The sequence below is a fragment of the Morchella importuna genome, assembly GCF_003444635.1.
Source record: "Morchella importuna strain M04M26 chromosome Unknown Morimp01GS031, whole genome shotgun sequence".
In the NCBI taxonomy this organism is placed as follows: domain Eukaryota; kingdom Fungi; phylum Ascomycota; class Pezizomycetes; order Pezizales; family Morchellaceae; genus Morchella; species Morchella importuna.
Window position 1 is genome coordinate 506,595 of NW_025763428.1, and position 127,360 is coordinate 633,954.

Consider the following 127,360-nt stretch of genomic DNA (forward strand, 5'->3'; position numbering starts at 1 on the left):
TTATATTCGGGCTCCGCAAGGAAAAACATGATCCAACCCCCATTGGCAGAAAAAACGGTAAGCCTACTCCTCGATATACAGATAACATTATTCTTAATCCTCGGCCTTTACCCTGAGCTGGAGGGGGGGGGGGGGGCTTACTGAGTCACAGTTTCACCAAGCTGTATGGTTATCGTTCGATGATCATGAGCACGAGTACGTACTAACCGCGAATCCAGCTTTATTATCTAAAGTAAACTATTCTCATGAAAGTTAATATGACTACTCTTATTTATAGAAAACATAGTGGGGAGTGACGAAGAATGTCGTAGTAAATCTGTAGATTGTAAAATGATAGTAGAAGAGCTTGAGCCTAGTGCAGGTTAGCCAATGACCCGCATAAGATTCGCGAGAAGGGCTGGTCAGGGTAACTTTTCGCTAATCTATGCCAAGACTGTGGGGAGCCAACCAGGGCCTGCCTGTTACCACACCAAACTTGACTCCCCCAACCAAAGCGTTGTAACCAAATGATCGACCTGTGTCCCCCACGAAGCAACCTCGGAACCATTCCCCAAGATTCGAGATACCGAATAACCACCACGCCACAAGACGCATCTCTACCGGATGGATATCAACAATCCCCAAAATTACGAGGCTGAACACGTGCATCGTGTCTATGAACTCATCGCCTCCCATTTCTCTGCAACACGTTTTAAGGTACATATTCTTTACTATCAATTACGTATTCTCGACCAATACGGACTCTTAATGAGGCTTTACTGACCGAATACACTTTAGCCATGGCCAATAGTTGAAGGTTTTCTAAAGGGCCTTCCCATTGGCTCGATAGGATTAGATTTAGGGTGCGGCAACGGAAAGTATCTAACAGTTAATGAGAATGTATTCATGATCGGGTCAGACAGGTCAGTCGCGGGTTCAATTCCTTTGGGGGTTCACTTTTTTTTTTTTTTTTTTTTTTTCAATTGTACAAATTTGCATAAATTGATTGTTACGTGTAGGTCAACTGCCCTTGTACAAATAGCCCACGACCTAAAAACCCAGGATTCCCTTATAGCAGATACTTTAGAGCTGCCCCACCCAGACTCCCGATTTGACTTTGCAATTAGCATCGCTGTTATTCACCATTTTTCGACCACAGCACGAAGAATCGCTTCAATACGAAGCATCCTTGCTACGCTAAAACCGTCCTCCAATAGCGAGACTAATGGCGGGAAAGCGCTTATCTATGTCTGGGCCTTGGAGCAGCCGAATTCAAAGAGAGGCTGGAAAGAAGGTGATCCACAGGATGTCATGGTCCCATGGCAAACGTCCGAGGGTTATTCGGGCGTGAAAGGTGGGAGCGGTAAGCTGAGCAAGGGTGACAAAGTAGTCACGTACCAAAGATATTACCACCTCTACAGGGAAGGGGAGTTGGTTCAAGATATAGTGGCTGCTGGAGGCATAGTACTGGAATCTGGTTATGAGAGAGATAATTGGTGGGCTATCTGTGCCCCTCCGCACAGGTAAACGGGATGTATATGTGTGTGTGTGGATGAGAATCAAAGATATTGCTCACCTTTGCACTTTGGCTGAACGGGGTTTGGAAAGACATTGTCTTGAACCAGTCATCACAGAATGGGGGTGTTCGCAGAGCAACGGCCTGCAGCATACATCCAGTGAGTGATAAGCAAGTGGGATGCTTGCGTATCAGGCATCTAGTTTGGAATCACAACAGAACGGCCCGTCTCACTCGCCGTCAATGCGTTCTACAGATCATGTTTGAAACTTGTTTATTGCTGTAGCCCTATCAACCATGTCTAAAATTTGGGCCGGAATTACTCCCGATCACCACAGCCGAACTTGACGTCCCGGGATATTGTTATTGTAGGTGTATAATCCTTGTTCCATTATTCTAATGATATAATATATCCGTTTACTATATGCAATGCAAACTCGAGACCTAGCAAACGAAGCTAAAGTAGTCACAAACATCTAAACTTAACAGGCATTCAGGAAAACACCAAAGTACAGGAGAAAAAATACAATCAAATACAAACAGAACCGAACACATTTCGCCCTTACAATCCGTTGCCGCCATTTCCCTAGTTGGGCAAAGCCCGTATATAAATGATATAAAGAAAAAAGGAAAAGAAAAAGAGAAAGAAAATCATAGAGTACAAACGATCTATCATACCACACAAATTTGTCTATAGAAAAAACTTACCGATACTCATGGACTAGTATCTAGTCCGGAGAGTTTGGTTATCGATCTACTTGGTAGTATCTTCTTTTCCTAAAATGGGACCGGCTTCCACTGGAGGCGCAGAAGGTCCCGAAGATGGTCTTTCATCCGGCCCCTCGGGGGTTGGGCTTCGGCGCGGACTCGTTTTTTTCGGAGGGACATCGAGTGCAACTGAGCTTTGGGAGAATGGTACAACACCAGCACGCCTGGCCATTTCCTTTTCACCTAACTGCCAGTGCATATTTTCAGCTGCTCGCCAGGGGATATTCATTTCCTTCGCAACCTGGCTCCACATCTCTTGTTTAAATCTGTTTCCCACGAAACACATTGTCAGCGGGTTGTTTTAAAGTCGCTCACGTTGCACCACGGAAAGGCATTCCGAGATTAAATCCCCGATGAACCTTGGCCGATCCCTGGGTTTGAAATGGGTGAAATTTACCTTTCATACAGACGAGCCAGCCGGTCTTTTCTCTCCTCGTCCCACTCAGATCGGCGTTCCAAGTAGTTTTGATAATGAAGACGACACGAAATTGCAGACCTTCCAGGCAAATTTTTTGAAATGTCTTCCCACTTCAGGCCACGCCCTCGAAGATTGATGATAATTGCATCTTCATCGGGACTCCACTTGCTTTGGCGTTTGGCAGGCGAGGCTGTTGAATTTTCGGGTAAAGGTCGCTTTGCTGAGGGAGATGGAGGTGGTTGCGATAAAGTTGGAGGAAGGTGAATAGGCTCCTTTTGTTTTGGAGGCTCTTTCTGCTTGGGCGGCATTGGAGCGAGGAGGTATGAGATGGAAGCCAGCGGGACGGTGTTACCCGGGTTGAATGGGAAATGTTTGTCGGTTTATGACGTCGAGAAAATAGGTGTGGGGATTAGGGTGTTATTCTCACTCAGATGAGCACAAATGAAGGAGGTGTAGGAAGATGGAGGTGATGAGAGCAGATGCGCTTCCTGCACGGTGACTTATGAAGGAATGGATGTGGGCGAGATAAGTCTAGCTAAGCTGAGGGTGGCGTGGGACATTTTAAACCCTTTCCCTCTATTCTATTGGTGTCAGGAATCAATTCAAGTCCGTGACAGGGTTGGATATAGATACGGGAACAAGGTATTCATTTCTACGATACCTTGGAACGCTCGATATACGTGCGGGAGATCAATGAATCACATCCTTTTGGCAGATAATGTCTCCTCTACTCTTCAATATGAGCCCTTTTGTCAGGACTAATTATCGTGTGTTGACGAGTTAAGGCCAGGGGGGGCGTTGTCGCGTTAATTCTCTTTAGGGAGCTTTTGGCCATGGCCACTTAAAATTTATTAAACTGCACTCAGGTTAGAAATTTGTCTAGCACCAATACATGTACATGATAGACGAATTGCGTATAGGTCTCAGGGGCGTTGATTGAGAGCTTGACTGACGTATATTACAAGGGGTTTCCCATGAGTAGGTATAAAAATCGCTACTGTAGGGACCTGTATACATGGATGCTGTATTGTTGCAAATCAAGCCCAGAAGAGCTTCCCTTAAACTTCTAGTGTGTCTTGAAGATCAGACTAATTACTATCACTGTACTGTACATAGTAAAATCATACAGCCTATACTTCTGATCCTGGGAAAAGGCTAGTGGGGGCGCCGGGGGGGGGGGGGGGGGGGGGGCGTTTCATTTCTACATAAGTGAACCATTGAGGTGTAACTCTAGAAAGACTGTAGGGCTTTCCAAAAAGATGCGATGAACCGAAGGACAATGCGTACGCTTGAAGTGGCTAGACTCGTACGCAATTGTGCTTCCCTCTAGGGGGCTCGTTTGGCCCGTGCACGTACTTGCTAATGGCCAAACTGGTGCTACATACGCAGGTAAGGTGTGACAGTCACCAGAGAATACCCATTAGTAAATGGCACAGCACAGCTGTGATCAATCGAACACATCCTTGATCTGGTACGTTCTGAACTGTTAGAACTACATACACGGCTGTATTTAGACCAATACTTCGTACCTGGTATTTTACTTTTTTTCATGTTCTGTTTGATGAGAAAAGCTGATCAATGAGTTGTGGTTCTTACCAAGTACCTACATGCCTACATGTACATGTATTCATGTATTAACATGCGTGATGTGTTTAATTTCTCAGCCTAGGCCCTGCAGGGAAGAACCAGGTAAAGGGATTCTGGACTCCTTAACTGGAGGCTTCTGGAAGCTTTTCAGATATATATGGGATCCAAAATGGTGGGAGACCACCCAGCATATCGGGCCGTTACCTTGGAGAAGTAGCACCATATATATTTACCAAGGGTTTACTCTATTTCCTTGTCATATTGCTGCAAACGAAAAAGGCTTCTTGGGCACATGTGACGTCGGGTTATGTTTGTGCTCATTATCGGACGAAAGCATTCCTTTTTTCTTTTCCTAGGTGTGGTATACATTGTCGTAGGGGTGTATACTACATATTAATCTAATTGGTACTGTACTGGAGTGCATACATGCAGCACGTTTCGATGTTTCCCGGCCGTCCCATGTGCATTCACTGATGATTTGAGTACTCGCCTTCTTCTTCTTCTTTTTCTCATTATTATACTTACGTTTATTTCTCTCTTTTTTTTGCTGCTCTTCTGTGATTTCATCTGAGATCATACTCCTGCAAGAAGAGTATGCTCCGCGGCTCGAAACCTACCATTCGGTAGGCTTGAACCGGGGTATACAGATGTCCCACCGATACACCAGGATCTGATACATACAAGCGAAACAGCAGGTACATATAGTGTCACAGCAGCCATATATCGGAATCTGTCAATAGATATCCGACTTGGCTCCCCGTCGTAGTTACTCTACTAGTATAGCATCCTCCACCTCCTCAGCGAAGGGGCTTCTTGCATGAATATGAGTTGTGTCACTTAATGAATTTGTGCGTGGGAAAATAACTAAATGTGTAGGTAGTATAGTAGGTGGAATCAAACTAGTGCTTAATCTCATTCACGTTGAAAGTTTCTGGTAAATTATTGTGTGACTCTCCATAAAGAATACATGTAGGATACACATTACACTATGCAGAAACACGTTTAGAGATACATTAGATGTATACATTATTTATATTATTGAAATACATAAATGTTTAATTGTAGTAAGGGGCAAAGAAAAGGCTTGGAGTCTATCAATCAACGTGAGGATGCATCATTAGTAACGTTGTCCTCAAGTATCCATCCAGTAACAGATCGTTTTACCCCACTCAAGCAAAGCACTCCTCTGTGCCTGTTATATTGCGGTTCAACACCACGAACTATAGCGGAGGACATACTCACGAATAACCACAACGCATAAACAGCAACCGGACTAGCGAGCAAAGCAAACGGGGTTCATCAACACTGGCATCGGCAACGCATCAGGACCACCAGCCAGAATACAGTTCAGTACACACCCACAAAACCTAAGGACAGCAGACATCAGCTTTGCCATCATCGAAACAGCAGCAATGAGCTTTGTAACAGCCGCAGATGTTCCAGTGAGAGTCGTATCTGATAATGCTGCTGCTGAACGCCGTATCACACCTTCATGGACCATCGCAATCCTGAAAGCAAAGCTGGAGACAGTTACGGGAATCCCACCATCTTCGCAGCAACTCACACTGCGTCTACCGCATGCACCTCAGCCTATTCCCATCTCGAGCCACGATGAGGAGACTACGCAAATTGCCAGCTTTCCTCTTCAGCCTTACGTTGAATTACACGTATGACATCCCCCCCCCCCCCCTCCTCTCGACAGCTGTCGACCTCTATTTTTGATATCTATTTTTCTATGCCTGGGTCCTTCTGCTTGCTTCCGTCAATTCTTTCCCATTATCGGCGTTTTTCTTTTCTTTTTTCTTTTCCCTCCAATAGTACACAATCTTCTACTCGATATACTGCTTTACTCTTAAAAAAAACATTTTATGCTTGTACTTTTTTATTTACCCCATTTTCTCTTTATTTTTTTGATACGCCCTCCCGCGGCAGTCTTACGTAGTTTGCCCAGCCTTTCGCCTGTCATCCTGAGTTTTGTGTCGCCTGGCGGAAAAAGAAAATATTCTACATCCCCCCCCTCCCAATCTGAATTCTGACAGTGTCTCTGATTAATCATGCCCATGTTTGAATAGGTTGCCGATACACGCCCGCTATCTGCTCGTCCCAACTTCCAGGACCTTTCCGCAGTCGAGAAATACGTAATGCCGGTGGACGAGTACGACAAACTCCAGGATTCCGTTCTGGCATGGAAGCGAAGAAATAAGCTTGGTCGATTCGACCCCAACAAGGATGAGAAGGAACAGCAGGAGCTGAATCGTCAGTACGAAGAAGTTGAGGCAAAAAAGATCGTCGTCGGTGCGCGATGCCGGGTGGGTGGCGCGGATTTGGACCGCCGGGGTACCGTTAGGTATGTCGGAGAGGTTAAGGAGATCCCTAATGGCGGAGTTTGGGTGGGTGTGGAGGCCGATGAACCAACGGGTATTTAGCCCCCGAATCAATCCCCCGTGTGGTCGTGTTTCTCCTGCATATGAGGCCGGCACTTGTAGCCACCTAATCTTGGCTAACTGGTAATCCACACTTTTGTTGGGTTTTGCTTCTTGAACAGGTAAAAACGATGGCTCTGTCAATGGAGAGTACTACTTCAAGTGCCCACCAAAACACGGCTCTTTCGTGAGACCAGACCGTGTTGAAATTGGTGATTTCCCGGCTGTTGATGACCTTGGTGATCTGGAGGAGATCTGAGGAGGGCATGTCGTGGAATCAAGGAAGATACCATTTAGCTATTTAGCGCCGCTTGCGTGACGATCCATGGAAAAATAGTAGAGTAGCTTCTTTTTCTACAAGTAGAAGCAACAACTGCTTGCGATTTCCTGACTTTCACTGGTATCGCTTGAAATTATGCAGGACTAGTCTTTCTTTTACCCGTCGATGTGTTAAACCTTGGGGAATCAGACCGGATTTAGGTGTTACAAGCGTTCCAAAAGACATGAAGTGAGTCCCTGCCATCTAACGTTTTTTTCCCTCTCCTCAAAAGCTGGTACATACAGTCGATACAGTACCGCAGTATTAGTTAGTTCTACTATTTTACCGTTTGCTATCATTTCACTACTTTTGTACCACATTTCATCATTTGCAGGGGCAGATCCCTTCCCCCTCGAGCCCAGCCGTGTATGCAATAATAATAGGAATATTGCATGAAAAGGCTGCTTGCTGCTCACATATGCTCAGCCCTCAAAGACCCGCCTGCATTCAACACAGTGGAGAATCAGGGCAGCATACCTAGAGTAAGTATTACAATCCCAAATAGGGCTCCTAGTAAATAAACTAGCACTCGAGCTAGCTCTCCCGGGAGGGAGAGTAGAGTAACGTGAGACTGAGACTAAGGGGGTGGTGCAAGAGATGGGGCGCAATTATTTACAAGAACTATTACTAGCCTGGGATCGATGAGGAATAGGGATCACAGTATTTACCATGGGGCCCAGTAGAGTACTTGCGTTCTGAACACTCCTCAGGCTTGGATAGGTTATTGCAAGCGTTTCGATAGATAATCATTTTCTGAAAAGATTTATTTTGTTCTTTTTTTTTTTTTCTTCTTCCCTGCGCACGCAGTACTACGATAACTAGCAGCAGCTGCTGCTAGTTGTCGATCAAATCAATCAATTGCTTGGTAGTTGAAAAAGATATGTAAAGCGGGGCCACGAAAAGGAAAAGGAAAGGCAAAAAAATTCTGTTTGTGCTACTACATCTACATGTACATATTATGTTTGTCCCTCTATGGTACATTACATGTGGAGGATGATTTTCACTGACACGACGGGTGAGAACGGGTCAATGAGTGTATTTCTTGCTGCATCCTTTTTTCCCGAGCAGAATTCAAGGAGGACAGCTATTCGATCACACGACGCCGCCGGAGAGAGAGAAAGAGGGCATTAGAAACAAAACAGTCTCAGACTGCCAATTGAAGAGAGATCTTGGAAATCCCAGTCTAGGAAAAAATAAAGAGAAAAAGGAAAAAAAGGACGTGAAAGGAGAAAAAGTAAATAAGGGAGCTGCACGGAAGGTACTATGGACGGGATAGAAGGTCGTCTAGATTCGTGGGAATTGACAGGGAACCCATAACCCTTACCTGTCAATCAAAATAAATAAATAAAAATAAAAAAAAATCACGCCTCTATATTCGATCGATCTTAGACTGCATTTACCTATGATTTCTCCCAGGTCCCTGGCCCATTATTATTTTAGGGCCGGGGTAGGGGGTGGGGGGGGGGGGTCAATGACGCGATAATCCACCTTTCAGTGGTACAGGTACAATTATAGATGATATAACGAATCAACCCCCCGCAAGCTCAATGCCGTCATCTATCCCCAGCCCGGCCCTGCCCAGGGGGAAGCGTGCGCCTCTCCCGTTCCCGAAGAAGGTCAAGGAAGAAAAAAAAAGGAAAAAAGACACTAAAAGAGAAATGAAGAGCATCGAAGCCCAGGCCACTCGAAGCGTGATGTGATGGCCCACTCGGTAAGTGCTCACTGAGTTAAAGTAGCGGTTGGTAGCGAGCGGTTGGGACATCGCTAGCCTGTCGCAACTGCGCAGCTAGAGGTCATCTGGCACCGGGAGCAATGATTGCTACTTAGTGGCAGGTAATGGGGTGTTCTAGAGCCGCCGTGTGGCGCCCTGTGTTTAGTCCCGGGAGGGGTTTATTTTCCCCTAAAGGACGACGAGTGATTGAACGATATGCTTGTTCTTTTAGGGCAGGGCAGGGCACATGCCAGAGACGTATGGAGAAATTAGGAGGCGAGGGTGATCCAGAAGAGCCCCTGGGATGGATGGGGACTGGGGAACACATATTGGCGGAGATGCTGGGGAAGGCGTCAAGCAAGGCCTGCCTGCCTGCTGCACAGATGCGCTGAACTGTAAGCAGTCGATCAAGGGGGATGAGAGGATGGGATTCGCAAGCCCTGTCTGACGGTTTGCTGACCCTGGCAGGGCCCCTAATGTGCCTGGCCTTCTTGCTTGAGAGCTTCAACCAGGATTTATGACTTTCGGCAGGAGCTGAAGCTGAGCCAGCGGGAAGCTTATTCCCAGGTTTAGTGGTTTACCGAGGCCTGAATAACCCAATGATAAGGTCTTTACTGGTGGCGGCAATCCAGACCTCGGCCCTCCTTCCAAAGACATGGTGTTTGCAGGGGCAGTGGCCCATATATCAGACTGGTCGAATTGAACGGGGCGATAAGTGTTGGTGGAAATGACTCGAATGCTAGATACGAAGGAGAGAGACGGGAGCGGGAGGGATGAATGTGAGTAGTTAGAAGGGATTAAGGAGCATATGTATGTGGACATTGTAGAAGATCTGATAATAGTGGTGGGAATAAGGGCTCAAAGGACCGATTCCTAATTATTCGACTCGAAAAGTGACAGGATCGTAGGGCAGCGGTCGATCTCGGGATGCAATCTTGGGCTGATGCCTTCGAGCCACGGATAGATAGATATTACCCTTCGGATAGATATCCGACCCTGCAGTGACCCACTTGAAGAAAGCAAACATTCGGACGAGTCGTTATTGGGCGGCGCCCCATAAGGGAAACGTATCTATAAGTACCGACTTGTATTATTATTATATTATTTATACTGATCACACTCATAATTATTCGATCGTGCTGTATTTAGTGGCTGGAAAAAGAACAATTGAGGCCCTGTAGAACGGGAAATTTTGCCCTTTTTTTTCCTTTTTTAATTTGCAGTAGTATCCCGGAGGGCTCTCTCTTCTCAAATACGAGAAATATTCCCAATCAGCCTTTGCAAATGAATTAAAGTCTTTTCGTGATGGTTGGATCGAAGGGACATGTTTGATATTCCTAAACAGTCTGTTTGTAGAGTAATATGTTCACTGCTGCATGCACTCCACTGATTGACTGACCGAGGCGCCCTATATGCACAGAGTGCCTAGAACTGGTTGATTGGAATTCGGTGTATATTCCTCAAAATGGTGAGGCGATTATAAGGGTCATAGTGAGAGAGCAGATCATCTGTATAGAAGGATCATCGAGTGATACCCAGAGAGCCATTGACCAACTGGAGGCCCGAGAACGAGCAGATCTCGGTGCGTCTTGCATATCAACGTGGTTCTGTATGGGCCCGCGGACAATCGAATTGAAACAGAGCCATGTGATGAGGGGGGGGGGGGGGTTCAATGGCACATGAATGTCATTGATTTGACTAAAATCCCTCTTGATTGATTGACTGAGAGGACGACGATAGACACGGAGGTTTGATTAAAAAGACGATCAGGATCAGGAGACAGCTGGCTGGAAAGAGGAATAAAAACTGCACGTGGTCTGATTCCTATAAACACCGCCTAATAGCTGATCTAATGTAAACTCAATTAACTTGCTCTTGAACCTTTCAGAATGAGATGAGAGGACGAGGTTCAAGAGACGTTACGTTATACTTTCATTAATTCTCTTCGAATTCCTCTTCTTCTCTCCCCTTTTTTTTTTCTTTCCAAGCCGAACTCCAAGGATATGATACAGATAGCCCTAATTTTTTTTCCCCCTCACTTCCAATCATTTCCGCTGCACGCCCTAACTTAAAAAAATAATTGCCGCAAAAATTACAAATAAAAAAAGAAACAAATGTAGCCGCTCATAGGAGGTCGAAATCGTCGACCTCGTCGCGGTATTTCATGATGTTTCGCTTAATCTTGGACGAGTCGACCCACGTGATGAAGTCTTCCATGTTTCTATCATGATTGGAGGGCGGTTAATAAGCTGAACTTGCGCGGCCCCTCCAACAACAACATCCCTGGAGTGAATTCCTCTCTCTTACCTTGTGACGAGGTACGCGGGATCCGTAACGACCTCTGGCCCGACTCGGACATGGCCCTGTTCAATGAACTTGACAGCCTACATTATCCACCTGGCGTTAGTTAACGGGCCTCACAACGTCTCTCCACCGGTGACGGGCCACAACGCCACACTGCAGCTAAGCCAGCTAAGCCAAGCTAAGCCTGAGTGTTTCGGTTTCAAGCTACCGCAGTGTAGTAGTGATCAAGCCACGGCAGACATGGGTCATCTAGAATAACGGGGGGGAAGGAATGAAAAAAATGAAAAATGAAAAAAAAAATAAAAAAAATAAAAAAACCACATACCGCCGATATAGTCTCACACATCTTCAGCCTCGTCAAGACGACCGGCAGCCTCCTCCGGCAGAATGCCGACACAGTGACCTTGTTTTCCACATCGGACATCTTTGTCTTTTGCGCGAGGATGCCCATGGAATGGAGCTTGGCCAGGAGCAAGTCCTCGTGCTTGCGGCGCACCGGGTCGGAGGGCTCCAGCAGCGCAAGCCGGTGCGCGAGATGGCGGATGGACCCACAGATCTTGTTGTACTTCGCGTAGGTGGCAGGATCCTGTATGTGGTAGCGACGCATAACATCATGGTCGCGGTGGCCCTTGTCTGATTGCCATTCGAGGAAATCTACCTTTCGGAGGAGCCTTGGAGTGAGGAGAGCTTATTGTTAGCGATAATGATAATGATGATGTATAGCGAAGGCAAGGGGTGGAGCGGAAGGGGGGGGGACTGGGGGGGGGGGGGGGCAACAGCAGCGAGGTGAGGTGGTGAAATACTTTTGTTCGTGGTGCTTGAGTTTGCGGACCATTGCTGTTTGTGCTGTGGGGTTGAGATTTCTAGGGGTGAGGTGTGTTGTTCGTTTGAGGATTTAATTGTGGGAAGCAGCGCCAATGGTTGGATGAAGTGCGGTCGTTGGTGGTTGTTGAAACAGTAGGAGGCTCAAAAGTAAAGCAGGGCTGCGACATAAGAGATTTTCTTAGTGCTGGTCCGTGCTTTGCTACTAGCACGGCGATTGGACCAATCAATCGAGAAAGTGCTTTAGTAGTTGATCGATAGTGATATTCACCACATCGACAGGATATCATCATCTGTGGATTCAAAGACGACCACGCGAGGAGATCTGTTTCGTGACGAATAAATAACTATAATATATACTTTATATTAATTATATTATGGAACTTGAGGGTACTGGTGGGTTGGCCGCCAATTGCCCAGTCACGTGCCCAACAGTATCACATTATTAATTAGGGCGCGCAATTGCATATATGCTGTGATGTCAAGGCCGCACATCATATTGCAACGAATATCTTTTAATTAACGAGAATATCCATAATACGTACTTCAAGAATAGACTCGAGTCTAGAATTAATAACTCATCACACTCAGGCGAATTACTATGCAGTTGGAAAACACTGTTGTTTGCATTAATTTCTGCGGCTGTATGTAGTATCAAGAAGAATGAAGAGCTACATGTTTCTAGGTATGTATAACAAAACAACTGTAAACCAAACATTCAGGTGAGTCAAGGCTGGACGCTGTAATTTATGTATGTATGTAGGTAGGAGATCATCGATTGTGATCCAGACTGGGACTGGGGGAAAACACGTACAATGCATCGTCTTTAACACTACATACATTAATCAGACCTCACCACGATGAAGTATGCACGTCTTAAGCGCTCTTAGCTATATATTGTTTATATTCAGGTAACTGATGCAACGTGAATAAGAATAACTGGGACTAGCGATGAACCGATGGAATTCTGATGATAACGATCGTGATGTAACTACATATACATAATATGCCATGCTACAAGTTGTCTCATTAATTCTTTTTTTTAAACACGATTTGTCATCTACGTAAGCGGTATGCGCCACAGCGTTGAGCGAGTAGAGTAGAGAGGTAAACTGAGCAAGCACAGTAATCATGTAGGCATTTTCTACTTCGGCATGCCTGGCGAACCAAGGAATCAAACTGATGGATCGCAATTGATGCGATGCAAATCTACATTCCTCACATCGCATTCCCAGCACTCTCTGAGTACTCTAGAATACATGTACCTATGTACTCAGTACTCTAGTGGCGTATTTTGTACATGTCGGCACAGCTGCATCTTCGGCTCTCACTCGGCTAGCAAGGCCGTGGTTGGCCTGGTTGTTGTTACGCAGTACTCAGTCAACCAAGCCAGACTCTCTAGTTGCTCTTCTCACCTCACCTAGAAGTAGCTAAACACATGCAACTACAACAATTCATGGCGCAAACAATGAAACACCACAAAGACGCCCACTGATTCATAAGTAATCTGAAAAGCACATAAAGTATATACTTGGTTATGCATATCCGGCCCGATGCCCGACCTCCGCAATCACGGAATCTGATAACAAAGCTGTTGCTAAGCAACTCCCAGAGCCGTGAGTAGCCGGTTGTCTAGTTAGATCGGATGATAGCTCATGAAGAAGATCAAATAAGCTTCACAAAGCAATTAAGCACGCGAGAACCGGACACCCCGCTTGCTAGCTTCTCGGCCCGTAGTTAGGACTTAGTTAACCCACTCCTTACATCATGGCCAATTTGTAATTACATGCAATTGAAGATCGCTCCATCTACCCCGGATCCTTTATCAACCCCACATCACCACCCTCCCCTTCACGCTATATCACTCACCTCTTAATACTCTCACCCACCACCACTACCACAACCACAACCACAACCACAACCCCATAGCAATAACCACAATGGCCACCCAAATCCCCACCTTTCACCTCCCCACCGGCGCGCCCATCCCCGCCATCGGCTTCGGCACCGGCACTGCCTGGTACAAGTCCGAGTCCGAGCCGCTCAACCGCGTGCTGATCGACTCCATCAAGTCCGCGCTCGCACTCGGGTACCGCCATCTCGACTGCGCGGAGATATATGGCACCGAGCCCGAGGTGGGCGTTGCGATCAAGGAGAGCGGGGTCCCGAGGGAGGAGCTGTTTATTGTTGCGAAGGTATAGTAGATATAGCTTATTAATTGGAATTGGAATTGGGAGATAACTATGGATATAGAGAGAGTAGAAAAGCTAACCATGTGCGCCGGGACCAGTCTTTCAAAACCCTCGACGACCCCGAAAAGGGCCTCAACGAGACCCTCCGCAAGCTCCAGACCGACTACGTCGACCTGTAAGTCATACATACCCACCTACTCACTCACTCCCGCCCTCACCCACTCCCGCACTCCCGAACTCCCCGCCCCCACTCTTTCACCCCACAATTCACTCCCGCCCCCCCCGCCCCCCCAACTCCCCTCCCCCTTCCCCGACACCTCCACACACACCCACTAACCCACCCACCCTCCAGGTACCTCATCCACGCGCCCTTCCTCCCCCCCACCCACCCGCTCACCATCCCACAAATCTGGTCCCGCTTCGAGTCCCTCCAAAAATCCGGCAAGACCCCGCTCCATCGGCGTCTCCAACTTCACCGTCCCGCAGCTCACGTCCCTCCTCACGCACGCCACCATCCACCCACCTACAACCAAGTCGAGTTCAACCCCTACTGCCTCGACCTCCCCCTCCTGCGCTTCTGCCAATCGCACAACATCCAGCTCGCCGCCTACTCACCCCTTGGCCCACTTACCAAGTTCCCCGGTGGCCCCTTGGATGCGGTGCTGAAGCGCATCGCGGGGAGAAGGGCCGCACGGAGTCGCAGGTGCTGATTAGGTGGGGCGTGGAGATGGGCGTGGTCATCGTCACGACGAGTAGTAAGAAGGAGCGGCAGGAGGAGTTTGCCGGCGTGGGGTTTGAGTTGGGGAGGGAGTGTACATTAATTGCGTGAGATTTTACTGTGTGGAGGGGGATTGACTCTTTAGTTTGGGCCTAAACTTTGGGGAGTTCTGGGCCTAGACTAGAGAGTCCTTTTGGCTCAAATACAATACCGTGGGCAGTTCGTTCTCTATGGCTTACGAGTTCTGGACTGTCCCGGTATGCACGCTATCACTTGCCTTTTATGGGTATGACGATTCTGTGCTGTGGGATTGTTGGGCAAGCTATCACTCTGCGATTGCGGCATGACGATTCTGTGCTGACTGGTTGGTTGGTTGGTTGGCTTCTTGGTTGACATAGTGGGTGTCTGGTCTCTGTCTTCGTCGGAACCGTTGGTGGGATTGGTATTTGTTTTGTCACTCCAATAGAGTTGACTGTTTTTCGGGGAGTTTGGGTTGCAGCATCTGGGGGAGTTGTAATTTGGCTTTTGGGAAATAGTTAGCTCGGTGGGATTTTGCATTGGGGTTTGGCTCGTTGGGATTTGGCTTGTGGGGTTTGGTTTGCGGGGTTTGGCTTATGTGGGGTTTGGTTTATGTGGGGTTTGGTTTATGTGGGGTTTGGCTCGTGGGGTTTGGCTCGTGGGGTTTGGCTCGTGGGGTTTGGTTTATAGTGGTTGTTATCACTGTGCATGGTGATGATAACCACTTTGTGGGATCTGGGGGCTCAACTGTCTTACCTGGTCGCAGTACGAGGTGATGGATGAGCTGCTTGACTATTTTTATATGTCGAGTATTCAGATATGGTGAAGGTATTGTGTCCCGGTACACTTAGGCTGCTGTACGTTCCTGTCCTTTATGTTTTTCGGTGGTTGGCAGTTAAACTGACGTGTAAGGTGGTAGGAGTGAGCAAGGGCTTCGTCAAGTGTCTGATGCATATGGGTTATTCCCTATGGAGATGACACATACCGCCACTTACTGGTAGATGTTGGGTGGCAATACGGGAGTTGTACGAGTAGTGAAGAGTTAGTTTTGAGCCATTGAAGGGTTATATCTGCGTGTCGGAGACTTCATAATTTTAAAAGCTACGAAAAACGCCCAAGCCAGAGCATGATACGCAGTTTGTCCAGAATCTTTTGTACGTATCTCCTTTCACTCTATGACATTTTTGTAGAGAGAAATGTTTCGTTTGTATCTAACATCGCTGCATAGGATGAAGAGACTTCCGAAAGCCATGGGGAAAATATGGAGGTAGTTGTAGAAGTCATCTATCCTTACTACAAAACAGATGACGGCTGGCTAGGCCGCGTCGGAGAGTTACCGAGGAGTGGTTACCGGTGCCTAGTGGCTACGTTGGAAGGACTTCTTAGAAGCCCTTGCAAAAAAAAGGGGGGGAGGGGGGGGCTAAGATGGGATTAATCTGCAACTTGTGGCTTTGTAAGTACCCCCCTCTGATAGTACTTGCAGGCGGTAGGGAGAGCTAGAGATGAGATTTAAACTAACATTCCTGTACGTAGAAACGGAAACGACTTGAAAAGAGCCTGAAGAAGTTTTTTTTTTTTTGGGGGGGGGGGGGTAATAAGATCATACTTCTATAAACCGGATACATCCCGTTGTCATAGAGCTTCAGGACGGCCATCCCTTATCGCCCACGAAAACCACAGACGTAAGAGCAGGCAGATAGAGGGTACTCGAGAGAGAAGATACAGATGGCCTAGAGGAGGTTGCAAGCTTGGCCATGTCATGATGCGGGATAGACTTGTAGTCGTTGCGGAGGAAAACGATGCTCGTTGATCATGCAGCACCTAGGCCTCGGTCTTCGAAGACTAAGATGTATGTCTTACGGAACTTCAAAAGGTGTATAGAAGAGGCGAGGCAATGTCCAAAGGTTGGAGAGGGCCTGGTCGACGTTGGGCTGCTTGTCGGTGGAGCGGGGACTCCTAGCATCTGAGTTGGTCTTTGAGTTAGTACGCGGTATGGATCATCCCCCCAAAGTTATACCATGCGCCAGCTCTAACTGCTTCTAAACGTAGGTTCCGTACGTAGTTATAAAGTCCGTAGCCCGGTGGGCTGGTCTGATTGCATAGTCGATGTTGATGTTGCCTACTTGACCACTCGCGATCAAAAACAGGAGGACAGTTCAGAAAAGAAAGGAAACAGAGCTCCATGACGATAGCTGGTAGTGCTGGGAAGTCGGATGTGGCTTATATACGATACTCGGAATTTAGTCTGTCGTGTGGCTACATGCGGAACGACCGAGCACGGGGATCTCCGAGATAGGCTTAGAAGGGCGAGTGATACCCTATGCGCCAAGTAATTACCAACTGGGGGGTCTTTGTGTGACGACGGCGAGTCATGTAGCTTTACGAGTCGCTGGTGAATCAAAATACAGGATGTGAGTTTTTCCAAGATACAAGTTCGATTATGGGATCGCAAATATACTGGAGTGAAATCATAGAAATCGAGATATTTAATTTCCATTTATCAGGAATGAAAACTAACTACATGTAAAGAAAAATATAGTTAAACATATACACGCAATATGCCATCTAAACCCGTTCGTAATTGAAGTCATCTGGGACCGTATCAATCGCATCTATCAATCGTCACAGACACATCATGCGGATCTACATCAAGATAGCTAAACCTACCATCTACATGAGGAAGACGCAACTGGTGACCCCAAACTCTCACTAGCTGGTCAATCACTTCACGCGCTTCACTCTCCGGCTACGATGAACCTTCTCGACCAATCTGAATCCACATTGAAGTCCAGTTTTCAAGCCGCTCAGTACATGCCAGTGGATAAGGAAACAGGGCGCTTACCCCCCCCCCCCCCCCCGGGATTCCGGACCATGGTGTAAATCTGGCACAGCCGTTCATCGAAGGAGTCGCCATGGTAGTCACGGCCGAAATAGTCTTCGGCGTCTTCTAAAAGTATAACTGGCTCTAGATTCAGGATAGCATCGCGATCAGGCACCGGCCCCCAGAAAGTCTTCGGATCAGACGCCTTTTTTCTCATGATGCGTGATTCGGTTCGCGGCGGTAACTTTGGGTTTACTCTGAGTGCTTCGATCGACCGGGCATGTACGTAGTTCGGTGGTCAGGTCGCGATAGAAGTCCTTTTCCGAATCCGTCACTGCCCGGAGCAATTTTAGGGAACTTGGCGACACCAGTTTCAGAGACGCCAATTGCGTTTGAGAACCCTCCCGAGCCAAACATCTTCGTACCTATGTGGACATAGTGGTCGATGTCGTCCTTAATCTTTGAGCCCAGCTTTTTGCAGTATAAAGCTGCCACGGAGAAGGAAGTTGTTGGTATCTTGTTGGCGGACAGAATCCCGAGTGGAGGTATATCTAGACGAGCACCCATAGGTGGTAGAGGGATGTAACTTGATGTAAGTTGTTCCATCTTGTTGAGTATCCATATTGGTTGTAGGGCTTGAAGGAAAGAGCAATAATGCTGTTGAGAGAATAAACTAGAGAAGATTGAGTAGGTGCCAGGTTGGGATTTATATATATAGAATATCAGCTATCTCAATTCCTTGCCGGTCCCGGGGATGTGGAGGTGATGTACATCGAATATTATCGTTTCAAGGCGCAGCTTCACGGGATAAATTTCTCCACTATCCCCTAAGTCTGCATGTCAATATATACAATTAACAAAGCTCCGAGGTTTTTATCAATACCAGCATTGATCTAGAGGGACTTTGAAGTCTGAAATTGGGTAAATTCGGTCCTAATTGGATAGGGGATGAGCATTTTGATAGAGCGTACAGTGGCACCAGGGTAGATATATTGATAGCAGGGGATCGGCCGGATTGAAACGGATTCTGGTGGCTTAGAGATACCTGTATGTATGTCAGTTCGTGTTCCCCCCCGGATTTACAGCCACTTTGTAGGTACTTTACACTCAATGGTCAACCAATGACAACCCATGAGCTCGTTAAATTTTAATTACATACATATGCGCATGCGGGTAAACTGTGACTCACGTCAGATCGCGTCACTTGGGCTCGGCTCGGAGCTTGTCAGGGGTAAACGATGGGCTCTAGGCTACAGCCACGTGAAGATGCGGCGCAGTTGGAGATATACATGTATGTATGTAGTACAGAGAAAGGTTTCTAACGACATCAACACTACATGTATATAGTCAAACACATGCCTGACCTTCTTCCCCAGCCTGAGGTATCTACACAAACGTGCAAGGAATCCCCAGAGCGCCTTTCTCGCAAAATTCGAAAGCTACCTCCTCCTGCGGGCATTTAAGACCATAAAAATATGGCAGAGATTGTGGGCCTAGCTTTAGCTATCCCAGGATTAGTCCAACCAATATTAAGCCTCATCGGCGAGATATCGGCTCTGGTGGGCAATAGCAAACGCTTTGCGTCTGATGCGGGAGTCTTGCGAATTCGGCTGAAGGATGAGGAGCAAAGAATGAAAGCATGTATTTCGTTCCTTTTTGGGCAAACGCCGGCCATCGATGGGGGCATCTTTAAAACTCTTCCACCTACAACCCAGAGCCATACACTTTCCATGATCATACAGCTTTTTACCAGGCTGAAAGAGTATACCAGTCTTGAAGCGAAGTACAACTTGACTACACTCGACTCTGCTACCGGTTTTGACTTGGATACCTTCTTGCGAGGCACTTCTCTCGTCCCGGAAGACCCACAGGTGCAGGGTTTGCAGTCGAACAGCGGTTGGTTAAGAAAGCTCCAGTGGTCAACATCCGGAAAGAGGCGTCTGGAAGGGCTGATTGAGGACCTTGGGGGCTGGAACGATAGAATTAGGCGCGTTATCGAAGATGTCATATGGATGAGTCTTTTGACGGCCTCCCAAGTACACAGTGTTGCCGAAAACCCTGATACAAAGACACTCGGCTTGGGACCAAGTGCAAAGATGAGGAAGTTGATACTGAGTGGTGACGCTGCAACGGACTTATTTATTCCCTATCACAAAGTCAAAAACCAAGTCACAGGGCCTGGAGGAGGCTCTGGAAGCCAGCGGATGGCCGAGATAGATAACAGTCCAGTTCTTTTGGAGTACAAAGACTACGAGCCAGACAACAATGGCAACATTCCCGATATTACCATTAGACAAGTTCGCCAATTGACCACCCTTCTTTACAGCCAGGAGGATGCAGGCTTCAGAGTCCTCCCGTGCAGAGGATACATCAATGATCGTGCAGGGTCAAGATTGGGATTTGTTTATGATGTACCATCTGGAGCACTACCGAAACCATTGACACTTGAGTCAGCACTCAACTTGAGCACTTCTAGATCAAAGAAACCATCAGTAACTACTCGTCTAAAGCTAGCATACAACCTTGCAGAGTCTCTTTACCTGTTACATACAGTTGGATGGGTGCACAAAAACCTGAACAGTGAGAATATTGTCTTTTTTACGCCAGAAAACAGTTCTGCCGGTTCTTCCGGGAGCATTTACGAAGCACCATGGATTGTAGGCTTCGAATATAGTCGTCAGGAGTCAGACTTTTCTAGTAACCGGATGGAAGATCGTATAGAGAAAAATATGTAAGCTTAGCTCACCTATCCGTCGAAATGGGCTTTTAGGCTGACCATAATCTGGAGATATCGCCACTGGGAACGCTGGGGAAAACCAACTGCTCGCTCTGCAAAGATACACGACATATATGGTGAGCCTCCAGATGACAGGATGTAGCCCATTAATCTGAGATCCAAAAGCTCTAGGTGTGATTTTTCTCGAGATCGGACTCTGGGCAAGCGCAAAAACACTATCGAGAGATGGCTTCCAATCCCACAGTTCTGATCGTGAATACGTCAGAGATGCACTACGGAAGTCGGCCCAAGGTAAGTTAGGATTCGCAATGGGCGAAAGATATGAGAATTTGGTTTTGTTGTGCTTGGAAGGCAGAGAAGAAAGGTTTGGGGTGCAGAACGACGACAAGTTGGATACTCAGTTGCAGAAAGAGTTTCGAGAGAGGATTATCGAAGTATTAAAGCTTGCAAGTGAATGCGTCTAGATGGGTAGATTCATAAAACGGTTAGCTTGAGACGGTGGCTTAGGCAACCAGCTCTTCAGACTTTCGGGAGTCTTTTATATCATAGGAATTTTCTTTTTCAGAATTATTTATTCTTCTGTATTAGTACGTTGGTAGATTAGCCACCGTTACACTAAATCACCCCAGCTCCAAAACGAACACGGAATGTCAAGAGAAAACAGGCACCATCAAGATCCCAAGCGAAGCTTTCTGATACTTTGACGAGCACTCAGGGTACAAAAAGCCCCCCTATACGGTCAGGGAAGGGGAGACGGGAGGAGAGACGGGAGGAGAGACATCGCCAAAATTGATTTCTTTCCCTTGGTTGAGATGGCAGTAGATTCTGAGGGGCAAACATGTATTGATCTATATTATCATAACGTTCGGGTTGCATGTGATTGATGGTAAAACGAACACGAAGTGCTAGAAAAATAATAAATGCGGAAGCATGTGACTTTCTTAATTGACTTGCTTGACTATAATACAGGGGGCATATAAAGGCCTTATTTATACAAGAATATTGTGCCTAGAACAGTCTATATATGACTACATAAGTACAGTCTTTTACCGTCTCTTGACGAATACTGCCACTTGACGAACAGGGGACTTTGGGCCAATAGAAATTAAAAGGACCGGGGGTCTCGTAGCTTGGCTGTTGCTTCCATACTTGGAATCCCTGTTCGTCAAGCGGCAGTATTCATCAAGAGACGGTAAAAGACTGTACATATTGACATACTAGTATTTCGCTGACGTTTTTGAACTGGGCCATTATTGCATACACCCAAAATCATGAGCTTGGCATATTTTTGTATGGCATGCAATATCAGTCGCGTCCACAAACGTCAGAGAAATACGAGTATATGCTGATACTCATATGCGTATGTATTAGGAGGCTCTGACACAATTCCAACACGAAGACTGCCAAGAATACCGAGTGATATCTTATGACCCTAATATGAGTGCTTTGACCGCGCTCACTGCCCCTCTTCCGTTACGGATCTGTCCTGATATCAGGAAGGCCAAGAGCTAGGCGACAAGTCAGAGACACATCGCTACCCCTCGGCCGAGACCACCGGCTGCAGCGCTGGGACAGCTGAGCGATGATATTCTGAAACCTGGTCATCACCCTTCTTCGTATCCCGGCCAAGCTTACCCCGCCATCTATGCTCGGGCTGCATTTCTACCCCCATGCAGATGTATACTCGTATTTCTCTGACGTTTGTGGGCGCGACAGATATTGCATGCCATACAAAAATACGCCAAGCTCATGATTTTGGGTGTATGCAATAATGGCCCAGTTCAAAAACGTCAGAGAAATACTAGTACTGCTCTATTCATAGCGTTTCCGAACACGACCAATATTGCATCACATACAAAAAGGTGGATTTGGCCTTTTTTTGTATGGCATGTAATAGGAGTCGTGTTCGGAAACGTCATGAAATTAGTAGTAGTATCGTTGATTGGTGCTACAGGCTAAAATAAAGTAAACCTGAAGCCTCTGATTTCGATATCATGTAAGCACCAGATTATCATGCCAAGCCAGTTTCTCATCACTCGAATCAAGAGATTAGCGAGCCAGATTCCTTACTTTACAAGAACAACCTTTTCTCAGCTACATACATTGCGTCGATTTGAGCATCACCTCCCAGGCCCCTATCTTACACTGTACGCGCCAAGGGTTTCCTCACGCAACATGCAGGATATTTGAGGCGTGTATTTTTCATTTTTTTTTCATTTGCATCAAGACACAACTCGAAGTACGCTGACTTAATTGAAAGCCTTACTAGATATTTATCCACCAATAAAGAATCTTCTCCTACTCATCCAACGGTTTCTGCCCATAGTAAAGATGGCTACCCCGGGGTGTCAGTACTGCTTATCTGCCGTCGTATCATAAGCAAACAAGGTGGAATGAACTCACTGCTGGCCATAGCCATGGATATGTCTATTTCGTGCCTGCTTCAGCGACATCTGTATTACATGCCTCGCCTCCTCCAAACCCATTCCCAGCACAGTCGTGAATAACTGGATGCCAAACGCTTCAAAGCCTGTCTCGGCCGACATCATGACATACGCGCCCATAGTCTTTTGCTTGCGATTCGCCGCCCAAGGGCCGACAGGGATCTTAGCTAATTCGTGGTGGACATTCGTAAAGCCGGCCTTCTCAATGAGGGGCTTTAGCTTGTCCGCCATGGTAAAACCGGCACCTGCGGATACGGTGGTTAGTGTTGCGAGAATGGAGAAGTGTAAGGTAGCGGAGAGGAGAACCAGTGGTTTCGACGGCTTTGTTGACGAGAACATAGAATTTCTTGATCTCGAGGGTATCTGGAAGGGTATCGTCATCGCAGAAGATATCCATCTCGTACTCGGAACAGTCTATCCATCCTCCAGGCTTACAGACCCTGAAGACGAGGTCAGTGATACAGTTCTTGGTTCTTAGAGGTAAACAGCATATGCAGACTACCTGTAAGCCTGCTTTATCAGCTCATCCCAGTCCTTGACGGCCCCGCACATGTGTCGGATATGCACCAAATCGAAAGAATCATTCTTGAATGTCCAGGGAAGCTCCGCGTCGTCAATCTGGAACTCTACATTTGGTGGAACCCTATAAATCGCCCGCGGGGTCAATATTCGTAGTGACTCTTGAGACTATGGAAAGCAAGAAGCGCCTTACCATGACGGTTGGATGGGTGAGATATCTGTACCGATTACCTGTGCAGAAGGATACCGTCTATTGGGGACTTAGTAGACGTTTTTCCGAACCTGGAGAAGAGGCAGGTGGGAACCTACTCGCCAATATCGATGGCCCAAATACCGGTCCCGGTGCCAATATCAAGAATTTTTTGTGGGTTTAGGTCAATAGGCGCGAGGTGGAGCTTGTCATCTAGTAGGAGGAGGTAGATGTGGTGGATTATGTCGAGTCTGAGGAGTTGTTAATATGGAGAAACCAGGCAAGTATGAAGGGGAGTATGTGCTTGCCTTTCTTGTTCGGCCTACATGAACTACAGTTAGTGACCTTTGAATTCACAGCACGAGGGGTTTAGAGACATACTTCGTCATTTGGAAGGGTATATTCTCTGGATGGGAATGCATCAGCCTTTATCTTCTAACTAAGGATGGAGATGTTTACCCCTGTTTCATCGCAGCATATCTTCTGCCATTCTCGTAACGGTACCTGTATCCATAGTCAGCACCTCGTGTTGCGCCATACCGGCAATCCATCAAAACATACTCATAGATACTCGAAGTCAACGACTGAGTCGAGTATTTCGATCTCTTACTCCTGAAGGACAACCGTTAGCTATCCCCCCGAGAGGCGTCGCGTTTAGGGGTTTGCTGTGGCGTACGAGGCACCATCATCTGTCGACGAGGAATCATCCTAGCCATTCACGTTATTAGGAGGCCAGAATCACAGTCGGGAAGCTTGGTACAAACATAATCGGAGTCAACTGGGATATGGTTAGAAAATTCCATTTGTTATATATTCTTTTTTTGTTATGCAGTGCTTGAGGTATGGTGCGAGGAGGTGGTTGGGAGCTGGTTATAAAGGAATTCTAGGGTGGCCAGTCGCTCTGCCGTGGCGGCCCAGGAGTGTACTATAGAGATGCTATTGCATGTCCACTTGGGATCGTGCGGATATACCTAGACAACACCCCGATATCGAAGCTTTCAAACCGACCCAAGCCAGACAACAAAGCGGAAGTGCAACATCGATGAGTCCCTAATAAACTAGGTTTAATGCACATGGTATCCGTGCTTGGTATAGCGCATGCACAAATTGTAGATCTTACTTCTGGTATTCTTGCTCTTGTAGGGTGCGGTATTTTTTAGGGACTTTCGGCCTAGGATTAGGATTGGCTGTCGTATAGCGAAGCTGGCACAGCGGCTCGGACCGAGTAGGGTATAAACGCCATGGAAGTGTCAAACAATGCACCGAGACACGTGCAGGTTGAATGTGGGAAAGTTGCCGCAGGTTCGGTATGTAACCGTAGGATTGGTCGAATACATTCACTGTCTAAGTACTCTACAGCGATTTACAGTCATTTGGCGAATACTCGTTTGGCGAACAGGGATTAAGGCCAATAAGAATCAAGATATCTTAGTCAAACTCGAGGGTTTACTGGTTGCTGGCTGGTTGCTACATACAAATTCGCCAAATGGGGGTATTCGCCAAATGCCTGTGAATCGCTGTACTTACAGAATGGAGTGAGTACTTGACACAATTATCATGGAAACTTTGTCCTCAGCAGGGACGCTCGCAATCAACCCCGCTCTAGGTATGCCCAAAATTCTAGGGTCTAGCTCCTTAGAATTCGCAAGCAGAAATTTCCCGGGCCCCTGGAAAAATATCCGTCTGCACTGGTTATTGGTCCTAGCTGCTGCTACTCGACTCGCAACGATTTCCGTACCGCAGGCGAGAGCAGCAAGTACCATACTCGGGTGTAGCAATAAGAACCAGAACATGCAAGTGAAGAGACTTGGATTATTTGTATGGAGTGGCGCCGCTCTGCCATACAAATAACCTCATGGCATGTTCTGGTTCTAACCCTTGTACCCGAGTACATACATAGCTGTCACGTGTGACCGGGGTTCCGGTATACCGGTAAACATTATTATTGATATTATTGCAGATGGCTACATGCATACCTGATTTCTTCATATCTGCCAAGTGGCACAGACAAAGAGATCTTGATTCTCACAGGGCAAAAGTTGACCATGGTACCGTAAAATCTGAGAAATTTCGTTGCGCTGTAGCAGGGATAAATGCGCATATAGAGCTATCAGAGGCAGTCTTTTAACGTCAATCTGCAACAGATTTTACGGTACTCCGGTTCGAGACCATGGTCATATGTATGCATGGAGAATCACCAGCAGCGCTAGCAGAGGGAGGGCTCCAGATCAGAAGCTCTTTTGTTTTCGCAGAGTATCCGTGGAGAATATAAATATATTTAGAGATGTATATTCTCCCGGGAGCTGGGGCGAGCCTAGTTGTGTTCCCTCCCTTCGAGCTCCTTCCCCCTGAATCACCACAGAGCACTCGCCGAGTAGCTAGGTATGGGGTAAGCCCGGTGAGTTTCGTGGGCTTGCCAAGACCCAGGGCCCTTATTATCAGGAATATTGGTGCCGGCGAAGTGATATAGGTACATTTCCACGCAAGTATGTCTCCAGTACTACGCAACTAGAGTAAGCAAGAGTGGGGGTATGGTCTGTTCATGGGCGAATAGTAATAATTCGCATGAATAGTAATTACAGCTTGCAGTAAGATTATTGTAGAAATATGGGAGGAGTCCTATTAGCTTGCCCAGCCAGAGAAACCCTGTTTTTAGACCCCTGTTTCTACAATAATTCTACCTCTCGCTGTATAACACTTCTTGGCTTCCCACATGTGGGCATGCTGCTGGACCCTTGTTGATTCGCCACAAATATACTCGGAAAAGCTAGTCGATATTTTTTTTCAATAACGGTTTCCGGATCGATTGGACAATTAGTAAATCGTGCATAACACCCCATGTTGCAGACTTACCCAAGAGTACAGTTCTCCGCAGACTTAGAGAGTAGCAGGGAAATAGACGGGACAGTACAGGTGGGAGTTCGGCCCATTGACTTCCGGCTATCATTGACATTTGACATGTCACGCACACATGCACACATAGAGTACACACCCACACGCGCGCGATAGTGTCAATTCTTCCTCACGTTTGCAAAAGAACCGCCATTGCATACCATACTACAGTCGCAACTCGATATGCCGGATTGCCAAGATTCGAAGGATTTCATACGGGATCTTGCAGTAAAAAAAAAACCAAAACCCCAGAGGATTTCGTACGGGATAGCAAGGGATCCGGCGTATTGAGATCCGGCATATCGAGGTGCGACTGTAAGTTGTGGACTTGGTGCGTATTTGAATGGTATGCAATAGTGGTTCCTTTTACAAACATCAGGAAAATACGAGTACTCGTACATATATAGGAGGAGGGAGGAGTGTATATCATGCAGGATGGGTACTAGCAGTGGAGCGACGCCCCGTACCCACATCCGGTGGCGTCTGACTCGCCAAACCGCTGCGATAGACGCGAATAATGCTTGTTTTGTGCTAGCCGTGGGCGGCGGGATGTGCCGGTCGGTGTGTGTTAGTTCTCCAGACCTGTATAGTATTATACCTACTCAACCTGCTCGCCGGTGCCGTGAAACCAGAAGAAACGAAAACAAAGTACTGATGATAAGCGCGGTCGGCACTAGCGCATCGCTCGCTCTTGGAGTCGGAGTTGTTATCTCCACGCTTACATACGTCCATTCTAGTGACCGGACATGCAATACTAGATTACTACGCAGAGTACTTACTTGTGATATATCTCCCTTCCCCCCCCAGACAGACCCGTTCAAACAACATGGGCAGTTTTCTTTGCCTTGCAGATGAGACATCGCATCCCCACAGTGCTCATGATCAGGGTGGGACAAAGAGTGTTCCATATCGCACAGATCGGGGATCCCGTTTGGTACCAAAACGAGCGAATAGGGACCTGCACAATTCATAGGCTCCTGAGAGGACAGGCAGCGCTGAAGATACTACTTGACAGCTGAGATATCTTCACAGGTACATGTAGGTGCTCTACAAGTTTGAGGGGGGGGGGGGGGGGGCTACATGTCAAGTTGTCTTCACTACATGATCAGCTCTTAACACATGATTACCTTTTTTATCCAATTTTATTTTATTTGCCTTTTAATATAATTACTTTTATTATGATTACTTTTATTATTTTCTTCTTTTATCTTTTATTTTCTATTATTTTCTTTCCAGACCGACCAATGCGATTGGTCGACAGAAGGGGAGGGGGGCACTTTGACGCCGGCGGTGTCGCACAAACAGATACACAGAGTACCTACTCACTCACTCCACCGATCGGGCACTACGGTGACCAGTCGGTCTAGTTAGATCGCAAGAGGGTCAATGATAGTTGAGCGGGCAGTTGACTGCCCTAGGTAACACTAAAGTACACACATGTATGTATGGGTTAGTCTTGTCTCGGTGCCGCGGCGACCTAACCCGCTTGACCACACTCCCCCAACGTCGCAGGTCTCTAGCTAGCTATAGCTTCAACATTGCAACATTAGGGAAACGTTTCCTCGAGGTAAGTATAGTTAGAAATGAACCTGCTGATGCTTTCAAAAGTGTTTCCTAACAATCAAACGACAAGTAGGTACTCTGTGGCTGGCTGAAGGGAGCGCCAGATGCCCGGGGTTGTGCACAGCCTAATCCTATTGTGGGCACGTGGGTGAGTACATTTGTCCAGTATCTTGAATTCAGCTTGTTCGTCGGTTTTGCATCTCGGTGGTAAACGAGCGGAATGGCGGTCGAGGTTTGTTTGGCAGAGGTTCGTTCGTCTAAGGATGAAGTGGTTTAGCCCTCGCGAGAGAGAGGAGGGGAATATAAATATTGGCCTCCTGCTCTGGTGGTGGTGGAAGAGTATCACTGCGGACTTTGGTATCAGACGTACTTCCTTCAAGATCAGGGCTTCTACGACTCGAAACTTTTACCTACGACAGCTTTTGTTTTAAATATCCTCATAATATATCCAGCGCAGAAAGTAAGTAATTCCCAATATATCCACCAAACAATTCCACTGGATCTCAATTCCCTAACCACCCCCCAGAGTTCGAAATGGGTCAAGGCGGCGGCATAACCCTCATCAATGGCACCCCGCACGACTGGAAACGTGCCGCACCCCCGCACCACCGCATGGAAAACTGGAACATCCCCGACATCTTCCCCGCCGGCCAGTCCACAACCCTCTACATCGAATGTCCATCCGATGTCCTCACCGCCCACATCCCCGAATTCGCCCACGAGACCTTCACCCTCTCCGACACACCCTTCCACTTTGCCCTCGGCGCCCTCACTTTCTAAATCATCCTCACCAACCTGACCACCGAGGGCAACCCCGCAGGCTCCGCCATCGACCTCGGCTTCGCCCACGACGGCGACGTCTGCTTCACTCTCTCCGGCGCCACGGGGAGCTTCACCTCCACGTACCCCTCTACCGACTGGATGCAGCGCAACCTGGCCACGCTGGGCCCCCGGCCGCTGCGCGACATCTGCATGCCCGGCATGTACAACAGCGGCATGAGCGTCTCGCGCTACTTGCGGCAGCGCGGTATTTGGACATAAGGCCGACGATTACGGAGGACGACTGGTTTTCGGGCCGTTATTCGCTAGCTTGGAGTCCGGTTTTTTTTTGGGGGGGGGATGTGCTGAAGACGTGGCAGGGAATGCGTGGGCAGGGGATTGAGGAGATTGTGGCGGAGGTGAGTAGGTTTACGGAGGAGTTTAAGGAGTTGGATGGGTTGGGGGATTATAAGTACGACCCCCCCCCCCCCCACTTCGTTGTGCGGTTGATGCGGTGGAAGTGAGTGTGCTAACAAGATATCTCTGGTCCAGGCCGTTCACCGACTCCGAGTGGGCCGAGTGCTACAAGCACCTCTCAAAGCTCACTCACCCCCACGGCCTCCCCAACTCCATCGCATCACTCGCCGACCTCCCCCTCTCCACCTTCATCGGCGGCGCCACCCCCCAAAGCCGCCGTCCTAGTGCTCACCGATGCACCCGCACGCACGCTCTCCATATTCCCGGACGCCGGCTTCTACACCGCCGCGCAGCTGGACATGCACGACCGCTACACCAACACCATGAGCGCCGACTGGATGGTGACGGACCAGCTAGACAAGCTTTCCAAGCACGCCAAGGACAAGTTCTTCATCCTGCCGTGGATATTGACGCAGGAGGGGGCAAAGGACCTGGTGATGAGTAGCTTGGAGGTGATGGCGGGGGAGGCGGCGGAGAGGGCGCTGTGGAAGAGGTTGTGGGCGGGGTGTGGGAAGGGAAGGGGGTGCCGAATGTGGTGTTGGTGGATTATTTGAGGGGTGGGGGGAGGAGGGATGTTGGATGCTGGGTGACGGGACGGGGTTAGGTTTTTTATTCGAGAATTTTTCTCTCTTTTTTTCTTTTTTTTGTTTATATGATTACAGTCTAATCTCGCTATAAGGGTAACATCTATAAGGGTAAATGACCAAATACTTACTATAAGAATATTCTTAGACAATTGGGGTTTTTTTTGGTGCGTACCCTTATAGAAAAGGTAAGGTTAGGGTGTTTGTGAAGAAGTTTTGCAACAAACCACCTAAAACACAGTGATGTCTTCTCTCTTTACCCCCATTTCCGACACACGCCAGCCAAATAACCCTAACCCTAATTTTCTATAAGGGTATGCTCTCTGTAAGGGTAAGCTGCAGCCTGATTTTCCGAAATTTCCATACCCTTATAGCGAGATTCGACTGTGTGTGCAGTTGCTCCTGTGGAAATGAACAATTTATATATGGGTTTCGATACATATATAGATCTGGTAAAACCGTCCGTGCGGACAAAATTTCATTCCACAACCAAAAGCCCAGAGAATCCAATTGGGGAAGGCGTAGAATCAATTGTTCGGCCATGTGTCCCAATAACTAATTGGATATAGATACAAGTCCATAGCTCTTTTGAAGCTAGACCACTAGCATTGGCAAAACATTTCAGACTCAAATCACCACTGGAAACCGCTAGCCCATGCCAACTATGTACTTAATGTACGTATAGAACAAGTACTTCATAAATGTGTGCATGCATGTATCTACCCTAGGTCCACTATATTATAACGTGTATACAAGCCTGACATAATAAATCTACATGATGGTATTCAATTGACCGGACCCGAAGTTATAAATCCATCCCCCCCCCCCCCCACTTCTCCTCTACACCAACACCGGAGTCTTAGCTACATGCCCCCCCTTCTTCCGGAAGCTAATCACTGGTCCCAGAATACACACTAGCTTCTACCACTCCCTCCCGCCCCTTCCCTCCCTCCCTCCACTGACAATAGATATATAGATACCGTTGATCGTTGGCATCCCAATCGCGTCACCGTTCCTTTTCAGCATCGCTGCCAACCTCCAAAAGCCTGTTGAAAACAGCCAGATATCCGGAGGATGCGGCCATGAAAAGCGCCACAACATAAGCTGTCCTATATTGAGCAGCACCTGCCTCCAGAAGTCTGTTCACAATAGAGAGATTGCCATTTCCTGCGGCCTTTGAAAGCGAGCTAAGTCCGTAACGATTCTTTACGTTTACATTGGCGCCAGCGTCCAGAAGTCTATCGATGATGTTTAGGTGGCCCTTCTCTATGGCCAGCAAAAGTGGGGTGTCTCCATCGCAGTTCCTCACCTCCAAGTCTGCGCCCACCTCCAGGAGCTTGTTGACAATACATAGATGGCCTTCCTCTACGGCAACCGAAAGCGGTGAGTGTCCATCGCGTGAACTCTTTGGATTAACAGAAGCGCCCGCCTCTAAAAGCATGTTAAGAAGAGGTAGACGGCCTTTGTATGCGGCCAGCACAAGTGAGGTGTCTCCATTTATCTTTGACTCGACATCGGCGCCTGCCTCCAGGGACCAGTTAACCATGTGAAGGTTACCTCTAGCAACGGCTCTCAAAAGCGCAGTATACCCATTAGGGCCCTCTGCACTGATATCAGCACCGAACTCCAGAAATTTGCTTAAATACCAATGTGTTTTAAATCCAGGGCTAAAACAAAGAGGTCACTCCAATCTTTCTTGTGCCAGATGTGGTGCATTTTGCGCGGGTGACCACCTCAAGAAGTATTTCCACAGCCGGTACCTGGCATCTCTTTATAGCCCTCTCTAGACTATACACAAGGGAGTGCAATTCTTTGTCTAGCTCAAGAAGTCGGTCTAATATATGTAGATGTCCTTGCTCGGCGGCATGCGATAGTGGACTACACCTCTTCTAGTAGCTTCCAGTTTCCTTACTAACACAAGCACCCATCTCGAGAAGCCTATTGAGGATAGGTAAGTTCCCGAAATGTGCAGCAAACTCAAGTGGGGTGCAAGAGTTCGTATTAGTTTTCGATGATCGATGCCCACCCATTTCCTCAACACATTGAGGGCAGCTCGTGTCTATATGCTGAGGGTCGGCGTCGGCGCCTGCTTCAAGGAGTCTATTAACAATGTTGAGATGTCCCTCCGCGGTGGTGTAAATGAGGGGGTTATGACACCAGCAAGAGCATACTTCCTTCTGGCTTATTATATTCCGAAGGGAGTCCTCCTCCAAAAATAGATTGACAATTTCTAGATGTCCCTCATATATCGCCATTAGAAATACCGGTCCGTGGTTGGATGGGTCCTCTGATAACCAGAGGGCCACAAGAGGCGTGTGGCCTTCGCGGGCCGCGCCAGATATAGACCCCCATGTGCTCTTCTCTTCTAGGCTTGTTGAGATGCCTTTGAGCTCTAAAATTAGAAGCGCAATGCCATTTATATTGTTTGTCACTGCCAAAGTAAAAAGCGTGAAATGTAGGAGAATAAGTGGAGGAGTGAACAGATTGTTCTCGGCCAATTCTGGAAGCCTGCCTTGAGCTACTTGACGTGCTCTGAACAGGTAGCTTTCCTCAGGGGAGCCTTTCTGGGGTTCATTCTCTCCACCCATCCTCGCGCCAAGCATGCTTTCAATGACAGATCGGTACCCAAACATTACAGCAAAGAGTATAGATAAAGCTATCACCACACTTGGATTATTGCCATATAGTTGACACCGCCAAATATATTCGCTAAACACTTTCATGATCACATAAAGTCTTTGCATCTAGCATTAACGTTAGCGGCCCGTAGAACCTTCGTGAATCAACGCTAGCTCACACGAGGCATGAGGGGAGATGAATTAGATGCATATGTAAGGAAGTCTGGGCACATATCATATTTCTTACCAAGTGGAGTTGAGAGATGGATCATTTGACCCCCCAGGAGGAGGACGTTATCTTCAGTGATCATACCCATATCATCAACTACTACAACCACGGCGAATTAGCAATTATCTTGGTATTGAGTGGTTTTGGTCTGATCAATATCAGGAAGTGAGGACCGAGCAACCCAGTTCTGATCCGCCAACAGGAATCTTCCGCGCCTTTCTTTCTTATGCATTAACACCAGGACAACACAGGAAATAAGTGTTCCGTGCTCATTCGGCCGATATAACGCGAACCTAACACGAGAGATACGGCCTGTTATTTACTGGTCAATCAAACTTATTACTCCTCCTCTAGGGGGCCTAGGTAGAGGGGAAGAATCGTCGGGTAAAATAGCACTCGTGATACAGAATAAAGAAGCTCTCCCTATAGGTGGTGTTTCTCCGAAACAAACAGTATATTGTGGCCTTCTTATGATAAACCAGCCATACAGAGGAAGAAATGTCCAAATATTGCTCACATACTGTTGGAATAAGATATACTCATCCTCAACCATCCATCCAGAGTTTGATCCCACAAAACCGCCTTTAGGTTGTAAATCAGGGCATTTGCCCTCCTTTTCCCAGATCGTCAAATCACAATTCTCGATTTGCTCGAATTTCGGCTTCTCAAGTCCTAAGGTATCGACTTTCCGGAGCTCCCTTTTGATCGTCTTTCAACCGTCAGAATGGTCGTCTACCCAAATCGAATCTAATTCAAACCCCGGAATTCTCGGCATTTTCGATATATATTTCTATCAGGAAGAACGGTAAAGACTAACCTCTACAAGGATTTCTATGCGAATGGCGGTATTTGAATCGAGAAAGTCCAGCTGTGGGTGCCGTGCAATTATGTCGATTAAAATCTATGCTGCTTTGATCAAGTCCGCATACCATTGGAATGAATTACTATCGCTGGGAGCTGACGAAGATGGGCGTTTCTGAATGCTTGCCTGTGACTGCAAAAATTAGCCTAGAACTGAAGCATATGGGTATTGAGAGTGAGAGTTGAATAGTAGCTAATCGGCGATTTAGGTATGCAAAAATACTAGCACTCGCATCATTTTCTTTAGGGCGATTTGCGGGTTGCAGACCTTCAGAAGCCACCATGTCCCTGCAGAGATCCATTGGTCAACTCCGATGGCGACCACTTTCGTTGAGATTCAGCATGCTCTATGAATTTCTCACTGAGGGAAAGAGCAAAGATTCGGCCGTCCTCGATCGCGGAGATCAACGGTACTTGAGCTGGGAGTTTTTGATTATCCCTTTGATATCACTGATGCCCTGCTCTACTTTTAGAGAGATGGATTGTATACATTGTAAGGATGAACTAAGTAATGGGTTAGTTTATTATGCCCTTGTAGTAAGTCTTCGGGATTCTTACTTTCCGGTTGAAATGAGGACAAGACCAAGAATGCCGTTGAGATAAACCAACTAAAAAAGTGCCAGCGTTAGCCAGTTATGTAGCTTATGGGAACAGAAGCCCTGAGTAGATCAGGGGCACAAGTGGCATCTTAGGTTGCTCACGCTCGAAAAACCTTATTTCTCAAGACATCTACATAGATCAGATGCTTTAGCCGACCATTTTACCCCATCCAGGATTTCTTCAGTGACGATCGGTTTTGATCACCGAGCTTCTCATACTTCTTTGCATGTTTACTCAATGCATTCAGTGCATCCCAGTATTGATCCACTAGGCTTTTAAGCGTGTCTATCCTATCTTTTCCTGCGGATAGTAAGATGGACTTGGAATCGGTACATTCTTCCTGCAAAATCCTCAGTGAGTTATGTGTATTGCCGAGTTCTTGTTTCAGCGATCTAAATCCGACTTGGAGGCAGTTCTTATAGATGCCAAGCCAGTTGCATTGAGCCCGCAATATCACCTATGCCGAAACCGAATGACATCTAGCTTTATCGATGCAGGGGCGCTTTGGTATACGGTAAAGAGGCCGGTATGGTAGATGGGTAGCAGAATGTAGGGAGTTTAGTTTCGAGGCCAAGTACTCACTAGATATACATATATGGGAGTGAGAGGGCTGTGCTAATTTATCCACAGGGACCCGTGAGTGCAGTTGCATAGCAATCTACACTGTCAATGCATGATCTCATGCCAATCTACATGTAGGTACTTAATCCATGAATTGAGTAAAATCGAGTCGATATCAGAGAAACAGAGCCTCAGAAGATGCGCGTTACCGAGGGTTGGGATATTATACTTGATATTGGAAGTACTCTAGAGTATGTATGTGCTTGTCTCTTATAACCAGACGTACTTACATGATTACGTGTAGGTATATAACTACATACTTGTATTTTCTCACTTCGGTAGGAAATTTACCCCGTTTTCCGGTACTGTAGATGTATGTACCTACATGTAGTGCCGATGTTAACGTGGGATGCGCCATGGCCAGGTTTATGTATGTACCCGGGGGTACCGGAAAGTGATGCAACGGTCAAATAGCCCATACTTCTCAACAACCAAACTAGCTAACAGAATGTGGAGCAAATATATTGTAATTTAGAAGCTGGAGACCATACATGTAGTTATGGCGAGAGTTGATGTGGTTGACTGTTGCTTCTCCTTTTATTACTGTCTCTTGTCACAAGTTGTCCTTCCCCAGGCTAAAAACCCCAAACCAATGACCTGAAAAATTGCAGACTCTGTTCTAGAGACTCATTTATCATGGGTATGACTAGAATATCTATCCTGCCCAAGCATTGTGTTGTGTTAAAAGTTGAAGTTCTGAGTACATTTCGGCGTTGCTAGGTCAAGCGTTGCATCACTTGCCGGCACCCCAGGTACATGTATTTATATTAACGCCAAGTATGTCTGTGTTATGTGGCACTCTAGCACTGCTATTAGAGGCTTAGAGCCCATCATCTGAGCCTCTTTCTCTTATCTTCAGACTTCAGCCTCCTCTGAGAAACGTGTGAAGTCATTTGAATTGTGGTCCGCCACCAACCGCACATCCCCTTACTCTACATTAAGGCAGACGACTTGAGAACCCCCCGCCAAAGAAATAAAGAAAAAAGTTCCTGTTGCGACGCCTATGAAGTCAATAATTTTAGTTTAGTTCGTTAGGTCTCATGTTCAATCGAATTAGGGGTTATACTGTACTCAAACTCCATAGGAAAGTCGTGACAAGGACTGCTTGTTCCGCATCCGGTTGAGTTACCCGATTGAGAACGCCTAAAGGATTCCCTACACGAGCAGTTGGACGCCTGACTATGGATCCGGTAGTGGCTATTTATTGAAGATCGTTTTCCCACATCCTGAGTACTATCGAATTTAGGTGCTACATGGGATTGTTTCTATCACCTTGAATATTTACAAGATATCCATCAAACAGTTTCGATTCCTCCCCGCCCTCTCCGCGCAACATGGCTCTACAGTCAAATGTGATTCCATCTAGCCCAGAAAGAATCCGCTCACGAGGGTACCAAATGGAAATGCTGGATGAGAGCTTGAAGAGGAATATCATCGTTGCGGTGCGACAAATTCAAATCACTTTATCATGACTGACGCTGAGCGGTGGCTAATCCGACTTGCGGGGTGAACAGATGGACACAGGCTCAGGAAAGACTCACATGTACGTAAGCGACACAGATTCCTCCTCACTTCCCATGCGACACACCTATAGACCTTTCTAAGAACTACATGTATTTTCGGGCGATTCCTAATACTCAATATTCAATAATAGTGCTATACTGAGAATTCGATCCTACCTTGAATCCGGTGGAGGTAAAGTATGGATAGCGCGCTCTACCGGCACCATCTCAATGAAATTGCTTACATCAAGACAATATGTAGTTATGTTGGCTTCTGGTCCCAAGCGTACCATTGGGAAATCAGCAATTCGATGTTATTAGGTCATCTTTACCGCCTATGAACATCCAGTTCCTGAGCGGGAGCGATAATGTTGATAAATGGAAGACTCAAGACATATGGGATCGGATTTTGAAACTCCAAGAGAGCGCATCAACGGTCGTTGTTAGTACGCATCAGGTTTGTACTCAATGGTCGAAAGGTAAGAAGCGGGGATGAACGGGCGAAGTTGACGCGGGTGGGAAACTAGATATTACTAGATGCGTTAACCCACGGGTTTGTGGGTATCGATAGGATAGGATTATTGATATTTGATGAAGGTCCGTCCGTCGTTGTTTGGGCGATCGCAGGATGAAGGTGCATCCAGCTGATATTCTATGCTCTAGCCCACCACTGTGCCGGCAACCACCCGGCAAACCGCATCATGCAAGACTTCTACCATCCAAACCTCCATCGTCAGGTCCCCTCGATCCTTGGGCTTACGGCTAGCCCAATTGTCAAGTCTAAGCCAAGACAACTGCAGTGGGTCGTTCTACTGTCGCGATCCGTTCCCTTTCGCTAAGTCATGTGCCGTTTTACTGCAGGGTGATAGAGTCGAATTTGAATGCTATATCCAGAACACCGATCTTGAACCGGGAGGAGCTAATGGAGCATGTCCATACACCACTATTGAAGAAGGTTACCCATGAAGCATCGCCCTCGATTGATCAGGTGGCGAACTCAAAACTTCAGGATTATATAAAGTCTCCAGGTCTGGGCGGGAAGAGAGGGGGTAGTCCGGAGTATATCAGTCTTGAAGAACCCCCTGCTATGAGGTTAAAGATAACAGAGAATGATTATATCTCGAGGTAAGATAAGGGGATCTAAATATCATATATACTACGCTACCTTTGATGTTTCAACCTGAGTGTTATTTCTTCCACCCCTAGGGTTGCCGCCTGAACTTTGTATCCTCTATTTTCTCTTTTTGTATTCCTTATTTCATCTGCCCTTCAATCCATCAGTGGAGCCATGCATATTAGGAGGGGGGCCGAGGGGTAACATGGGCGTCTTGCAATGCTGGATCTTTGGAAAACATGAATAGACCCTATGTCTCTCATCATGTTTCTGATAAAGCCTTGAGACTATGCTAACCAAGATCCGGGCGATAGGACAAGTTTATCAAAAACCTCTGAATGGTCTACACCAGCATTTCGAACCTTATTACAAGCTTATACTTCCATGAATATCATGGAAGACCCGCGTGTTATCACTCTCCTTGCTACACAGCCTCCTGATCTAGAAAAAATCAGGGAGACAATCGAACACAAGAAAACTCGCTCATTCCACCAAATGCATGGGATTGTTAAGAAGGCCGAACACATTATCACAGAGTATGGAATTTGGGGGGCGGAGTGGTACGTTACTATGATTGTAAACAGGGCACTTGCATCTATAGAGGACGAATCTGAGTCCTCCGTGCTGGCGGGGTGGGACGAGGAGGAGAAGATCTATTTTTGTAATGTGCTGAGGAAGGTGACAGTGACGACAGAGCTCAGAGATATAAGATGGGGGATTACGGACAAAGTAGCACGACTTATCGCGTTGCTAGTCGCAGAGTTTAACGGAAAGAGTGGAGGAAACCAATTTTCGGGCTTGGTATTCGTGGAGCAGAGGGTGGGGGTGTCGGTATTGGCGGAGATTCTGAGGGAGCATCCAGATACACGAGAGATCTTTGATGTTGGGACATTGGTTGGAACATCTGATAATTCTGCGAAAACCGGAAGGCTTGTATATGAGCCCACCACATTACAGGAGCAGAAAGGGACAATTGAAGGGTTTAGGCGAAAAACAAAGAATATCGTCATCTCGACCAGCGTTGTAGAGGAAGGCTTGGATATCCCGGCTTGCCACTTGGTGGTTTGCTTCTCGCTGCCCAAAAATGTCAAGAGTTTTATTCAAAGGCGAGGAAGAGCGCGGCAGGAGAAGAGCACATACTATCTTATGTTTGAGGAGGGATCAGATACAAGAGAGAAGATTGCAAAGTTGGAACAATTGGAGCGAGAAATGATCCAGGAGTACATGGATGAAACCAGGGAGCTTGAAAAGAGGCTAAACAGGGAAGAAGGCGAGCCTGATGAAGATGGTGTAATAAGTGAGGCGGAAAATAGAAAGTTTCTAGTGAAAAGCACTAAGTTTGACTTCCAACCTACATCAGTTCAACCTGATACTAATGATTATATAGTGCGCTCTTGACTCTGGGTTCAGCGCTGACGCACCTGCATCATTTTTGCAATACATTACCATACACTGAGTTCACCGATCTCCGTCCGATCTTTAAAACGGAAGCTGTTTACCCCTCTGGGGGATTTTTTGACGCGGACAAAGTTCACTATCGAGCTGAAGTAATGCTGCCAAACTCTGTCCCTCAAAATGTCCGGTGTGTTGTAAGCAAAGAAACATGGGCAAAAAAAGGCTTGGCTAGGCGGGATGCAGCTTTTGAAGCATATCTTGCTTTATATAAGTTGGAAGACCCACTTATTAATGATAATCTGCTGCCTCTTGTTGCGGTTAGCGAAGACACGAAGAGTATGCCAGATACCGAGCTTCCTCCGGCCTTGGATCCAATCCGGAGAATTATTGATCCATGGGCAGACACGAACTGGGCAGAGGCTTCAATGATATATGCTACTCCAATCATACTTACTATGCCGAGCAAGGAGCTGGTTAAGATCAATATATTTACGACCATGGAATGCCCTAATATAGAAACAATCCCGATCTTTTGGACAAAGGTCGAGAAAGGAGAGATTAGCTTGGGTCAATCATACCCTCTTTCCGTCGACCAGAGTTTTGTGGAAAAAGCAAAAAAAAGGACATATGATCTCCTATACACGGTACACGCAGCCAAAATGGAGACCAATGTGATGGAATTTCCATATCTGTTTTCTTGGGGTGATGGGGCTCAATTATGGGGAGAGGAAGGCGGCATCAATATCAGTGCATACGATGCGTACAAAAACTGTGTCCCACCGGGGGACATGGGAATCATCCGAGAAGCTGGCCAGGAACATTCAAGATATGTATTCATTCAATGGAGGACTGATATATCCCCATTAGAGGATATGCAAATACTCGAGAAGTACAAAGGCAGGCCAATCGATCCAGACCAGCCAGTTATGGAAGTTCATAGGCTATCCCATCGACGCGACTTCCTTCATCAAACACTCTATGAGTTGAACACAGCGCCAACCTTTCTACTTCCCCAGTACTGCACTGCCGATAAAATCCCGTGGCGATACTCTCAATTTGCGCTTTTTGCACCTGGTATAATTCACCGAATTGGCTTAACTTTGATGGCTTCAGATATCCAGAACTCTCTACTTTCAAGCGTAGGTTTCAAGTCAGTCAATAACGTTCTTACCGCTCTATGCACCTCTTCCGCGAGGGAGCTACATGACTACCAACGACTAGAGTTTCTTGGCGACTCGGTATTGAAATTTCTGGTTTCCATCAATTTACTCGACGAGCATCCATCATGGCATGAAGGCGTCCTTTCTATGAAGAAGGCAAAAATAATATCCAATTCCACGCTGGCTAAGGCAGCACAGGGAAAGGGCTTGGCTCAATGGATCATCTCCGAAGAATTTACCGGGGCTAAATGGAGTCCCAAATACATCCATTCAGCGAATGAAGAATGTGCCAAGAGGATGCCGAACGATTGCCCCCCTTCTGTTAAGACCCTATCAAGAAAGGTATTGGCGGATGTCGTTGAGGCACTCATTGGAGCAGCGTATGTTGAAGGGGGCTATGACCAGGCACTGAGATGCATCGATGTCTTTGGTTTAGATTTGGCCCTGAAACCGCTCCAAAGCAGAGCGAGCTCCTTGTTTCACAAAGCGGGAAAAGCTCCACCCGTCAAACTCACATACTTAAAAGGCCTACAAGACCTTCTCGGCTACCAGTTTAAACACCAATCGCTCCTTCTCGAAGCGGTCACTCACCCTTCCTCGGAGTTACCCTCGCCGTCCTATCAACGTCTCGAGTTCCTCGGAGATGCGATACTGGACATGTTAGTAGTTGATGAGCTCTACCAGAGTCCGAAAAATCTCCCGCCAGTTTCCATGCACCTCTACAAGAGCTCAGTCGTCAACGGCGGTCTTTTAGCATTCCTGTCCATGAGCCGCTCCACCAGCGAGAAAATACCCACAGTAGAAGAGTCTCGTGGTGTCTTTAATGTCATAGATGTAGAACAAGAGGCCAACATCTGGGACTACGTCCAGCTCTCCCACCCAGAGATGATCAAAGCAAGAAAACGATTTTTCCACCAATACGACCGCTCGCGGCTCCAGATCCTCACAATCCTAGCGGAGGGTGACCGCTACCCATGGGCCGAGATCGCACTTCTCGAAGCAGACATTAACGGTAAGTGTAAGCTATTTGCGGACATGTTTGAGGCCATCGTCGGGGCCATGTTTGTCGATTCCGGAGGGGACTTTGAGGTTGCCAAGGCACTGGCAGAACGATTTGATATCTTCCGCGTGCTGAGGATATTCTTGGAGGATGAAACGAATGTCATGCATCCGTTCACCCGGCTGAATGAGGCTGCGGCACGATTAGGGAAGGGCGCTGTCGAGTACGAGTGTGTGGAGGTGGACGGGGTGTACGCGTATACGACGTCGATAAGGGGCATAAAGGTGGCAGTGGCCGAGTCGACGAATGAATTACATGCGAAGGTGTTGGCCGCCGAGAAGTCGCTGGAGACGCTGGAGCGGGCAGAAAGATGTGCGAAGGAAGGAGCGCAGGAGGAACGGCCGGAACCGGAGGTGGAGAGTCCGAGGGAGGATGTGATGGAGATTGATGACGAGCCGCAAATCATACTTCGGACGGATCTTTTCGATTAGACGGCTAGAGTAAGTATTTCGATTATTTAGTGTTTAGTTTGGGTGTTGTTTGTGGAGAGTATACAGCAATGAGAAGGGAATATATAGCCGGGGTTTTTGGTCCTTCGCTCCTAGATATAAGACTGTATTTCAAGAATCCCCATGCATCGATCGTTAGTATCGCGGGAGCCGGAACATAGTTGAGTGCTGTCCTGGTATGCGAGTGCCTATCTGTGACCGAGTGATCAATTATGACCAAGCTATGAGGGCTTATTCAAGCCCCTATGCAATCCTGTGGAAATGGAAGAATTGGGATTATCTATAGTTGATCGCAAAGCGCACTTCCTCGGCGGTTATAGCAATACATGGCCTGTGCCGGGACATCTCAGGGCTAGCCTATATATCCGGTCCAACGCAAATATCCCCCACCGCAGCCCGGTGAGTGCCAACGCCAGTATTGGAAACAGCAAGGCGCATCGGTTATCATCTGTTTGATTGTTCTGCGGTCCCGGTCTTTGCTCGCGGAACAGCCTTCGGACAGGACCTGTCGGCTCTGTAGCTAGCTATTATATTGAAGATGTTGTTTCTTATATAACCCTTGGAGACTGCGCGGACGTGTACGGGGGGTAGAAATGATCATGGTGTCGGCCCTGGGGTTATTACTTGATCTATGATGTCTTCAGAGGGTGCTGTGGAGGTAGAGATGTGAGTATAATTACCTCCGCGCTCTCGCAGCTGTTGTACATGTGGCGTAAAATGATATTAATTGCCAGGATAATAATATCTGGTAATAAAGAATGAATGGCACTGAATCTGGCGGTACACCGAGGTACAAAAAAATTGTGTAAAATTACACAATTTCTTACACGATTCTGTGTTGTGAGTTACACAATTTTATCTCCTAGAGTTATGTGTTTACACAACCGTATAATAGTCTTGATTGTATATATAATGTAGGAGAGGAAAATTGTCAGATATTGACATAGCCTACGGGCTGCACACAATTAATGAATTAATAACAACAATCTCGTATCATCATATATGTGGGATCCGGGAGAGCTCGAGGACGTTTGCCAGTTGCATTTGACTTGGGATAATGAGGTTGGCATATCGTCTTCGAAGTGGTTTCTTGTGCAATAAACTTGAACGAGCGGGTATATTGGACGTACTCAAAAATCTCACTTTAGGGTCGAGATCCCTTCCTCTATTTTCAATGTTTTCCAAAGCCACAGCGGCCCGGAAAAAGCTTTCTCGTGGTGGTAAAGCCTTTCGGCGAGTGGCACATGCACACCGAGTGTCTTTGTAGGAGGTCCTCTGAGGAACGTGGCATAGTACAGAAACTCATAAAACCACACCACGAGGAAATGCCCGGGATCAAAAAAAATAAGATAACTCCGATTTGTTCCGGGCGACTCGCAAATACCCTGGATTCGCCGATGGGCTGCTTGCTCCATACATCGGGGGCGGGACTGATCTATTGGCGAATGGACTGGATAAAGGGTGATGAAATTGAGTCTTTAAATTAACTCGAGAATGATCTGGGCTCTACTAGAGCTCATAGGGCCCCAATAAGTGGCTGTAGGGGTCGCTGAAGCTCATAGGGACCACAGGATATCACATATCAGGCGTCAATTATTAATACCGAGCTCTTAAGCTCGCTAAAGATCTTGAAGATGCTAATTCTTTTTGTAAGTTTGGTCTTTAGGGTCGAGAGGTTTCTAATAATTGTAGAGACCGTTCGGGATTGATATAAATCATTATTAGTTGTGAGTGATGAACTGTGTCCTACTAAAACCACAGTCTTCCCAGGCCATTCGCGAATAGACTGGTCCAGCCACAGATGTATGAGCCTAGAAGTCCATTTGCGAATACCTCAAGTCCATTCGCGAATCCGTCATATCCGCCAACGGCCCGGAACAGATTGCCCGATTTGGGGCAGGAAAACCTACAATTGTGCCAGAACCGAATTCCCATTGTGGTCGTTGGGTACTTCCCTAATAATAATTCAACGAAGGTGCTGGTGGCCACTGTACCATGGATTATCTCCGCACCATAGTAGCTTGGCACTAGGCTTGAGTTAAAATCATGCCAAACGATCATTTCCGAACATGCTGTCGCCGTATTAAACGCCCTTTGACGTAAGCTACCTATTCCTGATGAAATTGTATTGGGTTCGCCTATAAATAGATTTGCCAGGGCGATTTACTCGCGGCGGGTAATTGTTATTGGATTAAAAGAAACAAAAACTGATGCATTTTAGGGTACTTCTTGCCTGGCACGAGTAAGATTGGGGGGCAAGATTCGCCTAAGCTGAACCGAAGCCGTGGCTCGAAATGATTGGACTGCTTCCTATGCATTGTGGATCGACATGTTATCTACAAGGCATGCGAGAATCACTGCTCCCCCTCTCCCTAGATCTTCAAACAGAAAGGATATCATCAAAACCTCTTTTAGCCCCCCTTGATACCTCCATCTCCAAGAAACACTTCTACGCTCCAACAAGAGTTTTAAACTCTCATCTTTCCCTCCGGCGGCCGCAGTTATCAACCAAAATCCCTCTTATCTTGCATTCAAATCTCCAGCTGACAATAATCTCTGTGAAAGATAGACTAGTACAGAAACCAGCACGCGCAGATAGCGAAAGATAAAGGGACCGGAAACCTGAAGGGTAGTAAAAGCATACCGTACTCGATGCCCGAGAGCGCCTCACAGTGGTGGTTTCGGCGCCTCTTTAACCCTCGCCCACAAGCAAAAAAAAATGAACTCGGGGATCCAAGCAGAGGGCTTCTCCCGGCGTCATCAACCCCCCCACAAGAGAGTGGATCGAGCCTTCCCGAGCATTCAGACGTCGAGGCGACAATTGAACCGACTAGAGCATGTAGTCAAGAACGAGAGCGCGCGACCTCCACCGATGAAACAACGCTGGTTTCTCTGAGCGAGTCAACAACTCATCACACCTCACAAGTTGCCAGTCCCGAAGCAGCTCATCAAGCAGAAGATCACGATATAGCGACCCGCGACTTTGCAGAGGAGTCACCGTCCTCTTCAGGCCAGCAGAACATTGATGGTATTAAAGGAATCGAAAGCGAAGGAGGAAGCGAGGGAAGCAAGCATACACCAACCAAGGTGGACCTTGGAGAAGTGAGAACCCAACCACCGCACGCCGTGGATGTTAACGACGCACTACAACCACCTCTACAAATTGTGACAGAGTCATTGCCGGAAGACAACAAGTCCCCCTCACTAGAGGAACAAACCTTCGACGCCTCCACAATAGGGCATCAGGACCACAATGTAGACCCACTCTCACCGCATAATCCCATCAAAAATGGCCTCATTATAATGGATCCAAATCAACTAGATCCCGAACCTTTATCGATCATTAGTAGCCCTCAGGGCCCGAGCAAGGATATTCAACTCAGGCCTGCACCACACCCAAGCAAAGAAGTTAAAAACCTGGCCTTAAACCAACGGTTGGACGAACTGAAGATAGAAACCGAGTTTCAGAGTGACTGTGTAATACAGCGGGTGGGCACATGGGACAAGGGAAGTTCCACAAAGTCGTGGAAAACGTCAAAATGGGAGAAAAAGAAAGTTATTGGGCGCGGAAGCTTTGGAATCGTCTGGTTACAGGAAAAGGTGGACTATCTTCAAGAAGGGGTAAGAAGGGGGTAGCACAATTGAGAGCTGTGAAAAGTGTGCCGCGAAACCTCTCGCAAGAGGCGACTCTATCGCAGGAGTTGCTTGCATTTCTTAAACTTAAGCAGGTAGGTTTCTCCATACTCCAAGCGTGGCTCGTTGAGGTACTGAGGTATCAGTTTGACCACCTTTTTGTAAAATTCCACGGTTGGTACGAAGATGTGGATAACACGTTCATTGTGATGGAATACGTTGAACATGGTGATTTGAGCCAATACGTTCAGAGATCTAGGCAAGGTGCAAGTGCCCTGAGGTCACTGATGGAAGTGAAAGAGATCACTAGGCAGATTTTGGAGGGCCTTGAGGTGCTCCACAGTAAGAGGATATACCACCGTGATCTAAAGCCCCAGGTTTGCTCCATGACCCCTCTCTACTTAAATCCACTAACAGAAAGCTTTACTACCTCAGAATATCCTAATAGCCTCTTTCGATCCGGTCTGGGTCAAGATAGCCGATTTTGGTGTATCGAAACAGGCAAAAAATACCTCTATACGAACAGAAGCCGGTACTCATGGTTATCTTGCTCCCGAGATTCTTGGATTTAACCAGCGAGAGTTTAAAGCTCAAGGCTTGATTCCGCATGCTCTAGATATCTGGTCGTTAGGCTGTTTGGTTTATGAGCTCTTCACCTTCGAACTCGGCCGACAGCCGCCGATGCTTTACAAAGCTCATGGCTTGCAGGGCTTCAGTACACAAGCGACCAAGTTGAGACATGCAAGAAGGAATTTTTGCAACTCGGGGTAGAGCTGGACTTTGGTGAGGAGAATATTCTCATGAGACAATGTGGTAAAGAAAACATCAGTCGCTTCTTGCCTAAGTCGGGAGAACAAAAGATTCTGGATCTAGTTATGCTGGCTGTGACGGGGCGGACTAACAAGGCTCTTTCTAGACTTCTGGAGTCTCCGGATTGCCCTGAATTAGTGGATAGCGAATTCAAGAAAACATTACTTCAGCAAGCAGTGGAATCCGAGATCCTCGATACTGTCGAGCTACTTTTGAAAAGTACGCTATACTTGGGAGCTTGTGCCGGAAAAAGCTCCTTGCTATATTGGGCGCTCAATTTAGCCACAGATAATGATGATATGGTTGAGCTAATCCTGAATCATGTGAGTGACACCCAAAGCGCACTCCTGTTGGCCGTGAGGTCAGGAAAAGCGAACATGGTGCGAAGTATCTTAGCGATGAACTTTAAGAACGGCAACTTTTCGAAGAATGGTAGAAAACACCGTGCTGCGTTACAGGAGGCAATCAGCGCAGGAAACCTTGGTATTATCACGTTGCTTTTGGATGACGAAACCAACGTCAACACCACCGCAGAATATTATGTCGGAGGTAGGACCCTATTGCAATTGGCAGCGGAAGGTGGAGACATCGAGATTGTCAAGTATTTATTGGGAAGAAACGCCAATGTCAACGCAAAAGCGGGAGACAAGAATGGACGAACAGCGCTACAAGCAGCTGCCGAATGTGGTCATATGGAAATTGTCAAGCTTCTTCTGGAGAAGAAAGCGAACGTTAATGCCGGAGCATCAAAGGACAGGGGGCGAAGAGCCCTTCAAGGAGCCGCTGGAGGCGGACATATCGACGTTGTGAAGCTCTTATTGGACCATGGCGCCGATGTCAACACAAAGGCGGCACCCATCCATGGTCGGACAGCCTTACAAGCGGCGGCTTGTGGGGGACACATGGAAATCGTCAAGCTCCTCTTGAGTCATAATGCCGATGTGAATGCTTTAGGAGCAGAAAACAAGGGCGGACGGACAGCTTTGCAACTGGCTGCTGAGAATGGACATGTCGAGATTGTCGAACTTTTATTGGAGAAAAGCGCCTCCGTGAACGCGCCAGCAAGGGGAGGGGGTGGGTGTACAGCCTTGGAAGCGGCTGCCGGGGGTGGACATCTCGAAGCTGTCAAAATCCTACTGGAAAATGGAGCACTGGTTAGCGTACCGGAATTGTCCACGTATCCGGATTCTTCTCGAAGTGCATTGAAAGCAGCGGTTCAAGGGGGAAATTTTGATATTGTTAAGTTGTTGTTTAGAAATGGAGACGAAGATTCTTTGGAACCTGCAGCTGGCATCGGACATATCAACATTATAAAGTTTTTATTAGACAAGGTCAAGCTCGCCTACGTCAATGACAAGATCATAATACAGAACCGAATCCAACAAGCGGCCGGTGCGGCAGAGCGCGGTGGACATCTTGAGGTTTTGAAGCTTTTGGTGGGTGACGAGGACTTTGGTGGAACCCCCAACGATATACGCCGTTTTTTCTCCGGGTTACTTGAGCCATCTGCTTCTGCTGGACGTGCCGACATGATTAGAACTATATTACAGATGAGCCCTGGGCCTGATTTCGAATATAGGCTTAACGCAGCCTGCCGAGCAAATAAAAAGAAAAACCTCGAGATCCTTCAGCTCTTGGTACCGCCAGCAACTACAAAATTAACCAGAGCGAGCCATTTTATGCTTGTGCGGGCGGCCAGGGAAGGGCTCATCGATTATGTGAGACTTCTCTTGACTAATGGGGCAGAAGTTGGCCTTGATGGCAGCGATATCAGATATTATGGAAGTGATTATACTTCAACGCCCCTACAAGCGGCGGCAGGAGCTGGGCACCTCGATATTTGCATTCTACTCTTGGATAATAAGGCACATGTGGAATCGAGGGCCAACAACTACCAGAGTGGAACTGCTCTACAAGCTGCAGCCGAGGGTGGACACGTCAAGGTTGTTAGGCTTCTCCTAAATCACCAGGCTGACGTGGGCGCACGAGGGGCGGATAAGGACGGTATGACTGCCTTGGAAGCAGCTGTCAAGATTGGGAGTACTACAATTGCAAAGATGTTATTGGAGAGGCGTGCAGATGCCGACATATTTCATCAAGGAAATCCCCTTGCAGATGCGGCGAAAGCTGGCCACCTTGATCTTGTCAAGCTTCTCTTGGACTACGGTGCCAACGTCAATGGAAATTATCCAGGACAGTCACCCTTATACTCTGCTGCCGGTGGCGGTCACATTGATGTTGTAAGGTTCTTGCTGGGTTATGGTGCGGATTGCCCCCCGCCCAACAACGAGTGGATAGATGCCTTGAGTTTGGCAGCTTCGAGCGGACGTATCGAGCTTGTTAAGCTCCTGTGTGAAACAAAATGCGATTACAGTTTGTTGACCGTACAATATATGATGGAAGCGGCGGCCAAAGAAGGCCATTTTGATACTGTCAGGTTCATCTTGCAGAACGCCCCTGACTCCGCATTCGAGGCCGATGGGTATAATTGGAGGTTGAGAAGGATCCTGGAGACTGCCTGCTGGACTGGCCAAGCAGATCTAGTTCAGCTTGTATGGGAAATTGTGAAACGCAATAATACTATTCGCGTGGAAGATCTACTCGAATCATCAATTTTGACACAGGCTGTGGAGAGGGGTCATATCCATATTTTCAAGCTATTGTTAAGCTACGGGGCTGATCCAACCTTGGGGAAGGAGCATGGTGAAGTAGCACTACAAGCGGCTGCGGGGGATGGAGATCTGGAGATGATCGAGACGTTACTGCTCCCGAATCACCGATATTCCATACACAATGCGCTGCATGCGGCTGTGCAGAACGGAAATATCGATATCGTCCGCCGACTACTGAATTGGGACAGGGGCGTCAACGTCAATACGCCGGTAAATGGAGCAACCCTTTTGCATCTGGCTGTTAGGTCCGGCGAGATGGACATTGTTAAGCTTCTGCTAGACCGCGGGGCCGACGTGAACGCAGTATCAGGCGATGAAAAACCATATAGAAAACGTTTAACTATTTTAGGGGGGGCGCTATTCTCTGGACATGTTGGCATTATCAAGCTGATTGTATGCCAAAAGTCTCTTATCAACTTTATAGTGGAGTAATGGTTCAATATTCTTATCTCTTTCCATACCTTCGACTGAGTTACAAGATTTACTTTCTACTATATCTATACACTCTGTCCTCTTCTGACTACTCAACATGATATCACTCATACTAAAACCGTCACACACTGCTTATAGTTTGATTTCAAATGGTATCTTCTTCTTTCATCATCCATACCATCCTTGTTTTCCTTCACCGCAAATGCATTTATCTCCGAACGCACTCAGAGGGATTGGGGGGGGGGGGGGGGCTTAGGATGGATTTGGATTGGACATAGTATATATCTACTGTTTCCTTGCCTTGCTTGATGTTATTCCCTCTATTTCCGCATTTCCTTTTTTTGTGTTGGTAAAAGACTGTAAGCCAGAGTACTCTTCTTATTAAACTTTTTATCTATACCATATGACATGCCAGCGATCATACCAAACAAGTCAGTACAAGCCCATACATAACTGGGTCTATCTTGACAATACCAATAATAGTTCCAAACCTCCCACCACAACACCACCAACTATTACAGCAAGAAGTAGTCTAAAGACCTATTCCCAATACACGACCGGATACGAGCGGATCCTGTAGTAAGACTACCCCCAATTTCCTGCCTAGTGACCGATTGGAGATACATGTAAATGTGAGAGCACAGATTCGGCCCTTACTCGTTCGTACAAATCTCGATTACCGCAAGAGCGATCATTGTGACTTCCCGTTCCATCATGGTCACACGCGGACATCACCATAAATCCAACCACAGGGCCACCTACCGCACCACTCAGCCTTCACTCAGCCTCGAATCAGCATCCATGCCCGCCCCATAGCCAAACCTAGAGCAACCCAGAAATCACATTCGCACACCTCACACCCGACCGGAACGCCCTGCCCTCTCTACAGCTTCACATTTCCATCCACGAAGCCAACCTAACCCTCGACTTTGAGTTGCTTCAATCCTTGCATTCATGGGGGCGGAGGGTAGAGCGATGGGTTGCGTAGAGCCGTTAGGGGCGTGGGAATAGCCCGGGTGGGGGGGTGTTAGGAGTCAGGGTTGTGGGTGAAGGTGAGGCCGGGGCGGGGCGGGGGCGGAGGTGGAAGCTGGAGTGAGTAGATGACTAATTGTATGCGGAATCCGTCTAGGTAAACTTGCTTATTCTTCTAAATACAAAAACAGACCCCCCTTTTTATAGGCGGGCACCACCACAGGCTGGCAGGGCAGCAATAGGGATTGTGGGTGTGTGCGGGTGACGGTTTGTTACCGCACCCTAAGCCCTGCCACATGTGTTTCGCTTTTCTCAGTTGTTCCCGTTAAATCGGTTTTCCAATCAGAATAGAGTTTTTGGTGATTTCTAATCGAATGAATTATTTAGGTGGGGGAGCCTGTCTTTCTTCTCCGCTCTCTTCTCGCCTTTGACCTGGCTAATGATACACCCGTTATATATATGAAATCAGGCTCTGCTGATATGCTGTCCTACATATACCTTGCGTTATGGCATTTTTTTATTTTACCTTGTCTTTTTTTTCTTCTTCATCGCTCATCATTTTCTCAATACATGAAGGCAGTTGGTTCTAGTATTCCTATGTTTTTCTAAGCATGGCGGTGACCATCCTCCGTAGGACAGTGCTCTTTATGGACACTTACTACACCACAACACTGCCCGAAACGTGGAGCTCCAGATATAAACACCGAGTAAAAAGATCTATTGACCGATTCGATTACCACACCAAAAAAATCCAATACCCCATGATCCACGCCCCGCCGTGCGTCCCCTCACATCACCAAAGACGCATCTTAGCACAAAGCCCCCACTATACACCCCAGCTCCCGCCCGGAACGCCGTTTCTCTTTGCTGCGACATGATATGCAGTGTCTGTCGTCCACGGAGTCAACCCTAACCCTGTGTTTTTGGATTTCGTGGGTATTGGAGGGTTCTGTCGCAGGAGTAGTGCAGATAGGCGTAGTAGATACATAGAGAGTGTATTCTGGGCAGGAGAGGTATTCGGAGGGCCAATATGTAGATGTTGGATGTATGTGCATGTGGATGTGGTTGGATAGGAGTCACGTGATGACTGGTCCCTGCGGCGTGGCGTGGCCGTGTGGCGCGAGGCTTGGTGGCTGGTGTGGCTGGTTGCGACTGTGCAGGCATACTACATGAAACTACTTAAACCGTATCGATAGGGTAGTGTCACGGCGTTGTTATTGGCTGGCTTGGGGTGGAGGATTATTGGTGTCAGGTGGGTGGGGTGTGCTTTCAGCTCAGGAGGGTAGAGTGTAGTACTTGTCGGCGCCCGCTGTAGTGGTCGTCCGCGACTCGGAGCATAAGGGGCCAGTGCCTGCTCGGTGCTGAATCATCTCGAGGATAGGTGCGCCGAGTGATGAAGGTGTTGCTGTGTAGGCGTACATAGAGGTACATGTAAGGAGAGGCCAGATCAGTCTAGTAGCAGAAACCAGCCTGACTATCGCGGTGTTGGATGCCATTGTGTCCGGTGCTGGTACTCACACCCGGGGCCTGACGGCTTCTATCATTTTCGAAAATGACCAGAGGCACACGCCAATACTCGTTAGGCGTTGAATTCATCTGTATGCTCTTGAATCCTGTCCCTTCACCCCGAATCATTGAATAAATCGTCAGGGGTTGTGGTCACAGAATGTCACTCGGCCATTTTGCGAGTGATGAGATATGAGTCGGAAATATAGCGAGTGATATTTTATGATGAGAATTTTACTTCCTATGGTGAGGTGGAGAGCAAGGAGTCGGGGTGTTTGTGTGTGTGTGTGTGTGGGGGGGGGGGGGGGGGGAGGTATTCAACAGCCAGTCTGCAAGTTCCAAGACCGTATTGAAAAAATGTTGTACCTAGTCTTGGAGCCTAAGAGAATTGTAATTTTCAGTTGCGAGGATCGCAACAACTTCAGTTCACCAAAGTGCTGGGAATTATAACCCCACTTGTCTGATTCTCAGAGCTGTACGCGTCTATTTGTTTGTTTGTTGACCGCTTTTCACCATCTTTGCTCCCCGGCTATCTAGCTTTGTAGATAAATCTCTGGATCGACATGTATAAAATATTGCATTCGGCAGCTACTTGTATGTATACCCTCTATAGATGTATATGAAACTCCGATAAGAAAAAAAACAGGCGAGCACAGATCGGGCTGGGTTTCCTACTTATCATGGGCAAATATTTGTAATGTCAAGAAGATATCGGGGGTCTACATATAATACAGATATCGTAGGCTCATCTATGCAGGCTTTAGTCTAGGGGCTATTCAGCTCTGCATGTATATCCTCGGAATGTCACTACGAGTATTACTAAATTTTGTGTTCTTCTCGATGGGCTAGAAGGTTCATCATAACACGATTCATGATGACGGCTAAGTGAGTTACATTTGGCTGGAGGATATGTTTGGGAAGGTCCAACTACTTCATGAATTCAGCCATGTCGGGGTAGGGCGGTTTTAGTATGGGAGTAATCTTACATCCACTTTAGATCGCCGAATCTAATAGAAAGAAGGATCACCCATATTGGATGCAAATATCCCTCGGTGAAAGCAAAGAAAATAACGAGACGAGACAATTTCTTCAATCTAAGTTAAGTATTTACATAGGTAAGAACGTTCCGCTAAATACACCACTCTAGATACAAATATAAAAACATAGATGGAATTGCCAAGTCCGGCACTAGTTATTGCCAGAGTTATACATCATCGATATCTTCCTCATTCCTATATTCACGTATATGAGCAAGGATCCCATTCGCGGCTTCTAGAAGCTTCTTCTTATCTTCCACAGCTATGGCGAACTTTTTATCGGCGCTGTCACTCACAACCTCATCTCTTTCCAAAGTATTATTTTCCCCAATAATCATCTTATGTTCATCTCTACTCTCACTAACACTTTCATCACCCCGCCTATCAACGACGACGACGAGCTGTTCATCGGTGCTCTCACGGACATCTTGATCGGCGCTGTCATCGGCGATTTCATCGCCGTCTTCATCCGCGTCTTCATCTGCGTCTTCATCGGCGTCTTCATCGGCGTCTTCATCAGAGAGAGCACCGTCATCTGCATGGGCGGGAGCACCGATATTCTGGTTGATGTTCTCACCAGAATCTTCATCGCTGCTCTCATGGGAAGTACCCGCATTACTGTTCTCATAGACATCTTCTGTTACAGGAACTACGGAACACCGTTCTAAATACTTAAGACAGTGAGGAATACGAGTGACGGATTGTGATGCGAGGACGGTCGGGTAACGGAAGGACAAGCATAGAAAGGTATCGGGTAATGTGGGGGCATGCGGTGTTACCACACTAGTACTATACTGTTATGACGGCACGCTTACTATTGGGTGTCTCACCCGGAATAGAATAGGAAGCGGGGCTTACGGCTGTAGGCTGTTCTACTTAGAGAAGTAGGTCTAGGATAATAGTATAGTACAGCCCGATGACTGGCAATTGCAAGGTTCATGGTTGCGTGTCGGAATTAGAATGGAGAACGGAACTATGCGGGGGCGCTTTTCTATCTGGGTTATCTTCGGGAGTATTATCTTATTCTATTATCGTTGTGTCAGTTAGTATTAGAAAGCGGGCCTTGGCATAGGTTCCAACGTGTATAAATAGGGCTTGATTCTGCGAAGACTTGAGGGTATCATCAACCATCAAAGTCAAGGGAATCCGGTTTACAATATCATCAGTTTAAACGCTACAGAATTATTGCTTAGCACTGGCTATTTCCCCAAACACTATATTGTACCTTATCCCTAACTTTTACTCTTACCTATCGCATACACTACCAAAGTCTCGATAAGACAACTACTCGCTTAAACCAATACTCTGAGTATTTTGCTTAGTGGCGGATAGTCACCGTGCTCTCAGTAGAAGAATAAGCGCTTAGTCTATTAGAAAAGACCAAGGTACTATATGCACCCCGAGTGGCAACAGCAGCCATCAACAACTACCTTTGCGCTACATCCTTTATCGTTCGAAGAGGAAGCGCCGAACATCTATACTGCGGATACCTCCACTACACAGGTTTCTTCGCAGAAGCAGGAACTACCGCTACTTTCGAGGAACACGACCCCGAAATCCTCAACTACCCAGAACTCTTCCCGATCAAGATCACTCTCTCCCAACGATCTTTCGGACTTGCTCATCCAGCCCCCTGGTTCATTGCCCAACCCTGGTGCAGAAGGCATCCACAGCTCAAACTCGAGCAACTTAGCAATGTCAAGGGCTCATCAGCAACGGTCGGAGGAAGACTACAACATGGAGAGTTCAATCGCCTTGAGAGATCGAGGTATATTAGAAACTCAGGCGAAGAGGCGCCACAGGAAAGAGAGAGATGTGCCGATAGGCTCCCTCTTCACATCGACGAGGCAGGAAGAATCCTATGGGCAGGCGAGGAGGCGGCAGGTAGACCACCGGGAGTTCTCCCCATACGCCACCCCAATCAGAGAGAGATCCTCTACTCAGAGGCCCTCGGTGCCTCGGGTAATGGACGACGACGAGGACACCAACATGGACGTAGAGGAACGACGGGTAGAGAATCCTTTCGGCGATCTCATTGGGCAAGAAGTCCAGCGGCAAGGGGCCCCAGTGGTCCAGCAGCTCAGCCGCGGGATCGAGGAACTCAGCATGCACGTGCGGGATATCCCCATACTCAGGGAACTCACCCGGCAGCAGCAGGAGTATACCAACAAGATCGTCGAGGACCTCCACGCCAAGTTCGCTGGGGACAGAGCCGAACGCGACAGTCAGCTCAACCAGGTCATGGCTCAGCTACGAGCGGAATCCACCGCCGCTACCAGCAACCTGGGCCAAGTCCTTGGGCAGATCGTGGAAGCTACTAGGGCGCATCAGGAAAGGCAGGAGCGACAGGATCAGCACATAAATGCGCTGACCAACTTCGTTCAACAACTCCCGAAAGATGGCCCTGTGCAGATACCCGCGGAGGTTATGGCTGCCCTCGAAAGGATGGAACGAGACAGACAAGCTGCGATGGAAGACCAGTTCGCAGGCACGAAGAAGAACCTGGAGGAAATAATTGAGCAGATGCGGGTAGCAGCCAATAGAACGGCAGCAGCCCCCGAAGGCTCAGGAGGCGGAGGTGTAGCACCCCCCCAACCCCCTCAGAACCCCCCTAGCAATTCCGGAGAGAGGCCGGAAGGATCAGGGAGCCAGCCCCCCATACCCCCTCGCTCTGAGGCAAGAGAAAGCCAACGGAGTGAACAGGGAGGCAGGGGAGGCAATGGCAATAACGGCAACGGCGGAAACCGCGCAAGACCACGAGATCCATCCCCCTCAGACTCATCCAGCTCCTCCGATTCAGAGAACGATCGTCGAGCACGCGAACGAAGGCAAAGAAGACGGGAGGAGCGGAGGCGCCGTAATAGGCAGCAAGAGATAGAACTCACGCACCCCCCTCGCGCCACCCTGGGTGATACGCCGAAACAGGCAAAGATCCCCTTCTCCGGGAAAGCCGACGAAGACGTACGACACTGGATCGACCAAATGGAAGTCTTAATGGAACTTCAGAGGAAGGTCAGGTGGGACGACCAGACCAAGATCCTGTGGGCATCCCTGGAACTTACCGGGAGTGCGGCAAAATTTTGGCGAAACTTCGTGGAGCGACTATCGGTAGACCCCAGCATCGGAACATGGGAGAATTTCAAAAACGAATTACGGATTCAGTACGGCAATCGAACAAGTCAAGAACAAGCCAAACAGAAGATGGATAAGCTCCGTCAAACTGGCATGATCGATGACTACATCAATGAGATGCAGAATCTGGAATGGGACGCGAAGGTCGGACCCATCGTAATGAAATCCATGATCCTAACAGGAATAAACTCCTCGCTGGAACAACGCCTCTCGAATGCGATCGAAGAACCAGAAGATTTCGCGGAATGGCTAGCCTGGGTTAGGAAGATCGGACGTAAGGATCACGAGGTGAGGGCCCGGAAAGAAATCCTACGTGGCAAGGATGTCGTGAAACCTCGCGAGGAGAAGTCGGAACGGCGAAAATCACGCAACCCCGCACCTCGGAGAACTTCCTCCGCAACAGCGCACAACTCCAAGGCCTCGGATGACTTAGGTGTCACCAAGGACGAGAAGGAGAAGTGGCAAAAGGAAGGAAAATGTTTCCGTTGTGGTAGAGATAACCACTTCGCGAAAGATTGCGTGGCGACGAGTAAGGTCAGGTTAACCAACCTGAAGAGGAAACAGTATCCTTCCGGAGGAAAGGACCACGGAAGGGAGGGTGAAAAGAAGCGGAAATTGGGCCCCCAGAATGAGGCATTTAGGGCAAGGATTACAACTTTGGAGGATCAAAATTGATTGGGTATTTCTATTTTTCGGTGTTTTATACTGCGTTACGGTTTCTTTCTTTTGGTTATTTGGAAACAAGGTTTTTAGGTATTACGGTTATTCTTATCGGTTGGCTACGGGATTTTTTTTTTTTTGTTTTGCTACACGCGCGGAAATTCAATTCTCTTTACACACACTCTGAGGATGGGGTTACACCCCGAAACGCCTGGTGCGTAAGTGTTGTACCATGATCTTCATCAAACACTCGAACTCTCTATATAAACCCCCTCACCCCGCGCTCAACGAAGAAAAATCATCGAAAACTCACACCCAAAACCAATACAAACCTTTTACCAAACCAACATATAAACATGTCTTCCAATACACAAGAAACCCGCCTCGAGATCGAGATCTCTTGGGATCACCCCGCAACTAGTACCAAACATGTCGCAACAGTCAACGCACTCTTGGACAGTGGCACAGAAGACTGGATCATGTCTTGGGACTGTATCCACCGCGCGAAAATACCCACCCAACCTCGACCAAAGCCTCTCATCATCAGACAAGCCGATGGCACCCCTATGCCCAATTCCGGCACCCACATCACTCAACCCCTTACCCTCGGCATCGGCAACCATCTGGACAGGGCTATCACCTGTGAGGTTGGCTCGTTTGCAGGAGAGGACCTCGTCATACCACATCGATGGCTCAAGGAGCATCAACCAACCATCCATTGGGGACGCAACAGTGTTAGCTTCCATAGCAACAACTGTATAGTCAATGGATGCTTCGTATCAGTCGAAGACATATACGATCAAGACCCAGAAGAGCTGGTCATCAGGCTGTTGAGGGCGTCACCCAAGAAGCAGATAACGATCGAGCAACACCCCTTTTGGGCAAGAGCATCGGTAAACGAGGCTCTCGTTAGTGCTATACCGGTGGAGTTTCAGGAAAATGCCGACGTGTTCTCCAAGGAAGGAGCCGCTCGACTACCTGACCACTCTGAATGGGATCATACCATTCCTCTTATGGAAGGAAAGCAGCCGCCGTGGGGACCAATCTATTCGCTCTCCCCACCTGAAGACAAGGCACTTCGGGAATATTTGGACGAAAACTTGCCCTCCGGCAAAGTAGTCCCCTCCACTAGTCCCGCAGCGGCACCCGTCCTGTTCGTTCCGAAAGCTAATGGTAAGCTTCGGTTATGTGTCGACTTTCGTGGTTTGAATGGAATCACAATCAAGAACCGTTATCCACTGCCACTCATGAACGAGCTGGCCGACGCAACGAAAGGAGCACTCTACTTCACGAAGATAGACCTGAAAAATGGCTATAATCTGATTAGGATTGCTAAGGGCGAAGAATGGAAAACCGCTTTCCGAACGAAATACGGCCTCTTCGAATATAGAGTAATGCCTTTTGGCTTGACCAATGCTCCTGCGTCGTTTCAGGTCATGGTCAATACCATATTCAAGGATCTTCTAGATCAAGGCGTAGTAGTCTACCTGGATGACATCTTAATGTATTCAAAGACTAGAGAAGAGCATACGACTCTTGTACGAGAAGTTTTGGAGCGACTGCGACGACACCATCTATACGGAAACCTCGAGAAAACGGAATGGTATCAACAGGAGGTAGAATTCCTGGGATTTATACTATCAGGAAAGGGGAACCAAGTATCACCAAAGAAAGTCCAGGCGATCGAAGGTTGGTTAGCCCCAACCAAGGTCAAGGAACTTCAATGCTTCCTCGGTTTCGCCAATTTCCTAAGACGGTTCATCCACCGATACTCTGAGGTTTGCAGACCCATGACCGATCTCCTGAAGAAAGGTTCCGTATGGAAATGGGGCAGGGAACAGCAGGACGCGTTCGACGAGCTCAAGAGGAGATTTACGTCTGCTCCAATACTCCGACACTATGACGAACACCGCGAAGCAATCGTGGAGACTGATGCGAGTGACTGGGCCGAGGCCGCAGTACTCTCCCAGGTGTTCGAGGACGGTATCCTACATCCGGTAGCTTACCACTCTCGCAAGTTCAACGAGGCAGAGGTCAACTATGAGATCTACGACAAGGAGATGCTCGCAATAGTTTCTGCCCTCTTAACTTGGAGACATTGGCTGGAAGGGACGGACATCCCTATCCAGATACATTCGGATCACCAAAACCTGCAGTATTTCACAACGACCAAGAAGTTGTCGAGAAGACAAGCCAGATGGGCCGAGAAGATAGCACCTTTTCGCTTCAAGATCCATTACCGACCAGGCGAAAAGAACGGCAAGCCAGATGCACTTACAAGGCGTCCGGAGTTCGCAATGGAAGGGGGAGTAATGCGTGAGCAGCCCGTAAAACAGCTACTCAGCGCAGAACAGTTTGTCAGAAAATCACGGACCAGCGTAGAAACTGGGTCCGAAGTGATTGGCAACCCCGAAGAGGAATGGAATCAGTTGGATCAGTGGTACAACATACCGAGCGTAGAGCTGCCTCAGCCACTACAGGGTTGGTATGAACAGGAAAGACGATGGGTTCGGAGGATGGTTCCGGATGAACACCTCCCTGATTCAGACCTTGAGATCTTCGGACCGCCGGAGGCCGCTATCGTAAAGATAGAGCCTGCCGCTGAATGGAGTCCCGATTCGAATGACCCCACCCACGATGGTCGATGGGTAGTACCGGGCTACGCGGTCAAGCAGGTCATTAAGGAACATCATGATCGACCCGTAGCGGGGCACCTAGGAAGGGATAAAACCCTCGAGTTGATTGATAGGAACTACTGGTGGCCAGGGATGTCCACGGATGTAGCCAACTTCGTCATGACTTGCGATGTATGCCAGAGAGCCAAGCAACGTCGGAGACACTTGTCACTCCCTCAACCCCTAGAGTTAGCCACCACACCTTGGACTGATATCTCAATGGATTTCGTAGTAGAAATGCCCAAGGAGAAATCAGGATTCCGTAACGTATTGGTAGTCGTGGACCGTTTTACGAAGATGGCTCACTTCATTCCAATGACGGGGATCAACGCGGAACAGACCGCTAACGCATTTGTCAAAGACATCTGGCGTTTCCACGGACTTCCTAGGAGCATCGTCTCTGATAGAGGAACACAGTTCGTGTCAGCATTTTGGACGGCAATCACGGAAAGATTGGGGGTTCGTAGGAGACTCTCTACTTCATTCCACCCGCAAACCGACGGCCAGACGGAACGAACCAACCAACACATGGAAGGTTATATTCGGGCATATACGGCAGGAACAGGCAAGAAATGGAAGGACCTGTTACCTATCTGCGAATACGCCTACAACAACGCGAAGCATACGTCGACCGGACAATCACCGTTCTACTGCAACTATGGCTTCCACCCCCGAACAGACTGGCCTACGGATGCAGAGATCGAACGATTAGACGCCAACGGAAACAACTACTTGGACGAGATCATCACGGCTCACGAGTTAGCGAGAGATACGCTACAGAAAACTTTCGACAGAATGGCGTCAAAGCCCGGACCAGCAGCACAGCGGTTCACTATCGGCCAGAAAGTCTTGCTGGATACTCGGAACCTTGGAGGGTACTCCAAGTGGTCAGACAAGTTCACGGGACCATTCACAGTGTCGGCAGTGGTGGGCAATCGGGCTTACCGCCTTGAGCTTCCGGTAGAATGGAAGGTTCATGACGTCTTTCACGAGATGTTGCTGCGACCCTATCGTGAGGACCCAGACCCCAACAGAAAACAGAACGCACGAAAGCGACTAGCAACACCCGAGCCACAGGAGGCATTGGCAGACGAGAACTTCCAGCCAACCTCGAACATACGACCCCATACGCGAAGTCAAGGCCCAGCGATCGATAATGACCGGGCTCATAAACGACAACGGAACAGACGAGACTAAGCTCGATACCTTTCCCTACTCTATGACTTTTCCCACAGGGTTTTTATCATAGAAGGGTTTTAACGGTCGAGGGCGACGTCTAGGAAGGGGGAGTAGTGTTACAGGAACTACGGAACACCGTTCTAAATACTTAAGACAGTGAGGAATACGAGTGACGGATTGTGATGCGAGGACGGTCGGGTAACGGAAGGACAAGCATAGAAAGGTATCGGGTAATGTGGGGGCATGCGGTGTTACCACACTAGTACTATACTGTTATGACGGCACGCTTACTATTGGGTGTCTCACCCGGAATAGAATAGGAAGCGGGGCTTACGGCTGTAGGCTGTTCTACTTAGAGAAGTAGGTCTAGGATAATAGTATAGTACAGCCCGATGACTGGCAATTGCAAGGTTCATGGTTGCGTGTCGGAATTAGAATGGAGAACGGAACTATTCGGGGGCGCTTTTCTATCTGGGTTATCTTCGGGAGTATTATCTTATTCTATTATCGTTGTGTCAGTTAGTATTAGAAAGCGGGCCTTGGCATAGGTTCCAACGTGTATAAATAGGGCTTGATTCTGCGAAGACTTGAGGGTATCATCAACCATCAAAGTCAAGGGAATCCGGTTTACAATATCATCAGTTTAAACGCTACAGAATTATTGCTTAGCACTGGCTATTTCCCCAAACATCTTCATTGTTGCCATCATAAGCATCTCCATTACTGCTTTCACCGTCATCCCCATCAATGCTCTCGTCGACATCTTCGTCGTCGATAGCATCGACATCAGCATTGTTTTCAAAAGAATCTCCTCTCTCGCCAACGATGGCCTGTTCAAAGGCGATCTCACTGACACCTTCATCGCTTCCCAAAGGGATATTCGGCATTTCTGGGTCCGAATGAAAGACCTGTAACAGGTCTTTTGCCTCTAAGATGACTGCCATGTCAAGTGCTGTACGTCCATCTTGGTCTTTACAGCTCTTGTCCACTCCTCTCTCGATGAGCGTATACGCTATCTCCACACAATCCTTTCGCTGATGGTCGGTAAGGGATGAGAGAATCACTAGATGCAGTGGTGTCCAACCGCAAACCCTTATTCCGAAGTCGGCCCCTTTATCAAGGAGGAAACGAACAAGATCAGGCTTCCCCTCAAAACAAGCAAAGTGCAGGGCGGTATACCCGTTTGCATCCAAGGCGTTTAACAGATCCGGCCCACGGGTTAGGAAGAACCTGACCAAGGAGATCTCAACATTAAGGCTTGAGTAATGCAGAATTGTACGCTCAAGTTTATCTTTAATCCAAACATTCGCTTTGCTCTGGGTAATGAAAAAGCGCAATAGTTCGTTGATGTCTTTTGGAATGGTTATAAGCGTGAGGTGTAGGATAGTCCGCCCATAGGAGTCCTGCGAATTGATATTCGCACCTTCGTCCGTTAAGGCCTCCACTGATCTCAAAATCGTCTCTGCAGCGAGATTATGGGCGACTGTACAATGTATTGCACTATTTCCACGATTGTCTTTTGTATTTACTTTGGCACCAAGATCGGCAAGACAGGCAATCATCTCACAATCATGGTTTCGAGCTGCGATATGGAGGATGGTCCGTCCACGGTTATCTTTCGCGTTCAAATTAGCTCCTTTGTCGATCATGGCATACACTGTCTCTTTTTCTCCGCGCATTGCTGCTGTATGAATTGGTGTTGAGTGATATTTATCTCTGAGATTCAAATCGGCCCCCTTCTCAGCGAGAAGTGTAATTGCGGCGTGGAGCCTTCCACGCTGTTTCAAAGATGCTATGTAGTGCAATGCTGTCTTCCCATTTACATCCTGCATATTGATATCCGCTCCTTTGATGCCAACTAATATGGGCATTAAATCGGGCTTGAAGAGCCTTGCCGCTTCGTGCAGTGCGGTTCGTCCAGAATTATTACAGAGCGTTACATCGGGACCGCTCTTGGCAAGAATCTTAAGTATCCTGTAGTTGTCATTCTCATTGAGAACTGCAACATGCACAGCAGTGTTTCCATATTTATCCTGCGCATCCAAATCTACCTTCCTCTCGATCAAGAACTTCACCAAGTCGTACTGACCCAGTTTTATTGCCTTATGTACCACAGGCTGCCCAGATCTATCTTTAGAATTTAAATCTGCCCCATGATCGGCAAGGAGTTGGACAATGGTTTCGGGGTGTTTTTTTGTCTCTGTTGCGATATGCAATGCCGTGGCGCCTTGAGACCCAAAAGCAGCCATATTAGCATGCTCCGAAATTAGGAATTTAATAGAATCAATATTTCCGGTCTTGATTGTAAGATGAAATAAATCAACACTAAGACGCCCTTCAAGCTCGAAAAGGGCTTTTAACATTTGTAGATTCCCAGTTTTTGCTACATGATGCAAGGCGTGAATGTTGGCTTCACTGCGTGGATCAATTTTTGCGCCTTCATCTATCAGATATCGGGCAAGTTCCGCATTTCCAGAGAGGACGCAAATATTCAACGGGGTCCTGCCGCCCAGGTCAGTCGCATGTATGTCGGCGTGCCGAGATACGAGAATGCGGCCTATGGAATCTCCAGAAGGTGTGTTGGCAGCCCAATGAAGTGCTCGAAAGCCTCTCGCGTCCGCTGCCTCGATATTAGATCTCGATCGAGTGGAGACAGCATTTGCATCATTACGAGCACTGCATTCTGACTCCGGATCCCCGGGGGTTACTCCTTCCACAGCTTTGCTATCCGTTACCTCCTCCGTTCTGACAAGAAAATCGACCAGTTCTGTGTGACCTTTTGCAGCAGCGAGGTGTAGAATCGTGCATCCGGACCTGTCCTTATCCTCCATTGAGCTAACCTCGCCCAGCATGACTTTGAGAACTTCGACATGCCCGCCCAGAGCAGCGAGATGAGCGGGTGTCCTTCCGTCGTTATTACGTTCCCTCACCCCTCCGGCCTGGAGCAGGACATTTCGGACCTGAAGGTTTCCGTAATAAGCGGCCCAGTGGAGGGGAGTGTTTCGAGACGAATCCAGAACCTTGGTGTATAATCCTGCTTCCATGAGGCGCTTGGCTGCAGTGTGGTTATTGCCTATCGCCGCACAATGGAGGAGTGCCATGCCATCCCTTGCACGTGTTTCTATATCTAGGCCCTCGCTCATGAGCTCCCCAAATTGTGCTTCGCCGCCCCACAAGCAATTGTAATGCAACGGGGTCCATCCCGCCAGGTCCTTAACATTTCCATCTGCGCCGGCTCGAAGCAGGACCGAGACATAGGTTTTGTCTCCCGAGTAGTCGTCACTTACGATGGGGCTGGCGGCGTAATGGATCGGCGAAAGACCAAGAATGTCCGCTGATTCAATTTGATCATATACCGGGTCCTTATCTGGAGAGTGGAAGAAGCACCGGTCATGAAGCTTTGTAAATTGCACGGAACGATTATACAATAGGTCGCTGTCCGAGGGAGAGTGTAAGAAGCACCGGTCATGGTGAGGCTTTGTGGGCTGGGTGGGATGATCAGTAGATTGACCGTCGACGCCCTTAGATTCCACCTCCTTCAGGCTCAGGGGTGCCCAATCCAGTTTTGCTTTATGGTCTTGGCTATACGTTTTTCTTTGCAACTTGAATAGCTCCAAGACATCGAGGGTATTGCCTGACTCATGGCCTTTGAGCTCTGCACGGAGTTTGGACACCGCACGGGACGCACTCCCGGGAGCGGACCGGTCTGTTACCATACGTAAATTCTGGTCTACCGCGATCTGTTCCGCTATTAGAGCTGATCTGAAACATACCATCATAGTCGCAGTAGCCTTTCGGGCAAATATGTTCGAGGAAGTAAAGGATTTTCCCGTCCGAAACAGCCAGATATGGATATCCGCAGACCAATCCCACTGGTCATGCAACTCGTGTTGTTCTGATCGTTGCCTTGCGAATTCGATTACTGCACTTGCGTCCGGAAGTCGCTCATTAGCACTAAGTGGAGGAATAATACATGAGTAAACTTCGTGCAATGATCCTATTCCAGTTTTTTGAAGATCTTGGGCCAATCTGAGAAGTTTGGCGTTTTGTAGAGTGAACGACTGCCACGATAAACTGCCAGCACTCAAGTTCACAGTATCTGCATGACGTACGGTTGATGTTCCTTGGATCGGACTTGTCAATCTGTTTCGGGGAAATGGCCAGTGCTAAGCGATAATTCTGTAGCGTTTAAACTGATGATATTGTAAACCGGATTCCCTTGACTTGATGGTTGATGATACCCTCAAGTCTTCGCAGAATCAAGCCCTATTTATACATGTTGGAACCTATGCCAAGGCCCGCTTTCTAATACTAACTGATACAACGATAATAGAATAAGATAACGCTCCCGAAGATAACCCAGATAGAAAAGCGCCCCCGCATAGCCCCGTCCTCCATTCTAATTCCGACACGTAACCATGAACCTTGCAATTGCCAGTCATCGGGTTGTACCATACTATTATCCTAGACCTACTTCTCTAAGTAGAACAGCCTACAGCCGTAAGCCCCGCTTACTATTCTATTTTGGGTGAGACACCCAGCAGTAAGCGTGCCGTCATAATACTATGGCCTAGCGTGGTGACACCGCGTGCCCCCACACTACCCGATACCTTTCTATGCTTGCCCTTCCGTTACCCGACCGGCCTTGCATCACAACCCGTCACTCGTATTTCTCACTGTCCTAAGCCTGTAGAACAGTGCTTCCGTAGTTCCTGTAACACAATCTCGCCGCAACTGCTTTCATAAACTCTGAAAGAATCCTTTGTGCACAGAGTAGTGCCTGTGGTGCATTAGAGATTACAGCTAGCTGGTGTTCTAAACCGCCCTAGATAAAGTACTTAGTCAGTAATCAAAACGTAGGTACATGTACGTTATATAGGGCTCTGCTGGTCCGCTGACCTTATTTTGGGGGTTATCTTCAATATCGCTGATAACGAAGGTTGCTCGGCGACGGGGATTTTTCACGCTCCCACAGCCCAATATCCGCTGGGGTTCAATTGTTATCCCTGTACTATTAGAATCCTTGATTTTGCCACCATCCCAACGTATGGAACGATCCTCACGTGCGAGGACTAGTGAAGACACAAGTGTATCGTCGGACCACCACTTTAAATCTCGACGCAAGGCAGCTTCATCCGAACCCAGAAGCCAGATACCACTGTCCTCTGGGCCTTCCACGCTAGTATCTTCACTGTCCCAAAATTTAGGGCGAGTGATAGCTCCACTCAAATTTCCCTTCTCCGTGATTTGCATGGCATCATACACCCATAATGACAATATTGCATCGATCTCGTCAATATCCGTACCCCATTTCCCCTCTCCCTTCTGTTTAGCGGTGATGATGACCCGCTGATTCCCAAAGGACTGGATCGGTAGTGGCCAGCTGGACATTGAGCCCTGGGGAGAATCCTGGAGAGAGCGCACGAGAGAGTTTAGAACGACATCGATGGCAGACGCAAGAGCTTTAGCTTCCGAAAACACACTGCTACGCCATTCTGTGAGGACCCAAAGTCGCATTCGTGTTTTCTTTATTTCGTCAAACGTTCGGTAATTTTCGGGCAGAGTTTTCGAGTGCCAGGGGGGGCTCCAGAAGCCTTCCGACCAAAAATGGTCGTCAACAGCTTCCTGCTTCCTCACCGTGACGGGGATTTGGGCGGTCTCGAATACGAATCATTTGGCCAGCTAGAGTGTAGTGCTGGGATTCTTGTTGCCAGCCAGTCGAGTTCAAATCCCTTAGGGAGGCTTTGTACAACTGGCATCCGGGTCAGGCCTCGGCGGACAAAGGCCCTCAAGCCAGCCATTGTTAACATTCCACAAAGCTGGGCAAGAGAGACAGACCAGTGTAAAGCACGGAGACCGGTGAATTGGAGAATGAATCCACAAAGAGATATCATTGTGCCGGCGGTTGCGAGAAAACCAGTAAAAGGATACATCTCATGTGAATTCGACCCCCTTGGCTGACCGCTTAATGTTGCTTTTCTTCTGTTCTCCAGCGGATCACCCCATCCGTTTTTCCGCTCAGAAACCGTGATCGTTTCCCGTATACCTTTCGAGAAAATCGCGAAGGATTCGAAGGACTGATCGGCTACCCGCTCACCCTTCTGCAACCATAGACTGCGAATCTCGATGCCTTCCTCGGCTGTTCCTCTGTACCTTCTCTCCGTGGTGCTATCCTCAATCACATGTGCACATATGAGTAGGCCTATTGAGATGATTATGGTTCCCGAACACATTACAGGAAATCCATAGCCTTGAACAGAGGAATCGCCTTTTTTATATTGAAGCCTCGGGTGATAGGTAGCAAACCCAGCGTAAACAACGATGCCGACCTGAATAACTATCGAGATGGCGGCCACGATTCGAATCTCGGTCCTACTAACACGGTTGTGAAGATTGAGGCTGATGTTTGGAGCAGGGAGGTTTTCTAGTAGCGGTCGAGACTTTTGTGCCGGATTCTCCGAATTACTGGATTCTGTGCTCACCAGCTAGGTTAGCCAACTAGAATCAAAAAGGTCATACTATAATCTCACTTACGACCTGCCCGCTGCCGAGCTGTCACGGATGAGTTATCTTCTTGGAGATCAAACCCATTAATTTCAGTGATATGTTTCTCGGCAACAGCTTTCTCAATTGAAGAAAGCAAACTATATTCGTTTTTCCATAAATCTTTCCGCGATAAAAATAGAATATCCTTTACTGGTGGTATGCCCATTGTCCTCACAATCTGTTGACCATTCCAGAGCTCACCGACCTCGTGCGAAGTGGAGGACATCAGTTCTACCTCAGCAGCGGCTATGTTCTCCCGAGCCCTTCCTATAATAGCTTTCAGCCATCCAGGTCCTCCAACTCGGATGGCGCCAGTTATCGCTGTAATTATTCCCAGTGGGACCATTGCAAACACAAAATGATCCGCCCAGCCCATCGACTCGCTCATAAATTGCTTGGTGACCTGTTCGCCAAAGAGCGAAAGCAATGGAGCTAAATCCGAGATCAAATTATTGGAAAACTCATCACCATCCAGAGAAGCAGCAATGGCTGGCCCTACGAAGATGAGAACCGTAACCAGCGCTATAGGGCACTTTAATTCTACCATTATCGATATGAGAGAGTGACTTTAAGCAATTGGCCTGCTCTGGAGTTGTTAAAGCTGCGGAGTGGAATCTGGTTAGAATATAGTACGTATACTGCCATGAAGTGTGCACTGCTTAAGCGAGGAGGATCGATGTGATCAGGCCTGTGAATTTGGCAATAACACTCACCAGGTCTATAGCAAATGGAAAGAATACTTCGTCTCACGCCTATATGGGCTGACTAGCTATAGTCTGGGGGGATTCCGAGTGTCTTCTGGATCTTTTAAGTATGTAGGTATCTAGTATGCGCGTCGTGCAGTGGTTTTAAAATAGACTGGAGCTATGTCCCTATAGCTAGAACAGGACTAGGAGGGAAATAAACTGTAATAAATTGCTACCGGAGCTGCTCAGGTATACGTAGAGAGCACTTGGGATGGGAGGGAGGGAGGGTGTAGAGAACATTCCTCTTGCATGAGGGGAAAATTCAGGCGCACTCAACGCGTTGCTTACCTTCGCATATCTGGTCCTCTTGTATTGCGCCTAGACGAACGAAAGCCGCCACGAGTAATATTATCTGCTTGGACGAATGGGAACAACGTCTAAGTAGAGTGCATATACCTATGATATGGTTAATGTGGACACCCCAACCTTGGGCGATGATGACTTTCCAAACACCTAAAATTATTTTCACTCTGTTAAATAATGCTTTAACCTCCGCTCTACATTATGACAGAGCCGGATTAATTTTATATTTTATGGCTGTGAAGTTATTGAATTTCTAGAAGTTGGGTTTTTGGTAAGAGACCAAATGAATGTCTCCAAAGGTTGCCCATTTAGTCAATAGTTTTAGAAGGTTGACCAGTTTGGTTACTTGATTAGGCATTTCTTGAAGATGATCCAGATATCTTGGCATCAAAGAGCTGGCAATAAAATACCAAGTTATTACTCGATTAGGCAGGTGATAGCCAAAAAACACCAATGTCTCACCTACTCCGAATACAGGTATGGGCTTTTCAGCCTCACCCATCCTTGGACCTCCTGGTCAGTGACACACCCCTGTCGAGCAGTACCGCAAAATCTCGAGCTATTGGTTGCCACCGAAGAAAACCGCCCTCTTCTACAGGATCTGAACTAAATATAGGTTAACAGGTGGCCTGAGCAACCCCCCGAATAACGCGAGCTTTTGCGGTACATGTGAAGCTCATTGTCGAGTGTTCCTGCGCTACTATAAACTCGAGGCATCAATAGACGATGTAGGTAACAGATTTTCCCTGGGGGGAGGTTTGAAGGGAGCTGACATGAGCGTTTAAACAGATTATTGTTGGCTGGTTGATAAGGTTTGGAAGGGGTGCGTTGAGATCTTTAAGCTCTAATTCTGGAGCAGCGCTGGGAAGTGATATACTCGATATTTGTAACATGTATATATACATTAATGACTACATATACATGTACTTCATTCAAAATGAGCGAACCATTTTGAAGATGGGAAAGGTAAGGTGGAGCTCGAGATCTCTATATGGGCTAGCGCTAGGAGAATCGGTTGAATGACGCTACGATTTCTTGACGTCGGGCAGTTCTCACTCATTGGTGTAATAGAGTGGAAGAATCTTTTACAAGCCGTATTCGCGATTTGATAGGATAGAATTAGCAGCAACAACCAAACTCGTTTCCCATAGGAAAATGATTTTTAAGTCTGTCTGGTTACTGGTAGTTGATGGGTCGAACTGCATGCCTCATGATCAAGTTCGGATCGATATTCTTGACCCGAGCTTCTCTCTTGAACCATTCAAACTCGGATAGACCACGAGTCAAGTTAGCTTGAGCTCAAGTTAGCTTGAGCTCAAGCAATGATTCAACTTAAGACAGCTTGAGCTATTATATGTTCTATTCGATATTCTGGCTCAGTAGGATAGTTCTTGGTAGAACTCGTGATTTATTTTTCGTTTGGCCTTAGACACAGCTGCACTGTAGATATCGACGGCTTGGACTAGCGATACACACGAGGCGAAATGTCTCGAGACTTTGTTTGGTTTTCGAGGATGGAGGTCTGATGCTTATGTAAATTCAAGAATTATTCGAACCCTAACCCTACTTGTGATTTCAATACAATGCCTCTAGTGCTTAGGCTGCGGCCTCGACACTTTGCGCGATACCTACCATAGATCCCGTTAACCACAAGACCCGGGCCTCCTAGAGGCGAGACGAGACGAGATCAATGGAAGCCTCGTCTTGTTTTGTGTTCTATTCATCACTAGCTCCGACATTCTAGATCTCCTTATAGTCGCTCTCTTCAGTATGTGCAACGACAATGCCTATAATAAAGCAAGACAGAACCCATCTTTCCATGAATAAAATCATCATTTAGCTCGAGCTTAATGTTTAAATTTAGCCACAAGTACGAGCCCAATTAACCAGCTTCTACGAGAAAAATCTGCCCGAGCCGGCCTGGCCAAGCTAGGCTTGACTTGAGCCGTCTCGTTGAAAGCACTACTAGTGCAGGCAGTGCATTTAATGATCGTTGCAATGAATGACATCAAACATTAAGATATATTAGGTAACGGTCAGCAACTAGCGATATGCACAATTGGAAGAATCTTGAGACTTTTGTCTTGAGATACGAGACAAAACATCACAGGGTGGAAAAAAAGTCAAGTTTTGGAAACGCCCGAATGATTGTCTCTACTACGGCTGGGAATGCATCATTTGATGCATTGCCCATACAAATATTTCGTGGTATTGCATCAAATGATGCATTACCTGTCGAGGCCTTTGTAAATGCATCATGAGATGCCTTTCCCTACACATTTACCACATTTACGAAATTTCACTACACATTCCAATACACATTTACCAGATACACATTACACTACACTTTATCCTACACAATATGATACACATTTCACTAAACATTTGCAATGTACACATTATGGTACACATTATGGTACACATTACTAATATTTCCGATTTTCAATAAAACTCATGGCTTCTGATAGCAATCTGTGCTAGGAAAATACATCAGCAATGGTTTAGTGGTTATAAGAATACTAGGTTATCCTAGGGTCAGGTGTTCAATTCCTGCACAGTTCTTTTTGTTTTTTCGGGTTTTTTTTACTATTAAAGATTAAATGATTCATTTGTTGATGAATTAACTGATTCATATGTTGATGCATTAACTGATGCATTCATGGATTCATTTACTGATGCATTATGGGATTCATTTAACGATGTATTCACTGATTCAATTACCGGTGTATTCACTGATTCAATTACCGATGTATTACGGGATTCATTAAATGGGCCATTAATAATTAATTGATGCATTAAATGATGCATTTGTGATGTCCATTTCCTACACTAAATTTGTATGCCGAATATACACATCTTTAGTACACATTATTTGGAACGACTTTACTTACCAAATTTTGGGTGGTGCAAGCACACATTTCCCTGATGCATTAAAACCCGTAGTAGAGGCGTCTTGAACACATTCATGTCTCTTGATATGGAGGACTAGTCAAATGACATGACTTAAACCCTAACCTTAGCAGATCCTACCGCAGTAGTTGAATCCCAAAGTTGAGCTTGTATGTACATGTACCTGTACTTGGTTCGTTCCTGCGGCAGTCTCAACCTTCAACTCAAGCCCCCGGCACCCACACACATCCTAGGGAGGAATTGCATAGAGAGTATAGATATAAATATTGTATCTCATTGAGCTGAGCCTCTCTAAATTATCAATATACACTAAACCAAGCTTCCCTCACTACAAGCAGCCTGGTATTATAGATTACCGGCCCCCGCTCCGACCGACTCGGCAAAGCCGGTGATAGTGCCAGCCCAAACCGAAAGCCGTATGTTCCATGAATCCTGTTCCCTACCGCGCGCCATGTCGCGCGCACAACGAAACCACCACCGGGACCACCGCCAAAAGGGCGCACAAAAGGTAACTGCTATATATCCACTCTCGCGGGTATTGAACTAAATATTATAAATATTACTATTAGATATCTTATAAACCCCACCGGTAAACGCGTATTGCAGATCCATCTCCCGTATATAGCCCCGTCCTTCGGTTATGTGAGAGATGGAATATATATATGCTCACCGCACGACTGGTGTAAACTGCGCATTTGCGGGGCGGTTTGAAGCCACCAACCTATTGTACCGCAGTACGACCAACAGTCGCGGGGACAAGGAGTGAAATCACAAACTATCACTCGCCTGCCAGTGCGAGTGATACACCATGAGTCGCATATCGAGTGACATTCTGTGACACAGTACCCACTACTGGTAGCGAGCAGGAACGGATTAGTTTTGTTGTTGACTCTTTTGTGAGCGGTGAAAGGAAGCCAAGAGAGAGAGAGTCGATTACGAAGGCTAAATTTTCCGGTTCCCTGTTGTTTGGAGTATATCCTCCTTGCGTGGAGAGAACTGGGAGATTGTGGTGCACTGCTCATGTGCTGGTTGATCGGTATGGTCTCTTAACATGAGATGTGATCGAGTGTGCGGGTGCGGGTGTGTGCGGGTGTAGTGTGGGCAATTGGGGAAGGTTGGCTAATGCAGCCGCCGTCGATCAAAGTTGCAATGATTACTAGCGAGATCCGGCATGACTGATTGCAATTGGACTTGTTGCAACTATAGACATTGCTGTTGCGTTCCTGTGCACGTGTAGAGCGCAAATTATTCCATAACCGACGTTTCCCTGCGCCGACTGTACTGGTAAAAACGGAACAATACAAGGTCAATACCGTAGGGGTAGTTAAATTTTAGGTAGTGTTCTCGGGGTCGACTTATATTACATGGGTTATTACATACATGCATGTACTGTCCAGCTGTACAGTCGAGTATTTTCGCCAGTACAACTTGCAGATCTGATCAAGCTCACTACCTCTTGAGGTCCTTTCATACAGGGCCCCTCTTCTCCTTCTCTCTCACAACCCCCTACCGAGGGGCCTGTCCTACACTCTCCGAAAGTCCCTATATGGGCACACGGCCAATGGCCACTAGTGTGATTTCTTTTTCTCTCTTTTTTTTCCTTCTATTTTTCGTTAAAATTGGGGGAGGATCTCTGTCATCTGCTCTGCAAGGGGATGTGTGGTTGGTGTCGGACCATAGTCACTATAACTGGGATTCTGGGTGGGAAGGGGAGAGGTTTTCACGCCATAGTCTATGACTGCATGCGAACGTTGTTCCTAGAATCAATGAAAATGATTTAAAAAAAAAAAAAAAAAAAAAGCTATATAGCTATCCCTTCGTTCGTGCCCCCGATTCACATAGAATAGCCGAGTTGATATTCAAAATCCTAACTGCTACAAGGAGTGGATACCCTCTAGGAGTGGAAAGATCTGTTGAAAAAGAGGTCACAAACGGTGATTTCGAGCTTAAAGAGGTTCGCGGAGTGTGGGTTAGCTATAGATGTGCTAGAGATAAAGGTCGCTGGAACAAGTTTAACATACCCAATAGCGTTTATGGTCAAAACGAACGAAGGGATATGTAGGTTTATATACAGTGTACTCGGACTGGTGCCAGGTGGCACCCAATTAAGTAGAGGTATACTACATGTAGCTACCATTGTGTAACCCAGTGGATCATACTAACTAGTACTACGGTATCAAAACCTCCCCATTTTCTGGTACTGTATTTAGCCAGCTGTAGCCAGCTATAAAAGCACCACCAGGGGTGGCCTTCCTCTTCCTCAACACGAACACCTCAACACCACCAACACCTCCACAATAATTATCACCAATGTCTTCAGCATCATCCCCTTCTCCCTCATTTATATCAGGTTCATCATGCATATTAGATCAGTGCCCCATCCATTCCCCTCCGTTCCCCAACGTACTGCTCCCATCTGTTCCTGCCTTTTCCCCTCTGCTCCCCCTCCTGTTCCTCTACGTTCCCCACCTGCTCCCCTATGGTCTCCCCTTTTGCTAGCGTAGTTCAGTGCTTGGGTCACCATCACCATCACCAGTGTCAAGGTAAGTCATATCCAGCCCATTGATTAGTATAGCCATTACTAATAGACAGCAGCAGCAGCAGCAGCAGCGGGGCAGCAGCAGTAGCATTAGAATTAATAAATAAATTGAGTTTTTTTGTTTAATTCATTAAATAAATTTATATATTTCTAAACAACTAGTCATTTATTAACTGTCGTCATACACTCGACGTTGTCATTTAGTATAAGTGACAAAAGTTGTTTAGTTTAGTTTTATAGTACATCACGAAGTCACTTACACTAAACGACTCTACTAAACGACAAAGTCATTGATAGCTTGCTACTAGAGATATAGTACCAAATTAAGTCATCTAGGATTTTGAGCTAGATTCATAGGAATGGTGAAGCGGTACAGTCTTTCCCTACGTTAATGGAACACACCGTATACCGAGCAGAGAATGTCTCCATCATATACAAACTGGTAGCCAAGGGAGATTTGTAGGTAAATATTCGTACTCGCCTATTGGTGTACTCGCCAAACAAGTACATACGTACAGCCACTCAGCAAAAGTGTTCGTGATTTAGTTTTAATGTCAGTGCGCAGTGTGGCGCACGTACGTACCGGTAATACTGATGTTACTAAAGTTGAGATTCAAAACAACGAAAAATATATAATATAGTTCGTGACTGTGTATAAAAAGAAGATAGGTCATTGATCTTCTTCTTCATTAATTTGGGCGCCATTGGTAGCTGGGAAAGTCCTCTCTTGGGGGGTTCTCGGTGGTCCGCCACGGTTACATATGAGAAATGTCTCTTAGAGGGGCAAACAAGCTCATCAGTGAGCTTTGAGTCTTCTTTTTTTTTCAAATCTCTAGCATCCGTTGGAGCAGATTGAAGTTTGCAGCCTAGCGTTTTTTTCTTCTTTTTTTTCGTCTATATCGTGTGGTGTTGGTGATATTTGCAGAGAGAGGAAGTTGAAAAGTTTAAATGGATTTGCTGTTATTCAAATTTATCTGATGTTACTTATTCAAATATACTGCTCTTGAAGTACGATGAGGGGGTTTCCGATAGAGGTAACCCGAATAATGTAGAGGAGATCCATGCACAGACAGTACTGCCAGAACACGGGGGGCGAATAATAGAGGGGCAGCAATTTTGATTTTATATCATGTTATGTCTGCATTTCTGTTTTGGATATATAGGGCTTGGCCAAGGCCTATCATGTCCAAATATTAGCGTTGAATTAAATCGACCGAGCGCTTCGGGGGGGGGGTTGCCAGGGCCACCACTAGTTTAGCTTAGATCCAATCGTAGAGAGAGCCTACTCTAAGTGACTCCGATTATTTCCTTCCGTGGAGTAGGCCCTGAGCTTTGCGCATATGAAAACCCGAATAAGTTGGGGCTTGGCGGTAATATTGTTTTCTATGTCTGGTTTATCATTGGTCCTGTCTGGCTTATCATTGGTCCTGTCTGGCTGTGATCATAAGGTCTCACTCGGCTTATCCCTGAAGTCACCCTACTTGAAGAGTCTTGGCGTACGCATCCAGCCTTCGGTCTTCCGCAACAGCTCGCGAGTTCACACCACCTGTTTGTTGGAGGTTGTTTTCCTGTCATTCGGTATTTTGTTATGTCTGCATACAAACTGCCACCCGCATATTTGGTGTCATAAGCTGGTATTCGTTTAGGGTCCTAATATGACGTCGCTTACCATTCCTGACGTTGAACTCCAGCCCATGAAACTCATAATATAATATCACAGGGAGAGTGAACGGTGAGTTAGATCTCTAATTGGGGTACTCTACAAAAGCAATCGGCCGATTCCAAGATGCAGGTCGCGATAGCGCTACCGGGAACCAGCTATTGGCCGTATGCCTACCACCAGCGCATTGGTCGGTTCCGCGAAAACCTCCGATCAGCCAATAGGCTCGGCCCGCCCCCGCTTCAGCTTGCGATAATACAGATCCCCGGGGATTATCTCCAAAGTCGTCCATGCAGGCACTCTCTTGTGTACCGAAACGCTTGGTGAGAGGCCGATAAGGTTTTGTAGGTAGATAAGGGAATTTATTAGCAACGCTGCGCTTTAATTTTTGGCCCCCCGGTAGATATGGTTGGGGAGTGGTTTCGGGGGTCAACTTCAACCGCTAATGACTTTCCCCAACCACACCCTAATTTATTTTTCTCTTTGTTATTCGGTAGTTCTGCTTCTTCTCTACAATGTGACAGAGCCGGATTAATTCTATCTTTTGTTGTGGTGGAGCTATTGATCTTCTAAAAGTTGGGTTTTTGGTGGGGACCCAAACCAATGTCGCGCCGATAATTGCCTATTTGGGACAGGTAAATTGCCTGATTAGGGAGGTCTCTATCTGGATTTGGCGGAATGCTCCCCATTAAGAGCGCCAAGTGGCTACTCTTGGCAGGTTACAGGCGGTAAAATGATTAAATAATTACCTGACTGGGAAATTGATCGTCAGAAACCAATGTCGCGACACTCCGGTACAAGGCGTCCCCAACCATAGTTATTAAGGTGTGGTGCCCCCCCCCCGGTAAGCTGGAGGTTTGAATCTCAGATCCTTATCAGAGAACGATGTCCGAATGTACTACCACCCCCGTGGGCGCGGGCCCAGCGCGTGCTCCCCAGAAGAAGAATTTCTTTGCGACTTTTAAAGGCGTTTTATCTATCCTAGATCCTAGGAAGCTCTATAAAGGTAGTGTACAAGGCTCTTGATGTTCACAGCTGCGGACAAACTGTTGATGTCTTGTGCTGCACAGGGAGAAGAGTGAGCCCGAATGCAGGTGCTCAGGTCCAGGAGAAAGCGGAGTCGATTCAGCGAGAAGGAGAGCTGGCGGGTGAGGATGGTGCGAAGGGAGATAGTTCAGGTGAGTAGAGGATATTTATATCTGTTGTGTATTGTCACTTTCGGATATCCCAAGGAATTATATATCGTCCGGTGGTAGCTCTTTCGAGGGCTTGATTAGTATAAACCTTGGGATTAGCTACACCCCGGGTATTGACCTTATATGCACCCCCCCGCGAAGACATCCGCATATAGCACAATCAAGACGAAATTCCACCTGCGAATATATAGATACTGACAGCGTCTCGGACTCCAGTGTCTGCCCCGGAAGGGACTGTCATACCTCCTGTAAAGCCCAAAGATGCCACACCTCCAGCTGCGCTGCTGCACTACCTCGCCATTCTCCACGGCTTCCGGAAGCCACAAGTGACAGATGCTCCTCAAATCCCTAGCACACTTTACAAAACCCTCGACGGTACGACCCAAGCCATCACTTTGTTACCCCCCAGATATATACTAACTCACGAGTAGACTCCGAGCGAACCGAGCTACTGAAATGGGTAACCCCCGTGCCCTACGAGCAGCATCACAGATCCGCAGCGCACGCCCGCACCGACGGAACCGGCGCATGGCTCTTTGAGAGCACCGTTTTCCGGGAGTGGCGGGACTCGAACTCCTCCACCCTGATCCGACTGCACGGAATGCGTAGGAAACACCTCTGGATCTGAATACGTGCAAGGAGATACTGACAACCGAATCACAGCCGGTTCCGGGAAGAGAACGCTCACGTACCCATTCATGCTCCGTATTTTTTTTTGGAAGCTGCAGAACTGACCCGGGTGCTGTAGGTCGCTACTAATAGATGTGCTCCTCCTCGACCGCCAGACCCACCCAGGTATTGAGGGTTTTGCGTACTTCTACTGCGACCCGCGTGACAAGGCTTGTTGGGATCCTGATATGGTGCTCAGGGCGCTGCTGGTACAGCTCTGCACCAACCTTGATGCTACAGCTGTCTACGGCGCTGTGTGCCGTGCTTGGAAGAAGGGATATCTGCCGACAAGAAGCCTGCTCGTAGACCTGCTGGGAGTATATCCGCAAAACACAATCGTGATATATAACCCTAGCTCGGCCCTGTTTGAGATATTGGAGGAGGTTGTCTTGGCTACGAAGGGAACGGTGAAGGTGTTTGTGGCCGTGGAAGAGGGTGTGGAGGGGTGGGAGCAGTCTGACAAGAAATCGCCGGTGATGGCGCTGGAGATGGCGAATGAAGGAGATATCGATACACTTTTGGATGTTTCCGTTAAAAATATGAAGAACCTAGGAGTAGCGGGGGAAAGTGAGGAAGTCGGGCAGCTGATCCGCTCTACACTGCGGGCGAAGGCGAACGGATGGTAAAATACCCTCGCTCGGTCTATCCCAGTGTCTTGAATTGCAAGTAGAAAGACTGACGTGAAATACAGCTTCCTCTGGGTCGATCTCCAGCTCAAGATGCTGTCTCAGCTCTCATCAAGCGCCCTCGTCCAAGAGTATCTCCGGTCCCAAAACCTCCCCACCGACCTCGAATCTCTGTACGAGTACATTCTCAGCGAACACATCCACACGCAGCCTGTAACAGAAAAGGATCTCGCCCATAGAGTCACCCAGTGGCTGCTCTGCGCTCCCCACGCTCTTTCCCCTGAAGAGCTGGTCGAGGCCACCAACGCCGCCGACATCAACACCGTCCTCCGGGTGTGCCACAACCTCGTGATAGAGGACCACGAGACCGGCGTCGTGCGATTCGCACACCGATCAATACCGGACTTCCTGGGGCGCAAGGGCGGGGAAATCCCACAGGCACACGAGATGGCCGCAGAGCGCTGTCTCCACTGCCTCACCGCCGAGCCCGACGTCACTGCCGCCGTCGCTGCCGCCATCGGCGCGCCGCCCGCCCCGTTCGCGGCCTACGCATCACAGTTCTGGGACACCATGTGCAGCAGTGCAGAGACAGCGAGAAGATCAAAGAGCAGCTGTTGCGCTTCTTCGGGACAATTGAAAGGCCGTCTCCGCAGTTTGTCTTCTGGCTGACCGACCCGCACAATGCCGTGACGCCGTCACTCACATCTACACCGCTCAGTGTCCTTCCGGCGGCATGCCACTATGGCTTTCTAGAGCTGCTGGACTTGACGAAGCCGTTCGACGCAAATACCCGCACCGCCGCCGATAGTCTGTCGCTGCTATCCCTGGCCGCAGGCTCAGGGCACACCGAAACTGTGCGTACGTTGATCTCGCATGGGGGGATGGTAAACCAGGCCGGGAGCAAGTACGGGTATGCGCTGCACTATGCTGCCGCACAGGGTCAGGCGGATGGTGTGCAGGTGCTGCTTCAGAACGGCGCAGACCCCCACCGCATCGGGTGGAACTCGGAAGCGGCGCTGGTGGCTGCGGTGCGGGGCGGGCACGAGAGCACGGTGAAGGTGCTGTTGCAGCGGGAGGCGGGGAGGAATGTGAATGCGGCGTTTGTGGCGGCGGCGGGCAACGAGAGGAAGCGGATCCTGGAGGCGCTGATTGAGGCGGGGCCAGACGTGGGGGCGGGCACAGCGACGATGTGGGCAGCGATCGAAGCGGCGGTCAGCGGAGGTGTGCCGGAGAACTTGGCGCTGCTCATTGAGCTGCTAAAGACACGGCGGGGCTTTGAGGGCATCGCGATGGACGAGTTTGGCTCCCATGCGGCCCGGGCGGCGGTGCGGGCGGGATCGGTGGAGATGCTGCAGACCGTGTTCGACATGCTCCCCGCCGCCGATCTCGACCTGCACTCGCCCGTGTCCGGCAAGACCGCGCTTCAGCTCGCCCTGGAGGCGGGGTCGGCACCGTTATCCGACTTCCTCATTGGCCGCGGGGCGCGGGTCACACGGCTCAGGAACCTTCTGATCAAGCAGCTGCACTGGGCGCGCGATGAGGCGTGGTTTCCGTCTTTGCTGTGGTTCCTGGGCACCCGTAGCTCGCTGGATGAGCCTGTTCTGACGCCGCAGGACGTGCGGGATGTGCAGACGCTGCTGCTGAAGCTCACGGGGCTGCCGGAGAAGGTGGTGAGCAGGATTCTGCATCTGGGAGAGTACTGGGTGTATACGGAGGCGAGTGGGGAGGAGAAGTGGGCCGTGCAGCAGCACCACCCGCAGCAGCCATATGTGCAGGTACCGATCGAGAGCTCGCTGGAGGCGCCGGTGAGGAGGATAACGTTCTGCATGCGCTCGCACGATCAGGGTATGCTCGTCACAGTTTTTCTGAATATTCAGTTTTCAATATATTGCTAACACCCCATCTACAGGCTGGGCAGACGATAGATCACTGTGGGGGACATACCATGGCTCCCATACCTGGTTCGAGGCCGGGCCCGTCGGAGAACAAGGGGCCGATGGGCGGAAGGACGTTCAGCGGAATCTGGCGGCGACGTGGGAGGCAAAGACACATATGGTTACATGGGATGCGAACGATCCGGGGGCGGAGAGTTGTTGGTTGCGGACGTTGAAGGCGGGACAGGTGCTGGGCGTCTATCCGCGAGCGCAGTACCCTGGGTGGGTGAATCATGTCGAGAGGGTGGATGTGCGGGTGTATTGTGCTTGGGCTTGAGCGGTGGGGGGAGATGTTGTTGTACTGGTGAGGTGGGCGAATGAAGGGAGTGCTGGACACTGTTTGTGTATTGGAAGAGTTGATTCTGGGGCCATAACTACTATACTTATAATATTGGAATGAAGGGGCGTCTAGCTACGCTGTGGTGCGATTGACATTTCGTATATAACAATTGATATGCCACCACTGTGATCCTTTCCGACGTGGTAGGGTGAGATGTAAGAGGCCGACTCGGCCACCTTCAGCAACATGGGCTGTAGTTGAATTGATGCGAGGTGGAGAGATCGGGGGGGTTTTCTCTCCCAACTCCTGTATACATGTCCATAGATATTGTTGATTGGGTGGAAGGATACTATTTCGACAGCTCCAATGACTTGAATAACCTCCCACCCAGCAACAAAAGTGGAGATAGAAGCATGGATAATTTATGCCCGATTAATTTTCAAAAATAACGTTTAATTATATATATACATTTATTTCATGACACAAAGAGAAGCCGGAAAGCCCAAAGCAGTCGTCATTACCATAAGGCGATAGTCGGACAGCATGATCTTACATATATCCTGCTGATGCTCTCCGCAATATTGGTATGGTGCGCACACTCTTAAAGGTGATATGGTGGCATACGGGAGTGGAACAATTGTGGCTGCAATAGGGCCTTATGGGCAAATAAGAGTGCCCATTTATAGCCATTCTGCCGCATTACTGCCACGGATCAGTCAGGTTTGCTTCTCTGGGGTATAAATGGGTATAATACTGTTCCACTTTGTTCATACAAAAATACACAATTTCAGCTTCCTAAGGCTTTACAACCCAGGCAGATATTAAAATTCTGCAATGATAGAACTAAAGTTCATCACCAGTACTAGAGTTCTATCATTACGCTTTTCTTTTACGACTTTTCGTTGAAAAGCTATAAGCCATTGACATTTCGTCGCGATCCGCTACTTTAAGCGTGGGCGCACCATATTTGATCATGTTAATTCTGGACACTTAATGGATTACTCTGTCGACCGCCATGCAAGAGCAGTGATCAACAAGTAGAAGCGTTGACAGGACAGACTAACCATGTTCGTGGTAGTGGGCAACCTCCGCACCCGCGAAGTCTACCAAGGTGATTACATGGAGCTACAGCTACTGAATGGGTCATTATGGGGGCCTCTTATTTTGATCTCAGTGTACTGGGAGAACCGTTCAAGGAAAGGTAGTATTCTCATTACAAATTTGTTGGTGCGGGGGGGGGGGGGGGTCATCATAGATTATCACCCGGCGATGTTCCTACCTCCTTCACAATCCTAAGGCTTGCATTGAAAGGTTATGTTGAGTACCCTGAGTTCAGAAAAGAACAGGAACCATCGCAGAAAGAAGTACTGACGCGAATCGAGGGATTCAGATGTTCACATGTTCGCGCATTGAGACGCTAGCTGCCACAATTGGTATGGCTCGCGCCCTGTCACGACCCTTGCCCTGTCGCCATCCGCGGATTAGAGAGTATTTATTAAGTGTCAAATCCGAAAATTGACACTTTAAAAATGACAGTTTCAGAAGACAGAATTGACAGTTCCCCTCAGTAACCTAATTAACCACACCAGGAAGGTATGATAGGGAAAACTGGGTAGATAAATAATTCTTCACGCTTACAGTGAAATACGCAGGCAGGATATATAGTGCACTCAGTATAGTAAAAATCCCCAGGCGTATCCTACATCCCCACCCTGGAAAATTGGCGGTTTCGGCAACCACTTTTTAATGTGGCGAAGTGTGAATTGTCGGTTTTGACACTTGGTAAATACTCTCTATTCACAACAACAACACCAAGGGTTTGAGACGATCGACGGGAGCGGGCCGCGGGATCGATCGATCTACGGCACTAGTGTTGCACATCAAAGCTTGTACTTGTATCTCACGAGAGGATCACAGAAGTCTACAGGAAACAACTAAATGGAATTCTTCGTGAGCTATATATGTCTATATTCCCGACGTTTGTAAATTGAACCGCTATTGCATTATACCATGATAATTATATAACTTGTGGACTTGGCGCGTACATGTATGCAATAGTGGTTCCTTTTACAAATGTCAGGAAGATACGAGTATCTGTTTTTGACTGTTGCGTACTCCTAGCTTGAGTGATCACTAATCTCGAAGAGCTCACACGTACATCGAATCGGCCAACGTCCTTTTGGCAAATTAAAGACTCAACCTTACCCAACGAGTGATAACCTGTGATTCTGTTCCGGGGTCTTGCTGAGCTGTCAAGAGATACTTCATAGACACCTTCATAGACCCATACATGTATGCATCCCCAGAACATCAGGCGGAGAATTGTGTATAATTATTCGCCGGGGTAGCTATAGGCTAAAGATTTTAACAATAGATACATAGATATGTCATTCTCGAGAATTGCGGCTCTTCGGATTTCGATTCGGCCTGCGTTGACTGATCTGTTACCGGATCAGGTAGGATACTGGCAATGTATCTATATACTACAGTCACTCACGGGGTGAAGGCGGATCCTGTCTGATGGCGGTCAGGGACTTGAGGCCAATAAAAGAGTTCAGTTTTGGACGCCAAGGGCAAATTACTGCAAACAGAACCATCAGACAGGATCCGCCGTCAGTAGGTGAACGACTGTATCCACGTAAACCCGGTTGATGCCAATCTAAACCAATCGTCGGGTATATCTGGCGTTCTCAGCCGCGCCAGCCTTGCTGTAGCCGGCAATATATGACCAGTCGGCATTTGTTGTCCTTCTGAGGGGGAAAAAAAACAGTCCCCCCCATATCAACCATCCCGACTGCTACGACTGGAACGACTTCCCCCACCGCGTGTTTGCACACGAGAGACCGACATTCACTGCGTTACATACAAGATGTTTTTCACATTCTGGAATTCCTCTCTTTTGGCCGTCGCCGTCTGCATCCTCTGCCTGACGAAGGGTTCCCAGCCCAGATTTCATGCCGTGATCATGCTCATCACCGGTCTCCTCGGTACACAGCTTCACAAGATTTCCTCACTAGGTACTTGGGTAGTGGGGCTTGGGGTCATCGTATTCTTCAACTTTGTCACACTCGCCCTCTCGCCGCTGCAGCTCGTGCTTGCGTGGTGCCTCACCCCCAAGTCTCCAATCAACCCTGGAATAACCGTTCTGCACAACGGAGACGAGAAGGGGAATATAACGGTTGAGTAAGTCTAATTTAGACTCCCGCCTAACCACCTACTAGTATGTCGTCACAGCGCCTAATAATATTCCAGCATCGTTGCGGTTCACGGGCTGGGCTCGAATCCTGACTGGGCGTGGACGTGGGAGGACCAGGCGAAAAAGTGCATGTGGCTCAAAGACCTCCTTCCGAAATCTATTCCGCGCGCCAGAATCATGACGTATAACCACAATTCGGCGTGGTTCCGCGATGCGCCCGTGAAGTCCATCAAGATTTGCGGGGAGGAATTATTAGAGGCGTTGAATACCGAGAGGTCACACTCAAAGGTACGGAGATCTAGAAGACGAAAAATTCGAGGCGACATGGCAGTAGTAAGATTTTAAGCTCACCTTAACGGGGATTAGGAGGCTCAGCAGCGTCCGATTATATTTATAGGTCACAACTTTGGCGGTATCATAATCAAGCAGGTAAGATACATAGCTACTGACAGGACATGCTACGCAAAAAACATAGCTGATCGATTGTAGGCACTCGTTGTGGCGAGCGAGAAGTTTACAGATGCCACGTTCGACTCCATCGAAAAGTCGATGCATGGAGCCATTTTCCTGGGCGTTCCGCACGATGGGTCGCAGCTCACCTATTGGGGTGAGGTGCTCTCGTACTGCACCTACTGGTTAGGATCGAGTACGGAGCTTCTGGAAGCGTTACAGCCGGGCGCAGAGTCGCTCCGGGAGCTCAACAGGAGCTTCTTCACCAATTACGGGCAACGTGACTTGGTGGATTTCTTTGAGACCCAGAAAACGAAGGCAATGGGCGTTCCTGTGCTACTGGTAGGCCTGGCCCTTGAATATGCTAGTGCTTTTTGCGGGGCGTGACTGATGCATGTCTCGTAGGGAGTGAATACGCATGCGAGCACGAACTTGGGGGTGAAGCGGGTGGCCCTAGTCACTGACAACGTCGGGATGAACAAGTTTAGGTCGGAGACTCATATGAACTACCGTCTTGTCCTTGGGCAGCTAACCAGGATGGTTGATAAGATCGAGAAAGGTGAGCAACCAAGTATCCCCCCGCTGATATATGATCATCGTCAGTAAGCTGAATCGAGAGTGTAGAGCAATTGAAGAGTCTGAGTGCGGAACAGCATGGTAACCAGACCCGTCTACACGATTCCCCCTTGAACAGACGGTAACAAATTTTCGTAGAATGCCTGAAGTCGCTCTATGTGGTTGGGTCAGATAACAGGCGAGAGAGTATCGAAAAGGCTCATCCTTCCACATTGGAGTGGCTGGACCAGAGTCCGGGTCAGCGGTAAACCAGGATCGGGAAAGTCGTCCCTGGCAAAGAACTTGCTCGACCGGCTGATCGAAGAACAAAATGACCAAAAAGAAGCGGGGACCTTCAACTACCTACGGGGAACAGCAGCTTTGGTCGGTTTTTTCTTCAACGGTCGAGGTCCTGAACGGCTAAGAAATGAATCCACATTTTTTCATTCTCTCCTTTTTCAGCTAGTGGAACAGGAGCCATCCTTGTCCCGTCATGTCCCTCCAAGAAAGATGGATGGCTCGAGTAAGCATGCACCACTCCCGGTCGCCGCTATTAAGAAGGCCCTTTTTTCCATGTTGGATGATGCTAGACTCGAATCGGTGAGCTTGATTATAGACGCCTTTGATGAATGTGGAGAGGAGTCCAAACAAAAACTGCTCAGATTTCTCACTCAACATCTTGCCAACCACAAGTCTCACCCCCCGGATTTTAGTGACGGGGCGTCGTCACGCGGAGCTTGAGATGTTTCTAGATACCTATCCCACCATGTATCTCGAGGAATTTAACGGAAACGATATAAATAAATTCCTCGCGAGCGAGTTCGAAACATTCACCCGACACCGCAGCCGTGAATTTGTGGGCATGATTGTGGCCAAAGCAGCAGCGCGCTCCCAGGGAGTGTTCCTCTGGGTAACACTGGTGGTGAAAGAGCTGAAGAAAGGAAAGCTACTCGTTGGAACAGACAAGGAGTTGGAAAGCGCCATCGACTCACTCCCGGCGGACTTGACTGAGTTCTATGACCATATCCTGGAAGATCTGGATACCACTGCTCAGGCAGAGACGAGAAGAATGCTGGAATGGGTTCTGTTTGCCGATAGACCACTGTCAGTTGAAGAGTTCCGTTGTGCTATCTTGGTTCTGGGACGCCATCCGCTAATTTGGCACCATTGGAACAGATCGCGCTCCCAGAAGGCCGGATGGAGGAACGAATACGAGAATACTCTGGGGGCCTGTTAGAGATCAAAGGAGGAATCAAGTTGAAGTTCTTCACACAGGAGGCGAGCGAGAAGCTTTACGTCCAGTTGATTCACCAGTCTGTCAAAGATTACCTGCTGGAGAAACAAATTACCGTGGCTGGAACCACGTCCGAAACGCTTCCGCTGATAGTGGAACGCGACGCTCATGCCAATCTTGCCCGTGTGTGTATCCAATATCTAGCCTTCGCCGACTTCAACCTTCCTGCTCCAATAGATACGGACACTCGGCACCGGCTTCTCGGGATCCCTTTCGTTCGATATACTACACAGATGTGGCTCAAACACGCCCCACTTGCGGACCCTTCCGAAAGGACGGCCTGCATGACGATCTTTGACTGGCCTGAGCGCCAGAACTTTCAGACATGGCTTACAAACTACGAGCACCTTGAAGGGATTGGGGAGGACTCGCATCAACCAAGGGTGGGAGGGTGGAAGAAGCCGCTGTTTGTCGCATCACAAATGGGACTCCAGTCCGATGTAAAACACTTTATTCCCTTCCTGCAAAACGAGGATGGAAACGAGCGCCAAGCATCAGCAACAAGTGCACTCGTTGCAGCATCGGTCGGAGGCCATGAAGCTACTGCCGCACTTGTCCTCGATACCGGAGGCGATAGCGAGAATATGAAAGGGAACTACGGAAATGCTTTACAGGAAGCCGCCCGCAGAGGTCATCAGATGGTGGTGAAGCTACTTCTCGAAAGGGGGGCCAACGCTAACGGTCTTGGTTAGGACTATGGAGAACCCTTGAGAGCTGCGGCAAGCCGCAGACATAAAGATGCCGTCCGGATGCTCCTCGAGAAAGGAGCAAACGTCAACGCGAAGGGAGGCATTTTCGGATGCGCTCTACAGGGAGCAGCGTTCGGAGGTTTTGATGATATAGTCAGGCTTCTTCTACAATGGGGTGCAGATATCAACGAGGAGGGCGGCGGGTACGGTTACGCTTTGCATGCGGCGGCAATAGCAGGACATGAGACAACCGTGGCGTTACTTCTGGAGAGAGGGGCAGCAATAGATGCCTGTAGAGGTGACTATGGATATGCATTAGAGGCCGCAGCCCGTGGATACCATCCCATCGTCGTTGAAAACCAAATAGTGGTGGTGAAGCTACTGCTAGAATGGGGGGCGGATGTCAATGCGCAAGGAGGAAAGTTTCACGGAAAGGCGTATCACGCGGCAGCAGTTGCGGCACGTCGAGCAGCAATACAGTGGTTAATTACGCATGATAAAGAATGGCATGCTGTCAGTGGCTCGGAAGGAACTGCGCTGCAGGCTGCAGCTGGCAGGGCTCCCTATCCGTTATGAAGCTTCTGCTCGAAAGTGGGGCCGACATCAATTGCGGTAGAAACGAACACCAGGCTCCATTATCACTAGCTGCCGCGCGCGGTCGTACGGAGGTTGTGGAATTTCTCCTTGAGAAAGGTGTTGATGTCAACACAGAAGGTGATGACTGGGCGAGCGCGTTGTTCGGGGCTGTAGACCGCCGGAAGGAACCTATTGTACGAATGCTTCTCGATCACGGTGCCAACCCAAACGTCAAAGAAAAATCACGTAGGGACGCGGAGTGGGCTATCCAGGTGGCGGTGAGAGAACGTTGTGAGGAGATAGTGAGCTTGTTGCTGGAGAGGGGGGCTGACCCAAGTAATGTGGAACTACACTCCTGCACATTTGCGGAGGTCCTGGAAGCTGGCTCCCCAACGGATATGGAAAAGCTTTTGGTTGGGGATTTTAGGCGTGGCCAGGATTCTAGGCGCCGCCGCCGTTAAGTCGGTGTATGCATGTACTTAGGTGATAATCTTTCTAGTGTTTGGGAGGGTGTCCGTTCGTTTAAAGTTATAAACTATTTTCCTTGTTTATTCGCTCTGTAAGACAGGCTCCCACTCCGCGCATAGGGGTTGGGTCCGCGCGGAGATAGAAATTGAATTGCGTTTTAGGCAGGGAGAAAAGATACAATTTTGAACGAGGAGGGAGGGTCATGCATGAAGTAAATGACCAGCCAGACTGCAAGTCCTTCGAAAACGGTCGTCCGGTAAAAACACATGAGAATTTGAGAATATTGCTTCCACCCGTTCGGCAAAGCTGAGATAAGAATAGGAGGGGCGTTGACAGAGCCAAAACTATCGCGGGGCATGTGATTTTTCAGACCCATTGAGCAAGGCGTTAATTTAGTGGATTGCGCGCCCTATCCACAGTCAAGGCGATGAATGATTCGGCCAATGATTCGGCCAATGATTCGGCCAATGAATGGGCAACTTGACGAATGCTTGACCGTATGATTTGCCTTGCTTTTTTTAATCCATTAATTTTATATAGACCGTAGTCTATGGCAATATCACACTGCCTCCCATCCGCCTTCAAATGTAGAACGAAAAGTAAAGAAAGAAAGGAAAACTAATAACAATTCGGTCCCTTCGAGTCCATGCCTACAGCCTGTCCCTCAGTCCACCCCAGCCTCTTCCTATTTCTCTGGCCTCCTCCTCCTCGTCTTCGTTTCTGTGTCCTCTCTCGTGGCGCCATTTGGTGAACTGTTTCCAGATTTTTATCGTGGTTTTAATCCCCTGCTTGACCGGATGATCATGATAAACAATCTCGGAATCTTCGAATTTCGAGTAGCTGAAACAGTCTAGAGGTAACACTGGTGTACAATCGCGGAGTGGTAGATTATCCACAACAAGAGGTAATGGGGATATATATCCTCCAAGTCGCCTTTGTTGCCTGCATTTGGGGTTAGTGTTGGTATATGATTGCAATCCTTTTCCATACTTATACTCTCTGGATATATTTATCCGGCCAGGTATACCTCAACATGAGAATCATGGTACTACTAGTAATAACAGATTGGTCATTCCTATAGAAGTGGTGAGATGGTCGAGGTTGTGGAAATGGTGGAAGTAGTACTGGTCGTGGAACAATAAGCAGACTCCGCACAGGTCACATAAACATCAACAAGTACCTGCATCGGTTCAAGCTTAAAGACAGCCCGGAGCGCGAGTGCGAGTGCGGCGAAATCGAACAGAGCATGGAGCACATCCTGACGGACTTCAGCATTACTGCACAACACGGTCACCAACCTACTCTGGATGGCGGCCGGCATCAAAACGGCGATCAGCATCTGGAAACAGTTTACAAAGTGGCGTCACGAGAGAGGACAAAGGGACGAGGACGAGGAAGAAGAGACAAGGGAAAGGGGCAGGGGTTGGGAAGGACAGAGGGACAGCCCATAGAGAGAAGCATGACAAAGCACAAACTGTTACTAGCTTTCATTTCTTTTTACTGTACTGTTACTATGAAGATGGCGGCGGAGGGGAGGTAGTTCCGGGATAGTGCGATATTGCCATAGACTACGGTCTGCATACAATCAACGAATTAGTAGAAGAAAGAAAAAAAAAGTACTGGTTGTGGAGCTCTAATGCGAGTGATATTTGATGACTACCCTTTCGCACGCGAGCTGGGACAGCAGCCGTGCTAGATAACACAGGAGATATTACGATTAAAACAATAATAAGTTGCCCGAGATAGCTATCTAGGCAGTGAATGAGCATGGGTTGTGTCATATACAGCAGCGAATATAGTCAAGGTTGATTGTGGGTTATAGTCCGTTGGGGGAAGCTGTCTATCGAGGGAGTACCTTTGATGGACATGTCGACATGTCCGTTAAAGGGAGTAATCCTATTGCGGATGCGCCAATCCCCTCAACGTACACGACATAGCATTACTCGACATCTCGCTCGCGTACAGCGCTATATATAATACTTACTGGCACCATAACTAACATCATCACCGCCTACTTCACCTCCCCATCGTGTTAATATCTCACTTTACTCGTAACCTAACCGACCATGAAGCTCCGTAGCAAAAACGCCAACAGGTTAACCACTATACAAGAACACATTTCTTCAGCAATGGCATTTAAAGTACAAAATCGGCCATTTACAGAATTAGCCGTTTTCATTCATTTGGGGTCCTCTAAGATTTAAGTGAGTGATCACGATATATAGAACTATATGTATACGTTAACCCGTATAGACAGGGCTCAAAGTTGGACGCTTGATGCATACCACTATCCTGAATATACGTTCTATACTCCACCCCTCTCTCCATCCCCCGGGGCTCTATTACCTGTAGACTATCTATGCCTCTAGTGTATCGCGGCTAAGTTAGTTCTACCCGCACGCGCCAGGGATGGCGATATCTCTCTACTAGGGTGTTCGTATCCTATAAACCTTGCAGCCACCTATCCCGTTGTCGGACAGGAATTCACAGGAATCTCTCTCGCACTACTGGATACATAGGTCTAATGCTTGTGTGTTGCAAAGCACAGCCCCAATGGACCTGATGTTACCCCTCACGCACTCAAGAAACATTGGACCAACATAATTGCAGACAGTAACATCTGGAATAGAACACTTCCTCTTCCCCATGAGCGCAACAGCACTTGTCACCCTATTGAAAGACGGAACCTCTTTGAATTCCGAATCGATTGCTATGTGATCAAATGGGCAGCTGTCCGGCTCTGATGACCAGCCGTAAGACGGAGCGGTGAGGATGTATGTTGCGTCACTACTCGAATCAAATGCGTACCATTTCCTAGTTACAGGACACTTCGTCATCGACCTTGATAGCCTGAGAACCAAGTAATTCCCAACCAAGCCGTTTGCGGTACACAGAGAAGTTTGGGATCCATCGTCTGCATCTAAGCGTATCCCTACTTGTGACATCAAGGTAAATGGTGCCCACCGGAAAGGGCGCAAGGACAGTTTGGGGCCACTAAGGAAGATGATATTGTATGGAAGGCGTTTCACCAGTTTGAAGAACATCATCTTCCTGACCTCAGCGTTGACCTTGAGAAGCCGCCTGACATCTATACCTAGAACCGTGCCCAGTGCAATTGTCTCAGCGTCGCACTTGGTGGTGCTCCTCCAAGCCAAGGCCCGTGCTATATGCCCAAGGTTCAGCTTTAGGCCGTCGGGGTTTCGAAGGCGGAATATCTCCTTCGCCAATGCTTCCCAGATCACCCGTACTGTCTTGGGAAACTTACTGGAAGAAATTGGGAATCGCATTAAGCCTTCAGAAACTTCGAAGAAGATACTCTGCGCTAGAATGCTCTCCAGATAAGTCCACAGCCTCTGACACCACGCGGATGTATAAATTGCCAACAAGAAATCCTCCGCGTCAATTCCCCTCTGACTTTTCCTGATTGTCTGATCAACGACCACCACAGCAGTTGCCTCACGATACGTTCGGTTGAGGGCAGTTGTGGCGCGCTTACGCCACACGTACGTTTCCGGAATGCACAAGGAATCGATCCACAGTGCCGCTCCAGGCCCCAACGCCTCCTCGGCCAAAGCGGAGAGGCGCAGTGCCTGACATGTCGGTATCCCCTTCTCGCTAACACTCCCCAACCCATCGACCCAAACATGCGAGAATGCGACATATGGATTGCGAGGCGAACTTGCAGATACCTCCAAACGGGTTTCAACGCCGTTGTGTACCACACGGATGACTGGGGTGCCATCCTGCTGAAATATCGGAATCATATCGTCCAAGGACGGGGCAATAAACGCGCACACACACTGCGGGTTGACATGCTCGGTCTTGTATGCACTGGTATTTAGGTTGTTGCGGGAGCAAGCACTCTCGGTACAGGAAGCGTGGTGTGGCGAAGGATACTCCTTCTGCGTGGAATCGATCCAATCCATCACAGACTGGCAGGTGGTGGCTTCGAGCATGCTAATTGTGAATGGGCACCAATGGCGAGACTGCAGACGATGTCTTCGTGCTCCAGCGGCTCCATCAGGGCACTTCCATGTGAGCGCGGGAGAAACGTCGGCATGACAGGAACGGAAGATTCTACGTCTCCCGCAGTCAATTGCTTCTGCCAGGCGGATGATAGCAGGCAGGGTTCCGCATACCTGGTCGCCGAACTCGGGATATCTCGCCTGGAGCCCCCCAGTGACACGACAGTCCTCAGTCTGTCTTTGGAAGCGGCTGAGGCGGGCGACCCAGCTGTGGGCTTCGACCAGGGCATCGACAACACTCCGATTCCACTGCTTTTGTTTGGAAGGGTCCTTGAGCATTATCCGAGCCTGGGTGTCCCATGCGTTAAAATAGGTCCCTAGGCGCATACTGAACAACTTAGGTATCGAACCTGTGTTTAATTAATGAATTAAACAAAAAAGAGAAAAAAAAGAAAATCGAACCTGTGTTTTCTATTGTAAAACTTTTCACGGGTACACGCTTCTGTAAAGCAGCTTCCAGGAGTCCAAGGTATAGCCAGCTTTGAAGGAGAGCTGCCACCGAGCTGGAGATTTCGCTACTACTCAGCCCGTTCAACGAAGGATGGGCGGCACCCAAATCGCCGCGCCATACGCGATCCATGTCCCAGCCCCTCGCTGAAGGATAGTCATGGAAATTGGTAAGAGGTACAGACTCATGGTGGTGAAAGCGTAACCATTCCGTTGTCGGCTCGACCGAACCAAAATCCTTTCTGTCGGCTTTATCATGGTAGAATAAGTGTTCCATGAGGGGTGGTGGTCCGCGAAACAGTTGACACTGGAATCGAGGTTTGGGAGAGGGGGGTGGGGGGGGGGGGGCGGGGGAGATCATATAACTACATGTACCTACTGGATAGGTACCCGCAGTTTGGTTGGTCAACAGCGACAGGGGGGTTAGTAAGCACGACCATCAAAGTTTCTACTGAGCACCACGGCTGAAAAAGGGGGGGGAGGTTGCGGGGGTTGTTTCCGCCCCCCCCCCATAGAAGGCCTACAATCATTTGATACATCGACACCCATAACGCAAAGTATACGGGATGAGCAGCAGCAGCAGCTCAGCAAAATCAACTATCCAATTGTGCCAAGAATTGGGTTGGCTCGCCGGGGTGGCATCCCTTCGTTCGTGCCCGCGATTCACATAAATAGCCGAGTTCATATTCAAAATCCTAACTTCTACCAGGAGTGGATACCCTCTAGGAGCGGAAAGATCTGTTGAAAAAGAGGTCACAAACTGTGACTTCGAGTTTAAAGAGGTTCGCGGAGTGTGGGTTAGGTGTGCTAGAGATAAAATTCGCTGGAACAAGTTAAACACCCCCAATAGCGTTTATGGTCAAAACGAACCAAGGGATAATCCTCGATTGTCTTCAATCATTGACAAGGTGTTACACTGTTGCAGCACCTTAGGGCGCCCGGTGCCCAAAAAAGATATGTAGGTGCGTTTTCCGAGATTTATTTATGAGGCTCAATGTGGGGTTGCCAAGAATTGAACGAGGCTCAAGATTGAATTGCCAATGCAACTCAATGTCACCTGCAGCCGGCCCTTGATGTCAAACCTATTTGGCAAATCTCGAGTCAACCTTTGGCACAAATTGGTCCCGTCGTCTGTCGTAGCCCGGAGCAATTGTTGTTGGCGTCCCCAGGATGAGCCCAGTTGGGGCCTGCTTTCGGGGGCGGGCGATGATCGATATCGATGTGTCCGGCCTGCTCACTTTCAATTTCAATTTTTCAAATACTCCCAGCCGAAGAAAATAATTTACAGTCATCATAACTCCGAAAGCCATCCCACGAGTTCGAGCACCTCCCCCCCAAGCCCCAGATGTATAGCCTGCGATTGAACCCCCCATCGGGAAAGCACCAACAACATAAATACGATCAGAGTAGAAAAAGGGAAGAATATGTCTAAAACCAGGACACAGCCCGTAAACTGCCAACCACAGTGATACACGCACACACACACCTCTTGCACTTGTATATATTGCTAGATAATAACCAAGCCCCCGCCCATATATCGCTAAATAGCCATAAATTAGGAAAGAAGATATCAATCCATTTCAATCCTCCCTCCTCTTCAGGGCTTCCTCCGCCCTCACCTTTGCCTCCTTCCAGAACTTTTCCTCGTCGGGCCGCAGGTTGCTCCCGGGAAAGTACGTATCGACGAGCGATCTGCCCACGTACGGGTACTTGTTCTCCAGGTCCATCAGCGCCTTCATGACCTTGTCGCGGGCAATGGCCTCTTTGAACTCCAGGTGGACTCCAAAGGCCCCGGGTGTGCGCGGTGCGGCGCAGACAATCACGTTCTGCGCCATGCCAAGGACGCCGATCAACAGCAGGAACCACGGATTCTGCTTCAGGCCCGAGACTGCGATTAGCAGTACTATCCACAGCACCGCTAGTAGCGCAGTCAGGGCCCGCGTCTCGGGCCTGTCGACGCCCCTGCCACCCGCCAGATCCTCCAGATCCAGCCCGACCCGTTCCCGAGCACGACGCATACGTGCTTCGTCCCGTTGCCGGCCGTCAGTGACACGGTCTTGCCCGACTTTTTCCGGCACGACCACTTCTCCGCCTTCCAGTGCGGCAGCGCCCCTGACGCGAAGGCCAGCACGGTGCCGCACCCGGTCATCAGCACGATCGACCAGTCGCCCCACAGGCCCCACGGCACCGCCGCGATCCCGAGCTGTACCAAGGCGCACAGGATGCCCGTGTAGTAGACCCAGTCCTTGTCGGGCACGCCGGCCGTCTTGGTCCTGCTCGCCTCGTAGACGGATATCGAGAGGCCGATCCGCGGTGGATATTTGTTCCACTTCTGCTCCTCCCCCGCCGGCAGCTTCGACCGCCGCTCTGCCTCCGCCTTGAGGAACCTATCCTCCTCCACGGCGATGCGGGGGTCGCACCAGAACACGTAGTCGCGGATGATGCGGCCCAGGATCCACGACCTGTTCTCGCGGCCGTAGCGACTGCGCGAGTTGACCACGAAGCCGGTCGCGTCGGGGAGCGGCATGAGCTTGTTGGCTCCAATGGCCGCGAGTAGCGCGGAGATTGCGTACGTGATCCACCCGAAGGAGAAGGCGACGGGGGTGATGAACCCCCCCGACAGCTGTGCGAGGGCCTGGTGGATCACGTCTCTGCCGAGCATTACCACACTACCGAGCAGGAGGAGGACAGAGATGATGTCGCCGGGGCGGGCGAACTGCTCGTGGAAGGCATTTAGAGGGGAGGCAGTCGAGGTCGAGGTGGGCCTGGTGAGCGGCAGGGTTGGTGTCGATGGGGGGAAGGCCGTATATATCGTGGTGGATGATGATGATGATAGCCATTGGGAGATACGCATTGGTTCGAGGGCTGTTGGGGGGGGAAGGAGGTGGAATCCTTTTTCGTAATTATTGCTTCGTCTAGATCTATTCCCACAAAGAAGTGAGAAATAATAATAATACATATTAGGGCCCATCTGGAAAGTGATGCGTGACAATGTTGGGGAGAGCTCCATCTACCTATATTACTTAAAGACACCAGAATACTTGTAGGCAAACCAATATATGGTTCTACAGACGGTGACGTTCACAGCGCGGCAAACCAGCTATCGCGCATGGGGTGGGGGTTACACCGTATATACGTATACTCTAGACTATATAATGCTACTCTCAACTAATAAATGCCTAGTCGTAGTGCTGCAAGCGTCAAGAAAAGAGGAGGCGGGGGGAAGTGCACACGAGGTGGATGGACAGTACAGCACGGGGTACGGTGAAGAGACGGTGGGGTAGTGAGCCTGGAAGTCTCAGGTCATCGCAGAGGCTGATTCGGATAGCGAACCGACAATTGTTCGCACTGGCCACGGATCTTCAGTCAGATTTAGGAACTGTCTGGAGGAACAGTGTGGCGCAGGCGAGGCGGAACTGCGTGAAGACCTTGGGCCAGGATAAGTCGGAGGGGTAGTGGTCCATGCATACGGCGGCTGGTAACTACCAAAGTGCAATTAAGGATTTCGGTGGCAACGAGACAACAATGAAAACCTAACAACCCGCCCACAAAAAAAAAAAAAAAAAAAAAAACTCTGCCGGGGATTTAATTGTAGACATATTAAATATCTTTAGTTAAATACAAATAAAAAATTATTACTCCCAATCTGAATCTTCCTCTTGACTTAGTTCATTATCGGTTATGTCCGGTAAATTTTCATCAGTAAATTCTGCAACCAAGTATGCTGCACTCCGTCCCCTAATAGAAGACACTTCCCGTGGCTTTAACAACAATGATAGCATGGGATTTTGATTTCCTTTCTGAATATGTCTTCCTAGATAGGCTTTAAGAAAGGTATAAATAACAAAATGAGTTTTTTTACCATCAGGCATGGTGTCCTCATACTGTACCCCGTTGGCAGAGAGACATCTTTTTGAAAGCATATGGACGCAGTAGTGCATTATTGAACTAGGGAGATAGAAATCATGATCATATATGTTTCTGTTTAGGGAAATGGCTAGTGCTAAGCGATAACTCTGTAGCGTTTAAACTGATGATATTGTAAACCGGATTCCCTTGACTTGATGGTTGATGATACCCTCAAGTCTTCGGAGAATCAAGCCCTATTTATACATGTTGGGACCTATGCCAAGGCCCGCCTTCTAATACTAACTGATACAACGATAATAGAATAAGATAACGTTCCCGAAGATAACCCAGATAGAAAAGCGCCCCCGCATAGTCCCGTCCTCCATTCTAATTCCGACACGTAACCATGAACCTTGCAATTGCCAGTCATCGGGCTGTACCATACTATTATCCTAGACCTACTTCTCTAAGTAGAACAGCCTACAGCCGTAAGCCCCGCTTCCTATTCTATTTCGGGTGAGACACCCAACAGTAAGCGTGCCGTCATAATAGTATGGGCCTAGCGTGGTGACACCGCGTGCCCCCACACTACCCGATACCTTTCTATGCTTGTCCTTCCGTTACCCGACCGTCCTGGCATCACAACCCGTCACTCGTATTCCTTACTGTCCTACGCCTCTAGAACAGTGTTCCATAGTTCCTGTAACACTACTCCCCCTTCCTAGACGTCGCCCTCGACCGTTAAAACCCTTCTATGATAAAAACCCTGTGGGAAAAGTCATAGAGTAGGGAAAGGTATCGAGCTTAGTCCCGCCTGTTCCTTTGTCGCTTGTGAGCCCGGTCATTATCGATCGCTGGGCCTCGACTTCGCGTATGGGGTCGTATGTTCGAGGTTGGCTGGAAATTCTCGTCTGCCAATGCCTCCTGTGGCTCGGGTGTTGCCAGTCGCTTTCGTGTATTTTGTTTCCTGGTGGGATCCGGGTCCTCACGATAGGGTCGCAGCAGCATCTCGTGAAAGACGTCATGAACCTTCCATTCTACCGGAAGTTCCATGTGGTACGCCCGATTGCCGACCACTGCTGAAACTACGAATGGTCCTGTAAACTTGTCTGACCACTTGGAGTATCCTGCTAGGTTTCGAGTATCCAGCAAGACTTTCTGACCGATAGTGAACCGCTGTACTGCCGGTCCTGGCTTTGACGCCATCCTGTCGAAGGTCTTCTGTAGCGTATCTCTTGCTAACTCATGAGCCGTAATGATCTCATCCAAGTAGTTGTTCCCGTTGGCGTCTAATCGTTCGATCTCTGCATCCATAGGCCAATCCGTTCGAGGGTGGAAGCCATAATTGCAGTAGAACGGCGATTGCCCCGTCGACGTATGCTTCGCATTGTTATAGGCGTATTCACAGATAGGTAACAGGTCCTTCCATTTCTTGCCTGTTCCTGCCGTATATGCCCGAATATAACCTTCCATGTGTTGGTTGGTCCGCTCTGTTTGTCCGTCGGTTTGGGGGTGGAATGAGGTGGAGAGTCTTCTACGAATCCCCAGTCTGTCCGTAATTGCCGCCCAGAATGCTGACACGAACTGCGTTCCTCTGTATGAGACGATGCTCCTGGGAAGTCCGTGGAAACGCCAGATGTCTTTGACGAATGCGTTAGCGGTTTGTTCCGCGTTGATTCCCGTCATTGGAATGAAGTGAGCGATCTTCGTAAAACGGTCCACGACTACCAATACGTTACGGAATCCTGATTTCTCCTTAGGTAATTCTACTACGAAATCCATCGAGATATCAGTCCAAGGTGTGGTGGCTAACTCTAGGGGTTAAGGGAGTGACAAGCGTCTCCGACGTTGCTTGGCCCTCTGACATACATCGCAAGTCTTAACGAAGTTGTCTACATCCGTGGACATTCCTGGCCACCAGTAGTTCCTATCAATCAACTCAAGGGTTTTATCCCTCCTCAGATGCCCCGCTACGGGTCGATCATGATGTTCCTCAATGACCTGCTTGACCGCGTAGCCTGGTACTACCCATCGACCATCGTGGGTGGGGTCATTCGAATCGGGATTCCATTCAGCGGCAGGCTCTACCTTTACGATAGCAGCCTCCGGTGGTCCGAAGATCTCAAGGTTTGAGTCAGGGAGGTGTTCATCCGGAACCATCCTCCGAACCCATCGTCTTTCCTGTTCATACCAACCCTGTAGTGGCTGAGGCAGCTCTACGCTCGGTATGTCGTACCACTGATCCAACTGATTCCATTCCTCTTCGGGGTTGCCAATCACTTCAGGCCCAGTTTCTACGCTGGTCCGTGATTTTCTGACAAACTGTTCTGCATTGAGTAGCTGTTTTACGGGCTGCTCACGCATTACTCCCCCTTCCATCGCGAACTCCGGACGCCTTGTAAGTGCATCTGGCTTGCCGTAATTTTCGCCTGGTCGGTAATGGATTTTGAAGCGAAAAGGTGCTATCTTCTCGGCCCATCTGGCTTGTCTTCTCGACAACTTCTTGGTCGTTGTGAAATACTGCAGGTTTTGGTGATCCGAATGTATCTGGATAGGGATGTCCGTCCCTTCCAGCCAGTGTCTCCAAGTCAAGAGAGCAGAGACTATTGCGAGCATCTCCTTGTCATAGATCTCGTAGTTGACCTCTGCCTCGTTGAACTTGCGAGAGTGGTAAGCTACCGGATGTAGGATACCGTCCTCGAACACCTGAGAGAGTACTGCGGCCTCGGCCCAATCACTCGCATCAGTCTCCACGATTGCTTCGCGGTGTTCGTCATAGTGTCGGAGTATTGGAGCAGACGTAAATCTCCTTTTGAGCTCGTCGAACGCATCTTGCTATTCCCTGCCCCATTTCCATACGGAACCTTTCTTCAGGAAGTCGGTCATAGGTCTGCAAACCTCGGAGTATCGGTGGATGAACCGTCTTAGGAAATTGGCGAAGCCGAGGAAGCATTGAAGTTCCTTGACCTTGTTTGGGGCTAACCAACCTTCGATCGCCTGGACTTTCTTTGGTGATACTCGGTTCCCTTTTCCTGATAGTATAAATCCCAGGAATTCTACCTCCTGTTGATACCATTCCGTTTTCTCGAGGTTTCCGTATAGATGGTGTCGTCGCAGTCGCTCCAAAACTTCCCGTACAAGAGTCGTATGCTCTTCTCTAGTCTTCGAATACATTAAGATGTCATCCAAGTAGACTACTACGCCTTGATCTAGAAGATCCTTGAATATGGTATTGACCATGACCTGAAACGACGCAGGAGCGTTGGTCAAGCCAAAAGGCATTACCCTATATTCGAAGAGGCCGTATTTCGTTCGGAAAGCGGTTTTCCATTCTTCGCCCTTAGCAATCCTAATCAGATTATAGCCATTTTTCAGGTCTATTTTCGTGAAGTAGAGTGCTCCTTTCATTGCGTCGGCCAGCTCGTTCATGAGCGGCAGTGGATAACGGTTCTTGATTGTGATTCCATTCAAGCCGCGAAAATCGACACATAACCGAAGTTTACCATTAGCTTTCGGAACGAACAGGACGGGTGCCGCTGCTGGGCTAGTGGAGGGAACTACTTTGCCGGAGGGCAAGTTCTCGTCCAAATACTCCCGGAGTGCCTTATCCTCAGGTGGGGAGAGCGAATAGATTGGTCCCCACGGCGGCTGCTTTCCTTCCATAAGAGGAATGGTATGATCCCATTCAGAGTGATCAGGTAGTCGAGCGGCTCCTTCCTTGGAGAATACGTCGGCATATTCCTGAAACTCCACCGGTATAGCACTAACGAGAGCCTCGTTTACCGATGCTCTTGCCCAAAAGGGGTGTTGCTCGATCGTCATCTGCCTCTTGGGTGACGCCCTCAACAGCCTGATGACCAGCTCTTCTGGGTCTTGATCGTATATATCTTCGACTGATACGAAGCATCCATTGACTATACAGTTGTTGCTATGGAAACTGACACTGTTGCGTCCCCAATGGATGGTTGGTTGATGCTCCTTGAGCCATCGATGTGGTATGACGAGGTCTTCTTCTGCAAACGAGCCCACCTCACAGGTAATAGCCCTATCTAGGTGGTTGCCGATGCGGAAGGTAAGAGGTTGAGTGATGTGGGTGCCGGAGTTGGGCATAGGGGTACCATCGGTCTGTCTGATGATGAGAGGCTTTGGTCGAGGTTGAGTGGGTATTTTCGCACGGTGGATACAGTCCCAGGACATGATCCAGTCCTCTGTGCCACTGTGTAAGAGTGCATTGACTGCTGCAACGTGTTTGGTGCTAGTTGCGGGGTGGTCCCAAGAGATCTCGATCTCGAGACGAGTTTCTTGTGTGTTGGAAGACATGTTTATATGTTGGTTTGGTAGAAGGTTGCTTATTGGTTTCTTGGATGTGGTTTCTCTTGTTGAGCGCGGGGTGAGGGGTTTATATAGAGAGTTCGAGTGTTTGTTGATGAAAATCATGGTACAACACTTACGCACCAGGCGTTTCGGGGTGTAACCCCATCCTCAGAGTGTGTGTAAAGAGAATTGAATTTCCGCGCGTATAGCAAACAAATATAGAAAATCCCGTAGCCAACCGATAAGAATAACCGTAATACATAAAAACCTTGTTTCAAATAACCAAAAGAAAGGAACCGTAACGCAGTATAAAACACCGAAAAAATAGAAATACCCAATCAATTTTGATCCTCCAAAGTTGTAATCCTTGCCCTAAATGCCTCATTCTGGGGGCCCAATTTCCGCTTCTTTTCACCCTCCCTTCCGTGGTCCTTTCCTCCGGAAGGATACCGTTTCCTCTTCAGGTCAGTTAACCTGACCTTACTCGTCGCCACGCAATCTTTCGCGAAGTGGTTATCTCTACCACAACGGAAACACTTTCCTTCCTTTTGCCACTTCTCTTTTTCGTACTTGGTGACACCTAAGTCATCCGAGGCCTATGCGGTGGTGTGCTGGCGTGGAGAAATTTTTTCGAGGTGCGGGGTTGCACTATTTTCGCCGTTCCGACTTCTCCTCACGAGGTTTCACGACATCTTTGCCACGTAAGATTTCTTTCCGGGCCTTCACCTCGTGATCCTTACGTCCGACCTTCCTAACCCAGGCTAGCCATTCCGCGAAATCTTCTGGTTCCTCGATCGCGTTCGAGAGGCGTTGTTCCAGCGAGGAGTTTATTCCTGTTAGGATCATGGATTTCATAACGATAGGTCCGACCTTCGCGTCCCATTTCAGATTCTGCATTTCATTGATGTAGTCATCAATCATGCCAGTTTGACGGAGTCTATCCATCTTCTGCTTGGCTTGTTCCTGACTCGTCCGGTTGCCGTATTGAATCCGTAATTCGTTTTTGAAATTCTCCCATGTCCCGATGCTGGGGTCCACTGATAGTCGTTCCAAGAAGTTTCGCCAGAATTTTGCCGCACCCCCGGTAAGTTCCAGGGATGCCCACAGGATCTTGGTCTGGTCCTCCCACCGGACTTTCCTCTGAAGTTCAATTAAGACTTCCATTTGGTCGATCCAGTGTCGCACATCTTCGTCGGCTTTTCCGGAGAAGGGGATTTTTGCCTGTTTTGGTGTATCTCCCAGGGTGGCACGAGGGGGGTGCATGAGGTCTACCTCTTGCTGCCTATTACGGCGCATTCGTTCCTCCCGTCTTCTTTGCCTGCGTTCGCGTGCTCGACGGTCGTCCTCTGAATCGGAAGAGCTAGATGAATCGGAGGGGGATGGGTCCCGAGGTTTCGCGCGGTTCCCGCCATTGCCATTCCCTCCCCTGTTTCCCTGTTCACTCCGTTGGCTTCCTCTTGCCTTAGAGCGAGGAGGTATGGGGTGTTGGCTCCCTGATCTTTCCGCTCTCTCTCCGGAATTGCTAGGGGGGTTCGGTGGAGGTGGTGGGGGTATTATGCCTCCGCCTCCTCAGCCTTCGGGGGCTGCTGCCGTTCTATTGGCTGCTACCCGCATCTGCTCGATTATCTCCTCCAGGTTTTTCTTCGTACCTGCGAACTGGTCTTCCATCGCAGCTTGTCTGTCCCGTTCTATCTTCTCGAGGGCAGCCGCAACTTCCGCGGGTATCTGCACTGGGCCATCTTTTGGGAGTTGCTGGACGAAGTTGGTCAGCGCGTTTATGTGCTGATCCTGTCGCTCCTGCCTTTCCTGATGCGCCCTAGTTGCTTCGACGATCGGTCCAAGGACTTGGCCGAGGTTGCTGGTAGCAGCGGTGGATTCCGCTCGTAGCTGAGCCATGACCTGGTTGAGCTGATTGTCGCGCTCGGCTCTGTCCCCAGCGAACTTGGCGTGGAGGTCCTCGACGATCCTGTTCGTATACTCCTGCTGCTGTCGGGTGAGTTCCCTGAGGATGGGAATATCCCGTACGTACATGCTGAGTTTCTCGATTCCGCGGCTGAGCTGTTGTACCACGGGGGCCCCTTGTCGCTGGACTTCTTGCTCAATAAGGTTGCCGAAAGGGTTCTCCACCCGTCGTTCCTCTACGTCCATATTGGTATCCTCGTCGTCGTCCATTACCCGAGGCACCGAGGGCCTCTGAGTAGAGGATCTCTCTCTGATGGGGGTGACGTATGGGGAGTACTCCCGGGGGTCCACCTGCCGCCTCCTCGCCGGCCCATAATATTCTTCCTGCCTCGTCGATGCGAAGAGGGAGCCTATCGGCACATCTCTCTCTTTCCTGTGGCGCCTCTTCGCCTGTGTTTCCAATATACCTCGATCTCTCAAGGCGATTGAGCTCTCCATGTTGTAATCTTCCTCCGACTGTTGCTGATGAGCCCTTGACATTGCTAAGTTGCTCGAGTTTGAGCTGTGGTTCCCTTATGCACTAGGGTTGAGCAATGAACTAGGGGCCGGGTGAGCAAGTCCGAAAGATCGTTGAGAGAGAGTGATCTTGATCGGGAAGAGTTCTCTAGTAGGAGAATGTCGGACAGGATTTTGAGGTTGCCTGGGAACCGTCGCCCCACAATTCCCAATTCCGTGCTTACCGATTAAATAGGCCGCCCCGAGTCCATCGCCATCGTCAAATATGTAGGTACCGGGAGTGGTGGTCGTGATGGCAGGGGCGTAGGTGGTGGTTGGGGGCTGTTGGGTAGGGTAACTCCCTGTGAGTCTTGGCGGCCTGTCCTGCAGCACTTCCGGCGCCGTCACTCACCAGTCGGGTACCACGATCGATGCCTGCATGGTACCGAATGCACCGTCTCAACCTCACGATCATGACGGCGCTCGAAATTTAAAGATGCTGAGTTTCCCCATCCTCCGCTTCGATGGAATACATGAATTTCGGATTCTGACCTCCGGGTTACCGCATTGGGCGAATCCCACTCCTTGACTCCGGTGCGTTTTATTGCACCGACTCGGATTCTGATCTCCAGCTTACTGCCCGTGTGTGTTTTCTAACAGTAATTCGGATTTCAATCTCGGATCATGATATTCGCAATACTTGAAACCCAATATGTGAGTGACAATCCATGACCGACATTCCATATTGTGTATTGTTGCAGTCTGGTAGGGCAATCTCGGACTGGATTTGGAGGTTGGCCAAGAACCGTCGCCCTACAATTCCCGATTCCGTGGCTATGGGTCGAACAGGACGCCCTGAGTCCATCGCCATCGTCAAATCTGTAGGTACCGGGGGTCGTGGAGGTGATGGCAGGGGCGTAGGTGGTGGTTGGGGCTGTTGGGTAGGGTAACTCCTTGTGTGTCTTGGCGACCACATCGGGCGAATCCCACTCCTCATCTCTTGTGGGTTTTCTTAAACCGATTCGGATTCTGACCTATAGGTTACCATGTTGAAACAATCCTGATTCATACCTCCTGTTTACATAATTAGCCGAATCGTACTACATGCCACAGATGTCTTTTCTCAAACTAATTCGGATTTCAATCCCAAATCGCACTATTTAGAACACTTCCAAAACAATATGTAACTGACGATATATGACTGACAATCTGTATTCTGTATCGTTGCTATCCATATGTGACGGTTGGTGGAAATGATGTTCTTGTTAATGTAACTTTTGGCGAGTTATCCCGTTGGCCCAATAAAAATTGGTTATGAAAGCCATTAACCGGGGCAAAAATACTAGTATGGAGACGCTAGGAGTTTACTTTCCATCTAGATATATTACGACGATATCAAATGATAAAAGTACACAAAACTCTCATTGCGGGGCATACAAGTCTCGGTAGGTAGGTAAGAAATCTCTTTGTATCGTCTGGTGTATCTCAGAGCCTAACTACCAACAACTCAACTTCAACCTCCAACAAATACACATTTCAGCATTGCACTTCGAGAAGGATGCTCGTAACCCTAACTACCCACAATCCAGCTTCAATCTCCGACAGATACACATTTCTGAATTACAATTCCAGATGGCCACTCGTAACCCTAACTAGCTACATACCAGTGTCAACCTCCACCAAATACAGATTTCTGTATTTCACTTCGAGAGGAATGCTGGTAACCCTAACTACCCACAATCCAGTTTCAACCTCCACCAAATACAGATTTCAGTATTACAATTCCAGATAGCCACTCGTAACCCTACCCCCAACTCAACTTCAACCTCCAGCAAATACAGATTTCTGTATTACAATTCCAGATAGCCACTCGTAACCCTAACTACCCACAACACAGATTCAACCTCCAACAAATACACATTTCAGCATTACACTTCGAGAGATATGCTCGTAACCCTAACTACCCACAACCGAGTTTTAACCTCCACCAAATACATATTTCTCTATTACACTTCGAGGCAAAAACTCGTAACCCTAACTAGCCACATACCAGTGTCAACCTCCACCAAATACAGATTTCTGTATTACACTTCTTGAGGAAAGCTGGTAACCCTAACTACCCACGACACAGATTCAATCTCCACCAAATACACATTTGTGTATTGTTGCAGTCAAGTCGGGCAATGTCGCCAGGATTTTGAGATTGCCCAGCAACCCTCACCTCACATTTCCCGATTCCGTGCCTACGGATTAAATAGGCCGCCCCAAGTCCATTGCCATCGTCAAATATGTAGGTACCGAGGGTGGTGGTCGTGATGGCAGGGGCGTAGGTGGTGGTTGGGGGCTGTTGGGTAGGGTAACTCCCTGTGAGTATTGGCGGGCAGTTCTGGAGCACTTCCGGTGCCGTCACTCACCGGGCGGGTACCACGATCGATGACTACATGGTACCGATTGCACCGCCCCAAGCCCACGATCATGACGGAGCTCGAAATTTAACGATGCCGAGTTTCCCCATCCTCCGCTTCGATGGAATACATGAATTTCTGATTCTGATTTCCAGGTTACCGAATCGGGCAAATCCCACTCCTTGACTCCAGTGTGTTTTATTACACCGACTCCGATTCTGATCTTCAGCTTACCGCCCGGCTGTGTTTTCTAACAGTAATTCGCATTTCAATTTCGGACAATGATATTCGCAATACTTGAAACCAAATATGTGAGTGACGATCCATGACCGACATTCCATATTGTGTATTGTTAGGGTTGCTCAAAAATTCAAGCCAATTGATTACTTCTTGTAACTTACTGGATTATTTTTTCCGACCCACACACCAAATTTCTTTGAAAGATGTTATCTTAATCTGAGAAACGTTAACTTCGAAAGCTAAAGAAAATTTTGAAATATACTCATAAACTAAATTCTGATATATGATATTAACAACTTACAATCCTAATAAAACCGATAAAATTTTTTTGCAAACATGATCCTGTGTGTCAGTAGACCGCACAATATACTAAAATCTTATCGAACATCTATTTGTACGCCAAGTTATTGACTCTCTGGTCCCTGAATTGTGAACTCTTATCCCTCCTGAACCACTTGTTTAACAAAGGAAAACAACCTTTGTGACCGTAGCAAAATACTCATAACCTGTGTGACGGCAATATTATATTCTGGCTAGGGTGATGGATTGGATCGTGAAGAGAAAGTATTGCGCAGTTGAACTATGATTTGTAATGGAGTTTCTGCTGTGTTCTTTCGGTTTCCGTTACGCGGAGTAGTAGTCATCAATGGACTAGGGGTTGGATATATAAGGGAGCGTTGTCTCGTGCCTTTTCATGTTTCTCTTCCTTTCCTTTTCTCTTCACGGAACCTCTTGTATCTACCCCGCGCAACACCAAAACTTTCGATCAAACAATAATTTTTGGCCTGCATTCTCGATAAAACTTTTACTCGAACACGACCCTGTATGTCAATAGACTCCGTAATCTATTGGTATCCTATTGCACATCTGTTCGTACGCGAAGTTATTCACGCTTTAGTCCCTGAGCTGTGAACCTTTTACCCCTCAGCCCTCGCTTAAGCCTCGCGACCGTTGCGAAATCAACAACCTGGCCTCACCAACCCCACCAAACCCACCAAACCTCGCAGGAAGAAAGAGAACCTTATCAGAAGTCTTTCCCAACCCAACCCGAACTGGAACATCAGTGATGTCCCAACAAGCCTCTTCGAGCTCCTGGTTCGCGGGAGCTCCCCCACCAGGAACACCGGCACCCCCTCGCTTCCCCGACACCCAATCTACCCAACAAACCCAGTCCACCACCATCGAACAAACCCAGCTCGGTAACGAACCTTTCTCCATCTTCGCTGAACACACACAATACAATGAACCATACGCACCAAAGTACGATTACATCCACCCCAGCATCGTTCCCCAAGAAACCCACGCCAGACTGGACCTAAATTACGTCTCATGGGTAATTAGAAATACCCTCACCGTAGCACTTGTACCCCTCAACCAAACAACCGAACAAAACAATAAGGATTTAAAAGCTACCATTGAAGTCTTATCCACCCAAAACGAAACCCTTAAACACACCGTCGACGTCCTGGCCAAACAAATGTTTGAGATGACAAAAAACCAAGACAAAACTTCTGAAAAACTCCACCGTCTCCAACAACAGCTCACCAACCTCTCCGCCAACAGACCTAGCAACCAAGCAGTCAACGAAGGAAGAGCATCCGCAATTGCCTCCGTCGCCGCTGCCACCATCGCTCCTATCACCACACCCACCAACAACATGAACCACGCCAACAACCCGAACCATGCCCAACAATCAAAGGGAAAAGGCAAAGAGATTCCAACACTACCAGCACCAAAATCCTACGCATCCATCGCAGCAAGAAACGACAACCCCGAATACACCACCGTCACGAACAAGAGGAAACCCAAGGCTAAAGCAGATCCCCTATTCAAACCGGAAGTCACCAAAATCAACAGAGAGATTGTCATTGAAACGAATAAGGAATCACCGGTCACCCCTCTGACATCAGGACAAGAATCAACTCCAAAATCGAAAACCCGGACTGTCAATTCATCGCCGCCAGGAAAACCTCAAAAAACAACATAGTCCTAGAAACCAAATTCGCCACACCCGCCTCGAAAGTCTTCGAATACAAACAAGAAATCGAAGCAGCCCTGAAAGAACTCAAGGTACCCTTTGTTGACATCAGAGTTAATTCCAGATGGTCTAAATTTATCATACATGGAATCCCCACAACCATCGGAGATGGCTATGAAGCAGGACAGGTAATGGCCTCAGAAGTCAGAAGCAACTATGGGAGCACATTTGAAATGGCACAAATCCCCAGATGGCTCAGCAGACCCGAAGCGAGGGTGGGGAAAAGACACTCATCAATGATCATCGCACTCCCAGGACAATACACAAAGGATAACCTCGGACTAAGATACCTCACCCTATTCGACCGACAATGCAAAATCGACAACTACCTCCCAGCCAACCCAGAAACCCAATGCTCTAAATGCCTAGAATATGGGCACCGACATGAGAGATGCCCCCACCAAACCGGGAGATGTGGACATTGCGCAGAAAACCACCAAACAAAGGAACACCCATGCTCCGAATGCTCAGGAGGCACCAGATGCATCCATACACCCATCCGATGCTACCACTGCAAGGCCCCTTACAAAGCAACAGACGCCAACTGCCCACAACGCACTAAAATCCGCATTACAAACAAACTGGGACCAGACACAAACCCAAGCCCACTACCAATACCCATTGTCATCCCGGCCCAAAATCCCCCACAAGAAGATGCCGCCATGAATAACACCCAATGAGCCACACCAAAAGGACCACGGCTATCGTACAGCAACTGAACTGGGCGAAAAATAAGCTTACAACAAAGTCAGTAGTGGAGGAAGCAGAACAGGACAACAACATACTGTTTCTTTTGTTACAAGAACCATGGAACAACAAGGAAGGCCACCCACCAGAATCCCCTCTTTTCTATCTATTCACAGCCAGCAACAAGGGCACCAAAGCCGCAACATATATCAGAAAACACGCCAACCTAAAACCAAAACACCATTACACACATAATAACTTCATCGTCTCCGTCACGGTGGAAATCCAAAGCCAAAAAACACAAATCCTCAACATATACTCAGCAGGACGAAGCGGACCCTTCGCAGAAATCTTCAGACAGATAACAACCATCCGAAACTGCCTTCTCATGGGAGATTTCAACAGCCACCACCAACTCTGGTATGGACACAGATCCCACGACTACACCAACACAATCAGAACGGACAAACCCGGATCCAGGAAACTAAAGAGATGGATCGATCGACAAAGGCTATCCCTACTTAACGAACCAGGCGAATTCACACATTTCCCCAGGAACAACAACAGACCGACCATTATTGACCTGACATTAGTCAAAGTACCAATACTGTACCACGATACCCGCTGGAACATCGACCGATATGGAGCAGGTTCCGATCATGGGAAAACCATTCTACAACTACGAATAGAGAAACCCCCCCACACACCCAGAAGGCTATGGCATCGAACGAACTGGGGAAAACTGGAAGAAAACATCTCAGGCCTCCAGTTTCCCCCCGAAGCATGGGAAAGCCAGAACCACACAAAGCAATCAGTCGACTTCATCCTCGAACACATAGATAATCTAATAGACCAAGTCACCCCGTGAAGCCAAGGACATCTCAAATCTAAGAAATGGTGGACCCCAGAACTGAGGAAACTCAAATCAACCCTCAACACACTAGAGAGGAAAGCCAAAAACACTCAAAAAGACGAAGACAGAGAAGCCTTCAGGAAAATCAGTAGGAAATGGACCGCAGCAATCCGCAAAACCAAGGCGGAACAAAGGGAGAAAGAAATGACGGAGGCCAAAGGAATTGCCATCTGGAAACTAGTCAACAAAGGGAAAAGAAGGGACATCACAATCCCAACTATTCAAGGTGAAGAAACGTTTGCGGGGAAGTGCCAAGCTCTAAGAGCCCAACTCTTCCCCACAAATTGGACGTCCCCCAACAACCCCCCCCTCCAAATAAGACCCCCCACATTTGACCTTAGTGACGATTTCCAGGAAGTCACAACAGAAGAAATTACATCCGCAATCAAATCATGCCCAACACACTCAGCCACTGGACCCGATAACATCCCATACCCATTCATACAAGCAACAATCAAGGCAAACACCCAGCTCTTCCAAAATATGTTCTCAGCCATGCTCCGACATGGAGTCCAACCAGATCGATGGAAAGTGGCGAAATGCATACCAATCCCGAAACCAGGAAAATCAGACTACTCATCGGCCAAAGCCTATCGACCCATCTCTCTATTACAATGCTTTAGCAAAGTACTAGAAAAAATAGTGGAACAAGACTATTCACTGCCGGATCCATTTTGGAAACCCTCAGTAAAGACCAATTCGGAGGCAGACCAACAATCTCAGCGATCGATGCTCTACTCCGCACGCTCACGCCCATACAACAGAACCTCCTGATCAAGCGAACTACAGGAACTACCATAGACAGACCAGCACTCCTCACAAATGATATACAAGGAGCCTTCAACTGTGTCGACCACCTCCTACTCGCCGTGATCATGACCCAACAAAGATTCCCAACATACCTGACGACCTGGTGCAAGGAATTCAACACCAATCGAACACTTCAATTCCAATTCAACCACGAACTGGAACCACTACGACCATATACCTCAGGACTACCCCAAGGATCCCCCCTATCCCCAGTATTATTTATGATATACGCTGGGGTAATAACAGACCCTACCAACTCCCCCAAAGAAATCAACACCACCTACATTGACGACGACGCACTCATCCAACTCGCGAAGTCCCCGCTCTTCATCACCAAAAGACTTAACGAAAGGATGGAGGAAAGAATTAAGAAAGCAGAACCCCTCAACATCAAATACGAACCCCAAAAATCCGACCTAGTCTTCTTCAAACCCACAACATCAAGCACCCCGAACCCCAAAAACTCGGTAACAATCGCAAAAAAAGAAATCCACCCCACGGATAGACTCAAATATGTAGGAGTCTGGCTGGACTCAACGCTCTCCTCCCGACCACACATCGAAGAAACCATCGCCAAAGGCCTCAAAGCCCTAGGAAGAATCAGAAACATCGCCTACCTACCAGGATCAACAGTAAAATCCATTCACCACCTCATCGTCCAAGGCTTCTTCCCCACCATCCTATGGGGATCGGAGGCATGGTGGACAGGAGCCGACCACATCCTCCAATCACTATCCCCCCTTTACAACGAAGCCGCCAGAATAATAACAGGCCTACCCCGCTGGACAAAAACTGAAAAGCTACTGAAAGAGGCAGCACTCCCCCAACTCGAACACCTCCTCAACCACAAATCACGGAAGTATGGGACGCGCATCCTCTGCCACCCTGCGGACCACCCACTTAATCAAGGACTCATACAGCTCCTCCCCACCAGAACAAACAATATCAAAGGCATAGGCCTACATCGGATTGCATCACTCATGCTACCCTTTCAGGAACCAGGGAACCACAGAGAGCGATGGATACAGAATGATACCCTCACCAAACGCATGCTGGAAGAGTGGAACACTATCCCACTCATCAACTACCACGAACCAGGAAGCCTAAAGATCCAACCAAAGCGAGCAAAACTTCCCCGATACAAAGCAAAACTCATACACCGCATACGATGTCAAGTCACTAGGATAGACAGACATGCAGCATTCACGGAACCCGAACCCTGCCAATGTGGCTCGGAACAATCCTCCAAACACACCATAACCGACTGCCCACGATGGACACAACTACGAAGGCCACTTATGGATAAAATCCCATGGCCGCCCACTTGGGAAAACTAGCTATTCACCAATCTCAACGTAGACCTGATTCTACAATTTGCAGCAAAAACCAACCTACTCGACTGGTACGAAATGGATGAGGAGGACCCGGAGGAATGATGACCGGTTTCTTTGGTTTACTCTCTCTTTTCTGTACCTTCTCATGATTTCTTACGATGCTTTTCCTTTCTTTTCCGTTTCTCCTTTGTTTTTCCTATGTTTTGGCGGAGGATCCGGCGTGCGATAAGTCCTGTACTTCAAAGCAATATAAAACTATCTATCTATCTTGTATTTACCCTCGCAACACCAAAACTTTCGAACAAACAATAGCTTTTGGCCTGCATTCTCGATAAAACTTTTACTCGAACACGATCCTGTATGTCAATAGACCGCGTAATCTATTGGTATCTTATCGCACATCTGTTCGTACGCGAAGTTATCCACGCTCTAGTCCCTGAGTTGTGAACCCTCTACCTCTGAAACCCTCGCTTAAGCCTCGCGACCGTAGCGAAAACAATAACCGGGCCTCACCACCCAACCCACCAAATATTGTGGGCAGGAAAAGAACTCTATCAGAAGTCTTTCCCAACCCAACTCGAACTGGAACATCAGTGATGTCCCAACAAGCTTCCCTGAGCTCCTGGTTCGCAGGAGCCCCCGGACCAGGAACTCCCGCACCTCCCCGCTTCCCCGACACCCAATCGACTCAACAAACACAGTCCACTACGGTAGAACAGACCCAATTCCATAACGAACCTTTCTCCATCTTCACCGAACATACCCAATACAACGAACCATACGCCCCAAAATACGACTACATCCATCCCAGCATCGTTCCACAAGAGACCCACGTAAGACTGGACCTAAACTACGTCTCCTGGGTGATCAGGAATGCCCTTACTGTAGGACTCGAACCCCTCAACAAACAACCGAACAAAACAATAAGGATTTAAAAGCTACCATCGAAGTCCTATCCACTCAAAACGAGTCCCTCAAACACACCGTCGACATCCTGGCCAAACAAATGTTTGAAATAACAAAAAACCAAGACAAAACATCCGAAAAACTCCACCGCCTCCAACAACAACTTACCAACCTCTCTGTCAACAGGCCCGACAATCAAGCAGTCACCGAAGGAAGAGCCGCCGCAATCGCCGCCGTTGCCACTGCCACCATCACTGCCTCCACCGCCCCCACCACACCCGCCAACAACACCAACCACGCTCAACAACCAAGAGGAAAAGCCAAGGAAACACCGACTCCACCAGCACCGAAATCCTATGCATCCGCCGCGGCAGGAAACACCAACCCCGAATTCACGACCGTCACAAACAAGAGGAAAACCAAACCCAAGGCAGACCCCCTGTTCAAACCTGAAATCATCAAACTCAACCGGGAAATCGTACTCGAAACAAATAAGGGACTCCCAGTTATCCCATCGGACATCAGAGCCAAAATAAATGCAAAAATCCAGGACCCCGACTGTCAACTAATCGCCGCCTGGAAAACGTCCAAGAACAACATCATCCTGGAATGAAAATTCGCAACCCCAGCAACAAAGGTCCTCGAATACAAAAAGGAAATCGAAACCGCCCTGAACGAATTAAAAGTACCCTTCGTCGACATCCGAGTTAACTCCAGGTCGTCCAAGTTCATCCTCCATGTTATCCCTACCTCCATAGGTGAAGCTTTCGACGCAGGACAACTACTAGCCTCGGAAATCAGAAACAACTACGGCAACACCTTCGAATTGGCACAAATCCCAAAATGGCTTTCAAAACCAGAAGCCAGAATCGGGATATCTCACTCCTCCATGATTATTGCCCTCCCCGGACAGTTTACCAAAGAGAACCTCGGATTCCGATACCTCACCCTCTTCGACAGAAACTGCAAAATTGACAGTTAACTCCCAGCAAACCCAGAAACCCAATGCGCCAAATGCTTTGAATACGGCCACAGACAAGAACGCTGCTCCCACACCAACGGAAGATGCGGACACTGTGCTGAGGAACACCAAACTAAGGACCACCCATGCACAGAATACGCCGGAGGCCTCAAATGCTCGCACACACCCATCCGATGCTACCATTGCAAGGCCCCTCACAAAGGAACAGACGCCAACTGCCCAGAACGAACCAAGGTGCGAATCACAAACAAACTCGGACCAGACACAAATCCAAGCCCGCTACCAATACCCATAGTTATTCCGGCCCAAGACCCACCACAAGAAGACGCAGCCATGGATAACTCTCAATGAGTCACAACAAGCAGACCACGGCCATCGCACAGCAATTGAACTGCGCGAGAAATGAGCTTACAAAAAAGTCAGTAGTGGAGGAAGCAGAACAGGACCACAACATACTCTTTCTTTTGTTACAAGAACCATGGAATAATAAAGACGGCCACCCACTGGAATCCCCTCTTTTCTACCTATTTACAGCCAGCAACAAGGGTACCAAAACCGCCACATACATCAGGAAACATGCCAACCTGAAACCGAAGCATCACTACACCCATAATAACTTCATCGTCTCCATCACGGTGGAAATCCAGAACCAAAAAACACAAATTCTTAACATATACTCAGCAGGACGAAGTGGACCCTTCGCAGAAATCTTCCGACAAATAACTACTATCCAAAACTGCCTCGTCATGGGAGACTTCAACAGCCACCACCAACTCTGGTATGGACATAGATCCCATGACTATACCAATACCATCAGAACAGACAAATCCAGATCCAAGAAGCTGAAAAGATGGATCGATCGACAGAGGCTATCCATACTCAACGAACCAGGCGAATTCACACACTTCCCCATGAACAACAATAGACCGACTATTATTGACCTGAGATTAGCCAAAGGACCAATACTGGACAATGATATCCGCTGGAACATTGACCGATATGGAGCAAGTTCCGATCATGTGAAAATCATTCTGCAACTACGAATAGAGAAACCCCCCCACATACCCAGAAGACTATGGCACCGAACAAAGTGGGAAAAACTAGAAGAAAACATCTCAGGCCTCCACCTCCCCCCCGAATCATGGGAAAGCCAGAATCACACAAAGCAATCGGCCGACTTCATCCTCGAACACATCGATAGCCTAATAGATCAAGTCACCCCATGGAGTCAAGGACATCTCAAGTCCAAGAAATGGTGGACCCCAGAGCTGAAGGAACTCAAATCAACCCTCAACACACTAGAAAGGAAAGCCAGAAACACTCAAAGGAACGAAGACAGGGAATCCTTCAGGAAAACGAGCAGAAAATGGACCAAAGCGATCCGCAAAGCTAAGGCGAAACAAAGAGAAAAAGAACTCACGGAGGCCAAGGGAAGTGCCATCTGGAAACTAGTCAACACGGGGAAAAGGAGGGACATTACAATCCCAACTATACAAGGTGAAGAAACGTTTGCGGGGAAGTGCCAAGCTCTAAGAGCCCAACTCTTCCCCACAAATTGGACGTCCCCCAACAACCCCCCACTCCAAATCAGACCCCCCTCCTTTGACCTTAGTGATGATTTTCAGGAAGTAACCCCAGAAGAAATCAAATCCGCAATCAGATCATGCCCAACACACTCAGCCACTGGCCCTGATAACATCCCATACCCTTTCATACAAGCAACAATCAAGGCAAACACCCAACTCTTCCAGGACAAGTTCTCAGCCATGCTCCGACATGGGGTCCAACCGGACCGATGGAAGGTGGCAAAATGCATACCAATCCCGAAACCAGGAAAATCCGACTATTCATCGACCAAAGCCTACCGACCCATCTCCCTGTTACAATGCTTCAGCAAAGTATTGGAAAAGATAGTGGCAACAAGACTATGCACCGCCGGAACTATTCTGGAAACCCTCAGTAAAGACCAATTCGGAGGAAGACCAACAATCTCAGTCATTGATGCTTTACTACGAACCCTCACGCCCATCCAACGGAACCTCCTGATCAAACGAACTACAGGAACCACCCCAGACAGACCAGCTCTCCTCACAAACGACATACAAGGAGCCTTCAACTGTCTCGACCACCTCCCACTTGCAGAAATCATGACCCAACAAAGATTCCCAACATACCTAACCAACTGGTGCAAGGAATTCAACACCAATCGAACACTTCAATTCCAATTCAACCACGAACTGGCACCACCCCACCCATATACCTCAGGACTGCCCCAAGGGTCCCCCCTATCCCCAGTATTATTTATGATATACACTGGGGTAATAACAGACCCCACCAACTCCCCCAAAGAAATCAACACCACCTACATCGATGACGACGCACTTGTACAACTCGCGAAGTCCCCTCTCTTCATCATCAAAAGACTTAATGAAAGGATGACGGAGAGAGTAAAGATGGCAGCACCTCTCAACATCAAATACGAACCATCAAAATTCGACATAGTCTTCTTCAAACTCACAACGTCGAACACCCCAACCCCCAAAAACTCGGTAATAATCGCAAAAGAAGAAATCCAACCCACAGACAGACTCAAATATGTTGGAGTCTGGCTGGACTCAAACCTCTCCTTCCGACCCCACATTGAAGAAACCATCACCAAAGGCCTCAAAGCCTTAAGCAGAATCAGAAACATCGCCTACCTCCCCGGATCAACAGTAAAATCCATCCACCACCTTGTCGTCCAAGGTTTCCTCCCCACCATCCTATGTGGATCAGAGCCATGGTGGATGGGAGCAGACCACATCCTCCGATCACTATCCCCTCTCTATAATGAAGCCGCCAGAATAATAACAGGCCTACCCCGTTGGACAAAAACCGAAAGACTACTAAAAGAGGCAGCACTCCCCCCACTTGAATACCTCCTCAACCACAAATCACGGAAATATGGGACGCGCATTCTTTGCTACCCTGCGGACCATCCACTCAACGAAGGACTCATATAACTCCTCCCCACCAAAATAAAAGACACCAAAGGCACAGGCCTACACCGGATTGCATCACTCATGCTACCCTTCCAGGAACCAGGCAACTGTAGAGAACGATGGATCCAGAATGACACCCTTACCAAACGGATACTGGAAGAATGGAACTCCATCCCATGCACCAACTACCACGAACCAGGAACCCTAAAAATCCAATTCAAGCGAGCAAAACTTCCCCGATCCAAAGCAAAACTCATACACCGCATACAATGTCAAGTCACCAGGATAGACAGACATGCAGCATTCACGGAACCCGAACACTGTCAATGTGGCTCGGAACAATCCTCCAAGCATACCATGATCGACTGCCCACGATGGACACAATTACGAAGACCACTCATGGACAAAATCCCAGGACCGCCCACTTGGGAAAACTGGCTATTTATCAACCTCAATGTAGACCTGGTTCTACAATTCGCAGCAAAAACCAACCTACTCGACTGGTGCGAAATGGACGAGGAGAACCCGGAGGAATTACTACCGTTTCCTTTATTTTTCTTTCTTTCCCTTTCTGTATCTCCTTTTTGATTCTTCGCGTTGCTTTTCCTTTTTTTTTTTTTTACTTTTGTTCTTTCTTATATTTATAGGCGGAGGTTTCGGCGTGCGATAAGTCCTGTACTTCAAAGCAATATAAAACTATCTATCTATCTTGTATTTACTATACGAACACTACTTTTGTTCTACGTCTCGTTATAGGGTTCAACTGGTTAGTCAGACCAGGTAGAGCCGCCTCATAGCCCATAGTCTCGAATACCTATTGCTACGTCCTTGCCTCGGTTGTATTCCCTGGCACTATACTCCCTACGCCCATAGACCCCCGTTACAACCTGGCATGCTGAATCCCCTTACTCCCCTCTACCCCACCAAGAACTGCAGGCAGGAAAATAAGACTTTCAGAGGTCTCTCCTGCCCTCAACCGATCCGGGATATCCGTCATGTCCCAACAAGTCTTCTTGGACTTCTGCTTTGTGGGAATCCTATCTATAAGAATTTTTGCCCCCCCACATTTCGCCGAAACCCAACAACCTCAATCAACTCAATCCACTAACATCGAATAAATCCACTTGAACAATGAACCATTCTTCATCTTCGCAGAACACACATCATACAATTAACAATACAAACCCCGATGTGACTACATTCATTCAAGGATTGTCCTCCACGAATCAAACCCCAGAATAGACCTGAACTATATGTTGTGGGTAGTTAGTAACGCCCTCACCATCGCTATTGAACAGATCAAACAAAACACCAACCAGATCAACCGCGAGAACACTGTCATCAAGCAACCCTTCTTTCAACAAAATGGGGCTCTGAAACACACCTTCGACATCTCAGCAAAACAGATGTTCAAATAATCAAGAAACTTGACAAAATTAACGAAAATCTCCACCGGCTACAACACCAAACCTCCTCAATTAACCAGATTCAACAGAACCATTCCAACCTCCCCATACCGATCATAGTCCCCCTAGCCACAGCTGCAGACTGAGTCGCCACATCAGATAAACGCAAGAAACTCGAAATAACTGTTACCCATGCCCAACCTAATTCAGCAGCGAACACGGGTCATACGCTATCAACACAAACCAAGATACAGGCACTGAATTCACAATGGTCACCAACAAGGGGAAACAAAAAGCTAAAAGTTACCTACTGTGTAAATCAGAATTCACAAAAATCAAAAGGGAACTCGTTATCGAGGCAAGCAGCGATCCACTAATCAGCCCCCGATGTCAGAACCAAAATCAACTCCAAAACCCAAGATCCTAACTGCCAAATCATCGCCAATTAGAAAACAAACAAAGATAACTATATGTCAGAATCAATATTCACAACCGCAGCTACCAAAGTCTTCAAATACAAAAAAAGAAATCGAAGCCGCCCGCAATAAACTAAAAGTAACTATTATTGACAGCGGAGTTGATTCCTTGAGACAGTTACCAGTGCTTTCCGGGTTCAACCTGATCAACGAGTGCCGAAAACAACACCCTGTACCTCCATCAATGCGGACTGAACCCCAGATTCTGGCAAGTACTAACCTAGCTCCACCGGGCACCGAAGCGATCTTTTGAAGTAACTGCGGAGTAACCCTAACTGAATCGAACTCCTGTTCTGACTTCAGGTCTGAACTCTATAAACCATACATGTGTGACGATCAAGACCTAGCAACAGGTACAGCAAAATGCCCACTAGCATCAGTATCCACTCCTTCCTCAAAACACATCAGTTCTTCACCAGAACCCCTTGTATATAAGATCATACTTCGGGTTAGTGCTACCCCACCACTATCCGCTAGTGCTCCTCGAAAGAATATTGGCCCAAAGATTATAATCCCAGGTCAAGTTCCCACTGGTCCAAGTCTAGTGGAGTACACTCAACAGGGCCCACAACAACAGGCCCAACAATAGACCCAGCAACAGGCTACTCAACAGGCTCAGGAGGCTCTACTACTCCCTCACCATCACCCGCCATTCCTCTACCGAAGGATCTTGCACCAGCGACCTCTACATTCAAGCCCCGACACCTCTCTCAGTTATTTTCTAGTACAAGTATGTCCAAACTGATAGACCACCCCTCACCAAAATGAAAGATATGAATCAGACCTGAACTATCGCCGATTGTACAAGAGACATCTCCGATTGTCCAAAAGATATCCTCGAGCTCATGGACATTTAAAATGACTCAAGCAACCAAAGCAAATATGACTTTAGGTATACTCAAGCTACCTAAACTGTACACCAGCATCCGCAACGGTCTAAAAATGGGAATGCAAAATGTAGGTTGGATGAATAAAACCATCTCCGGATTGGCTACGTTTAACGCCCCATGACTTTACTTAAAGAACCCGCCCTCCCTCAATAGTTTTCTGACAATTTGGATTGTGGGTGATGCCAGTGCCTATAGATCACTGGCGGATACTCTACAGTGTCTCGTTGTGGATGTCGGTACAAAGGATAAGTTATCAAGGGGATAGGGAAACTATCAGTTGAAAGAGGCTGCTACTTATAGTGATGATGATAATGATGACGGTGGTCAGGCAGCTGAAAGACTCTATCACAAAGGAAAGGAGCTTGCAGTACCACTGGGGCTTGTGTGACCTTACATAATGGATACCGCGGTGGACCCAGATGGAATAGGGCAGTTCTTATCCTTGTATCACTACTTGCTTAAACCTGGTATCATCTCCTAAACGAACCTTCTTTCATCGGGATTTCGATCAAAATAACTTTCCCCCACTTATGCAACTGGATCCTGAAGCACACCTTACCTGTCAGAGCGGTCAAAACTATCCGGGTGGTAATTGAGAACATCTCCCCAGTAACTGTTCCTCTTGGTTGTCTGGTTGAGGTATAAATTACGGATCCAGAGGAGCTCCAAGGTTGATTGAAGAACAGGAATATCAAGCCTCTGAAGATATTGGCGGTCCTCCAAAGAGCAGGTTCGGATGCTAACCTGGGTGATACGGGATCCCCTCCGTTCAATCCAGCTTTTTCTCAAGTAGAGGAAGCTGATTATAGTGTTATCGATATTCCTGCAGACGAATCGGATTACGAGGGGAGAAAGCGCCGGATAAATGCCAGAAGGCTGAGGGTATATGTGCCTAGAAATGATTCCAGTAATAAAATGCTAAGTCTGACTCTTCTTAGCCGTCGCGTTAGACAGCAGGATGCTATTGATGACCTAGCCCCCAAATACATTGGGTAGTATCCTTTGGGTGTCGGGGTTGTTCACCTGAACTTCTTATAGTGGATGATCTGGATACCTGTTGGGATAGCAGCGAAGAGAGCTGCTGACGCACTCGAGGCTGTCGGTGCTGGAGGTGGTGGAGGTGGTCATAGAGGTGTTGGTGATGATGGCGGACATTATTAGTTCCCTTTGGTATAATCTCTAACTTTCCTTCCTGCAGAATTGTAACTAACCTTTTAATAGTTGTTAGGATTACACTGTGAGTACTACCGATAGCTGCTGAAGTGCGGTACAATTTGGTGTTTTGAATTTCCTTTTGTATATCAAAGGATATGTTATATCAGATAAAATTGTATTAGATTAGATTAGATTAGATTAGATTAGGTTAGATTAGTCCAGGTAGTAATTGCATTACTATTATTTCAAAGTCGAATCAAACTCCTAGATTGCTGTCAGAGCAACCGGTACCTCTTCAGAAAGTGCAGTGTAATGAGTGATGATAAATGAATCAGTTGAGTGTGGAAATAATGGTAACACCGGATGATCCCTGGCATATGAAGACAGCGGCGCAAATTTTCTCAGCAAGAATTGTTTTCTAATTGAAGATATTGCGAGTGCTTCTAGAGCACTGCAGATATTCCTACCAATTATCAAAATGGCTCCCTTCAAGCACTCTTCCAGTACAGCACCTCCTATACCAAACCGCCTATGACTCCCAACATGACTTGAAGAAAATGAAGAGACTGATGAGTGTGATATATCTTACTGACTATTAACCCCACTGCCACCCCGCACCTGGCCTAGTCAATCGACAACTGTTACCCACATAACTTGGAAATATTTTCTCGGTTCTTCTGAAATCTTCACTGGTAGGAGCAGTCCTTGGAGGGTAGAATTTCATCTCCCCGAGGATGATACTGATAATTTTCAAGAGCAGGAGGAGCCTGAGGTAATTTAGGTGCCTGAGGTGGAAGAATTAATTGATAATAGCTACTCAGACTATTATGATGCTCCGGAGAACGACCATGAGAGCTCTTCGGAGGATGAGGATGAACTGTAGGATGAACCTCAAGCCCTCCCCTGAATCTTCCATCCTGAAATCTCATACTGTCAGAAAGAGACCTCATACAGTTCAACTAACCACTGCCAGAGCATTGGGCAATGCTCAGAGGAAACCAACTGAGGTAGTAGCAGAGGTGATTGCTTCTTCCGATGTATTGGTGGACTTGTTACAGGTTCGACACTATCTGGCCCATTCATACTTTGTAACATGTCAGTATTAGTGGTGAACGATTCAGAGAGGAACTCGACGGGGCACGAAAGTAATAGGTAAACAAAGGAGAGAAGCACCCACTCTAGCACCCAGCCAGAATGCATACTAGGGAGTACTCTCAGCATCTCAGGGAGTACTTCTGGCATCCCAGAGAGCACCCCCAAAACGCTGACAGTTTAGGTCCTCTGCACTTATTTATTTACAAGAGTACACCTCTTCCATGTGCTATATCAATTTTTCCTTCATGCACTCCTGAAATGGAAGGTCATCTCACACGTACCGGACATATCGTTCTTCACCGTGTAGCGGGGTAATTGGCAAGCGCTCTGTGAGCAGTCGTTCCGGGTATTATCGATGTATTGTATTTTAAATACTTCAATGTGGTAAGAATGCTAGGGGTTAGGGATCCCGAATTCCTAGAGCGCATAACCCCTACCCTTATTTGCCTGATATCAACGGCGATCTAGCATGGAAATCGGGCGTAGTGCACAGGGAGTTACTTGAAGCCTGAGAATTTTCAGTCACAGAATGACAGTGTTGTGAGTAAGTATGGCCCGATGCCCTTGTTGATATGGCGAGTGCCTTGGGAGCAACGCGGGAAGCTCCTAGAGCTATAAGGGATTGCTGAGCTGATATTTAAACTCAAGTAGAAACGTTCAACAGGATGAGCAACACTTAGAAGAGGGGAAATAACAGAACCAGGAGGCCACATTGAAGGTATTCAAAGATAACTATCGAGAAAAGGTATGATACTTCTAGATGCCGGTAATGCGAGTGATATTCAAAATGATGACCCCAATAGATACGAGATAAAAAGGGGCTAACTATTGGGGTTATACCGCAGGAGGGACTTAGCGAAGACGATGAAGCGCTAGCTGCCGATCTTGCCGCATTCCGAGATGCTCAAAGTACACACATGAGTGCTTCAGGAGGTCGGGTTGGTTCCGACAGTACCCAATACAAAGTGATTAATACCCGACATGGCGGCATTAGCGCCAAAGAGGAGGGTGAGGAGGAATAAGAGGAGCCGGGATGACCTGTAGGAGGAGTTAGGAAAGGGGGGAGAGCTGGATATATAAAACAATCACGAGTGCTAAGGAAGATAGTGGGCGATATGATTTTTTCCGTATGCTGTATTAGGGTTAGTTTGGCTGTTTAAATAGCATGTTATTTGAGTATTAGGTGGAGGATCACGGGGTTGAATAGACCAATGCTAAAAGTTCAGTCGCGAGTGCTATGGAGGCAGCAGAGATCGTCGTCTGACTGATGTTAGGGTTAGCTAGGGTTCTGGTTGGGCAATCCCGGACCGGATTTCGAGGTTGGCCAAGAACCGTCGCCCTACAATTCCCGATTCCGTGGCTATGGGTCGAACAGGACGCCCTGAGTCCATCGCCATCGTCAGGTATGTGGGTACAGGGGGTCGTGGAGGTGATGGCAGGGGCGTGGGTGGTGGTTGGGGGCTGTTGGGTAGGGTAACTCCCTGTGAGTCTTGGCGGCCTGTCCTGCAGCACTTCCGGCGTCGTCACTCACCGGTCGGGTACCACGATTGATGCCTGTATGGTACCGAATGCACCGTCTCAACCTCACGATCATGACGGCGCTCGAAATTTAACGATGCCGAGTTTCCCCATCCTCTGCTTTGATGGAATACATGAATTTCGGATTCTGACCTCCGGGTTACCGCATTGGGCGAATCCCACTCCTTGACTCCGGTGCGTTTTATTGCACCGACTCGGATTCTGATCTCCAGCTTACTGCCCGTGTGTGTTTTCTAACAGTACTTCGGATTTCAATCTCGGACCATGATAGTCGCAATACTTGAAACCCAATATGTGAGTGACGATCCATGACCGACATTCCATATTGTGTATTGTTGCAGTCTGGTAGGGCAATCTCGGACCGGATTTCGAGGTTGCCCGGGAACCGTCGCCCCACAATTCCCGATTCCGTGGCTATGGGTCGAACAGGACGCCCCGAGTCCACCCTCATCGTCAGGTATGTGGGTACAGGGGGTCGTGGTCGTGATGGCAGGGGTGGAGGTGGTGGTTGGGGGCTGTTGGGTAGGGTAACTCCCTGTGAGTGTTGGCGACCTGTCCTGGAGCACTTCCGGCGCCGTCACTCACCGGTCGGGTACCACGATCGATGCCTGCATGGTACCGATTGCACCGCCCCAAGCCCACGATCATGACGGAGCTCGAAATTTAACGATGCCGAGTTTCCCCATCCTCCGCTTCGATGGAATACATGAATTTCGGATTCCGACCTCTGGGTTACCGCATCGGACGAATCCCACCGTGACTCCTCGACTCCGGTGTGTTTTATTGCACCGACTCGGATTCTGGTCTTCAGCTTACCGCCCGGGTGTGTTTTCTAACAGTAATTCAGATTTCAATCTCGGACCATGATATTCGCAATACTTGAAACCCAATATGTGAGTGACAATCCATGACCGACATTCAATATTGTGTATTGTTGCACTCTGGTTTTAAATATCTCCTGGTTAGGGTTGCTCAAAATTTCATGAAAATTAATTACTTCTGGTAACTTACTGGATTATTTTTTCCGAGCCACAAACTGAATTCTTTTGAAACATTTTAGTTTTGTCTGAAAGCCGCTAACCACGAAACCTAACGAAAATTTTCAAATATACTTAGAAACTAAATTATGATATATAATATTAACAACTTACGATCCTAACAACGCCAATAAAATTTTTTACAAAGACGATGATGTGTGACAATAGACTGCAGGATATACTAAAATCTTATCGCATATTTATTTGTACAGAACGTTATTGACACAATTGTCCCTGAATTGTGAACTCTTATCCCTCCCAAATTACTTGTTTAATAAAGGAAAACAATCTTTCTAACCATAGCAAAATACTAATAAACTGTCATACACAACCCCCTTACGCCCATCTACCCCACCGAGCCCTGCAGGCAGGAAAAGAAGACTTTTACAAGTCTCTCCTGTCTCCAACTGGCGCGGTATATCCATCATGTCCCAATAAGGCTTCCTGAACATATGCTTTTTGAGAATCATAACAACAGGAATTTTTGCCCCCCCACAGCTCGCCGAAACCTAACAAGCTCAATCAACTTAATCTACTATCATCGAACAAACCGAACTGAACAATGAACCATTCTTAATCTTCGCAGAATCCACCTCATACAATTAATCATATATACTCCGATATTACTACATTTACTCAAGGTTTGTCCTACAGGAATCAAACGGCGGAGTAGACCTGATTTTTATGTTTTGATTAGATTAGTGCAGGTGGTCATTGCATTACTATTATTTCAAAGTGGAATCAAAGTACTAAATTGCTTTAAAAGAACGCGGTACCTTTTTTTGAAAGTGCAGTAAAACAAGTGGTAATAATGATTCGGTTGAGTGCGGAAATAATTGTAACACCGGAGGATCCCTGTAACATGAATACAGCGGTGTAGATTTTCTCGTCAAGAATTGATTTCTAATTGAAGATATTGCGAGTGCTTGTAGAGCACTTCGGATATTCCTAACAGTGATCAGAATGGCTTCCTACAAGTACCCCTCCAGTACAGCACCGCCTGTACTAAAGCGCCTATGACTCCCAACACGATTTGAAGAAGATGGAGAGACTGATGAGTGTAAGATATCTTCCTTACTATTAACCCCACTGCCACCGCGAACTCGGACTAGTCAATTGACAACTGTTACCTAAATAGCCTGGAAAGGTTTCCTCGGTTCTCCCGAAATCTCCACTGGGAGGAGCAGTCCTCGGTGGGTAGAATTTCATTTCCCTGAGTAGCATACTGACAATTTTGAAGCACCAAAGGAGCATGAGGCAATGTAAGTACCCGAAGTGGAAGAAATCATTGATACTAGCCACTCCGACAATTATGATACTCCGGGGAACGACCACGAGAGCTTTCAGAAGAATGAGGATGAACCGTAGGAAGAACCTCAAGCCCTCCCCTTAGTCTTCCATCCAGAGGTCTCAGACTGTTGGAAAGAAACATCATACAGTTCAACAAACCACCGCCAGAGCAATGCGCAATGCTCAAAGGAAACCACCTGCCGTTGTAACGGAGGTAATTAACTCTTTCGATGTCTCGGTAGACATGGTACAGGTTCGACTCTATTTTGGCAATCAATTCTTTTTAACAATCCAGTATTAGTGGTTAACGTATCAGAAATAAACCTGTCAAGGCGCGAAAGTAATACGTAAACAAAGGAGAGCAGCGCCCACCCTCGCGCCCAGTCAGAATGCATGTTAGGGAGCACCCCGGTCATCCCAGAGAGCACCCCCAACACCCTCACAGTGTAGGCCCTCTGCACTTATTTATCTACATTAGTATACCTCTTCTATGCGCTATATCAATTTCTCCTTCATGCACTCTCGAAACGGAAAGCCGTCTCACACGTACCGGAAATATCGTTCTTTAGCGCATAGCGAGGTAATGGACAAGCACTCTGCGAGCAGTCGTTCCGGAAATTATCTATATATTGTATTTTAAATACCTCGATGGAGTAAGAATGCTAGGGGTCAGGGATCCCGAATTCCTAGAGCGAATAAATCCTACCCTTGTTTGCTTGATATCGGCAGCGGTCTAGCACGGCAACCGGGCGTAGTCCACAGGGAGTTCCTTGAAGCCTGATAATTTTCAGTCAAAGAATGAGATTGTTGTGAGTAAGTATGGCCTGATGCCCTCATTGATATGGCGAGTGCCTTAGGAGTAATGCCGGAAGCTATTAGGGCTATACGGGATTGCCCAACTGATATCCAAACTCGAGTAGAGCCGTTGAAAAGTATGAGCAACAGTTAGAAGGTGAGAAATAAACTGAACCAGGACGCCAGCTTGGAGGTAATCAAAGATAACCTTTGACAAAAGAAATGATACTTCTAAATGGCGTTATTGCGAGTGGTATTCTAAATGATTACCTTAATAGATACAAGATCAAAAGGGGGTAACTATTGAGGTGTTACCGGAGAAGGGTTTTAACAAGGACGATGAAGCGTTGGCTGCGGATCTTGCCACATTCCGAGATGTTCAGAGAACACCCACCAGTGATTCAGCAGGTCAGGTTGGTTCCGACAGTACCGATTACAAGGTGATCAATGACCAACCTCGCGGTGTTGACACTGAGGAGGAGAGGGAAGAGTAAGAAGAGCAGCCGGGATTCCCTGTTACGAGGGATTAGGAAAGAGGAGTGAGCAGGATGTGTAGAACAATCGTGAGTGTTAAGGCAGATAGTGGAAAATTTATTATTTTCAGTATACAGTATTAAGGTTAGTTAGGATATTGAAATAGCATATAATTTGAGTATTAGGTGAAGTATCACGGTGTTGGGAATACCAATTCAAAAGATGCAGTCGTGGGTGCTATGGAGATAGTAGAGATCGTTTTCCAAATGATGTTTTGATAATCTCATGGGGGAATTGTGAATACCATATGCTGATACCGTGAATAGGTGTATGTCAGGAGAGAATGAGGCACCGAGATATAGGAAGTAGTACATCGAGCGTGAGCCAGGTTGTAAAGCACCTGATCCGGCAAAGTCAGGAGGCTTCAGGGCAATTAATCTATCCCAGGGCCAGCCGCGGCAGTCAGGAGTAATACAGGAGTAGTCAGGATAAACAGGTGAGCAACTAGCGTACGCTCTGTGTAATAGTTTAAAGGGCGCAAATCAATGCAATTATATAAGTATGATTACAACTGAAAACATATCTCATCGACAGGAACCGGAAATTTTAGTTTAACGTATCGTGTTTCATCAGCAAGCTACCGTGTGTCTCCGGAGACCGCTGCTAAAGCCCATTCTCTCCTCAAATCTCCCCTGCATTCTCATGTCTCGCTTACTCCCTTTCACCTCTGTAGTTGCCCAGTTCTCTCTGGATGTTCTCCAGGGACATCACCCAGGGGCTCCACCGAATACCTAACACCTGTACCGGAGTCATTTGGCGGGTCAGATAGCAAATTGCAAGAATCCAAACTAATGTTTAAACACACCGGAGAGCTTCTCGAGCATTATATACTGCTCGAGGAACCTTAGCCACACCCTGACTCTCTGATCGTTAATATTCGAAGATTTTGAGCAGCAGGAAACAAGCATTTTAATACAATTTTAAATCTGACTAAACGTGCTAGAACAGCCATGAGTAGGTTCAAAGCTTTCCATAAGGCTCAGGGAGTCTTTGCTTATGTGACCAGGTTCAAATTGTACCTTCACAAGTGAGATCAGACTGCATTTATGCTATCAAAGACTATATGGCAAAGGGTATCCTCTATGAGATTAATGTGCTTCTTACAGCTGATAAATGGGCCATCAAAGTCAATTATCTACTCTCAAAGGACTATTTCATTAGTGACTCTGAGAAATATTTGGTAAATATTTCTTGTCTTGTTTAGTATTTTTGAAGGCTCCAATGTACTTCAGACAGGCCGTCGGCACTTCTAAACTCCAGAAATCCTGTACGTGATATTGCTGAAGTATTACAAAGACGAAAGCATGCGTGGTGCAAAGGATTCTGATTTCGGCGATGGGATTTCTCCGGAATTCATATGCATGGTTTGTATCGGGAACTGGTTTGTCCTCCGATGTTGGACAACTGGAGATTACGTAGAAGGTGTGCACTTTAACACGAGCCGGAATATGGATATCATGTGTAAGGCGTCTCCAGCCCTGTGAACGGCTCCTGGGGACTTTTGAATATCAAGCAACGCATTTTAGTATGATGGATGAATGGAAGAATAGAAGTGTACATAACGAAGTGGGCACTCTAGAAGTGATACGAGAAACTCTTGAAGAGAATGTGGGACAGTAGGAAGAGGACGAGCATTGGCAGCAGATATTACGGCGTGGAGGGCTGCAAAGGCCCATCGCAAGGCTCAAGGAGACAGAGCTACCGTCGAGCATAGCAAGGTGGACAATATTGACGTGTTACTATTATTAGGTGATAGGGTAAGGGAGCTAGGTGAGGCGGTAGATATTATACGAACGGCTTCTGAAGCCTAACGAAGGAAATATAGTCTCATGGTTGAGTGTTATAGTTTGTCCAATATGTGTATAGCAACAGGTATCAATATAAGGCTAACAAAGGTTACACACCTAAACTAGGGTTAACTAGGGTTAGCTAGGGTTACACACCGAAACTAGGGTTAAATAGGGTTAGCTAGGGCTACACACCGAAACTAGGGTTAGTTAGGGTTAGTTAGGGTTAGTAGGGTTAGTTAGGGTTAGTTAGGGTTAGTTAGGGTTAGTTAGGTTAGTTAGGGGTTAGTTAGTTAGGGTTAGTTAGGGTTAG

General features: G+C 47.9%; 22 protein-coding genes across 22 annotated transcripts; 11 read left to right on the forward strand and 11 right to left on the reverse strand.

Moving 5' to 3' along the window:
- Positions 1-603: 603 nt before the first annotated feature.
- On the forward strand, positions 604-1,663 carry LAJ45_08775 (uncharacterized protein; the record flags this gene model as incomplete). The annotated part of the gene is made up of 5 exons (XM_046118324.1): positions 604-696; positions 778-902; positions 999-1,443; positions 1,503-1,519; positions 1,588-1,663. 5 exons carry the CDS (start codon positions 604-606, stop codon positions 1,661-1,663), a joined length of 756 nt encoding a protein of 251 aa, XP_045968601.1.
- A 586-nt stretch (positions 1,664-2,249) lies between these two features.
- LAJ45_08776 (uncharacterized protein) lies at positions 2,250-2,989 on the reverse strand (the record flags this gene model as incomplete). Its single annotated transcript, XM_046118325.1, has 2 exons — positions 2,250-2,529; positions 2,661-2,989. 2 exons carry the CDS (start codon positions 2,987-2,989, stop codon positions 2,250-2,252), a joined length of 609 nt encoding a protein of 202 aa, XP_045968602.1.
- Positions 2,990-5,680: 2,691 nt separating this feature from the next.
- Positions 5,681-6,950, forward strand: LAJ45_08777 (uncharacterized protein; the record flags this gene model as incomplete). Its single annotated transcript, XM_046118326.1, has 3 exons — positions 5,681-5,935; positions 6,341-6,686; positions 6,814-6,950. The coding sequence occupies 3 exons, from the start codon at positions 5,681-5,683 to the stop codon at positions 6,948-6,950; spliced, it is 738 nt and encodes a 245-aa protein (XP_045968603.1).
- Positions 6,951-10,845: 3,895 nt separating this feature from the next.
- On the reverse strand, positions 10,846-11,860 carry LAJ45_08778 (uncharacterized protein; the record flags this gene model as incomplete). The annotated part of the gene is made up of 4 exons (XM_046118327.1): positions 10,846-10,942; positions 11,029-11,105; positions 11,351-11,696; positions 11,829-11,860. 4 exons carry the CDS (start codon positions 11,858-11,860, stop codon positions 10,846-10,848), a joined length of 552 nt encoding a protein of 183 aa, XP_045968604.1.
- Positions 11,861-13,787: 1,927 nt separating this feature from the next.
- Positions 13,788-14,749, forward strand: LAJ45_08779 (uncharacterized protein; the record flags this gene model as incomplete). The annotated part of the gene is made up of 3 exons (XM_046118328.1): positions 13,788-14,042; positions 14,138-14,214; positions 14,392-14,749. The coding sequence occupies 3 exons, from the start codon at positions 13,788-13,790 to the stop codon at positions 14,747-14,749; spliced, it is 690 nt and encodes a 229-aa protein (XP_045968605.1).
- A 2,591-nt stretch (positions 14,750-17,340) lies between these two features.
- Positions 17,341-17,813, reverse strand: LAJ45_08780 (uncharacterized protein; the record flags this gene model as incomplete). Its single annotated transcript, XM_046118329.1, has 3 exons — positions 17,341-17,387; positions 17,443-17,521; positions 17,646-17,813. The coding sequence occupies 3 exons, from the start codon at positions 17,811-17,813 to the stop codon at positions 17,341-17,343; spliced, it is 294 nt and encodes a 97-aa protein (XP_045968606.1).
- A 35-nt stretch (positions 17,814-17,848) lies between these two features.
- On the reverse strand, positions 17,849-18,202 carry LAJ45_08781 (uncharacterized protein; the record flags this gene model as incomplete). The annotated part of the gene is made up of 1 exon (XM_046118330.1): positions 17,849-18,202. The coding sequence occupies one exon, from the start codon at positions 18,200-18,202 to the stop codon at positions 17,849-17,851; it is 354 nt and encodes a 117-aa protein (XP_045968607.1).
- An 869-nt stretch (positions 18,203-19,071) lies between these two features.
- On the forward strand, positions 19,072-20,797 carry LAJ45_08782 (uncharacterized protein; the record flags this gene model as incomplete). The annotated part of the gene is made up of 3 exons (XM_046118331.1): positions 19,072-20,327; positions 20,385-20,449; positions 20,499-20,797. The coding sequence occupies 3 exons, from the start codon at positions 19,072-19,074 to the stop codon at positions 20,795-20,797; spliced, it is 1,620 nt and encodes a 539-aa protein (XP_045968608.1).
- Positions 20,798-22,631: 1,834 nt separating this feature from the next.
- On the reverse strand, positions 22,632-24,289 carry LAJ45_08783 (uncharacterized protein; the record flags this gene model as incomplete). The annotated part of the gene is made up of 12 exons (XM_046118332.1): positions 22,632-22,668; positions 22,737-23,022; positions 23,084-23,217; positions 23,280-23,420; positions 23,490-23,546; positions 23,606-23,737; positions 23,795-23,808; positions 23,868-23,892; positions 23,946-23,990; positions 24,048-24,098; positions 24,163-24,194; positions 24,251-24,289. The coding sequence occupies 12 exons, from the start codon at positions 24,287-24,289 to the stop codon at positions 22,632-22,634; spliced, it is 993 nt and encodes a 330-aa protein (XP_045968609.1).
- Positions 24,290-27,622: 3,333 nt separating this feature from the next.
- Positions 27,623-28,721, forward strand: LAJ45_08784 (uncharacterized protein; the record flags this gene model as incomplete). Its single annotated transcript, XM_046118333.1, has 6 exons — positions 27,623-27,735; positions 27,809-27,817; positions 27,891-27,945; positions 28,015-28,124; positions 28,394-28,401; positions 28,468-28,721. The coding sequence occupies 6 exons, from the start codon at positions 27,623-27,625 to the stop codon at positions 28,719-28,721; spliced, it is 549 nt and encodes a 182-aa protein (XP_045968610.1).
- Positions 28,722-29,083: 362 nt separating this feature from the next.
- LAJ45_08785 (uncharacterized protein) lies at positions 29,084-29,622 on the forward strand (the record flags this gene model as incomplete). Its single annotated transcript, XM_046118334.1, has 2 exons — positions 29,084-29,172; positions 29,253-29,622. The coding sequence occupies 2 exons, from the start codon at positions 29,084-29,086 to the stop codon at positions 29,620-29,622; spliced, it is 459 nt and encodes a 152-aa protein (XP_045968611.1).
- A 1,145-nt stretch (positions 29,623-30,767) lies between these two features.
- LAJ45_08786 (uncharacterized protein) lies at positions 30,768-32,394 on the reverse strand (the record flags this gene model as incomplete). The annotated part of the gene is made up of 2 exons (XM_046118335.1): positions 30,768-31,363; positions 31,674-32,394. The coding sequence occupies 2 exons, from the start codon at positions 32,392-32,394 to the stop codon at positions 30,768-30,770; spliced, it is 1,317 nt and encodes a 438-aa protein (XP_045968612.1).
- A 3,630-nt stretch (positions 32,395-36,024) lies between these two features.
- On the forward strand, positions 36,025-41,352 carry LAJ45_08787 (uncharacterized protein; the record flags this gene model as incomplete). Its single annotated transcript, XM_046118336.1, has 9 exons — positions 36,025-36,132; positions 36,205-36,233; positions 36,345-36,390; positions 36,455-36,649; positions 36,720-36,789; positions 36,856-36,991; positions 37,054-37,317; positions 37,621-38,643; positions 38,694-41,352. The coding sequence occupies 9 exons, from the start codon at positions 36,025-36,027 to the stop codon at positions 41,350-41,352; spliced, it is 4,530 nt and encodes a 1,509-aa protein (XP_045968613.1).
- A 2,670-nt stretch (positions 41,353-44,022) lies between these two features.
- LAJ45_08788 (uncharacterized protein) lies at positions 44,023-48,917 on the forward strand (the record flags this gene model as incomplete). The annotated part of the gene is made up of 5 exons (XM_046118337.1): positions 44,023-44,991; positions 45,069-45,380; positions 45,439-45,718; positions 45,775-46,032; positions 46,096-48,917. 5 exons carry the CDS (start codon positions 44,023-44,025, stop codon positions 48,915-48,917), a joined length of 4,641 nt encoding a protein of 1,546 aa, XP_045968614.1.
- Positions 48,918-52,599: 3,682 nt separating this feature from the next.
- Positions 52,600-53,372, reverse strand: LAJ45_08789 (uncharacterized protein; the record flags this gene model as incomplete). Its single annotated transcript, XM_046118338.1, has 2 exons — positions 52,600-53,069; positions 53,354-53,372. 2 exons carry the CDS (start codon positions 53,370-53,372, stop codon positions 52,600-52,602), a joined length of 489 nt encoding a protein of 162 aa, XP_045968615.1.
- A 7,371-nt stretch (positions 53,373-60,743) lies between these two features.
- Positions 60,744-63,857, reverse strand: LAJ45_08790 (uncharacterized protein; the record flags this gene model as incomplete). The annotated part of the gene is made up of 1 exon (XM_046118339.1): positions 60,744-63,857. One exon carries the CDS (start codon positions 63,855-63,857, stop codon positions 60,744-60,746), a length of 3,114 nt encoding a protein of 1,037 aa, XP_045968616.1.
- Positions 63,858-64,759: 902 nt separating this feature from the next.
- LAJ45_08791 (uncharacterized protein) lies at positions 64,760-67,171 on the reverse strand (the record flags this gene model as incomplete). The annotated part of the gene is made up of 4 exons (XM_046118340.1): positions 64,760-64,903; positions 64,978-65,563; positions 65,716-66,550; positions 66,613-67,171. The coding sequence occupies 4 exons, from the start codon at positions 67,169-67,171 to the stop codon at positions 64,760-64,762; spliced, it is 2,124 nt and encodes a 707-aa protein (XP_045968617.1).
- An 8,496-nt stretch (positions 67,172-75,667) lies between these two features.
- Positions 75,668-79,484, forward strand: LAJ45_08792 (uncharacterized protein; the record flags this gene model as incomplete). Its single annotated transcript, XM_046118341.1, has 9 exons — positions 75,668-75,788; positions 75,853-75,960; positions 76,195-76,353; positions 76,410-76,583; positions 76,642-76,666; positions 76,727-77,269; positions 77,339-77,809; positions 77,860-79,118; positions 79,183-79,484. The coding sequence occupies 9 exons, from the start codon at positions 75,668-75,670 to the stop codon at positions 79,482-79,484; spliced, it is 3,162 nt and encodes a 1,053-aa protein (XP_045968618.1).
- Positions 79,485-82,356: 2,872 nt separating this feature from the next.
- LAJ45_08793 (uncharacterized protein) lies at positions 82,357-83,957 on the forward strand (the record flags this gene model as incomplete). The annotated part of the gene is made up of 7 exons (XM_046118342.1): positions 82,357-82,670; positions 82,740-82,971; positions 83,050-83,112; positions 83,173-83,475; positions 83,539-83,692; positions 83,758-83,790; positions 83,848-83,957. 7 exons carry the CDS (start codon positions 82,357-82,359, stop codon positions 83,955-83,957), a joined length of 1,209 nt encoding a protein of 402 aa, XP_045968619.1.
- A 497-nt stretch (positions 83,958-84,454) lies between these two features.
- Positions 84,455-86,708, forward strand: LAJ45_08794 (uncharacterized protein; the record flags this gene model as incomplete). Its single annotated transcript, XM_046118343.1, has 5 exons — positions 84,455-84,792; positions 84,865-84,920; positions 85,013-85,623; positions 85,675-86,153; positions 86,222-86,708. The coding sequence occupies 5 exons, from the start codon at positions 84,455-84,457 to the stop codon at positions 86,706-86,708; spliced, it is 1,971 nt and encodes a 656-aa protein (XP_045968620.1).
- A 2,511-nt stretch (positions 86,709-89,219) lies between these two features.
- On the reverse strand, positions 89,220-91,464 carry LAJ45_08795 (uncharacterized protein; the record flags this gene model as incomplete). The annotated part of the gene is made up of 4 exons (XM_046118344.1): positions 89,220-90,792; positions 90,855-91,010; positions 91,070-91,076; positions 91,143-91,464. 4 exons carry the CDS (start codon positions 91,462-91,464, stop codon positions 89,220-89,222), a joined length of 2,058 nt encoding a protein of 685 aa, XP_045968621.1.
- A 1,303-nt stretch (positions 91,465-92,767) lies between these two features.
- On the reverse strand, positions 92,768-94,041 carry LAJ45_08796 (uncharacterized protein; the record flags this gene model as incomplete). Its single annotated transcript, XM_046118345.1, has 2 exons — positions 92,768-93,061; positions 93,208-94,041. The coding sequence occupies 2 exons, from the start codon at positions 94,039-94,041 to the stop codon at positions 92,768-92,770; spliced, it is 1,128 nt and encodes a 375-aa protein (XP_045968622.1).
- Between the last annotated feature and the right edge of the window lie 33,319 nt (positions 94,042-127,360).